The sequence below is a fragment of the Heteronotia binoei genome, chromosome 21 (genome assembly GCF_032191835.1).
Source record: "Heteronotia binoei isolate CCM8104 ecotype False Entrance Well chromosome 21, APGP_CSIRO_Hbin_v1, whole genome shotgun sequence".
NCBI lineage: Eukaryota > Metazoa > Chordata > Lepidosauria > Squamata > Gekkonidae > Heteronotia > Heteronotia binoei.
The window spans coordinates 184,700,626-184,844,804 of NC_083243.1; positions in this window are offsets into that span (position 1 = coordinate 184,700,626).

Consider the following 144,179-nt stretch of genomic DNA (forward strand, 5'->3'; position numbering starts at 1 on the left):
GCAAATAGAAAGACAAGACCACAGAGCCCCCCCCCTCCAATTTTAAAAGCCCATCAATAAAACTATTAATGAGGGAGGGGAGAGCTGAAGAGGATCCTGGTTGGTGGCTTTTTCCTCTGACAGGGCATGAGAAGAAAGAATAGGATAGTGTTCCTTTAAGAGAAACCAAAGCAGGAATCCTCCCTCTGATACCCTGAGAAAGCATCTTTCAGCCTCCCCCCCCCCCCTCATGATTCCTCAAAAAGAAAGGGAAGGGAGGGGAAAATCCTCTAGTCTATTATATTTACTGAGTCATTCTTATGCTATCTCTGGCTATTTTAAAGTTTGCCTGTCCAGGAGGACACATCTTTCTCTTTTGTCTTTGAAGAAGGAGGGAAACAAAACAGAATGGGAAGGGAGCATAAACCTATATATAGAGAGAGGACATTACAGGGGAGGGCAATGGGCAGGCCTCGAAGATCCACTGGAGCAGGGGTGGCCAATGGTAGCTCTCCAGATGTTTTTTTGCCTACAACTCCCATCAGCCCCAGCCAGCATAGCCAATGGCTGGGGCTGATGGGAGTTGTAGGCAAAAAGCATCAGGAGAGCTACCGTTGGCCACCCCTGCACTAGAGACATTCTACTTCTAAAAAGAGACTCAGATCAAGCACAGAGCTGGCAAAAAGTCCACCCCAAAAGAAGTTTTGGAAATCTTTGTGAGAAAGGAAGCTGAAATCAGTGTGAGTGCTAATCACCCAAAATAAATGTAGAACCTACAAGAAACTGTGAAGCAAAACAGAACAGAAGGCCCTCGTTAATGTAGACGATCACTTTGAAGTCTGTACTAAGAGAATAGTAAATGGCTACTGTAGAAAGCGCCATTATCTCCTGATAACACCAATCCACTGGAGTTAGAGATTGGATTAGATGTCCCTTTGCATTATTATGTGCGCAGGCTGGTCTGGGTTTTAAAGGCTGGAACATTTTGGTATAGTGCTGCAATGCCCCCTGAATACCCAGAAGTGATGGTGGTAGCTTTAGAAATCACTAGAAACTGTATGGTAAAACCGTAGAGTTTCCAGAGATTTCAAGAGCAACCACCATTGGTTCTGGATATTTTCTAGAAGTGATTGTACTGTGCTGGCAATGCCACCCCCCCCTACAATGTCCCTGCCCTCTGTTATCTCTGTAGCTGCCTGGCTTGGCCTGACAACCCTGAATTCCAACAGAAACTCATATGGTGGATAGCAAGGAAAATCCCAGCTTCGACAACCAAAGTATTATTTAAAGTAGAAACTTTTGCGTGCAAACACACTTCCTCAGCTACAAACAATCAAATAAAATGTTCTCAAGTACTGCTTAAGGAAAAGAGAGGCTGGGGGCAGCTGTTATGTCAGCCATGCAAAGTCAAGATGCATTGAGCTGAAATAGGCCAGTAAGATCAATGAATGGCAGCAAATTAGCACACAAATGCAACAGGTATGTGAGAATGAAACCAGGGTCATTCCTACAGAACCCCCAAGCCAAACAAAAGTCATCCCAGGGTACATGTGATAACAGACTCTCAGCATGTACACACTTCTTCACATACATAAAAACAGATTTCCTCAAATATTACATTTCATTGCTAAATGAGGATTAATGCATTTTAGAAATGCTTCAGTTCCTTATACCAAACTGAGTTTCCTGAATTTGAATGCATTCACGAGCACATTGAAAGCACATTGCAACTTTGCATCTTGACTTCATTCATTTAAATAGTTCTTGTATTCTTTTATATGGATATAACAAAGATTTTCATTCAAATTCTGTCTGAACAGACAAGCTTTGACAGTTGAAACCTCTGATTCCCAAAACCAAGACAAATCAATCATTGGACATAACAAGATATTCTTACTCACCTGTTCATTTTCAACACTGCATATGCTGTTAAATGCCAATAATTCCTGATTCAGTAGAAGATATTGCATATCCTGCCCTATACTCTGAGTCTCAGAGCGGCTCACAATCTCTTTTACCTTACTCCCCCACAGCAGAGGTCTGAGAACAAAAGAAGCAATTGAGCTGGCAAATGGTTACTTTTATGGCTCTGAAGGTGTCGACAATGCTAGTTTCAGGGAGACAGGATCTGCAGCTGGATTAGTCTGCATTGAAAACACACACCACAATGAAAATTAATGAAGAGGCTGTGTGAGGGAGCCTGTAAAAAATGCAAGGAGACCCCACACCCTCCAGTCCCTTGAGAGCTACTAAGTTGTTTTCATCCTCTAAACATCCCCTGTGTTCATCCTCTAAACTGCTAAACCAACAGCCATCTAGAGTCTTCCAGGAGGGAAGGAACTTCATAAAGTTATAATGACACAGAGTCCACACTGCAAAGCAGCCATTTTCTCCAGCGGAGCTGATCTCTGCCATCTGGAAAGCAGTTGCAATTCTGAGTGATCTCCAGCCCTCACTTGGAGAGTGGCAACAATGCTTCCCCAGGAGGAAATGGCTGGTTTGGAGAGTGAAGTGTATGGCATTATAGCTGTCTGAGGTCTCACCCCTTCTCCAGCCCACCAGAATCCACTCTTCAAATCTCCAAGAATTTCCCAACCTGGAGGTGACAACCCTGTTTCCTTCTCAAAAAACCATCACCCTACCTTTATCTGCCCCTCTGTCATTAGCTTTCCATCTCCTCCCACCTCCCTGCAGCCTCTACCTAGGAAAAAGACAGTCTTTCTCTGTGGTGAGGACCAAAGCAGCTTACATCATTCTCCTCTCCCCCTTTTGATCTGAACAACAGCCCTCTGAGATTTGTTGTTCAGTCGCACAGTCGAGTCCGACTCTTTGCGATCCCATGGACAAAGTCACGCCAGCTCCTCCTGTCTTCCACCATCCTCCGAAGTCTGCTCAAATTCGTGTTTGTTACATCAGTAACACTGTCCAGCCATCTCATATTTTGCCATCTCTTTCTTCTTTTGTCTTCTGTCTTTCCCAGCATCAGGATCTTCTCCAGTGAGTGCTCCCTTCTCATTTGGTGGACAAAATATTTGATAGGGGCACCATATTTTGCAGCTCATAGAATTGGACCCCCTGGTCCAATCGTTTTGAAACTTGGGGGGTATTTTGGGGAGAGGCACTAGATACTATAGTAAAAACATGGTGCCTCTACCTCAAAACATAGCCCCCCCAGAGCCCCCAATACCCACGGATCAATTCCCCATTATTCCCTAAGGGAATCATTCTCCATAGGGAATAATAGAGTGCCCAGTAGACATTTCCTTCCCCCCCTTGTTCCTGGCTCCACCCCCAATGTCTCCTGGCTCCACCCCCAAAGTCCCCAGATATTTCTTGAATTGGACTTGGCAACCCTAGTTTAGCAATATACTACAGCAATGTTTCTTTTCTCTTATATCTGTTAGAACACTTTGCTCTGTTGTTGTGCAAAGTGGCATTTCTCTGAAGTTCCAATCCTCTGGGAAACCAAGGTTCAAATCCCCACTCTGCCATGGAAGCTTGTGGGTGAACGTGGGCCAGTCACACACTCTTTATCTAGCCTACCTCACAGGGTTGCTGTGACATCACTTGGGATGTTACTGGAAATTTTAGGCACGGCCTGAGGATGGCAGAGTTTGGGGAAGGGAGGGAACTCAGAAAGGGTATGATGCCATAGAGTCAAGCCTGGTGTTAGGGTTCTCATGTCCCAGGCCAAACCCTGCGCCCCTGCCCCCGGGGCTGGGTGAGGTTGGGAAGGCGGTGAGTGCTCTGAGTGTGCTCGCTGCCACACCCCCAACTTCCCCTAGGCTTCCTGTTATTTGGGAAGCCTCAGAGAAGTCAGGAAGGTAGCAGGTGTGCTCAAAGCCAGGCTCTGAGTGCACTGGCTGCCACGCCCCCTGACTTTCCAAGACTTGGCGAAGTCAGGAAGGCAGTGGGAGCAGGGCGTGAGGAGAGGGGGCACCTCATGACTCCCCTAAGCCAGGTGTAAGCCTGGATCTCTTCCCTTCTCCCTTTGAAGCAGGAGAGGGCTGGGCAAGGTATGGAAGGCAGTGGGCATGCTCAGAGCTGGACTCTGAGCATGCTCGCTACCACACCCCTTGACGTGGCCAAGGCTTCCCAGTGAAGCCTCAGTGAAGTCAGGAAGGTAGCAGGCACGCTCAGAGCTGGGCTCTGAGAATGCTTGCTGCCACTACCCCCAACTTTGCATGGCTTCCCAAGCCTTGGCGAAGTCAGGAAGGCAGCGAGCTCAGGGCGTGAGGAGAGGGGGCACCTTGTGGTGCTCCTAGGCCAGGTGGCACCCTAAGTGGCTTCCTACTTGGCCTACACCCACATGCCAGCCCTGCATAGAGTCTATCCTCAAAAACTTCCATTTTGGAATTTCAAAGAACTTGCTGCCATGCCCGCCAACTTCGCTGAGGCTTCCTAAGCCTTGGAAAGCCTCAGCAAAGTCAGGAAGGTGGCGGGCAAGTTCAGAGCTGGGCTCTGAGCATGCTCGCTGCCGCTGCCCCCGACTTCCCCAAGGCTTCCCAAGTAGGGTTGCCAAGTCCAATTCAAGAAATATCTGGGGACTTTGGGGGTGGAGCCAAGATCAAGGCTGTGACAAGCATAATTGAACTCCAAAGGGAATTCTGGCCATCACATTTAAAGGGATGGCACACCTTTTCAATGCCTTCCTTCCATAGGAAATAATGAAGGATAGGGGCACCTTCTTTTGGGACTCATAGAATTGGACCCCCTGGTCCAATCTTTTTAAAACTTGGTGGGTATTTTGGGGAGAGGCACTAGATGCTATATGGAGAATTTGGTATCTCTACCCAAAAAAACAGCCCCCCCAGAGTTCCAGATACCTGTGGATCAATTCTCCATGATTTTCTATGGGAATAAATCTCCATAGGGAATAATAGAGTTCCCAGCAGACATTTCCCTCCCCTCCCCCCACTTTCTGACGACCCTAAAGTGGGGGGAGGGCCTCCAAACTGGGGAATCCCCTGCCCCCACCTGGGGATCGGCAACCCTATTCCCAAGTCTCGGCAAAGTCAGGAAGGCAATGAGCGCAGGGTGTGAGGAGAAAGGGCTCCTCATGGTGCCCCTAGGCCAGGTGGCACCTTAGATGGCTGCCTACTTGGCCTACTCCCACATGTTGGCCCTGCATAGAGTCCACCCTCAAAAACTTCCATTTTCTTCAGGGTGACTGATCTTTGGAGATCAGTTGGAATTCTGAGAAAATTTGTTGTTCAGTCGCACAGTCGAGTCCGACTCTTTGCGGCCCCATGGACAAAGTCACGCCAGGCCCTCCTGTCTTCCACCATCCTCTGAAGTCTGCTCAAATTTGTGTTAGTTACATTAGTAACGCTGTCCAGCCATCTCATCTTTTGCCATCCCCTTCTTCTTTTGCCTTCTGTCTTTCCTAGCATCAGGGTCTTCTCCAGTGAGTGCTCCCTTCTCATTTGGTGGCCAAAGTATTGGAGCTTCAGCTTTAGCATCTGAACTTCCAGGAAACAGTCTGGGTTGATTTCCCTTAGGACTTACTGATTTGATCTTCTTGCAGTCTAAGGGTCTTCTCAAGATTCTACTCCAGCACCACATATCAAAAGCATCTATTCTTCTGCGCTCGGCCTTCCTTATGGCCCAACTCTCACAGCCATACATTACCACTGGGAATACCATCGCTTTGACTATACGGACTTTTGTTGGCAGAGTGATGTCTCTACTTTTTATTATAGCGTCTGGGAAGATACCAGGCTCTATTAAGAAGGGACTTCTGTTTCTCCCTCCAAAGCTAAATTTTTCTTCAGGAAACTGATCCCTGTTGTCTGGAGATCAGTTGTAATCCAGAAGAATCCAGCCCCTACATGAAGGTTGGAAACCTAGCTGTGATTATAGAATAGCAGGATGGAGATCACATAAGATGCTTTCGTGACAAAGGTGGGGTTGTTAATACTAAACTATAATCCCCCAACCCTTAAATGTGTGTGACATACTGATGACATAAGATCAGAGACGGTCTATGCCAGGGCTTTATTATCCAAACTTGTGTATCTTGGCTCAGGTTTATATAGAGCATTAGAGAGCTGCGATTGACTGAATACTTACAATGAAGGTCAATAGAAGGATGTAACTCTGCTAAGGAGGACACTATTAATCAGTATCATAATATGGACCCAGGCCTTGGGGTTTGGATGGAGCCTAGGAGTTGGAACTTGTATCTCCATTCTGTATATAGTATATCACACTTCTAAAAGATATCCACGGTTGTCACTGGTATAACACTGAGCTGGTTCTGGTGGCAGGAAACAGGCTGGAAAGGCTTAGAACTAAGCCTGTTGTGTTCTTTCTAACACATCCCTGAGCTAGTGTGATGTAGACGTGAAGAGTGATGGACTCTTATCTGGAGAACTGGGTTTGATTCCCCACTCCTCCACATGAAACTTCTGGGTGATCTTGAGCCAGTAGTAGTTTTCTCAGAATTCTCTCAGCCCTACTTTCCTCACAAGGTGCCTGTTGTGGGGAGAGGGAAGGAAGGGGTTGTAAGCTGTTTTGAGACTCCTTATGGTTGTGAAAAGCAGGTTTTAAAAACTAACTCTTCTTCTGATGCTACTAAATTCTGCAAGGGTGCCAGTGCTGCATTAGCTAGTGTATCTTCAGATACCCCAGTGTATCTCCCACCTATGCCAGTGTATTGTCCGCTTATGTCACTGTGGGAATTAGATGTCATCCTAAGCCATTCAGAGGCAGGCTCCAGAGGATGAGGCTACCACTTATATAACCTTAATCAGACTGATGTTTATTTCTCTGTGTGGTGAAGTGTGACCTTGGGAAAAATTAACTTTTTAGGACCAGGAACAAATGGAGCTGTATACAAAGCATCTCTGAGAACTTTCCAGGGCATCAACATCTAGAGGACTAGTAAATAATAGGATAAAGCTTTGTTCACCAGGGAACAGCTCTATGAACTATGAGCAAACTCATTTTATATTGCCCGTTAAAAATACCATCCAGTTTTTATTGTTAAAGAGGTCGCTAAGGACTATAATGAAGAAATGAAAGGTCCCTGATAGCAATATTTCACCGTAGTTTCATTGCTGGTTGATAGCAGAAAAGGGAATAAAATATCTAAAACTTCTCTCCATGAATTTTATTCTGTGGCTTAAGCTGTATGGTATACACAGCCTGATACTTGCAAAGGTGCTAGGGATGAGTTGCTGCAATGACAAAAAAGAAAATTCCATTGTTCTTAATAGTCTTTCAGTGAGGAACCTTCCAGAGATGCTGCTTAGGTCTGTATACCAATGATGTTTAACAAGAGGAGCACAGTCCTCTAGGGAATGATAGGCATGCAATAGTCAGAATGTTTCTCAGTCTTCATCTATAGAAAGCAATTTTGGAATTTCAAAGAATTAGCTGGTTTGCAAAGGACTAATATTACTGCCACAGAGATTTAATTGAAATTCTCAGAATCAGTTCTATATTTAAAGATTGCAATAACACAAAATGCACATTTTAGAAACTATGACAGCTTTAGAATATGAATGAAAGCAAATACAATGAAGATAGAGAGTCATTTGGTAGACACAGTGCGATGGGAAAGCAATTCAGATGCCACAGAACTGAGCTGATGGCACGTAACATTATTTATTAGCTACAACGCATAACAAGAAAAACTGTAGCTCTCAAATGTATGTCCAATTGTTATTCATCGAAAGGAAATTTAGCAGCAGCAGCTTACCTGGCGGGTCACAAAGAACATCCCACTGTCATAACTGAGTACTATTGAAGGGGATATGGCCAGGCCTGACGCGCAGAGTAGACAAAACAGGCAAATGCCTAGGGCATCAGCTCCCAGCAGGGGTGGGAGATGGCCACCCCCTCCCTACTCACGCTGCCCCCAAGCCTCGCTTCCCATCTGCACCGCCCTCCGAATTAGGTGAGCACTGCTGAGGGGAATGTCAAACATGCCATTTCTATATGCTACTTCTAATGGTGTTCAGCAGGCAAGCCAGATACAAAGCAGAACACTCTTCATGCTATCCCCCTCCCCTGTTTTCTCCTTCTAACCAAAGGGTGCATAATAAATCCATCTGGACCAGGGATGTTTAGAGTAACCTTGCGCTAATGGTGTAGAGTGCCTCTCCCCTAGATTCCCATAGCCAGGTCTTATCGGTTCCCAGAGAATGTGTGAGAAAGGGAGATGTTTTTATTAGCTGACATTCCTTAGTCATAAAGAGATACTAGTGAGTAGCCTTTGAACCCTCAACTCAATTTGCATTTTTATGTTATCCTTTTGACGTTGTCTGTAATCATTCCCTTTGAAGCATGCCTGCAAGTTACTATGCAATGCTATGTATGTCATTACTTCCAAGGAGTCCGTCCTTGGGAAAGCTATGGAGTTTTAACAATAAAGCAACTTTTGATTACAAAACAACAGCTTGATTATTGAGAAATATCGATGCTTGACATTTTGGAAGTAATCTTACTTGGGGACATAACCAAATTGGCAACTTTCTGACCATATGGCAGAGAGAACTCCAGACAACGGAAAACTCCCCATAACTCTGGTGAGACCACGAGGTGAGCTAAGAGGAGATGGTGCCGGGGTGCAAACACCTCCATGGCACATCCTCGATGCTCGGAGAGCCACAGGGAGAGGATCTCCCCTGCACATCCAGCAGCTGTTTATCACCCCTAAAGTGTGGGTCCCCAGAACATCCACCTCCTTGATGGACGAAGCACCAGCTCATTACATTACCCTCCCTACATTTGAGAACGGGGGAGGAAAGTGACCAGAGCACTTGGGAGGCCAGCAGGAGAGATGGCCAGGATGATCGAGGGCAACCATGCCTGGACGAAGAGGAAGATGACAGGGGAGACAAAGAATGGCCATGCACAGATGACAAGGAGGAAGAACCAAATCCCGACGCCCGGGAATCCTCCAAATGGTGAGAACTGAGATGGCAGAGATGGCCAAAGGGCTGAGAGACGAGATGCAAGCCAATGCTACCTTCATGGCCCAAGAGATGAGGAGACAATTGGAGAGAGCGCTGCAGCCACCAGATCCAAGAGGGGGACCAATACCCCCTCCGGTAAGGCAACAACCACTACCTCCACCTCCTTTACTGCTCATACCAAGTGATTACAAGAGAGGACGAGATCTGGATGCCACCTTTGACGGGGATCCCGAAGAGGTAGAGTACTTCTCAATTCAAGCGAATAGCTTCATGCATTATTAGGGAAATACCTTCCATGACGAATTCAGCAGAGTGGATTACCTGGGGTCGAAACTGAAAGGAGCCGTGAAAAGATGGTACGTGAGTTTGTACGAGACCAGAAGCAACAAGCTGGATACCGTGGCCACATTCCTCTGAGCCCTATTGACCCAGTACGAAGATCCCCTGAAAGAAACGAGAGCCCTCACCACCTTGAGGGACCTGCAGCAAGGATCTAAAACCGTGCATGAGTACGCTGGTGAGTTCGGGGCCAATACGGCCAAAATCTGGGGATGGAACGAACAAATGAAAATAGAACAATTCCAGTGGGGCTTGAATGCGAGTGTACTGGATCGGGCCCTCCAACAAGCCCGCCCTACTATGTCGGTAGGGTGGGTGCAACTAGCAGGTGAAGTAGAAACCAACATGAAGTGAGTGGCCCTACAACATCAACAGCAGCAAGGGGGGAAGGAGGGATGTGAGTCTCGGTCGGGGGCAAAACCAGATAGGAAGAAAACCAGCCAAACTGGGGAAGCTACTAAACCAACTACCCCCCAACGCTGCTTTTGGTGTAGCAACCTAAATCACTTGGCTGCCAACTGTATTGGCAGGGCTGTATTGTAATCAGTTAGACCAGAGGTTCCCAAACTTATTTGGCCTAACGCTCTCTTTTCAGAAAAAAAAAAAAATTACTCAGCACCCCCCCTGGAAATCTACCTTCAAGAAGCGGACTAAAAGATGCAGTGACATATTCGCACACAGAGTAAGCAAAGATGTTGTAAGAAGACACTTTGAAATGTGAAATTCTAAAATTATTTTATAAGATCAACTATAGTAACATTCGCATTCACAGAGAATTTTTGAAATTTCAATTCCAACTGACAGGAGGCCATCTAGTTTGACAGGTATTTGACAGGAGAAGATCTAGATGGGCCCAGCTAAATTGGTCATTTTGTACCAATGATAGGTTGCACAATTCTAGCTCTTGGACAGCCAGTCAGGGATATAAGTGGATTAGTAAAATATCAAAACTCAAGAAGAGGAACAGAAGAGCAGTGCCGGCGCTAGGGGTTCTACCGCCCTAGGCAGAACCCCACCCCCGGTGTACTCCTAAGGGGGGATATTCTTTGCATGCTGGTGATGATGTCATCATGCCAGCCAACAGGCAAGCCCAGAGCCCTGGGTGGTGCACACAAGTGCTGCCACAATGCCGCTTTTCTTCACAGGGCAAACATTGTCTGTGCTTGTCAGAGCCTTCAGAGGAAGCCTCCGAAGAGTGCCCAGTTTTCGGATTGAAAGCAGCTGGGGGGGGGCAACACCTTCCCATTGCGCTCGTCAACTCCAACTAGTACAATGGGAAGGTGCCGCCACCCAGCCACTTCTAACCCAAAAGCAACAGGCAGTAGTAAAATAGGGCACTCTTCGGAGGCTTCCAAGGAAGCTTTCAACAAGCACAGGCAACGTTTGCCCTGTGAAGAAAACCGCCCAGGGTTATCGGCTTGCCTGCTGGCTGGCACAATTGTGCCACATGGAAAGAGGGAGTCAGGGGATGCCCAGCAGTGCCCCCTGGCAGGGTGGCACCCTAGGTGGTCACCTACCCTGCCTACTCCCATGCTCTGGCCCTGCAGAAGACACTGTGTCTGGGGCACTGCAGTTGGCTGAAATCAACAGAAGCAATCAAGTGGTAACCAGAGGACTGTAAGAAGTTTGACGCTCTGCAGAAAACTTTGTGAGGAGAAAGCCACAGGTTGGAATTCTTCAGAGAGGTTTGTGCAATTGCCTCAGTGCTTCCACTGTCCTGATTTAAACTGTATTGCTGAGAGAGAAACTGCAAGCAACCTTGAAAAGCTGCTAGCTGTAACAAGTATTGGCTAGGATAGACTAGTAAGGTTTTTTGTTTCTGTGTTTCTTGTTTGTCTATACACCTCCATTTTTTATTCTGTTGTAAATAAACTGCATCCTTCTTATATTTTAATTGGATGAAGTTCTGGTCCTCATTACTAGTCTAATTGGATGAATTCGCACTAAGTAGCAGACAAAAAGGAATCCTCTATTTTTGTTAATTGGAATTTTTCTCTGAATTAGAAATTCTGGACCCAGAAATGTGATGTTTTGACACCTCCCACCCTCGTCTCATCTCTTCTCTTCTTCCTTTAAGCTTCCACTGCCTCTTTATTTTTATTCACTGCCCCTCCAATTGCACCCAAGGCTACTACCACCCCCCCCCCCGGATCGTTCCAGCGCCCCCCCAGGGAACTATATTGCCCACTTTGGGAAGCACTGAGTTAGACAATATAATCTAGGGATCAGTCTTCTCAGTGCTATTTCTCTATTTCTATGGTATTTGTTTTTGTAGCAAAAGATCTTGAGGATGAAAGGATGTAGTGTCTACCAGGATAAGGACAAGGAAATATTGCTTGGCAGCTCTATCAAACACCATTTTCCTAACCTTCCAAGAGGTACAGGTACTAATTATCCTTTACTTAATGCATACAAAGGGGCCTAAAAAGCCATTAACAGATGGGGGATTTCATTTTCAAATACAATCTTCTCTGAAAAGAAACTGTGTGCAAAGAGAGATGTTAAACGGTCCCCTGGGAGCAAGACTTTGATGGTTTATTGATCTCATTTGATGCTTTTAGAGTCATTAATAGTCACCTTTCTTTTGTAATTCAGTCCAAGGGGGTAATTGAACATTATGGGATTGTAGGTCATTGAGCACTTTATGGTAGTTTATTCAAGCAAACAGTGGGCTGTGCTCCTACTAACTGAGTGGCACTATTAAGAAATCAGAGAGGAAGGGGAAGATTGTGGAAGAGAAACAGAGCACCATTTTACTCTTCACTGCATGGCTTGATAAACTCTAGAATCAATCACCTCAAGAAGAGATTTGTGCATCGGTGCTCCAGATTTTGGGATTTGCATGATGCTGAAAGTCCAAAAGAATACATTTTACAAGCTTGGAAATTGCCTGGACACAGACAACAGAGTATAAGAGAGTTGGGAGTAGTATGACAGTGATATCACTGTAAAATTTTACAATGCTTATAACACTTATTTGGACAGTGATGATAACACAGTGGAAGAAATTAGCATGAACAATGGGGATCAACAATGATTCTATCATACCAGTTTAAACATTGGGAGAATAGACACATTGGGAGTTCTCTGCAGCTTAGATATCATTGTCAAGTTAGAATTATTGGGATGGAGACAATAGGAAGCTACATCTACTTCATAACAGCATGCTGGGAAAACTTAGTGTCTAAGATGTATGACAGAGATTTCAAGGTGATTCATAAGCCAAACTTTATGACAATATCTATACTTCGTTGTTAATCTTTTTTATCTGATAGCATTTTTGATCTCATGGCTGGTTGCTATTTTGTCTAATTCTGGCCAGTAACTACAGACAAACCTTTTGTCTATGTATTAATCAGATTATTCTTGAACGCCGCTATTGGAGCTGCCATGACAAAACTCTTTGCATCTCCAGCAGCTTCAATAGGGGCACATTGCTTCCACAGACAGCTGGATCAAGGTAGGTTGGTGCTGCTATTATTGCTAGGTCTAATGGCAGCATTCAACATGGTTGACTATGACCTGTTGACCTCACTGACATAGGAGTTCGGGGGTTGGTCCTTCAAGTGGCTTATTTCCTTTCTCCATGGTCGGGGATAAAGAGTGGTGCTGGGTGAGAATGTGTCCCCTAGATCCCCCCTGTCCTGTGGAGTCCCTCAGGGGACGTTCCTCTCCCCAACGTTAACATCTATAAGTGCCCTCTTGCCCAGCTGGCGCAGTGTTTCAGGCTTGCAGATCATTAATATGCAGATGACACCCAGCAGGTTGAAACTGAATCCAGCTAAGATGGAAGTTCTGTGGCTGTGCTTTGGGATCAGGACCAAGATTACCCACTCTTCATGGGGTGTCGGTAACACCAATGCCATCTGTTAAGAGTCTGGGCATGATTGTGGATACCGCATTACGTATGGAGGCTCAAGTCTCTCATGTTGCCAAACTGGCATTTTTTTTCATCTGTGCCAGGCTTAGCAGCTGGCCCCTCTCCTATCATGCTCTGACCTTGCCACTGTAATTCATGCCACTGTCACCTCCAGATTAGACTACTGTAGCTTGCTCTATGCTGGTCTGCCCTTGAGACTGACCTGCAAACTCCAACTGATCCAGAATGGGTCAGTGCAAGTTCTGACAGGAATGTCATGGACAGCACATATACAATCTGTGCTGTGCCAAGTCAAGGTTCTGATACTGACCTATAAGGCCTTAAGTCAGGGGCCAATTTATCTGCGGGACCGTCTCCTCCGGTACATCTTTGGTAGAGCATTGCACTCTTAGGACAGTAACTTGTCAGTGGTCCCTGGCCCCAGTTAGGCCATCCCTTGTGACCTGGTATTAAGGCTTGCGTGGCCTGATACTGGGTCACAACCCTGCACATGGAAAATGCTGTGCTATGGTATTCAAGTTCAGGTTTCTTAACAAATACAGATATGTCTCATACCCGTAAACTCTGAACCATAAACAAATAGTGACACTATGGCAGAAGACAGGTGGAGGGGCAGAAGCAAAAGGGTTTTAAAAAACCTAACTCCAGAACTTCCCCAGATGCCTAGTCCCTTTGGGAAAAGAGGCAAAACCTTTGTTTGCATACTATGTAAGGCAGAAACAGTTAGTGTGCTGCTTGGTGTGGGGGCCAAAAAGGTTGGTGTTGCTATGTCCCTCCTCCCACAATGATAGGCAGAGTGAAACCTATAGGATTTACTTGTTTGGAAAATAGATACAAGGGAGTTGGCACACAGGAATATCTAGCATCAAATAGGGTTGCCAAGCTTGGGCAACCAAAAGGAGACATGGGGGAGCAGAAACATAGAGGGCAGCTGTTGTGCCTATGCCATAACATCATTTTCAGAAAACCAGGAAGTGATGTCGTGCCTCTCTAGGAATCACCAGAGTTACTATGGTAAAACCAGAGAGTTTTTGGCAATCCCTAAAGAGAACTGACATAACTTCTGGGTTTTCACTGGACGTGACAGCAGTCCTCTTTAGAAACCACCAAAAAACACTACAATTTTACTGTAGAATTTTCAGTGATTCCTAAGAGGTGTGATGGTTGCAGTTGCTTTTTTTTCCCCTCTGCCACTTCATTTCTCTGCCTTCACTAAGGGGATGGCATCCCTCCACTTCTAGCATTTTGGTATTTGGAGCTATATGCATGACTTATATTATTTTGACAGTATATGTGCTGTTCTGATATTTCACACAATAAAATTAGCCCTGATTATTTTCACTACATTCTAGCCTCACTACTTTCCAAACTTGCTCAGGAACACCATCACTAACATAGATCCCTACAATAAAGCAAGGTATGGACACATTTCTACACAACCAGGACAGGAATGAAGGACAGTGAAGAAGAGCTTTTCTTTTCTACGCTTGACTGTTTTGTGTGACTCTGGTACCAGTTTGGGAAGTTGACTCATTCACACATGATGGATCTCTAATATACACATGGATGGAGACTGCAAGTGGGAATACATCAGATAAACTTTGATTACTCATTTGATGCATATTAAATGTCAGCTAGCCTCCAGAGTAGACACAATCTCTATATAGCTGTGTGCATGCATGTTTAAAATTAGACAGGATTAGTGGAGGAAATTCAGCGGGCACTTTTCTAATATAAAGTTGCATTCCATTCCATCCACAGGTGTATACAATTCCTGTAAGAAGGTGACTATTAGTATTAATCTCTTCAATTCATGTGAACCAGCCTTTCAGCTCCTGTAATAAAATGATTGATTTCATTCCTCTCAAATCCACAAACTAAGGTCGTTTTCGCACTCACCTTAATCAGCAGCGACGACCCTCTTCACCGCGCAGGATCTGCGCGGATTTCGCACTAATTGCCGCGGAGCACCCAGAAGAGCCGGAAAGTCCCGACGCTTTTGCGGCGCAAACGGAAACTGGTTTTTGGCGATTTCCGTTTGCGCCGCAAAAGCGCCGGGACTTTCCGGCTCTTCTGGGTGCTCCGCGGCAATTAGTGCGAAATCCGTGCAGGTCCTGCGCGGTGAAGAGGGTCGTCGCTGCTGATTAAGGTGAGTGCGAAAACGACCTAAATGTTTAATGTCAAAGCTGAAATATGGCTTGTCCTGATTGTTGCTTTCCTTTATTCTTTCCTTGGCTTGTGAATCTCTACCAACTTCTACAAAAAATGCCATCATATTTCATTTCTTCCACTTTAGGAAAATTCTGAAAGAACCTTCCTAAATATCAACATCTTGGGGAAAGGGAAACAGCCGTCAGATGTACTTCGCCAAGTGGCATTAGCCATTCAGATGCTGGCAGGTGTGATACTATCCTTTCACTACATGTAGGGCTATGTCATAAGAAAGAAACATCCAAGAAAACTAAAATCAACAACTCTTTGATTTTATTTCACTGTGTCATTTGCATCTCACGTGCAGAACTGAATTTTGTTAAGCCCCTCTGAAAACAGAATGTGTACTATGCATTTTCTCTGAAGATATGTTCTGCAAACTTCTGGAAAGGGCACTGATAGAAGAAGAAGAAGAAGAAGAAGAAGAAGAAGAAGAAGAAGAAGAAGAAGAAGAAGAAGAAGAAGAAGAAGAAGAAGATATTGGATTTATATCCCTCCCTCCACTCCGAAGAGTCTCAGAGCGGCTCACAATCTCCTTTACCTTCCTCCCCCACAACAGACACCCTGTGAGGTGGGTGGGGCTGGAGAGGGCTTTCACGGCAGCTGGCCTTTCAAGGACAACCTCTGCCAGAGCTATGGCTGACCCAAGGCCATGCTAGCAGGTGCAAGTGGAGGAGTGGGGAATCAAACCTGGTTTCCCAGATAAGAGTCCACACACTTAACCACTACACCAAAATGGCTTTCTTCCTCCCCCACAACAGACACCCTGTGAGGTGGGTGGGGCTGAGAGGGCTCTCACAGCAGCTGCCCTTTCAAGGACAACCTCTGCCAGAGCTACGGTTGACCCGAGGCCATTCCAGCAGGTGCAAGTGGAGGAGTGGGGAATCAAACCCGGTTCTCCCAGATAAGAGTCCGCACACTTCACCACTACACCAAACTGGCTCTCCCAATAAGAAGAAGCTATCTTCTTATTAAGCCATTGTACTTCTAAAGCTCTTAACAAGTAAGATTTCTTTCTGCTTTCTCCAGCACTAAAAAAAAATCAAATAGTAAAAGGAGTCTACGTCTGCACTGAATTCAGAAAGTACGCACAAGACCAAAGGAAATGCACCCCCTGCAATAAACAGCCTGAAACGAAGAAGACTTAACAAGGGATTCCTTTAGATAGGAATATTTGCAACTGGAAGAGGTAAGAATCAGGAGGTAAAGATTTGGAGTTGCAGAATGGTGGGGATGACAGGAAATGGGAAAACACATTGTTTAGTACTTTTCTACATGAAAACGCCATGCAAGGAAAAAAGTAATTGAGCAGGTAGGGGGCTGGGACAGAAAATTTCTCCCTGACATTACAGTTTTCTCCCTGACATTACACTTTAAAATGTTATTCTTTGTCATTTCCTCAAATGCCTTCCCCAAAAAGAGAACATTTGTGGGTATCTCTCCAACAACTTCCTCAACAAAGTGATTCCATCCGATACTCTTGGCCTTTTGCAATACTTCTCTGTCACAGGGCAGGGATATCACTCAATGGTAACCCGTTTGCTTGGCATGCAGGAAGTCTCCAGTATCTTTAGTTAAAGGATCTGGTAGTCACTGGTATGCAATAGCTCTACCTAAGACCCTGAAGATCAACTTTGATTCATTAATTTGATTCCGTATAAGGCAGCTTTATGTGTTTGTCTTTGTTGGACGAGCATTTACCATTCTCTGGGCTAGTTTCTGGCTCCTAACGCAAATAACAGACTTGAAAACTTTTTTTTTTAATCGTTTCAGAATCAACCCTCTGTTTGTATTGATCATTAATTGAATAAATCCTCTTTGTATATTGGGTAGACCATTAGGAAGCAAGTCTGGTTGTAGCTTTCTTTCTTCCCTTCAATCAGGAAGAAATTTTCAGGGATTATAATTCTCTCACCGATAGATCCTCTTTGACAAACTCTAAATAAAGCACATAAATGGTTAGGATTGTTAACTTCTTTTTCATCCTTACAGATTATTTCTGTTTAAATGATGTGTCTCTGTGGAACAAATAATACCCATCCCTCTTGATGTTCATATCATTTTCTTTTTCCCCAGTCTTACTTTTCCCCATTAATTTAATGTGTACTCTATATAACTTTGTATCGATTGCATATAAATAGCATATGATGTAAAAATGGCGCAAATCAAACAAATCAGGAACAATGGCAACTAAAATGTTTAAAATGTAAAGCTTCACAACAACATCGTACAAAACCAAGAGGGAATTTAAAAGGGACTAATCATGCATCCCTTGAAAGCGTCATTAAAATTATTTTCTGAAAAACACATGTATGTGCCTATTTGTCCATTGCAGAAACAGTCCTACGCTGTGGAATGTATTAACATTCTTATGCTAAGCCATTTCTTTCCATTCCTTGAAAGATGTTGGTCTACCATGAGTGGGGGTGTCTAGCACCAGAGAAATGTGCACAGCATAGTGCACAAAACCACAGGAACCAATCATCTCTATTTTCCAATGCATTAATTTATATCCCACTTTTCTCCGCAAGAGCAGACCCAAAGTGTCTTACAACCAAACCAAAAACAAAAAAGAATGGAAAAGTAAACAGGAGAAGGGTGGGGGAGACTTCCAAATGTGAAGCTGATCCCCCCTCCCACTGCCATGAGATCATCATGGATAATGATAGGGGAGATTTGTCTTGGCAATAGTATGTACAAAAAGGAACTAGGGGCCTTAGTAGACCATACACTAACATGAGTTATCAGTGTGATGCAGTGGCTAAAAAGGCAAATGCGATTTTCATCTGTATCAACAGAAGTATAGCATACCAGTGATGGTATCATTTTACTCTGCTCTGGTTAGACTTCACCTAGAGTACTGTGTTCAGTTTTGGGCACCACAATTTAAGGATATAAGCTGGAACATGTCCAGAGGAGGGCAATGAAGATGGTGAGGGGTTTGGAGACCAAGTCTTGTGAGGAAAAGTTGAAGGTGCTGGGTGTGTTTTGCCTGGAGAAGAGATGACTGAATGGTGATATATCAACATAGGGAACTGTGTTGATCTGTAGCAGAAGAATTAAGATAGAATCTAGTGGCACCTCTAAGACCAACAATGTTTTACTCAAGCTATGAGCTCTTGTTGGCAAGCACACATCTTCAGATGTCAAAGAGGTGCTATAATAACTATCTTCAAATACTTGAAGGGCTATCATATAGAGGATAGCTAGGGTTGCCAATCCCCAGGTGAAAGCAGGGAATCCCCCAGTTTGGAGACCCTCCCCCCGCTTCAGGGTCATTAGAAAGCAAGGGGAGGGGAGGGAAATGTCTGCTGGGAACTCTATTATTCCCTATGGAGATTTATTCCCATAGAAAATCATGGAAAATTGATCCATGGGTATCTGGGGCTCTGGGGGGGGACTGTTTTTTAGGTTAGGGGCACCAAATTTTCAGTATAGCATCTAGTGTCTCTCCCCAAAATACCCCCCAAGTTTCAAAAAGTTTGGACCAGGGGGTCCAATTCTATGAGCCCCAAAAGAAGGTGCCCCTATCCTTCATTATTTCCTATGGAAGGAAGGAATTGAAAAGGTGTGCCGTCCCTTTAAATGTGATGGCCAGAACTCCCTTTGGAGTTCAATTATGCTTGTCACACCCTTGATCTTGGCTCCACCCCTAATGTCTCCTGGCTCCACCTCCAAAGTCTCCTGGCTCCACCCCCAAAGTCCCCAGATATTTCTTGAATTGGATTTGGCAACCCTAAGGATAGCGCAGAGTTGCTTTTGTGTTTCCCCAGAAGGCTGGACCAGAACCCGTGAGTTGAAATTAAATCAAAAGAGTTTTCAACTAAAAATTAGGAAGAACTTCCTGACAATTAGAGTCATTCCTCAATGGAACATGTGGGACACAACTTTAGTTGGGAAGGCCACAAGTATGCTTGAGTAACATCTGTAAGGGTTAACACAAAGCTAGGCCCGACTGAGAAGACAGGAGGATCACCAACAGAAGGATCACCAACATTCCAGGCTTATCTATAACATAAACTACGTCTTACTGCATTTCTACTGTGTTTCTAGGTAGCAATAGAGAAGTAGGGGGTTATAGCCCATAATGAATTTATCTGGTCAAGGCAGATGCGTGTGTATTGAATTTCTTGCTACACCATAGTTTTCAACCAGTGGACTAATGCCAGGCTGGCAAAGTGTATCAGTAGTGTATAGCTGGCTCTCATGATGAAATTAGGCAGTAGGATGCAGCCAATTGGTACATTTACATGATAATATGTGCCAGTGTGTCATCAATGTGTCATCAAGGGTATATAAGATTTGTAACCATTTTGAAAGGGCCAAAGAAGCTTGGTAAAGCAGGCCTTCAGTTTGGCTCTGCTCTCTGGTTATTGCAATAAATGGTCTTTTCCCCCTTTTCCTCTTTCACCTGGACTCCAGCTGTATGCCTTTTATTGGCTAAGGACATTCAGATGTTCAGAATGGTACAACAAACAGGCTTCCTCTGGAGGTGTTGAGCTCTCCTTCTTTTGGAGGTTTTTTACGTAAGAGACTAGATAGCCATCTGATAGTAATGTTGATTCTGTGAACTTAGGCAGATCATGAGAGGGAGGGCAGAAAGGGTTGCATCAGTGCTTAGTTCTCATGGCCCTTTCTTACACACCCAGGGAAATGCTTATAACCACTTTGGGGTTAGGAAACTTTGTTGCCATCTTCTAGATATGGAATAGGGGTCACTGCAGGTGCGGGTGGGGAGGTATTTGTGAATCTCCTGCTTTGTGCAGGGCTAGATGACCCAAATCTATAGGGCGTTTTCGCACTGACCTTCAAGTGGCGCGACCACCCTCTTCACACCGGAGGATCTGCCCGGATTTCGCACAAGAAGCGCCGGCGCACCCAAAAGAGCCGGCGACTTCCGTCGCGAAACCCGCTCAAACGTTTTCCTGCTTCTTGGCGGTTTCCGTTTGAGCGGGTTTCGCGACGGAAGTCGCCGGCTCTTTTGGGTGCGCCGGCACTTCTTGTGCGAAATCCGGGCAGATCCTCCGGTGTGAAGAGGGTGGTCGCGCCACTTGAAGGTCAGTGCGAAAACGCCCTATGATTCTATGCTGCTTGGAGACTATAATCTACAGGTTAAGAGAAGAAGGCCAGTCACAGCCAGGCCTTATACCTGTCCAGGAGAGGGACAAACACTCAGCCTGCATGTTACAAGCTAGCTGTCGTCATCTTTCCACAGTTTCCCCTCCTGCTGGATCTAAACCAGAATGCTCAATTTCTTAAGGCTTTTATTCCTTTTGTATATGGAATATCTAATATAAAACACTATATATCATAATACTCCTGCTTATGTTGGAAGATGAAAAATAACAACCTCAGATGACAAGATACAAAGTTGTATCTCAAGAAAACACAGCTAGACTATTGCAAGAAGGCACAAAGCAAATTGGGTGCACTATAGAATGAAATTGTAGGCAACTATTGTCCTTGAAGGCATACAACAGGTAATAGCTAATCCTGTGCTTGTCTGAAACAGAGCAAAGGTAATGGATGTGGTATGTTTTCTAATATCTATGGATTCCCTAAAGCATCCATGTCATTTCTGGCTATGGACATTTCTTATTCAGGTAGATGCATAGACTGTGAAATTGTCTGGTCTTTGAGTAACAATCAAAAACATCTGTTCTGAGCTACTGGTCCTGAAAAGCCAGACATGTTCAAAAATATGTTTAGTTTGATTTAGGGCTAAATAAATCAACAGGTCCCGTAATGTCACTGCTATATCTACGTGAAATGATGCCTCAAAAAATGAAATATAATTTTACCAGTAGTACCAATATTTTACCAATCGTAAAATGTCAGACTTGAATGTCAGTTTTTTTTTTATATTGTTCATAATGTTGATGATGAAATTTGATACACTTTGACCTTTAAGTTGCATCGAGGATGTTAACAGACAAGGATTACAAGGATAATATTCATTAGTATTAACTCACTAGGATAATGTGTTTTTAATGGTGATTGAAACAGTAATAGCTGATTGACGTTGCAAACTGTCTTCAAAAATAGCTGGTTAAGTCCTGTTTGGTGTACATTCCACACTCTCTTCTTGTTGGCGCCTTCATTAAGCCATATTTGCCTACTCCTCCCAGTTCCAAAAGGAAGGTGTTATAGCACTTTTCACAATTGTGAATATTTATTTTGAAATTATCAATGTTGGGATTTTTTTCTAGGTAGGTAGGTAGGTAGGTAGATAGATAGATAGATAGATAGATAGATAGATAGATAGATAGATAGATAGATAGATAGATAGATAGATAGATAGATAGATAGATAGATAGATAGATAGATAGATAGATAGATAGATAGATAGCAGCTGTCCCTTTCCCACAACCACCTGAAGAAAAGGATTGGGCTGAAAGATCACAAGGTGTTCTGGGGCATGTTCTTTCCAGAGGCCTTGCTACATTTTCCAAGCTTTGTACCACCTGGAACTCTGCTATTGCAGCTTTGGGCACCAAGGAGGAATGGAACAGAAAGACTTTCCCGTTGCCACCACTGCCAGCGGGAAGGGAAGTTGAGAGGGAATTATGATTCTGCTTAAACATTTAACAAGCCAGACCTAAATTTTGTTTCTATCTGACGAAAAGCTCAATGGGTAAAGCTCCCTCCTTTGAAATTGCAGTGCCATTGCTAGAGAAAAAAAGCAGGATGGAATAGCTCACTTATTGCTGTAAATACAAGTGCAGTAATAAAATCTACAATAAGGTTCTGCCCTGTCTCTTTTTAGACAGAACAACACATGAGAGAAATTTGATTATAAATGGTAGTTAACCACCTCTGTAAAGGTTCTGTTTTCCTCTTTCACGCACAAGAAACAATATTCTACCCCAAGCTTTTAATTATTACTACTTAAGTAAACACAGCAGGCAACTGGAAATGTAGCTAAAACTAGATTTTACAAACACAAAGACCATCAATTCAGTTGTTCCCATATACAAATGTAGCTGAAGAGGGGAAGAAACCCTTTCTTATAATAAGAATTGATCTTGTATTCCTTTCATTAAAAGGGGAAAAGTAGAATTTAGCAATCACCTTTAAAACCCAATAACGAAATAAAAAATGTGTTATGTGTATGTGTACTCACAATAAAGGTAGTATTAGGAAAATAAGTGAATATGTTTTACCCTATGTAATTTTCTGCGTTGTTTATTATTTTCCCCATATAATTAGAATATTTATTATCAGGGCTTTTTTGTAGCAGGATCTCCTTTGCATATTAGGCCACACCCTTCTTATGTAGTCAATCCTCCAAAAGCTTACAGGGCTCTTCTTATGGGGCCTACTGTAAGCTCTTAGAGGATTGGCTACATCAGGAGTGTATGGTCTTATATGTAAAGGCGTTCCTGCTACAAAAAAGCCTAATATGTAAAGGAGTTCCTGCTACAAAAAACCCCCTGTATTATACATTCTTCAGGATTTAAACAGCTGTATATAAACATGTTTTTTTGTTGACAGTCCTAATACCCTGATCTGACTTCAAGACTGAATACCTGTGAGGTTTTTTTTTTGTGTACTTGCCAGAGTTAATTCTGGTCAATCATTCTTCTGGAAAATAAAACTGTTATATTTTATACTTGGATACTTATAAAGAAGATCAAAAATCCCTGACCATGAGGGGGACACAAAGAGGAAGGACAAGCTGGCAGTAAATCAGACTGACCACAAATAGGAAACAGAGGAGCTAAGGGATGGGGAGGGAGTAGAAAGAAATGGAAAGTTAAATATTGGATGGGAAATTTTTTTAATCCTATCCTGAAGAGAACGATTTTAGTGATTTCATGTTCATGGTGCTGAAAGAAGATTGGAGGGGGGAGGTTTGGGGGGATAAGATGGAGAGCAGGAAATCCTGTAATTTCAGCACTGAAATAAGATCCAGAAACAGAAAAAAAACTAGGATGTGCATGTCAAGCATGGTATTTCTGTGTATTAAATCAATGGAGGTATGGGAAGCCATTTCCTCTTGGCCTTAAAATTCTTCTCTCTCACAGTTGCATTTCAAAGCTGGGTTACACCCCTCTTTCTTTTCTTTCTCTTCTTTCTTTCTCACCACTGGGTAGAAGATTTAGAATATGCAAGTAACCTTGATGATAGAAGAAAGGCGCCTCCCCCGAACTGTTCCCATTCACACACCTTATCAGAAAGACAGGAATGCCTGGGATCAGGAGGAAGTTGTAACCACATAACAGTAGTATGTAGTACCCTTTGAACATCTGTTGCAATTCACATCTGTATGTTATGGCTTGAAGCTATCTTTTCTATTGCGTTTGAAGTATCCTTTAAGAATCTGTACCGTGTGAAATTTTGTATCACTTCCAAGGTATCGGACCTTGGGGGAGCACCGGATTATCAAATAAAACGAGTCTTTGTATTAAACAAGTGCTTGGTTATTCGAAATACCGATACTTGACAGTGCACCTGGAAAAAAAAATCAGATTTGGACTTTGGAGAGAGGATGATTACTGGGATTATTCAGGCCTCAAAAGCAGACTGGTATTCAGATTAATCCTCCCCACAGAATTCTGGAATTATTTGGGTCAATTATTCCCTATGGGGAATTTTTATGGGGGCTCCAATGGCTGTTTTTCAAGCATATGACATCAAAATTGCAGGAAACCCATTCCTAGGTTCTCTAAATGTCCCCATACTTTTAAGTAGATTGGATCAAGGGATCCAGTTCTATGGACCCATGAACAAAGTGCCCACAGCCATCCTCCATTGTTCCTAGGGTGAAAGAAAGGACAAAGAAGCCATCAGCCAAACATACAACCACAGTTCAAAAGTCTCCCCATGCAAACAGAACCTACAAGGCAAACAGAAGCAAAGTAGAAATGGATTTTCAGCAGGGGATGAGCACAAATCAGGAATATGTAGACCATGACAATTCATGATTCATGGCCGAACCATGAACCAAACTGAGCCGGGAGGTTCATGACCCTGCAAGTCCCTCTGAAAGAGACTGCAGCCCCTTTAAACGGGGTTTGCAGAAAGTCTGAAAAACAGCTGAGAGACAGGGAGCAGCTTGCTCCCGGTCACTCAGCTGTTTCAGGCTGTCTTGTGCAGTTCTTTTATTCTTTAAAGAAACTGCAGAAGATAGCCTGAAAAACAGTGGAGTGGTTTGGAGGTGCTCCAGGCCGCTCAGCCATGGCAGTGCATGGGTGAGGTAGGTGGCTCCCTGGGGCACCACCTCACCTATGGAGTGCTGCTGGGCGGCCCCTCCCCACATCCCACCGCTCTCGGCTTTCTGTGTGCTCTCCTCCAAGCCCGTCTTCCCTTTTGTTCTGATTCAAAGGAGTTTTGCATCCATGATAAGCAGGAATATCACTTCAATGGCACCTGCTTTTTAAAATTATCCTTATATTATACAGCAATAGAGGTTTTATAATGTTTTCACCTGGATAATTTCCTGCTTTTTTGTTTAGTCTGAAACAGCCATTTTGTTTAGTCTGAAACAGCCATTCAAGCTAGCTAGTAAATATGAAGACTCAAAAATAAAACTAACTGATCATGTATATATTATTTCTCTTGATAAAATCTCCCCAGGTTAATTTCCCACTTATTTGCAAAATTATTGTTATATTCATATTCATTGCAATCTTTCTGTCCAGTTGGCAGAATGGCAAAACATTTATATCAATATCACAGACAAGATGGAGTACCAGATTAATCCAAATACCCGGACAGAATTTGCCGGATGGAGGCTAATTTATCTTTTATTGACAAAAATTTTAAAAAAAAATACTTAAGCAATACGCATGCAGAACATTGACCATCATTCTGCAAAGTCATGAGCTTATTGAGAAGAATAGTCTGATAGGACAACCAGTCATAAATGAATTTCTTTACATAACAGACATTTATTTATTTTTTTCATGTATAGAACCTTCCTACTAAATATTCATACCAAATGATAAATGGGAGTTGCCCCCCCAGTCGGAATAAAGAGGCTGACACAGTGTGTTGGATAAAAAACCCGGGCTGCTTTATTAAAACATAACTTGAACGAATAAGGACGGCAAGAGGTATAGGCCTACAAGAACAAGCCCTGGGGTCAAAACACAGGACCCCACCTTGTCCTAGAAGGGCGAGCCACCCTGCTCCCAGCACGAGGCCAATACCATCTGACTGGTGCTGAGCGGCCAGGCCCAAACTCCACCTCCACCCTTGTTGGCATCAATCACTCAGGAAAGATCCGCCCCAGTGAGGTTTTGTCGTGATCTGCATTCCCAGCATTGAGCCATAAAGCCCATCTACCGTTCATACAGACCACCTGCACCCACTGGTGCAGAGCCATAGGTGCTCCCCTGAAAAGACTGTAGCCAATACTTCATCCTGCCAAGCGACCAAATCACCAAACTTCTCCCAAACCCCCTACACTGTCAAGCAGTACAAGGTAGGCAAAAAACAAATTCACACAGGCCAATTCTGTGAAAATGAAAAAATTCCTACCTGGCCCCTAATAAGGCGACCGGTAAAACCTGTACTGCATAGGGCGGGTGGGTGGGCCGAGAGCCACGAGCAAACTGAGCCACATGGGTGGGGGCCGGGGCTTTATAGCCCTGACACCACACCCCCTCCTCTAACTCCCGGATGGCTGGGAAGCCGGATTCAGCCTCCCTCCTGCCAGGAGAGCAAAGTGTGGCCCCCAGCCTATAACTGGCGTTGCCAGTGCGGCTGGGAAGCGGCCGATTTCTCACAAAAATGTATTTAAAACACTCTGCATCCTATACGTCTAAATAATCTTGCATATGATTCAGTGCGGCCATCCATACAATTTGGCAACAAAAATAGCAATTTTGCCCAATACAAGATCAAACCTCCACACCACTTCATATAAACTTTACTAGATTTTAAATTCTACGTCAGTGACAATTGTTTTTCAACATTTTTTTTAATGGTAGCTGGTTGGTTATTATCTCTCTCTAACACAAATACACACATGCTCAGAACTTCAAAGTACATGCAATTGACATTTACACTTACCATGATCAAACTGTTAATTTATCCATGAGCCAAGCCCCTCGCTGGGTCACCTCTGTGTCTTGTTCAATGTGTAAATCAATACCTTGTCAATCAGCTTTGCAATAGCTTTTACTATAGGCTTTCCTGCATAGGTAGCTTCATATGTTAGTGGAGCATGAGTACCAGAAAGGAGCCAATCAAAGCTGCTCTTTTTCATGATGTGGGTTCCAGGGTTAGAATTTTGGCCTGGGAGAGAATGTGAAGAGACTCACCACCACCCCCATATAACTTCGCTAATTGCATCCCAGTTATAATTTTATAAGAAAAATCTTACATTATAGTTGGTCAGTAAATCAGAGTGAATGCACTTAATGAAGCAAACAGAAGACAGGAAGCAGTAAATAAAGGTAACTTTGAAAAATCAGAACATGATTCCATATGTACAATCTTATTTTTTCACTGCCAAACTTGTACCAACTTTAGATATGTCAAACAGTTTTTTAAACATCACAACTGGTAAGCCAGTTTGGTGTAGTGGTTAATAGTGGTTCTGTCAGTAAAAGGAGGTGCCTCAGCTGAATATAATACCATAGAGTTCACTGTCCAAAGCAATTATTTTCTCCAGGGGGAAAGAGATCTATTGTCTGCAGTTCAATTGTGATACTAGGAGATGTTCATGCTCCACCTGGAGGTTGGCTACACTAGGCCTGGCTGCTTGCTGTGTTCAGCAGCACCCCTCCCCGCTCATGAAAGCTAGTGTGGCCAAAGCAACATTGACTCTAAAATCTTACAAACTTTAAAAGCCTGTGATCTCAAGCACATAATGAAAGCTATCACTGACATAAAGCATGCTATTTATTTTATTTAAACCTGCAGCTACATATTTCAGCAGGAAAAGCTCTGTAACATAGAGATTGAAGGCTGCAGTGTTTTCCTGGGTCTGAACACCAGAATTTTCCATCACTTGCTATCCCCAATCCAATGGGGATTGCTAGATAACTCCATTGTAACACTAAACCTTTCACCTAACTGTCCATGCACAACCAATTTCCAGTCATCCACTATCAAAACCTGACTTCCAAATAACAAAACTAGCTGTCAGTTCTGAACTTTCTTCCTGTTTTCTCACTACTTGGCGGCTGTCACCAGTCATTGCAAAGCACCACTTTCATTTGCTCCGGAGTTGCTGTGGTCATTTTCATTGTTTAATGTACAAAGGCTCTTTGTAAAAAAGAACATCATTATCTATCACCAAAAGGCTGAAGAAACTTCACTTTGGAATCATCCTAGAAATATGGCACTGCTACTGAGAAGACCCTTGTTGTGTACTGCATTTTGGTCCCTGAATTTCCAACACAGCGCTGCTTAGCATGCACAGGGCACCACGGGAAACCGTGGGCCACCTGACTAGGGAAGGACTTAACTGACCGCCTATTAAGAACTGTGGTGTGAAATTTAATGGTCCAGGCGGACTAGACTTAGGAGGGGGTTGTCTGGGGTGCATGCATATGCGAGGACCTGGACCCACCATGTTGTCTTGTTGTGTAAATGCTAATAAAGTATGATTGCTGAGCTCATGCGGAGTCAAGATGCTCCAGCTAATGAAGTGCCTCATAGCACCAGCGGGGTCACTAGGACGGGGCCAAGGGGGCCATTGGCCCTCCCCCAGAGCTGCTGCAGGACTCGGAGAGGAAGTTTTGGCGCTGGGCTTCCTGCGGGCTCTCCCCGCCCTTCTATTAAGGAGGCAGCCAGTGGGAAGGCGGCTCGGACGGCCCGGCTTGGTCTCAGCCTGTTCCATTGGCTGCCCGCTTCCCAGAGCGGCGCGCCATGCGGCGCGGGTTGGGGGAGACCCGGGCTGCTGGGCCTGCTTTAGCTTCGCGGGCGCCGCTTCTGGCCCAGTGGCAGCAGCTGCGATCGGCTCAATCGAGGCTGGCCAGCGGTGGGGTCTCCCGTTGGGGAGCCTCCTCCTGCTGATCTGTACAGGGACATGTGGGTGCGCTACCTGGGTGAGCCGGTGCCCCCTGGGTGCAGGGCGGGGGCGGGTGACTTGAATCAGTTACACCCCAGGGTGCAACCCACCCTAGGGCGCACTTGGCCCCAGGGTGCAACCCACCCTAGTGACGCCACTGCATAGTGCCTACTACACTCGCAACATAGAAGAATTCAGCTGTTGCCTCCGCGAAGTGTTACGCTGATTCCAGGATGCTGGAGTCAAGGTGAAGCACACAAAGTGCTTGCTCGGGGTTCCCAGGGTGGAGTTCCTGGGGTTTGCAGTCAATGCCGCGGGAATCCACCTGATGGATGATAAGACCAGAGTGATCGCCCAGGCTCTGGCTCCCACATGTAAGGTGGAGCTCCAGGCCTTCTTGGGACTCTTGAACTTTTATCACTCATTCCTGCCCCACAAAGCTGCCCTCACAGAACCCCTACACAGGCTCCTCAACAAAAAAGCCCCATGAGTCTGGAATAAGAAGCAGGTTGCCGCCTTCCAGGCAGTTAAGGACATTTCATCTCCCAAACAGGGTGCTGCATCACTTTGACGAGTCCCTTCTGGTGATCGTGGCTTATGATGCTTTCCTGTACGGAGTCAGTGCAATCCTGGGCCACCAACTGCCGGATGGGTGGGAGGTCCCCATGGCCTATTATTTGCGCACCTTGTCACTGACGGAGTGCAACTATGCCCAAATTGACAAGGAGGGACTGGCAATCATGGCTGGGGTGTGCAAGTTCCACAATTGACTCTTTGGGTGGTGCTTCACAATTGTCACAGACCACAAACCACTGCTGGGCCTGCTCACACCAGACTGCCAGACCTCTCAGATCCTGTTGCAGTGCATCCTGCGGTGGAACGAGTTCCTGAGTGCCTACACCTATGCACTGGTCTACCGGCCGGGGAAGTTGATGGGCCACATGGATGCCCTCAGCTGCCTTCCATTGCCATCTGTGGACCCTGATCCAGTGCCAGCTCACCACGTGATGCTGATTGACACGTTGCCCAATCAGCCCCTACATGCCTCAGAGGTTGCCCGTTTTTCAGGCCGCAACTGTATCCTGTCCGGTGTCTTGGATGGGTGGGGAGAGGTTGGCCTACTGGCTGGGTTGACCGAGAATTTAGGGTCTTTATCTCACACTGGGATGAACTTTCAGTCCAAAAGGGCTGCCTCCTATGGGGTAGCCGCATCATGGTCCCCTCCCCCACCCACTTTGGAAACAAGTGCTAGAGAAGAAGAAGAAGAAGAAGAAGAAGAAGAAGAAGAAGAAGAAGAAGAAGAAGAAGAATAATTGCGGATTTATACCCCACCCTTCTCTCTGAATCAAAGACTCAGAGCAGCTTAAAATCTCCTATATCTTCTCCCCCCACAACAGACACCTGTGAGGTGGGTGGGGCTGGAGAGGGCAACCTTTCAAGGACAACCTCTGCCAGGGCTATGGCTGACCCAAGGTCATTCCAGCAGGTGCAAGTGGAGGAGTGGGGAATCAAATCTGATTCTCCCAGATAAGAGTAAGCACACTTAACCACTACACCAAACTGGCTCTCCGTACATGAAGCACACCCAGGGATAGTGCATATGAAGGCCTTAGCCCAGAGCTACGTGTGGTGCCTGGGAATGGATGATGAGGTCGAGGCGTGAGTGAAATGCTGTCGGCCCTGCCAGGAGTTGAGGCCAGACCCACATCAGCGTTCCTGTACACTGCTAGAAAGCTAACTGCACACCTTGGTTCCACCTGCACGTGGACTTTGCAGGCCTCTTCCAGGGACAAATATTCTTCATACTGGTTGATGCATACACAAAGTGGCTGGAGGTGATCCCAGTGGCCTCCACCTCCACCCAAGCCACAGTCTGCATTCTCCATAGGGCCTTTTGCACCGACAGGATACCGGAGACCATGGTAACGGACAACGGGACTGCATTCACCTTTCAGGAATTCCAGGAGTTCTTGAACAGGTACCTCATCTGCCACATATGGTCTACCCTGTTTCATCTGGCAACCAATGGACAAGCAGAGTGCATGGTCCACGCAATGAAGGCCACATCATTTACAGGGATTGGGACCACTGTCTGGCCACCTTCCTTTTCAGAAACAGTACTATCCTGAACCCTGTTATTAGCCGCAGTCTGGCAGAACTGTTAATGGGCAGGCGTTTGATCACCTGGCTAGACAGACTGCATCCTGACCGAGCGCCTGACCTCTGCAACTCCCCCGAGATCTGGGAAGCCACAAGGTCTCTTCCCAGGAGACCCAGTCTATGCAAAAAAACTTTTCCAGTGGGCCGGAATGGCTACCTGCCCAAGTGATACAGATCACTGCTTCCTGTTCATATGAGGTGTCAATGGAGGGGAGCCAGACCTCCATAGACACATCGATCAGTTGTGCCATCGGACCTTGCCAGAAGAACTGGAAGAGCCTGAGGAAATGGGGGACAAGGAAGTCTTGGGGTTGCCTCAGGTTGCCACCACACCAACCCCAGGACTCCCAACCTCCACACCTCACAAAAACTTGGCTACATATCCCAAAGCAAAGGGACTCCATTCTCACAGAGTCCGTGATGCGGATCCCCCACTTCCTCATCTCCCAGCGAGGAACCCGTGGGACCAGGAGGAATTCCTACAGCCCCAGTTACACCGGGCAAGCCTCAGAGTTCTCAGTGGAAATGGAGGCCACCGGAATACCTCAGGGATTCTGTGTGCTAAACTGGGGTCAGGGGGAAGGAGTGTTGTGTACTGCATTTTGGTTCTTGAATTTCCAACACAGCACCGCTTAGTGTGTACAGGGGGACTGTGGGAAACCGCGGGTCATCTGACTAGGGAAGGACTCAACTGACCACCTATTAAGAACTGTGGCATGAACTTTAACAGTCAGGTGGACTGGACTTAGGAGGGGGTTGTCCGGGTTGCATGCATATAAGCGGGGACGCAGCCCCACCATGTTGTCTTGTTGTGTAGATGTTAATAAAGTATGTTTGTGGTTGAATGTCTCCAAAGCCAGTACTTTACAACCCTTTCACTCCGTGAAAGAAAGAAAATGGTGGCACGTGCAAAAGCCTGGGTGCTGAGGTCTCTGAGAAACCAATGCAAAATTGTTACCTAGTTTTACCTGCTCAATTCTTGGAAGACTGGAATACTTGTTTGGTGGTGCACTTGACTGTGGGGGTATGTTGAGGAAGTTGGGACCAGAGACCAGCAATGAGAACGGGCGAATGGAGCGCTTGGTGGAGTGACGCTGGCCTGTGCCCGTGGCGGGAGGCTGCTGTCGCCATGACCCAAAGTTTGAAATCAGCCTGGCAGTGGGAGTGGAGAGCAGAGAACCAGCGGTGTGTGGTGGCAGAGCGCCAGTTGGTGCAGCCTGTGCTCGCTGCGGGAAACTGCTGTCACTGCAGTCCAGAGTTCAGGATTGACCGGGTGGCAAGAGTGGTGAGCCGGCAAAGCCGGTGAAGAGCCAGTGGTGTAGCAACGGTGTGGTGACACAGTGAAATGAAGACTTTGGGCCCTTGGCTGGAGAAAGTGAGGAGCTGGTGGAGAGTCAGCGGAAAATGTGTGGCAGTGCACAGTGAGAGTCAGAGGGGTGGGGTGTCCTGGCCCCCAGTGGGGGGCAGGGGTTGGCCCGGCCCAGAGGGTACTGCTGCTCAGATGGAGACACATTGTTGGTGCATTCAGGGGTCTGACGGGGGTCTCTACTCCCCTGGACACTTCGTCGTCCGACAAGGTGTGGCTGCTGATCAGTGGAAAGAGAGGAAACCTGCTGGTTTGTGAGAGCTGCTGGCTTTTGAGAATGCTATCCTTGCATCTTGCAGCATTTTAAAAAAGAACCACTGCCATTGTAACTTGCACCAGACTTAAAAAAAAACTGTTTCCTTTGTACTGCACACCAGCACTTTAATAGAACTGCTGCCCTTGCACTTTGCACCAGCACTTTAAAAACACTTAAAGGTGCTCTAATACTTTAAGAAGTAGCAGCACTTTAAGAATAACTATAACATCTGTACTAGCACTTTGAAACTTGTCCTCTAGTCAGCAAATTATTGGCTGTGGTATACTATAGTGTCTTCCAATTGATTGACTCTGCCCATTAACTATTGCTCATCTTGAGATTTTAGAAATTGATTGTATTTTGGGATATTTTATCTACCGCCTCTCCCTGTATGTGCCCCGGAGGTCTTTATGATCAGCGACCCAGCAACTTTTGGTAATATCGTGCCCCAGAGACATCCATCTGGCTTTGACGAGGGCCAGGGCCTTCTAAGTCCTGTCCCCTGCCTAGTGGAATGAACTCCCCTTGGAGATCTGGGCCCTGCAGATCTAGTGTCTTCAGTGGCAGCACTGGGACTCTCCCAATATATAACACCCACACATCAGGCCAGGCACACGTTGGGCCTGATCTTTGCGATGGGAGTTGTAGTGGATCAGATCTCTGCCGAGGCAGTGCGATGGTCTGATCACTATGCCCTAGTCCTGTGTGGATACTTCACCTCTACCCCGTTTAGGCAGTGAGTAAGTTTTGGCTTGCCCACGAAGCCAGATGAACCCTATGTGGTTTCAAATGTTTTTGTGGGATCCCTGACCCTCTGGTGACTCATTGGATGAGCTTGTGGAGATCTGGAATAGCCAGCTCTCTTCAGCCATCGATGAGATCACTCCCCGACATCCTCTTCATCCTTGTTCATGACCCGCCACGTGGTATACCCCAGAGCTGCGATTGAAGAAATGACAATTAAGACGACTAGAGAGACAGTGGTGACGCACTCACGACGAAGCCACAAGAACATCTTATAGATCATTTATGCGGACCTATGAGATGGCAGTCCAGACCACAAAGAAGACTTACTTTGTATCCTGGATTGCGTCTGCGACCTCACGCCCAGCACAATTATTTAGCATAATTTGGTCACTAACAACCTTACCGCAAGGTAAGCCAAACATTAGAGAATTGAAAATCGGCTGTGAGGCTTTTGCGAGTTTCTTCCCGCCACAGTTGATACAGTGAAAGAACTCAAGGCATCGAGCATGTCTTCTGGTCCATTTCTAGATTTCTTCACTCCACTCAGCCTGAAGGAGGTCAACAGGATCCTTTTTGCTGTACGCCCTACTATCTGTGGGTTGGACCCATGCCCATCCTGACTTATAAAAGCTAGTCAGGCGTCACTACGCAATCTACTGCAGGTTATTGTCAACAGATCTCTCTCAGAAGGGATCTTTCCCACACCTCTTAAAGAGGCTGTGGTCCGTCCCCTCTTGAAAAAAAACATCTGTAGACCCGGCTGTATTGGCAAATTATCAGCCGGTGTTGAACCTTCCCTTTTTGGGTAAGGTTATAGAGCGGGTGGTGGCGATTCAGCTACAGGAATTCCTGAATGACACTTCCACACTGGATCCATTCCAGTCCAGCTTTCAACCAGGTCACAGAATGGAGAAAGTTCTGGTCGCCCTCATAGATGACCTCATGCGACATCTGGATTGAGGTGGCTCAGCGGTGCTGTTATTATTGGATCTGTCAGCTGCATTCGATACGGTTGACCATCAGCTGCTGTCTAGCCGCCTCACCAACATGGGGATCCAGGGATCTGCCTTGCAGTGGTTGGCCTCTTTTCTCCAAGGCTGGGGACAAAGGGTAGTGATAGGGAAGGAATCATCCCAAAGGCACCCACTTATATGTGGTGTGCCACAGGGTGTGTTTCTGTCCCTGATGTTATTTAACATCTACATGCGCCCCCTTGCCCAGCTTGTCAGGATGTATGGGCTGGGATGTCACCAATATGCAGATGATACCCAGCTCTATCTATTGATGGGTGGCCAGTCCAACTGTACCCTGGAAAATCTAGACCTGGCTCTTCAAGCCGTAGCATCTTGGCTCAGGCTGAGTCGGTTGAAGCTGAATTCAACAAAAACAAAGGTTCTTTATTTGAACTGGGGTGGTCCGGGAGGAGAGATCCCTTTACCGGCTCTTGATGGGGCATCACTCATACTGACCCCTAAGGTCAAGAGCTTGGGAGTGCTCCTGTAGCCCTCTCTTACAATGGAGGTCCAGGTAGCAGCCACTACCAGATCTGCCTTTTTTCATCTTTGGCGGGTACGGCAGTTGGCCCCCTTCTTGGAACATGATGACTTAGCAATGGTGATCCACGCTACAGTTACCTTGAGAATAGATCACTGTAATGCTCTCTACATGGGGCTACCCTTGACCCTGACTCAGAAACTACAGCTGTGCAGAATGGGGCTCCCTTGATGGGAGCGCATTCAGCCAGTGCTGAAAGAGCTACACTGGCTACCTATTGTCTTCTGAGTCCATTTCAAGGTGTTGGTATTGACCTTTAAAATCCTTTATGGTCAGGAGCCTGCCTATCTATAGAACCATCTTTCTCCGCATGTTCCCCAGAGAGCACTGTGTTCTTTTTTTTTTTTTTCCTTTTAAAAGCAGGTTTTATTGAACATTTCATAATTCCATTTACAATTGAACTTTCCATAAATAATTCGAAAAACAAAACCTGTCCCCACCACAACATCCCCCTCCACCCCCCTCCACCAAGGAGCATCTAGGTAATATCTAAAACAGCACTTATTTCTTTAACTATCTAATTTATTTATCCATTGATATAACTTATTCCAAGTCTTTCTGGATTCTTGCAGATTGCCTCCTCTTAATCTAACAGTAAGGTTATCCATTTCTGCAGCCTCTAGCATTCTCTGCACAAATTCATTTCTGGTTGGTATTTGGGAGTTTTTCCAATATTTGGCGTAGAGAATTCTGGCGGTAGTGATTACATGTAGTAGAAGTTTTTTGTCATATTTAGTTAGATTCCCTTTACATACATTTAGTAGGTACATCTCAGGGGTATGACAAATATTAATTTTTAATATTTTCTGTGTCCAAGTGTTAACTAAGGCCCAATATTTTTTGGCTATTTCGCAGTTCCACCAGATGTGATAAAGAGATCCCTTCACCTTTTTACATTTCCAGCAGGAGTTAGAATAATTGGGGTATATCTTACTTAGCCTTTCTGGTGTTAAATACCACCTATATGCCATCTTATAAATATTTTCTTTAAAGAGAGCAGATCTTGTCAACTTTAGATTTGAGTCCAGATTTTCTCCCAATATTCCAATTCAACACTATACCCAAAATCTCGTAACCACTTGATCCAGCTTTCCTTTACAACTTCTCCCATTAATTTAATTTCTAATAGCCATTTGTATAATTTGGAGATAAGCTTTCGTCTGCCCTCGATTATGTTATCAAATTCCAGGTTTGTTTTAATAAAGCCCTTTTCTTTGTCTTGCCCAAATTTCGATTTAATTTGATTTTTCAGCCACCAGTCCAGTTTAACATTTTCATTCAAAATCAAATTACAGTCCACATCTAATAAATTTCTATAATTGGAACTGACGCCCCAATCATATAAGTTTGGATGACAGGAGGCCTCTACTGGAGATAGCCATAGAGGTGTCCTAGAGTAGATCATACTTTTAAGCTCTATCCAGACTTTATATAGTGATTTCCTGATTTCGTGTCTATGAAATATATTCTCTCTGGTGGGAGGGGAATACCACAAATAATGATGCCAACCTCTGCTTAGTCCGGTGCCCTCTAAAATCAATAATCTCTTGTTTTCCAATGTGAACCAATCTACTATCCATATCAGGCAGCATGCCTTATAATATAAATTCCAGTCGGGCAGAGCGAACCCTCCCCTAGAGACGCTATCTTGCAGTATTTTTAATTTTATTCTGGGCTTTTTATTTTGCCATATATATGCGGTAATGAGCTTATTCAGTTGGACGAAGAAGGATCGAGATAAAATGATCGGTATCGTTTGGAACAGGTAAAGGACTTTTGGCAAGATATTCATTTTAATCGTGGCTATTCTGCCAAGCAATGAGATCTGTAGGTCTTTCCATCTACTTAAATCCATTCTAATTTCTGTAAGGATCTTATCATAATTATCCCTTTGGAGGGTTTTTAAGTCATTAGAAAAGTGGATCCCCAAATATTTAATTTTCTTCTCATAGCCAAATCCTGATTTCTTTTCCAACAGTTCTATCTCTTCTTTGGTCATGTTCTGTGCCAGGAATTTCGATTTCTGAAAATTAACCTTGAAGCCAGAGATTTTCCCATATTCTTCCAAGATTTTCATCAGATAATCAATTGAAGTCACTGGGTCTTCAAGTGTAAGGAGTAAATCATCTGCATACGCCCGTGCCTTGTACTTTTCTCCCTTGATGTTGGCCCCTTGCACTCCATCTTCCTCTCTTATTTTTATTAATAATAATTCCAGAGTAAGTATAAATAATAAGGGGGACAGTGGGCACCCCTGCCTTGTCCCCCGTTCGATTTTGATCGGCTCTGACAGGTTTCCATTGATATTGATTCTAGCACTTTGTTTGGAATAAATAGCTCGGATTAATTTGATAAAATTCGGACCACATCCCATGGCCTGGGCGGACTTTACGATAAAATTCCAATTGACGTTATCAAACGTTTTTTCTGCGTCGAGTGCAATTCCGGCAAACTGCTTCCCTGGGTGTAATCGGTAATATTCTAATATGTCTATAAAAAATCTTGTATTTTGCCGTATTGCTCTGTCAGGGACGAACCCCGTCTGGTCTTCATTAATAACTGTATGGACAATCTTTTTCAGCCTGTTAGCCAGGATTGTTGCGAAGATCTTATAGTCCGAATTCAAAAGCGAAATCGGCCTATAATTACGTATATCCATAGGGTCCAAATCTTTCTTATAAATTAATGATATCAAAGCCTCATTCCATGAGGAGGGAAGTTTGGCAGATTCCTGGATCTCCTCTATCAAGTATTTATAAGGAACGAGTAAATTCTCTTCAAAAGCTTTGAAAACTTCAATGGGTAAGCCATCTGGTCCGGGAGCTTTATTAGGTTTCTGCGTTTTCAATGCCTCAGTTATTTCATGCATTGTAATGTTACTTTCCAGGTCCTTACAATGATCTTCTGAGATACTCTTGGTCCGAAGCTTACTAATAAACTCTTCCTGGGTCTGAAGTGCAATCTCTTGTCTTTTATATAGGTTCTGGTAAAATCTTTGTACAATTCCGTTTATTTGAGATTTTTCGGTTATTTCTTCATTATCTTCATTTCTAAGCACTCTTATGGCCTTCTTCTCTCTTTCTTTTCTTAGTTTATATGCCAACCATCTACTCGGTTTGTTAGCGTTCTCAAAGTAGTTTTGTCTGGCCCATATTATTTTCTTCTCGAGTTCATCCATTAATAACAGATTTATTTCATGTTGAGTCTTATATATTTTGACTAATACTTCTTTGGAACTTTTATTTTTTTGTTGTTTTTCCAAATTTCCCAATTCAGCCACTAAATCATTGTATGCTTTCATCCGCTCTTTTTTCCTTTTGGTTGTATAACTAATCGCGATCCCTCTAAAGAAGGCCTTGAACGTGTCCCAGACTACTTGTACTGGGGTGTCTTTTTTTAAGTTACAATCAAAAAACATCTTAATATCCTTTTTTGCTTTCTCTAAGAATGCTTCTTCTTTTAGGATTTGTGTATTAAGAGTCCAGCGGGGTTTACATGCTGAGTCTTTCAAGATAATCTGTATAGGGTTATGGTCGGCATAAGACCTAGGATTGATGTTAGCTTCAATAACCGACCATCCTAAAGACGCAGACAACCAGCACATGTCCAGTCTGGACCAGCTACTATGTACATGAGAAAAGTATGTGAAGTCAGTTGTTTGGGGATTTTTCATCCTCCATACGTCAATCAAGTTGTACTCATCAGCCAGCTTAAAAAATGATTTCGGGAGTTGAGTTCGGGTTTTTTTCCCCTTGGTGTTCACATATTTCTTATCTTTGTCGATATCTAATATGGCGTTGTAGTCACCCACAATACACAAATTCTGTAAGTTGCAATTTATTAGTTTTTCATGGAGCTTAGCAAAGAATTGCTCTTGATTGTTGTTCGGAGCGTAAGTGTTAACCAAGATTATTTTTTTCCCGTTTAATTCCAATTCGATCATTATGATTCTGCCAAGTTCGTCTTTAAATAACAGTTTAGATGGTATTGATTCTTTCACATAGATGGCTACGCCTCTTTTCTTCTTTGAGTCACATGAATAATAGAGTTGGCCTAATTTTTTGTTCTGGAGATATTTTGTATCGCCATCTTTTATATGAGTCTCTTGTAAGCATGTTATTTGGGCTCCAGTCTTCTGTAGTTGTAAAAACAGTCTTTTCCTCTTCTTTGGTTCGTTGAGGCCATTTATGTTGACTGAAAAGATCTGTACTCCGGGTTTTGTCATCATTTTGCCGCTGAATAATTATCTACTGTTTTTTTCTGTCTTTTTTGGGTTTGTGATCTTGTCTTTATTCTTTCTTTTTTCTTCTCCTGCTGATCTCTTCCTTCCTGTCCTTTGTTCTCACCTTCTTCTTCTTCTCTGTCTTCCGTTGAGTCAGAATCTTGATATTGTCCTTCTATCTGTTTCCTCCAAAAGTCTTCAGCTTTTTCAACTGATGTTATGCTATATCTGTTGGATTGATATGTAAAGAAGAGTCCTTCTGGGATCAACCATTTGTATTGTATTGAGTGCTTCATGAGCCAGCTAGTCAGTTTTTTATATCCAAATCTTCTTTTTCTTATGGACCAAGGGATATCTCTTAAAACTTTAATTTCTTTTTCTTCCCAAGTCAGGGGTTTTCTTTTAATTGAGCTCAAGATGTTTTCACATATCGCAGTACGAATGAATTTAACTTGGATTTCTCTAGGAATGTTGAATTTCCTGGTATACGCCGAAGACACTCTTCTGGCCCACTCAATTTCTGATCTACCTTGCTTCAGAAGTTCTTGTTCTTCTTCTGCATTTAACAAGTCGACAATCTTATTCTCTACATTCTCATCTTTTTCCTCAGGAAAGTTTTGGAATCTAAGAATATACGCAGACTTTTCCATTTCGAGTCTGGCAACCCTATTTTCTAACTCGGACATACTAGCCTTGTTTTCCTGTATATCTGCAGAGGTGATTTCTTCTTGATCTTGAAGATCTCTCACTTTAGCTGAGAGTTCATGCATTTGTTGGGTATTGACTAGTAGCTGTTTCTGAAATTCCACAACCTGCTCATTGGTTTTCTTAATTTCAGTTAACAGTTGTGTCTTAACTTCTTCCAGCGCTTCTTGATTCTGTTTGAATCCGGCCGTCATATTTTGGAGCTTTTCGATTGAATCTTGATTGCCTATAGATGTGCCTACTTTACTCCCCCCGGGGGGGGTAGCTTGACCCAATTTTTTAATTTTAGTTTCCATTTCTAGTTTCTTCCTCTTAATAGCTTTTCTAATATCCTACTTGAGGCACAGACCTAAATGGAGGGCCGTAAAGCACCCAAGACCTCTGAATTAGTGTGCACTCTATACTCTGCACTCCTAATCTATAGTCTTCTAGATTCTAGGCAACTAAACTTACCCTGGAACCATAAGCAGTTCACCATTTCTCAAACTTCAATTTCAAACAGCTCAGACAAATTATAGTATCAATCTCAACAAACAGTGATCAATAATCAGTAATCAGTAGCAATCAATCAGGGCATAAATCAATAAATCAATGAATCAATTAATTAATTAATCAGTTAATCAGGTTACTTAGCTCAATAAAACAGATTAATAAGTCAATAAATTAATTTAGTCTAATTAATCCAACTACAAACCCCTAATCATTCAGCCAATCCGTACCAACACCATAGTTACATACTCTCAATATAGAATAGAGGTTCCCCCCCTTTTTACTTATTCCTAATTTCCTTAAATAAACAGATTATATATTCTACAATGTATGTCTTAATATAGTTGCCAATAGTCACCAATAGTCTAATTTTACAGTCCCTTTTCTTCTTTCTTCTTTCTTCTTTCTCCCTTATCCTTCTTTCTTCTTTCTACAGATCTTCTTTTCTTCTAGTCTTCTTAAGTCTTTCTCTTGTGTGAGTTGTCTTTAACCACTCTTCAGGGAAGATGCAGCCGCTAAATACAGCTAAAAACTGTCTCTTCCCCCTTTACACCTTCTCAACACTCCAAACGGACCTTTTCCACAGGTTCTAGCCGTTCCTCTCGCTTCCACAGACCTTAATCCAATTTTCGGCTGTCCGCTATCTGCTGTGCCCTCCCAAGTTCCTTCTTACACAGATCTCTTTCTGCCGTCCGTCGCCATCTTAACTCTATAAAAATGCCAAGAGGGGGGGTTTCTCTACCGTTCCAGTTTTTCGCACCAAAAGTGCAGTTGCCAGCTTACAGTCTCCTGTTCTTTTATTTTAGAGTTTCTGACAGGCTTAAAAATATTATGACCAAGGTTCTAATCTTGGCTTCGTTTATTGTTCCCCCCTTCTTTTCTTAGAGTCACTACCCAGCCCCGCGGCTTCCCAAGAAATGGCAAGTCAAGGAATTTTCTCCGAAGCTTTCTGTTTCACTTCTCATACATCGTCACAACTCCCGAGGCAGCCACCGCCTTCGTTTTCAGCCCCCTCTTATCTGCTCAGACTTCTCTCCCATAAGTTATAAGAGAATATGAAACAAATAAAGGGCGTCCCAGCTTGAGATCTCTCCCTTCTTGTATCAAACGTACCAAGCCTCGCTGTCTCCGCCTCGGCGGCCGTCCGCTAGCGACACCCGGCTCTCTCGCGCTTAGCGAGCCGCGTCTCGGCTTTTCGCTCTTCGCCCGCACTCACCGCTGCGCTTGAAGATTTTGGCACCCTGTTGAACGAAAGAGGCTCAAGTTTCTGTTTCTTCAATATCTGTTTTCGTTTATCCAAATAGGCAAAGAAAAAAAGTTGGAGTTCAAAGCCCTGTCTGCTCCTTTCCGGCGGCCCAGTTTGACGCACCAGCGTTGGAAGGCTCTTGTCAGCGGGAAAGGCTGAGCTCTCGGGGAAAGCCTCCGCTTCCCCCCAGATTCTCTGCCAGCTCCTCAGACTGAGAAGCGTCCCCAGACGCTTCTGTTAGGGGGTATACAGCAAGGTATCCCCCAGGGAGCCTGCCAAAACAGAGTGTTCATCGGAGCTCCGTGAACAAACTCTGCATCACAGCGCCATCTTGCCGGTCTCCCCAGAGAGCACTGTGTTCAGGGGCACAAAACCTACTGACCATCCCTGGACCAAAGGGGCCAGGCTATGCTCCACATGGGTTAGGGCCTTCTCGGTGACAGCTCCAGAGCCTGCAAAACTGAACTTTAAAATCTTTAAACAGGCCTTTAAAATTTAAGCCGGAAGAGGACTGCCACCCCACATCGCTAAGAACTACAACTACTATACGATCACCATCAGGAAAGAAGAGCCCACCTATATTGAAGTTGTGCAGAATGTTTTTAATTGTAATTGTATTTTATTGGTTTTAAATTGTAAATATAAATATCTGAACTGACTTTTAGCTGCGCTGAGCCCGCTTACAGAGAGGGCAGGATAGAAATTTAAGGTAAATAAATGTTTTGCTCACTCACAATACTTTTAATAGTAAGGGTACTAATGGTGATCAGATATCCAGGAAAGTCTATGTGGGAAAAGATGATCCTTGAGATACTGTGGGCCCAGACTGGTTAGTGTGTTGACATGCACTCAGAAGGTCAGACCAGAACCAATAGGTTGAAATTAAATCAAAAGAGTTTTTGACTAAACTTTAGGAAGAATTTCCTGACAGTTAGAATGGTTCTTCAGTGGAACAGGCTTCCTTGGGAGGTGGTGGGCTCTCCTTCTTTGGAGGATTTTTAGCAGAGGCTAGATGGCCATCTGACAGCAATGCTGATTCTATGAACTGAGGCAGAACTTAGAGGGGAGATATTAACTTAGGGGGGAGTTATTTGTGGGTTTTTTTGTATTGTGCAGGAGGTTGGGCTAGATGACCTTGGAGGTGTCTTCAAACTCTATGGGCGTTTTCGCACTGACCTTAATCGGCAGCGACGTCCCTCTTCACCGTGCAGGATCTGCGTGGATTTCGCACCAATTGCTGCGGAGCACCCGGAAGAGCCGCAAAGTCCCGCGGCTTTTGCAGCACAAATGGAAACTGCCAAAAACCAGTTTCCATTTGCGCCGCAAAAGCCGTGGGACTTTGCGGCTCTTCCGGGTGCTCCGCAGCAATTGGTGCAAAATCCGCGCAGATCCTGCGCGGTGAAGAGGGACGTCGCTGCCGATTAAGGTCAGTGCGAAAACGCCCTATGATTCTATTATTCTTTCTTCCAATTGAATCCTGGCAAAGAAGGAGCACAGTCTAGCAATCACAAACTTTCCACATGTGCCAGTCAAAAATGCTTCCAGTAAGTGGGGATGGTAGGGAAGTGCCAACCTTCAAGGCATTTGACTTATGTGCCCTGTACACTGTACTTGCATCACACAGCCCTATCAAACCATAACCACTGGCATCTTGAACCTGTGACTCTTTGTGTTTTTAATTCAAAAGGAGAGGGGCAGGAGCCCTCTCCAACCTTTCACTGGTAAAAGATTTCAACAGTGTTGGAAAATGATGATATGAAGAAGATGACTCGGAGAAGAGCATTCACAACAGCCATAAGAAATGATGTGAAAAGCAGAGTTTTCAGCAAAACCATAAGAAATTTTCATTGCTGTTGTAACTCATTCATAGTTACAGTATTAGCATTTATTTTAAATTCCAAGCTTGCTACTGCTGGTTATCAGTTTCCTGCCATAGCAGTCTATAGAGAGGTGCTCATGTACAGAAAATGAGCTACTTTCAGGAAGTCCAGTAAAGTCCATTTGCTACATGTACACATAATAGGGCTGAGGGTCCTAAGGAGAGGAGGAAGATTGCATTCCATGTGATTTTTGGCGCCATTATCTTTAATGACTGCTGTCTGGCTGACCATTGAAAAGAACAGCCATGTACATGCACAGAAAATGGGTTACTTTTCAGCGGTCCAGGAAAATGTATCCCCTTTGCTGCATGTGCTTGAAATCCAGAGGCATTTTAGAGGAGAGCAGAGACTTCGCTCTTTGCAATTTTGGTGCCATTATCTGTAACTGCTGCCTGGCCAGACCCTTGCGTTGGCCGTTATTTGAAGAGAATGGTGTCTGCAACGTATAGGAACAGAAAATGAGCTGTTGAGGGGGGGGGGGGGGAGTGTCATGTAGAAAGAAACCCTTTGTTGCATGTGCTTGAAATAGGGGTGGTCTTGAGCAGGAGGACTGTGTGTTCCATGAAATTTTGGTTTCATTATCTTTAACTACTGTCACCTGGCCAACCCCATGAATTTGCTGTGCATTGAAAAGAACAGTCTTTGCAGTAGGCACATGCTAGGGTTGCCAATCCCCAGGTGGGGGCAGGGGATCCCCCGGTTTGGAGGCCCTCCCCCCGCTTCAGGGTCGTCAGAAAGCAAAGGGAGGGGAGGGAAATGTCTGCTGGGAACTCTATTACTCCCTATGAAGATTTATTCCCATAGAAAATCATGGAGAATTGATCTGCGGGTATCTGGGGCTCTGGGGGGGGGCTGTATTTTGGGGAAGAGGCACCAAATTTTCAGTATAGCATCTAATGCCTCTCCCCAAAATACCCCCCAAGCTTTAAAAAGATTGGACCAGGGGATCCAATTCTATGAGCTCCAAAAGAAGGTGCCCCTATCATTCATTATTTCCTATGGAAGGAAGGAATTGAAAAGGTATGCTTTAAATGTGATGGCCAGAACTCCCTTTGGAGTTCAATTATGCTTGTCACAGCCTTGATCTTGGCTCCACCCCTAATGTCTCCTGGTTCCACCCCCAAAGTCTCCTGGCTCCACCTCCAAAGTCTTGAATTGGACATGGCAACCCTAGCACATGCAGAAAATAACCCTGGAAACCACATGGGTTTCTGCTTTGAATTGGGAATACCCTACCTGAAATGAACCAACCATGGTTAAACAAAACAAAACAAAACCCCTCCCTCAAAGCCCAGATCAAAAACTGTAACACATTTTTCCTCAGTGTACACTCCTGGTAGATAATATTAACCTAGATGCACCAGAGCAGCCCCGTGGCACAGAATGGTACAGCTACAATACTGCAGTCCTAAGCTCTGCTCACAACCTGGGTTCGATCCCAGCAGAAGCTGGGTTCAGGTAGCCGGCTCAAGGTTGACTCAGCCTTCCATCCTTCCAAGGTCGGGAAAATGAGTACCCAGCTTGCTGGGGGTAAAGTGTAGATGACTGCCATGAAAATGTTGTGATGCGATGTCACCCCAGAGTCGGAAACGACTGGTGCTTGCACAGGGGACTACCTTTATCTTTTTTTTAGATGTACCAGTGGTCTGATCTGGTAAGAAGCAGCTACATGTATCCATATATTCAATGGTGGAGAGGAAGCAAAGTAAGAGGGATGAGCCAGTGTGGCAGAGTGGTTAAAGCAGGGGTGTCAAACATACGGCACATGGGATGGAATTGGCCCATCCAGGGCTCTTATCTGTCCTGTGAGCAGCTGGCGCAAGGGAGGGAATAGGAGCTTGTTCGGGGGAGGGGGGCAGCAGGTGGAGTCACTCCAATCTTGGCTTCTGTGCAGTGGAACAACCTTGTCTGCAACAATCAATCAGAACTTCTTCTCTTCAGTGGCAGCCTCCCTGGTAAGCTGGGTCAGGGCTTCAAGGAGAAGTTGCACCCTGTCAGCTTAGCCTGCAGTTCTGGAGATGCTGTCCCAGATGGCTGCAGGAATTGGTATTTACATGTTTGGGTGGGGGGGAGAGAAATGATCCTCTTCCAGGGCCTGCTGGTGGCCAGTGCTGCCCCCATATTCACATTCCCCCCCCCCCAGTGAAAGTTACACTTTGGCCTCAGAGGGGGATGTTCTTCAGCATTCTGTTCTGTACATCACAGGTCTGCTCTACCACCAAGCACAAGACTAGGTGTCTGGGTTCCTCCCCCATGGACCACCCTACAGCTTTCATTTGTAGGTGGCTGCCGCCTCTTGGGGGGACTTGCTGGTGATCTCCAGCTATAGTGCCTGCTGGGCAGCCTGGGGCCTTGTATATGCTGTGCCTGTCCCCCCATCAGATGATCTGGAGGCCTTCAGTGGCTGCTGCCATGCAGGGATAGTGCAGCTTGCATGCAATTCTCAGCTTAAACCTCCAGCATCCCCTCATGGACCACCCAGCAGCTTTGGCCAAAGGTGGCTGCTGTTGCTCAGGTGTCTCCAGTTTATCAGACTTTCCTTGGACTGGGTCCCGCCATGCACACAGTCTCACACCTGGTCTACAACCGCCACCCCTCATCCGCAGGCAGGAAAGGTTAGGTCAACATATCTTCCTTGTGTTTTAACAATTTATTGATAGCATATGGTTACACAACTTAATTATTTCTTAATTATTTCAATATTAGCCCATATGACATTTCATTCCCCCCTCCCTCCAATGTTGACTTCCCCGAGGTTATAAATTCAAATTCAATACTAAAGGTACTACTAACTAATCCAAATTCAATATATATGTTCTTACTACTAAAAAATTGTCCAATGTCTTTTTACTTTCCACTCTTTCTCCATATATCCTTTAAATTTCCTCCACTCCCTTTTGAATATCTCTAAATCATAGTCTCTTAGTGTTCTAGTTAGTTTGTCCATTTCACACCACGATAAAACTTTCATGGTCCAGTCCCATTTCTCCGGTATTTTTTCTTGCTTCCAAAGCTGCGCGTATAATGTCCTAGCAGCTGATAGCAGGTACCAAATTAGAGTCCTGTCTTCCTTTGGAAATTTTTCTAATTGTAATCCAAGCAAAAACGTCTCTGCAGTTTTCTTAAAATCATAGCCCAAAATTTTGGAGATTTCTTGTTGTATCATCTTCCAGTATTCTTTCGCTTTTTCACATGTCCACCACATATGGAAGAAAGAACCTTCATGTTTTTTACATTTCCAACATCTATCCAACATTTTCTTGCTCATCTTAGCCAGTTTTTTCGGAGTCATATACCACCTATACATCATCTTAAAACAGTTCTCTTTTATACTCTGACAAGTTGATATCTTCATTGAGTTCTTCCAAAGGTGTTCCCATGCATCCATCTGTATTTCTCTGTGGCTTCCGGTTTGGCTGGAAGACAGGCTGCAGCTCCCTAACAAAGGGGGATTTTAGTTTCACTGTTCAGGGTATTAAAGACCTCTTTGAAGGTCAACACATCTTCCTGGTCCCATTCTGCAGTGGCTTGGGGTCGGGGGGAGCTCACCCAGATGCTTTGGGTTTTTCCCTTGGGGTCCAGGCTCACAGCATTCGTGGCAGGGGTGCACTGGGAAGGGGGTTCGTCTTCCACTTCACTGCTGGCTCTCCAGCATGCCCATGTAGGTTTTTCTCTGCACCTCCCTTCCCTAGCTCATTGATTCTCATGGTGAGGACACACCATCTAGGAGCTTATCAGCTGCTGTCCTTTATAAAGGTATCTGACATTACATTTTTTAGCACACATGGCCCAGCTCAACAAAGTGACATTTATGCCAGGTCCATCCCTTGTAACAAATGGGTTTGACACCTTTGGGTTAACGAGTTAGAGTAGACTCTAGGAGGTTTTGGTAAAAATCCCCCCTTTGCCATAATGCTCACTGGGTAACCTTGGACCAATCGTTTTCTCTCAATCTAGTCTATCGCACAGGGTTGTTGTGAGAATAAAATGTGGAAGGGGGAACCATGTATGCTTTGTGAGTTCCTTTCTGATCTCCTTAGGTGAAAGGTGGCATGAAATGTCAAAGAAAGAGAGAGAAATGTGCCCCAATGCAGTTATATGCACTTTGGCTGCATTTCAATCAGGAATATGTTCCACAATGGAGGCTTTAACTTGCGTTTTTACCCAAACAAAAAATGAATCAGCTTTTACTATAACAGTTCATGAGCCCACTTAGTGGGAAATGGAACTCAATATTTTGATGGTTCTGATGAGCCATACCTATCTGTCCAGGAAGCCACATATCTTACCTCTCATTTCTAAACAAGACATTTGGAATGTGTGTCCAATTCTAATAACTTTCCTGTATGAGGCACTTATCTGGCCCCTTCAATAAAAGTAAAATTCAGACAACAATAATCTGCTTTTGCAGAACATTTTTAAGATCCTTGGAGGGAATGTACTAAGTGTGAATATGTATAACTTTATTAAGATTGTAATTCTTGTGCCTATAGGGGGCAATCAGAAGTTGGCACAAGGCTTTTGTACGGTACCCAGTTAAGTCCTTTTACATTCTCAGAAATGGAACTTCATTTTCTGGGTTATTATATGAATTTGATGTATTTACACAATATACTGTTTGTCCCATAATGGTTGGAAATTTAGGACACACATTCTCTTTCTCTCTCACACACACACACACACTATTTTGGAAGGCAAAAAAGTTCCAAAGTTCAGCCACTTCCTACAATAGCTTTTTAAAACTCTTAATTCCTACATAGCATTCAAGTTATAAGAGTGCCACAAAAGTCATTCTGTTATTGTGCACTTTTTTGAAAAAAATTAGCAGTGGTTTTTGGGACAGTGTTTCCAGCTGGCTGGCATTGGGAAGACAGTGTAGTTTAGTGGATGTAGTTTAGAGTGATGGACTTGGATCTGGGAGACCTAGACTTGAATCCTTACTCTGCCATAGAAGCTTGCTGGGTGATTGTGGGCTAGTTATGTACTCTTACACTTTTATGAGGATAAAATGCAGGAGAGTACAATATAAGCTGATTTGGGTCCCCATTAGGAAGAAAAGCAGGATATAAAAACCTAACTAATTAGGCAAGGCAATATCAAAAACTTATCCCCTTATAATATGAAAGCCCAGGTGTACTGGTCATGACTCAGCACAGCAGCCATTGCCTCATCAACCACCACTCACGTTCCATTGCATTCCACTGGCTGAGTTCACTCCTCTCTCCCACCCACTGTCGCCTACCCACTCTCTCTGCGGCATTCAGAAGACGAAGTAGGCAATGGCAGAAGGGATACAGTGAAGAGACAGGGAATGGTGGTAATGTGACTAGGTGGCAAGGCCTGGCCCCACTGAGAGTGTTCCCTTTAGGGTTGCCAAGTCTAATTCAGAAAATGTCTGGGGACTTCGGGGGTGGGGCCAGGAGACTTTGGGGCTTTCCCGTTACCAAGATAAATACATAAAAGTACAGCAGTGCAGTTCCCCTGAATAGTCATCATTTCCTCATCTTCCAATAGCTGCAATTCAAGTAAATGAAAGTGAACACACACGAAGCAGACAAAATGCACAGAGTTTGCAAGCACACATTTCACTGGGGCTTTACTCACAGGAACTGCTGTTCTTCAGGCTAACACTGGCAAATAAAAAGAGAGAGAGATGGAGTTTTCCTCCATCCCATAAACAGGCTCTTATACAAAGACTCTGAAAACAATGCAAAACAAGCACAGAGACACCCCTGTTCTTACTGGCTCTATAAAGACTTCTTTCTTTCTTTCTTTCTTTCTTTCTTTCTTTCTTTCTTTCTTTCTTTCTTTCTTTCTTTCTTTCTTTCTTTCTTTCTTTCTTTCTTTCTTTCTTTCTTTCTTTCTTTCTCATTCACACACACCCACACTTAACTGGCTCTGGTGTCTCCACCATGAGGTCTGAAAAGTATAAGGGCTATGCTGCTCTCTCTCACCCACCCACTTACACCCACCCACTTACTTGCTCTGAAACAAAAGCAAAACAAACAGAAAGGCTGTGCTTTGATGAAGCTCTGTTGCTGACCCTTCCCCACGAAGTAATTCCTGCTTCCTGCTCAACTTTAAATGCACACACACACATTTTGAAGCTGGACCTGTTTGCAGGTTTCTAAACCTGCCGGAGATCTACAGGTACATGGCGGCTGTGGGGGTGGGGCTTCCCCCACCGGCCAGCTGGCTGGGGGCAGGGGGATGCCTGTAAAACCGGGGGATCCCTCACTGTGACCTGGGGATTGGGAAGCCTAGTTCCCTTAGAGACCATGGTGGCCACCTCTTTCCTGTCACTCTTTCCCTCCTTCCTCCCCTCAGCCTTGCATCAGGACAGACAAGGATTTGGCCACTAGGGAAGCTGCTAGGCAGTGGCTATTGCTAGGCAACCAAGCTTGGTTCTGTCAGTAAAAGGCAGGGGGTGGAGGCCCTTTCCAAGCCTATTTTGGCCTTTGTGGGAGAACTCATTAGGGCCAGTCCTGACTAGGGTTGTCAGTTCCAGGTTGGTGGGAAATTCCTGGAGATTTTATAGTGGATTCTAAGGAAGCCAGAGTTTGGGGAGGAAAGAGCCCTTAGCTGAATATAATGCTGTAGAGTCTACCCTCCAAAAGCCCTTCATGTAGGCTGATGTAGGCCTATCTAGTCTAAGATCCTGACACCCAGCAATGAGATCTGCACAAATCCTGCAATTACAAAATTTCAATCTTATGAATGAATGGTTGCAAACATGGATGCAATTAGTTCCACCCGATATCCATAAATTGATGGACACCAATGAGAGACCTGCAGGATTTGACTTGCCGCATAAAATATGGAAGATGGTTAATAGAACATGAACAGACTTTGGCACCCAAACAGACCTGTAGTATAAATTGGGGGAAATACCAGGACCCGAACGTGATTGTGGTGCAGCCCATCAAACTATTTTCCATCTGTTACAGCAATGTGAGTATCATGCTTTCTGGGAAGATGTGACAGGGCTCTTTGAACTCTCCTCAGCTGTGACTGAGCGGACTGAAAACTTAGATATTAGTATTTAGGGGGATTGCCCAATCGATCTGCATAACCATTGGATCAATTTGATTCCATATTTTATATCAGTATATGCTTCCTTTGTGTAACTCTGCCACGCAAAAAATAAATAATCCAACCCCCTACAATAGGATCCAGCCCTCTGCTGTTTCCAGGGTACTAAGATTGAGTAACTTCAAGTTACAAATCAGAAATGCTCAAAATATCCCTCCCAAGAATTAGCATTAAAAAAAAGGTGTTCCCATCAACTAAATTGTGCCCCCCCCCCTTAAATAAAAAAGCCTGAATAGGCTGTTTGTACTACTTAAACTTCAAAAGATGACAGTTCAAAGGCTTAAATCAGTAAGAGCCACACTTCAGACACAGGTGTGTTGATCAAGATAGCAACTTGTTTTAATGCCCTCCAAGGCCTGAGAAGAAAGCAGCATAATCAGTTTCATTTCCTTGGAATTGCTCAGTAGAATCTTTTGTGACTTACTTTAGCAACATGGAGTGGGAAACCAGTGGGAGTTTTCTGCTCGCAAAGTGTTTATCTAACTCTGTCACAGAGTCCCTTCTGCTCCGTGAGCAACAAGGCACTTTGGGGATGCGAAAGCACCAGCCTTCTTTTCTTCCCACCTCATTCAAGCTGTAAGGAATGCATCTGACCTGGGTGTAGCATTGTTCTCTGGTCTTATCTGCTTCAGCAGATGTCACCTGAAAGAGAATGAGAACGTTAATATATATTCATGCTCCTGTTGATAATTTTGACAGGCATAATAAACAGAATCGCTGGAACTTTAGTTACATTTGAGACAGGACAGTGATATAGAATGCTTAGCATCTGCTGAACAGAACTTTAGGAGGTTGTAAATCCCATCTAACGCTGTACACAAAGAACCACTTTCTGGATGATCTATGAAAGGATCTTGCAATAAATTCCATGAAATCCATCTGGGAAGTCTTGGAAGTCTAACTGTCTCTCTATAGAGGTAAATACAATGATTATGTGCAATGAATTGTATCTACTTAATTACTGACTCAGCCTTGTCTTCCATTTCTATCTTATCAACATTAGGAACAACATCATAGAACAAAGTTAGCCGGCTCTAAAATTAACTCAGTCTCTCTCTGAGTTATTGCCAGACATTAGTTATCCCTGAAGCAAATCAAATGGTAGCATTTCTATTTGATTCCTACCTGTTTACCATTTTTTTGCTCCTGGGATAGAGGTCAGACTGACTGGCCTGTAGTTTCCTGGATCATCCCTCCTCCCTTTTTCGAAGATTGGGATGACATTCACCCTCCTCCAGCCTTGTGGCACGTCTCTTGTCCTCCAAGTGGTCTGGAAGGCTCTGCAAGCTCTCTGGAAAGTTCTTTGAGCGCTCTTGGGTGCATACCACCCAGCCCAGGGGATCTGTACTAATTCAGTGCAGCCAGGTGCTTCTCAATTACCACTGTGTTCATGTTAACCAGCAGCCCAGATGCTGCAGCTTGTCTACTGCCCTCTCTAGATGAGCCTGTACTTTGCTTCAGGGAAAAATTGAGGTGAAATAGGCATTAAGCCTTTCTGTTTTCTCTCTGTCCTTTGTCAGACTTTCTCAATTTTCACCCAACAGTGGGCCCAGTGCCTCTTTTATCTTGTATTTGCTCTTCACATATCCAAAGAAGATTTTTCTGTTGTATCAAACCTCCTTGGGCAGCTTTAGCTCACCTCGAGATTAGACTACTGCAATGCCCTCTACATGGGGCTGCCCTTATACCGAACACGGAAACTCCAGGTAGTGCAGAACGCGGCGGCCAGGCTGCTGGTGGGACTACCTCGGTGGGAACACGTGCAGCCTGGGCTGCGGGACCTGCACTGGCTGCCGGTTATGTACCGTGTTCACTATAAGGTGCTGGTTATTACCTTTAAAGCCCTATATGGCCGAGGACCTGCCTACCTCAGGGACCGCCTCTCCCCATATGTCCCCCAGAGAGCACTGAGATCTAGCTCTCAAAATCTTTTAAAAATCCCTAGGCCAAGAGAAGCTAGACTGAAGACAACCAGGGAGCAAGCTTTTTCAGCAATGGCCCCTCAATGGTGGAATCAACTTCCAGAGATGATGCGAGCCCTGCGGGACCTGAATCAGTTCCGCAGGGCTTGCAAAACTTTTCTCTTCCAGCTTGCCTTTAAGATAGAACCTGGCTAAATTGAAAGTGGAACTGACCTGTAACCATCTAGCCATCTTATGTATGATTGTGACCTATAGCACCTTATAGTACCTGTTTTATCTATTTTAATTAATTTATGTAATTGAATTGTATTTTAAATTCCTGAATTGTATTTTAAATTCTTGTTTACACTGTATTTTATGTAAATCATGGTTTCCATGTCTGTGAGCCGCCCTGAGCCTGCCTTTGGCGGGGGAGGGCGGGATATAAAAATAAACTTACTTACTTACTTACTTACCACAAACTTGGGCCTCTCTGATAGCCAACCTACAGCGCCTAGCAACCTGCAGATACTCTTCTTTAGAGATAAGTCCCTGCCTCTATTTCTTGAAAATTTCCGTTTTCTCTCTCAGCAGATATCAGAATTCTCTGTTCATCCTCATTGGCTTGTTTTAACTTCAGCATTTTTTTTTGTTAGAACAGACATTTGTATCTGGCATTTTTTATGCCATGGATAACAGGCAGTTCACACATTAGACAAGATGAATAGAATTCAGCTATCTCCTTTCTTTTAAACTTCCAAGATAGATGCTGATCCCAATCCTGTCTCAGAGACATTTTGGCCACCTATGATCTGATATTGGATAATGCATTTAAGTAAGACTGGGAGATCAAAAATAGATTCTCATAACAACCTAAGGAGGATAGATTGTTTCATACATCTTCTTTTGTGTTGCCAAGGCAATCAATAAATTATTCAGAATTCTCTCAGAGAGATAATTTAAATTTCCCAAGAAAGAAATACTCCAATTAGAATTGCCTATTTGCTCTCTTAATGGGGTTGCTTATTATTTCTTATGAGCATCAATGTAAGGCAATTATCTAATCTGCAAGGAACACCACTTATTGTTACCGCCATTGTTCCCATTTATAACAAATACATTATTTTCTTGTTAGTGAAGATAATATTTCATCTGAAATACAGAAAAAAAATGCGGCATTAAGCATGCTGAGTCTCAGAAAAGGTAATAATGCTTATGTTCCTTGTGATGTGTATTTTTCTAATCAAAAATGGGATTCCTGTTAATGCAATCAATCTATTATGAAATCAACTGTGTTGTTTGCATGGTAACCAAGAAAAAAAAACCCCAAGGCCTTGTGTCAAGAACATCCTTACGCTTTTGCATATTACTTTTTATTTCAGTGGAAAATCTAATAAATAAAAAGACACAGTCAATAATAATCTTCTCTTGGAAATTGTTTATTTTTCCAAGCTTTCCCAGAGAATATTTTGAAACTATTTTCCATGTGTTTTCCCTAGAAAATTTTGAAGAAATGAATGGACTGTGGCCCTTTTCTTTGGCTGTCTCCTTCCCAAGCAAAACACTTTACCTTTGAGAAAAAAGGAGAAAATAATCAAGAATAAAGAGGATTCATGGGAGACAGAAGGGAATTTAATTAGATATGAGACTCCTAACAATATTCAGGAACAATATTTCCTGCCTGGGAGCAAATTTGTAGTTTCTGGTACGCTTCCCATTTACTCACCCTCATCCCTAATTCCCCACCTCTGACGAATTGTAAAGTGCTGATTCTTGAGGGGACAGATATCACGAGGAGGCACACATTGTATAAGGGAGGCTGGAATTGACAGGTCTTGGGAGATAGAAATCATAAAGAGGCTGATGAGGACATGGAGAGGCCGAAAGCAACAATTCTTGTGGGGACAGAAATTCGGAGGAGGCAGACAAAGTATGGTAGAAGGCTGAAAGCGACACTTCTTGGGAAGACGGAACTCTCATGAGGAAGCATACATAGTATGGAGGAGGTTGGAAGTGATTGCTCTTGGGGGTGGGGGGACAAGTCCTGAGGAGGCAGACATGGATGAGAGTAAGTTGTAAGCACTTAGTCCAGGGGGGATAGAAGGCCTGAGAAGGAATATGTGGGGGAGGGAGGTGGCTGGAAAGTGTCAATCCACATAGCCCTGGAAAAGGAGTAGCTGGCAAGTGTCAACACCCAGAATCCACCTCTCCAGTGGGTGGGTGAGTAAGTGGAAGGGCAGCCCTCAAGCTGAAAGGGGACGTGCCAAGTCCTAAATGTAGCCCTGTGATCAAGCAGCTGGTAACACCCAGAATCCATCTCCCTAATAGGGTGGGGAAGTGAGTGGCAAAGTGGCCTTTTTGCCGAAAAGAGACCAACTATTGCCAAGTCCACAATGAAGCCCTGGGAAGAGTGGCAAAACCGAGAAGCCATCTCACCAATGGGGTGGGCAAGTGAGTTGCATAGTGACAGACAAGATCTAGGGCCCTGAAACAAAGGGGAGAACAATTGAGTCTCAGACTCCAAGTGGCATCCCCAAAAATGAAGAAGATGATATTGGATTTATATCCTGCCCTATACTCTGAATTACAGAGTTTCAGAGTGGTCACAATCTTCTTTTACCTTCCTCCCCCACAATAAACACCCTGTGAGGTAGGTGGGGCTAAGAGAGCTCTTACAGCAGCTGCCCTTTCAAGGGCAACTCCTACGAGAGCTATGGCTGACCCAAGGCCATTCCAGCAGCTGCAAGTGGAGGAGTGGGGAATCAAACCCGGTTCTCCCAGATAAGAGTCCGCACACTTAATCACTACACCAAACTGGCTCTCCAAAATGAAATGCTAATTGGTTGGCGAGTCATGGCAGAGTGACAGTATTTTATCCACAAAAATGTTATAAATACCTCACAGCTAATATTCAAATTTCTACTCTTTTGATTTCCTTTTGTCAGGGATGTCAGACATCAATCACCCTAAAGAATTGTACCAGGCATGAGCTAGCAGATGCAATGGAGGCCGAGAAGAGCTCCCTCTTTGTTGCCTTCACTGCCACCTCATAAGATTTCATAAATGCCCTATATGTTCTTGCATCTTTGTTGCAATGTCGTTGCCTAACTCACTCAAACCATCCGAGTTCCTGTTTCATCCCTGTGAGTTCTGCCGTGTTTTGGTGGGACAATCTACCACAGGATCGCAAAGGATCGTAAAGGGAACAAGCTCACTGATGGCTTCAGAGAGATGGGAGTTCCACTCCTCTACCAGCTTATCTACCAAGGCACCGGAAGGCATAGGGTCCTGAAGAGCATTCTGGAATCCTATCAAATCCATTAGTCTCTGTAGGCAAGCATAAATTAGCTTGCAACTTAGACGGGAGGGAGCAAGAATACCCAGCCAGGTCTTCAGGACCAAGTGATCTGACCATGGCAATCCTTCCCTGGATGTCATATCAACATCAGTCCCTGCACAAAAGATCAAACTGAAGGTGTGACCCCCTTGATGTGTTGGGCCTAAGGGGGAGCCACAGTGCTGCCATGGAAGACGCTAGCAGAGAATCATGGAAAAACAGCCAATAGAAGAGGGAAAATCCGTTAAAAATTACTAATACAGGTTGAAGCCACAATTCAGTCACAATTTATATAAAGCTCAATAATTTATGGAAAGGAAGTCTTAAAGACCACAATGATTTCGTATATAGCTTCACAATACGCCCAAGCATTTACAAGTAAGTTTTACATAGACAAGTGCTAGTGCAATACTTTGAAAAGTCCTCAAATAGTTTCCAAATCATGTGTAGACATCCTAGAAAACCCACAATGTCTATGTAAAACTTACCATATATTATTGAACTTTATATGATTTGTGACTGAATTGTGGCTTCAACCTTTAATTGTGGCTTCAACCTAGTAATTTTTCACAGATTTTTTTTTCCCTTTCTATTGGCTGTTTTTCTGTGATTCTCTGCTTACTCTGCTTATTGCATTAGAGTTATACTATTTATGATGGCTAGTTTTGAGGGTATTTTTGCCTTCTTGGAGGAGGACAAAACCAGAATCCTGTCTGATATGCCCAATATTATGGGAGGGGCTCCTGCTGATAAGAGTATGAACTGGGGGCAGCTTCTTTTCATTAAAAAGAAAGGCATTCACCTCCACCTTCATGCCACTTCTCTCACTGAATATTGCTGCACAAATAAGATTCTGAGGCGTCTTCATATCAACAAACCCCCGGCATTATTTTCAGATGGTTATGAATTTAAGGGAAAGTGGGTGGCAATTCTAAACAAGTGTGCTTTTGATCTCATGCTACTGATTATGGATAGATCAAAGAAAGAAGTGGCCAAAATTAAGGAGGAGGAAGAGGAATTAATCTCTACGTTTAAGGAAAATGGCACTGATGCTTGTTTCAGAGACGTTGTGAGGAATTGGAGACTAGTCTAAAGGAAATTGATGGCAAGATTTGGGAGGTTAAGGTGCTCAAATACAACAGAGACTTGAAGGACTATTCCCTAGGCAGGATTTACTTCTGGTGGGCTCCGAACCCCACTAAATCTGGTATGGGATGTAAACGAGTCACATGGGCCAAGCCAGTTCAAACTAACTCAGATTTGGACTCTTCAGAGATGGAGGATTCTGGATCCACTTTGAGTGAAGATTCAAGTGGTTCCCAGTTCCCCACTAGAAGTTCCATTAAAAAGGAATGCAGGGGGCCACCGTCTTTTTTACGGAAAGGTCCCTAAAGGGGAAACAGGAAGACTTAGTAGTAAATTTATCGGATAGAGTCCTAAGTTCTAGAGAGCAGGAGGTTTTGAATTTGGGGATTAGTTTTGTTCCCATGCCCCAGTATAATGCTTTCAGGACTTGAGTCGACTTTTTCAATTTAGTACGACTCATTAAGCTTAGGAAGGTTTTTGGCTCTGCTCAACCTGTAAATCCTGCTCCATTTCAACCTAAATCTATTTTTGTATCAAATATAAGTGACCCTAACATCACATGTTTTGAAAGGGTGGTCCTTAAAGATATTGAACGATTAGAAGCAAAATCTAAGGCTTCATGGTTTAATTTAACAGGGCTACAATTTAAGGCATTAAAATCTTTAGCTAGTGATAAGAACATTGTTGTTAAACTGGCTGACAAAGGAGGAGCTGTGGTTGAACATATGAAGCTGCCTTCTACTGAATCAGACCATGGGTCCATCAAAGACAGTATTGTCTACTCAGACTGGCAGCAGCTCTCCAGGGTCTCAAGCTGAGGTTTTTCACACCTATTTGCCTGGACCCTTTTCAGTTGGAGATGCTGGGGATTGAACCTGGGACCTTCTGCTTACCAAGCAGATGCTCTACCACTGAGCCACCGTCCCTCCCCTCTGGTTGTACAGAATCTCTCTGATTATCAGACTAAAATCCGTAGACAACTTTTGGACAGGACTAGTTATCAGCCTATTAAACAGGACCCGACAACCCATGTGGCCAGACTTATTAAGACTGTTTTAACTGAAGCTGAGGAGATGAGAGTCATTGTAGATGTAATAAAAGCTGATTGTGTTGACTCAATCCTCAATTTTTATTGGAAGTTGTGGCTACCATAGGAATGGCTTTGAACTCTGTTTGTCACCACTCCCCCCTGTCATTGGGTAGCCTCGCTGTGACCCGCCTACTGCAGGCCCTGTCAGGCCAGAATCCCATCAGAAGGTCGATGACCTTTGAACAAGACAATTCTCTGCTGAGAAGTTCTCCTGGAGCCTTACCACACACACACACAAACAAACAAACAAACAACGCTGCTGCAAAGCAAACAATAAAGCAAACAGTAAACTGTGAAAGAAATGTTTCTCGACCACCGCCTACTCAGGCCCAGGAATGTTAAGAGTCTTTCCTCAGAGACAGCCAACTCTTTTCTGTGTCCTCTCTGTCAACCAGTCTCAGAAAGGGCTACAGAGCTACTGTGACCTCACAAAAGGTCTACCAGCTCACGCAGAAGATGGGAAACTGAAATTAGATAAAATCCCCTACAGAAAATACATCCCTTGAGGTCTATACTCTATAACACAATACAAGCGGAGGGACGGTGGCTCAGTGGTAGAGCATCTGCTTGGGAAGCAGAAGGTCCCAGGTTCAATCCCTGGCATCTCCAAAAAAGGGTCCAGGCAAATAGGTGTGAAAAACCTCAGCTTGAGACCCTGGAGAGCCGCTGCCAGTTTGAGAAGACAATACTGACTTTGATGGACCAAGGGTCTGATTCAGTAGAAGGCAGCTTCATATGTTCATATGTTCAACACAACTATGCCAGCCCCTCCCCCCCCCAAAAAAATGCCACAAGCTCACACTGATGCTAAACACCACAAGACTGGATATGACAGGAAAAGGTGGCAACAATGCACTGCAAACAAAAGGAATTATGTGCTTCAGTGTCTATGTGACCATCATCATGCTCCTCCTGCATTCCCACCCCCATTATTCTTCCTCCTCAGCATTCTTGACCTTTTTCAGGGCTTTGAGCCACCACAAGCACACGGACACACACACATACACATATATGTAGAGGTGGGGGGGATGGAAAGCCAGTATCTGTTTCAGCTGCAGGATGGGTGGGAAGACAGCAAGGGTGAGGAGCAGTGTTCCCTCTAAGCTGAGTTAGCATGAGCTAGCTCACAGATTTTTAACCTCTAGCTCACACCTTTTTGTCTTAGGTCAGGAAAAATGGCCCCAGAGCACATTAATTTATGCAGTACCCCACAACTTTAATGTAGTAGCTCACAAAGTAGAATTTTTGCTCACAAGACTCTGCAACTTAGAAAGAACATTGGTGAGGAGGTGAATGAAAGCCAATGTTGGTGGGCGGAGGGGGGGCTTCAGAGCAGGGTCTGCCATACCCAGGATTTTGCTGGGGAAGCTGACTGGGTGATTTTGGGCCAGTCACAGCCTAACCCAACTTACAAGGTTGTGCAGAACAAAGTGGGGAGAGGAGAATGATGTAAGTTGCTTTGGTCTTCCCACCCCCCACCAGAAAGATTGTCCTTTTCCTATGTAGAAGCTTTAGGGAGGGGGAAGGCAATGGAAAGCTGAAAAGCTCCCAAAATGTTGCCTGAAAATGTGGACCCAAAACTGAGTCAGGTTGGATGCTTAACCACTGCAGTTTGGTGCTGGACTTGGAGGACTGATGGAAAGGTGGACTCAAGATGGTATCAGACCCAAGGAGTTGGAGTGCAGAGAGGCTGGATGTTTCCCCATCATCCCCTAATTCACTATCCTCATTTTCCTCCTCTGCAAATATTTTTTATCAATTGTTCTGGTTTTGACTAATAGCTCCTCTGCCTCCATTTCCATCCCCAAAAAGGTATTGGACAGCAGAGGGTCTCCCTCTGAACCCCCTGGTGATACCCCGGTACAGCTGGGCACTGGTGGATTGGCAGAACAGGCTTGTTCCACAAAGATGGGGGCCTGTGGGATGGGGGGACAGGTGTGATTCAAAGCCCTGAGACCACCGGACTCTAACCAGCAGTCAGAGATGCGTGCACACAACTCCCACTGAGATGGATTGTGTGGTTTCTCTGCCAAGGAACTCACTGACTGAGCCCCTGTGCTCGGCTATACCAGAGAGATAGGTGGTGGATTGGGGACAGGTGTTATAAACTTCCACTGAAGGGGAGGCTTTGTATGTGTGTGGGTCCACAGCTGAGGAACTCACTGGCTGAGCCCCTCTGACTGGCTGTAGCAGAGGGACAGATGTGACTCAAAGAGCCCTGAAGCACCAACAGTATTCACAGTACTCTTCACTCTCTGCCTCTAACAGAGCTCCGGCCAATTTCTCACTAGGCTTGTTCTGGTCTCAGAGCCCTTCCACCTCAGTGGAATTTTTGTGCAAGCCGCCACAGAACTGCGACTTGCCCTGCCTCTTTCCTGCAGGAAACAGAAACCAGTTTTCAGAGGATCTTCCTTGCCGAGGGAAAGAGGTGAGGCAAGTCGCAGCCCCATGGCAGCGTGTGCAAAATCAGACAGAAACGCTGGGGGTGGGGTGGGCTCTAAGTCTGGAACAAGCCTAGTGAGAAATTGGTGGTGACATATATACATTCTGCTCCCATAGAACAAAATGGAAACTCCCTTGCTGGCAACCAGAGCTGCCTGTCAAGCATTGGAGGGCCAATATAGGTGTTTCCGGGGCTGCAAAAGACTGCAGAAGTCCACCTCTTCCCCCATTGCCCTGACTATCCATAGGTGCCAATGTGTCTGGCTCACAAATTGGTGCCTGAAACCTCACAAACCTCCATTAAAAATGCAGCAGTTAATGGGAGACATGATCTCATGAACCATGAACTGGCCAAGTTTGTGATGAAATTAGGTTCACTGAGAGGTTTGTGTCCATCCCTGGAGAGCCAGTCTGGTGTAGTGGTTAAGTGTGTGGACTCTTATCTGGGAGAACCGGGTTTGATTCCCCACTTCTCCACTTGCACCTGCTAGCATGGCCTTGGGTCAGCCATAGCTCTGGCAGAGGTTGTCCTTGAAAGGGCAGCTGCTGTGAGAGCCCTCTCCAGCCCCACCCACCTCACAGGGTGTCTGTTTTGGGGGAGGAAGGGAAAGGAGATTGTAGGCCGCTCTGAGCCTCTGTCCTTGAAAGAGCAGCTGCTGTGAGAGCCCTCTCCAGCCCCACCCATCTCACAGGGTGTCTGTTTTGGGGGAGGAAGGGAAAGGAGATTGTAGGCCACTCTGAGCCTCTGTCCTTGACAGGGCAGCTGCTGTGAGAGCCCTCTCCAGCCCCACCCACCTCACAGGGTGTCTGTTGTGGGGGAGGAAGGGAAAGGAGATTGTGAGCCGCTCTGAGACTCTTCGGAGTGGAGGGCGGGATATAAATCCAATATCTTCATCTACCTCACAGGGTGTCTGTTGTGAGGGAGGAAGGGAAAGGAGATTGTGAGCCGCTCTGAGACTCTTCGGAGTGGAGGGCGGGATATAAATCCAATATCTTCATCTACCTCACAGGGTGTCTGTTGTGAGGGAGGAAGGTAAAGGAGATTGTGAGCCGCTCTGAGACTCTTCGGAGTGGAGGGCGGGATATAAATCCAATATCTTCATCTTCTTCATCTTCTTTTGCACATAATTGTTCAGTGAAAATAATTCAAGCAACAGAGACTCCTTTTCCCTTAACTTCATCAAAGCTGCTTACATAGGAATGTTACATTATTTGTCATCATGAATATATTCATTACTTGGATTAGACCAGATTCAGTTAATACAGTCCTTTTTTACAGATCAACGTAAAATAGAGATGTAAAGCTTATTTGGTATATGAATCTGTCTAGCTCATAATGCTCAAATGTAAAACAAATTAAGGTCATTTCCCCCAGAGTCCTTCATTTCTCCCATGAAAGCCAGTTTGGAATAGTGGTTAAACGCACAAACTCTTATCTGGGAGAACCAGGTTTGATTTCCCCACTCCTCCACATGCATCTGCTGATGTGACCTTGAGTCAGTCCCAAGTTTAATTTCAGTTTCAGTTTATTATTATTATGGCCCATGGCCAGCATAGATCAAAACAAACTAATTCTCATAAAATACAGAAAGTGCACAGCCAATGAGAGTATTATAGTACAATCTACAAGGACTTAAGACGGAGGTATTTAAGGGGAGAGGGGATCTTATGGCATTCTTGATGTGGGAGGGGGGGGAGGAAGATAATAAAGGAAGAAGAATGCAAAGCCTAAGGGAAATTTTTATCACTCCTTTGTGTACTCTTGGCGAATTCTAAAGGCTGCAGCCAAAAATCTGAAGCAAGCAAGCATAACTTGGGAGTCAGAATCTGCCAGAAATATATTCCTTAATTCAGAGCCCAGAAGACCCATAAATTTCACCAGTAAAGGTTGGATAAACCTGGTTCGTATTTCTTTATCGAGGCTACACACAAGCAGAGTATGTTCGATAGTTTCTACTTTACCTGTGCCACACAGACAAACACGCTCAGCCATAGGCACTTTTTTATAGTGACCCTCTATGACTGCAGACGGAAAGTGTTACATCGGGCCATAGAAAAGGCCCTTCTATGGGATGGAATTACCGGATTCGATAGATAGGGGGCTGGGGAAACTACATATCTCTTCTGGAGGGGAGTATAACATCTTGAAACCTTGGCAATATCATTCTGTCTCTCAGCGTCTAGTATTCTCTGCTTGACTATGGCCCTTGCTTGTCTGTAAAGACTCAGGTGAAAAGCCAAGCATAGACACCTTCTGGTGAATAGCCCTAAACCAGGCAGAACAATACCTATCCCTGAGAATTAAAGACGTGATATCTGAGGGACAATGGGTAAATTTAAGCCAAGTGTTGATTGAGATGAGGCTTACTTTAGCCTCTATTCTTAACATACCAGTTTCCAGCCTTAGCATGGCATTAGAAATGCTCTTTGGGAAATGAAAAATGACTCTTAAAAATTTAGATTGGATTTTCTCAAGGGGGGGCAAACTTTGACGGAACTGGGCCCAACACGGTCCCATACATAAGTTGTGGTACCGTTTTAGCAAGATATAATTTGAGGGCCACTGGTATAAATTGGTTAAGGTCACAATAAAGGCCAAATTGCTTTAATGCACTCCTAAGGCCTATCGGTGTCCTAGATAATAGGACTGTGTCATCTGCAAAGAGCAGGGCTGTTAGGTGATGATCCACCAGAGAGGGAGGATGGGTGTCAACTAGGCTGAAATGACTAATCAAGTCATTGATATAAATGGCAAAAAGGGAAGGGGCAAGAACGCAGCCTTGTTTTACTCCTTTTGTTGATGGAATAAGGTTAGCTAAAAGCCCTTGTTTATTGCATCTGACTATGACAACAGTGTTGGTATAAAGTGCTTGGATCAAGAATAAAAGTCTCCTATCAACTGAGGTGGCACTGAGTTTTTCCCAGAGGTTGGCTCTTGAACTCGGAAATTGCAGCTGGTGCAGAGTGCCGCGGCCCGGCTGTTACTGGGCCTCCCAAGATGGGGGCACATATGACCGGGTCTTCGGTCTCTGCACTGGCTTCCAGTAGTATACCGAGTTCAGTACAAGGTGCTGGTTATTACCTTTAAAGCCCTATATGGCCTGGGACCTGCCTACCTGAGGGACCGTCTCTCCCCACACGTTCCCCAGAGAGTACTGAGATCGGGAACCCCAAACCTTCTCGCTATCCCCGGGCCAAAAGAAGCCCACCTTAAATCCACCAGGGATAGGGCTTTCTCTGTTATGGCCCCTACATGGCAGAATCAGCTGCCGGAGGAGGTGAGGGCCCTGCGGGACCTTGTTCAATTCCGCAGGGCCTGCAAGACAACCCTCTTCTGGCTAGCTTACACCTGACTGATGAGAAACTTAACATAGCTTTCCAGACTCCTGTTACATATTCTATTCTGATGCTTAATGTTTTAATGTTTTAAATGTTTTAAATATTTATACATCTAAATGTTAGTAATTTTATGCTTGACTCTCTGTTGTAAGCCGCCCTGAGCCACTTCGTGGGAAGGGCGGGGTATAAATCCTAAATAAATAAATAAATAAATTAAAAAGTATGGAATCAAAGGCAGATTTTAAGATTATGAAGGCTACGTAGAGAGTGAGCGTTTTCTTGGTCACATATTTGTCAACCAAATGAGATAGTATCAAATTATGACCCAAGGTGGAATGACCTTCCCTAAAGCCAGCTTGTTCATCAACCGATTTTTTCCCCTAAACTAGCCAACTCTGTAGTTTTGCTAAGAGGTGCCTTGCATATATTTTGCCACAGATACTCAAAAGGCTGATCAGCCTATAATTAGCTGGAGCCTCCTTCTGCCCAGCTTTGAAGAAACGGACAATAATAGCTTCTCTCCAGGATTTGGAGTGGTTCTTGGATATCCATCTTTGAGCAGAGGCATCTTGAGCTAGCAGTGGTCTCAAGAGCAGAAGGAGAAGATAGAAGATCAATGGGTTCTGGTCATACGGACTGTTCATAATTGCGGCTCTTCTTGTACAAGCAACCTTGTCTTCCAAAATCTCCTTCAGTCTTTGGGCTAAGTGGACCAACCACTTAGCATGACAGCCCATTTGATAAGCTAGTACTGAGGACCTGGTACAGTGTTACAGGAAATCTGGGGGGGGGGCAAGGAAACCAAAGTAAGTAGAAGTGGGAGATGGTCACTCATGAGATCAGGTAGAACCTGAAGCTGTGTAATCCTAGGAAGTAATCTGGAGCTGGCCAAAAAGTAATCAACGGTGCTACATCTAGAACCTGCCAGAAAGGTGATTTTGCCAGGGTGGTCACCATCTGTTGAACCGTTTAGTATGGAAAAATCAAACTTTCTTGCCATCCTTGCTTTCAGGCTCCAGCAAAGTTTGCTTTAGAATCTTTTGAGAGGCGTTGGTGATGAATGTAATTACAATTTGCCTAGTTGGTACAAATAACGGATCCAAATTTTTTGATGAGAATCTCATTTTTTTGGACCTACTCTGGCGTTGAAGTCCCCTCCCAGTAGAATCATATCAACCGAGATGTCACCCAGGTGATCCTCGATAAGGGATTCCAATTCATTCCAGATTGCCAGTATATCTGATTGTTTCTGGCGAGGGGGAAGATAAACGTTAATGAATCAAAGAGTCTCTGTTTCAAAATGGAGGAGGACTGCCATTGCATATGGGTTTGTGTTGTTCAGATGTACACACTTTACTTTAAGGGCCATGGAAATTAGGATGCCCAGGCCCCCTTTTAGCCTTCCAGGGCCTTCACTGGAGATAGCCTTGTTGGTGAAGGTATAATAACCATCCACAAGGAGCTCACCAGCTGTCCATGTCTCCTGAAGGAGTAGAATATCATAATTTCTGCAGAAAAATGAATGGTCTAGTCTCCTTAGATGAACCCAGTCAGCTATGTTCCAGGAAATGATGGTAAGGTAGCTAGGTTTTCATGGCTTACGTTGGGTTAACAGTCATGCTTTGGAAGCTCCAACAGGATGACTGGGAGTAATATTTTCCACAGCTCCAACTGGTTCTTCTGTTATTGTACACAGGACTGGGTCATCCAAGGAAATGATCAGTTTAGCGTGGTTGCTCCCTTTATTAATCATGACTATTGGTTCCAATAAATGGCTACTTGCAGGCTCTGGCACAAAAGAACTGTTAACATTGGCAAAGGGATTCCGTAACTTCTTACTGTCTGCAAGAGACCATCTCATGCCCTTCAGGGTGGATACTAAAAGCTCCAGGTGGCCTAGTATAGAGTCTTGATCATGGGTTGGTAATGTTGCAAATGAGGTGAGGAGACTTACCTCTACCTCATCTTCTGGCTCATGGGGATCCACACTTTCCAAAGGAATTGTACTTTTAGCATTAATAGGTTCATGATCCATTGAAACAGGGATGTCTGTAGTAGGGGTATGCATTCGGTTCAACTGAACCGAAGAAACCTCCGAATCACCCCTGATTTGGAAGTATACAGCACAGTATACTTCCGAATCCAATCTGCAGCCATAATACAAAAGCTGTATATGGCTCACCATATACTTCCGAATCAATATTCGAAAGTATACGGAAGTCCATAAAAAAGGTGGGAAAGGAGCGTCTGCAGCCTCAGGGGAATTGCTTGCCTCCTTTCCCACCTTTGGTAGCCTTTTCCCACCTCTCCCATAGCCTCCCTGGAATCAGGGAGGGAGGGGGAGAGGAACCCCAGCAGCCCATCCAAAGCATGCATTTGCAAAATGCATTGCAAATGCATGCTTTGCAGGGCTGTTGTGTAGCTGATGGCTGGATTAGGACGTGCAGTTGGGTGTTCTCCATTATCTGGAGTATTACTTGGCTTCTTGGGCAGAACAGAACAAGTCTGTTTGTGAAGCAGAGCCAGTATCCTCTCTTTTTGCAAAAATATTTTCTTTAGGGATTCTGCCACCAGGAATGTTTGTTGAGCAAGTAGCTGCAGCCCCTCCCAAGAACTAATTTGTTTGCTGGTAGGAACTGAAGGGCTGGGTGAAGTTTGTTCATTGCCTGCAATAGTTTGTTGAATAGGGTGTCCATCACCTTCAATGTCTGCCTCAAGCACTCAAATCTATTTTGCAGTGGAATCAATGTGTAAAAAGGACTCTTATGAAAATATCTACTTGTTATAACATTAAGGAAAATTGCTTTAAAATGTTATATAGGTGGTATGTCTAAGAAACTGGCAAAAATGAACTATCAGGTGTCGGATAGATGTTGGAAATGTAAAAAACAAGAAGGCTCTTTCTACCATATGTGGTGGACTTGTGAAAAGGTGAAACAATTTTGGCAAATGATTCAGCAAGAGATTTCAAAAATTTTGGGATATAATATTAAGAAGGCGCCAGACATTTTTTTAGTGGGATTACAAATGGAAACATTTCAAAAACAAGATAGAATGATAATTTGGTACATGCTTTCAGCTGCACGGACATTATATGCGCAAATTTGGAAGCAAGATAAACTACCGGAAAGGTGGGAGTGGACTTTGAAAGTTATGCACTGGAGCGAAATGGGCAAGCTTACAAGAATCTTAAAAGAACAAGATCTAGAGAAATTTAAAAATGAATGGGGGGAAATTTCAAAGGTACATTAATAATAATAATAATAATAATAATAATAATAATAATAATAATAATAATAATAATAATAATAATAATAAACAACTTTTATTTATATCCCGCCCTCCCCGCCGAGGCAGGCTCAGGGCGGCTCACAAGACATGGAATGTGCCATGATTATGATAAATACATTATACAATAAAATACATTTAAATAAATTAATTAAAACCACATCAGTTAAAGGTGCTATAGTACAACACAGTATATATCAGATGGCTAGATGTCACTTAAGGATTCCATCTTGTAGGCCATTTGGAAAAGGGCAGTTTTACAGGCCCTGCGGAACTGATTATAGTCCCGCAGGGCTCGAACCTCCGCTGGTAGTTGATTCCACCAATGTGGAGCTATTATTGAGAAGGCTGCTCTCGCGTTGTTTTCAGTTTGGCCTCCCTTGGTCCAGGGATTTTTAGGAGATTTTGGGAGCTAGATCTCAGTGCTCTCTGGGGAATATATGGAGAGAGGCGGTCCCTAAGGTAGGCAGGTCCTCGGCCATATAGGGCTTTAAAGGTAATAACCAGCACCTTGTAACGAACTCGGAACACAATTGGCAGCCAGTGCAGCTCCCGCAACCTAGGCTGCACGTGTTCCCACCGAGGTAGTCCCACCAACAGCCTGGCCGCCGCATTCTGCATTAGCTGCAGTTTCCGAGTTCGGTATAGGGGCAGCCCCATGTAGAGGGCATTACAGTAGTCCAACCTCGAGGTGACCGTTGCATGGATCACTGTTGCTAGGTCACCATGTTCCAGGAAGGGGGCCAACTGCTTCGCTCTCCTAAGATGGAAAAAGGCGGCTTTAGCAGTGGCTGCTATCTGAGCCTCCATTGTCAAGGAAGGCTCCAGTAGCACTCCCAAACTCTTGACCCTGCGCACTGGTATCAGCGACGCACTGTCAAAGGCTGGTAGGGAGATCACCTCTTCTGGCCCGCCGCGATCCATGCAAAGGACCTCTGCCTTCGCTGGATTCAACTTCAGCCCACTCAACTTGATCCACCCTGCCACGGCTTGCAGCACCCGGTCCAGATTTACAGGGACGTCGCCAGTCCGGCTGCCCATCAATAGATAGAGCTGGGTGTCATCAGCATACTGGTGACAACCCAGTCCGTACCTTCGGGCAATCTGGGCAAGGGGGCGCATGAAGATGTTAAACAACATCGGAGAGAGAACTGCCCCATGAGGCACCCCACAATTAAGTAAGCGCCTCTGGGACAGCTCTCCTCCAATCGCCACCCTTTGTCCCCTACCCTCAAGGAAGGAGGAAAGCCACTGTAAGGCTAACCCCTGGATTCCTGCCCCCGGATTCCTGCGTTGAAAAACAATGGAACGTTAAAGGACATGTGGTGATTTTTTACAACGGTTAATCTCTAAAAACGATTTTATATGGATTACAGTTTCAAAAAAAAAAATGAGATTCTTGGATTATATCTTTTTCGTTTCTTTGTGAAGGACTAAAAAGGACTACTATCAAGTTGGATTACAAATATGTTTTTTTTTCTTTTTAATGTTTTTTTCTTTATAAAGAAAGATTCTTTAATAGATAGAGTTTATTACCTTCTAGCAAATTAAATAAAATAGCAATAGGGAACGGTTTGTAAAGGGGGCAAAACTTGCACTGCCAGGGGTCACGAAAAGGGGGGAAGGGGGGAGAAAATGCAATGTATGGGTATTAATCTTTAATAACCAATGATTATATGGAAATTACAATATATTACATTAGAATAAATTGCTTTAAACAGGAATCAATGTGTAAAAGTCCTCTAGTTTAGCTTGCTTAAGCAAGGGAATAGTGGCCTCTTCCTCAAAAGGGTATGTCCTTTTTTAGTTAGCAAGAAGATCAAAAAAGGGAGCCAATGTTCAAGCGAAGATGGAGCTAATTAGTTGGAATGATACATGCAAAAATATTCTTTGCTCCAAAAGAGCAGCAGAAGTAGAATACTTGGAGAGGTTCCCAAAGTCTCTGTACGGGGAAAAGCTCCACACAGAAAGTTAGCAACAACAAAGATAGACTCCCGGTCTTCAAGGCCAATTGTAAATTAGTTGGCTGTGCTTGGCCAGGTGATACCGTGATTAGACTGCAAACAATCGACCCCTCGTTAGTACTTAAAAATAATAAGAATGACAAGTCTCAGAAATCATCAAGTAAAACACAGAAGGGCTAAAAAAAGCAGCTTAAAATAACTTGAAAGTACTTAAAACTACTTAGCATTTATCAGAGTCGTGAATACAGCTGTCTGCAACCAACGCCCGGGCATGACACGTTCTCACAGAGCTGTTCTGCTCAAGAGCAGTTCTGGGAGAGCTCTTTCAGCTCCACCCACCCTACTAGGTGTCTGTTGTGGGCAATGGAAGGGAAAGGAGATTGTAAGCCACTCTGAGACTCCTTTGTGTAATAAAGGACGGGGTGTAAATCCAGTCTCTTCTCTCTTCTTCTTTTCCATTTCATGAGGTAAAATGTGCTTTAAGTTTTGGGGCTGACCGGGCTCCTGCATGCCAATGAAACTCACAGAATCTCTCATTGATTGCTTTAATGTGACAAAAAAACTACCTATTCAGCTACTTTCTAAGTTCATAAGGTCTTGACTAAAAATGCTTTCATTTTAACCTCTTCCTCTCAGGAAAACTCCCATTGATTCCAAAGTGAACTATTTGATTAGGCCAACCAATCAAGCAAGTTTTTGTTCAATAATATTTTTTTCCTGTATTTGGGTCAATTTTTTCAATTGTTTTTGTATTGTTTTATACTGTTTTATAAAGTTACCATTCAGGCCTAAAACCTTTTCTTTATCATGGCTGTATTTGTTTTGGCAAGGCGCAGACAGTTCACTTTCCCAGCGACTTTCTGACATAACTGATTCTAGGAACTAATTCCAAGAATATGGTACATGTGAGCGGCAGCATTAGTGTGCACGCACTTATGAACCGGAAGAGAACTCGGGAAAGATATGGGCTTTTTCCTAATGGCCCCAAGAAATAGTCAGACAAATATATCCTTTCTCATTTCTCTTTGCTTTCACATTTTCTCATTGTGAATGGCTTTAATTCAACCATTTCTATTGCTGGTACTGATGATTCACTTATTTCTTTCATGCAATCTATATGCAGTCTGTGCACAATTTATATGCAAATTATGCATTCAGTGTATGTCACACATACAAAGGGATGTACCCTATGCCTTTATTATGCTAAAAGCAAAGTCTTCCTCTGGTACCAATTTATCTGTGCAGGGACAAAAGTGTTCTCCCAGAATATTGTTCCTGTTTTAAAGGAAGGTTCCATTTGGAGTGGAAAATAGCTGTAAAGTTCAATCCTATGTATGTATAATGTCCAATGCTGATTTCTCAATGCATATTTAAGAATGCTTACATTTCACAGGGAATATAATTCAAGGAAACAAAAAACAGTGCCCCCAAAAATGGTGACTTTTGGGTTTGATTCCTTGCCCAATCACCTAGGTTGATAAATTCAATAGGTTCTGTACAAAGTTCAAGTTGGTTAAGTTTAACAGCTTATAGACCGTACACTAGTTAAAAAAAATTAAGAATCACAATTAAACAGAAATTTGCCACATCAACAATACAGTTTTCACAGAGGCTGCTCAGGAGTGATCGAACTCGTTGGGTATCAGGAATGGTTAAATATTTCAATATCAATTTTTATCCATTTTGAATATATTTCCCATCAATTTCATTGGATGTCTGTGAGTTCTAGTACTATAGGAGAAACAGAGCAAGTTCTCTGTGATCAATTTCTCCACCTAATGCACAGTTTTATAACCCTCTGCTATGTCCACTTAGGCATTGTTTTTCTAGCTAGAAAGGCCCAAAGTCCTTAGACTTTCCTCAGGGGAAATACTACAATTCCTGGATCATTTCGGTTGCCCTTTTTTTGCACCTTTCCAGTGATATAATATTCCACCACCAACCCCATGTGCTCAAAACCTATGCATATACAATTATATATGTATGGGCATGTGCAGGGGTCATGTTGTAGAAAAAGAGGTGCCAGATCTCATTAGAACAACTCATTTGCATAACTTATTTGCATATGCCACACACCCTCTGACATCACCGGAAGGTGCACTAAACTAGACCAGCTCAGCATCTACCTTAAAATGCTTCTTGAATTATAATTGCAATAACAAAACGTTACTTCCGTCATACTTTTTAAATTACTTTCTCCTTCGTGGTCACAGCGGCATGCTGAAGATTTCCATCGGCCTGTTTTATACGTTTTGGTTATTTTCCCCATTTTTTTAGTGTGGGGAAAATATGAGAAAGTTTGCCCAATCTTAGAGTTCAGCCAAATTCTCACAGGGGGTTTGAACAATGGAGTCCAGAAGCAAGTATTGGTCGGGGGGAGGGGGTAAGAAAGAAGGAGAACAATACAATTTAGAGGTTCCAGTGCTCTGCTTCTGTGGGCTCCTATCCAACATGAGGCCTGGACATGTGTATCTATAATCTGGGACCATTCGTTTGCCAGTGTATTTGAATCAGGTATACAAAGACTTTGTATATATGTATGCTCCATTTCAGAAATACCTTTATGTACATCATGTAGGCTAGTAGATACAGCCCCAATCAGCATACTCCAAAATAGTAATTTGTATTTTAAAAATGCATGAAGGGGGCTATTAAGAAATACTCACATGATTTATATTTTCAGTGGAGAAGGAGAGTTGCTTTTATGTTCTGCTCTTCACTAACAGAAGGAGTCTTGGAGCAGCTTACAATCACCTTCCCTTCCTCCCCCCCCCCCCCCCCCGCCAGAACAGGCACCCTGTGAAGTGGGACTGAGAGAGTTCTGAGAGAACTGTGACTGACCCAAGATCACCCATGTGGAGAAGTGAGGAATCAGAAGCAGTTCTCTGGATTAGAGTCTGCCAGTCTTAACCATCACATCAAGCTGGCTCCATGTGGCAGCCATGTTAAAGTAGGGTTGCTAGGCATAGTAGAATTGCCTGCCAAACAGTAGGAGATGAGGAGCCAAGGCAGCTGTCAGTAACAGTATGATGTCACTTCCAAAAAACAAAAACAAACCAGAAGTGGCATCATGCATTTCTAGGAATTGCCAGACATTGTGTGGTAAAATCATAGCGTTTCTGACAATTCCTCGAGGTGCTGACATCACAGTTTTCCCCTGAAAGTGACATTGCTACTCTCTGGGAATTGCTAGAAACACTTCCATTTTATCAAAGAGGGTTTTTTTGCCATTCCTAGAAGGTGTGCTATCACTTCAGGGGTTTCCTGGAAGTGATGTCACATTGTTGACCTAATGGCCATCCCACTGCCATTCAGAGCAACAGCAAGAAACAAGAACTGTGAGTGCTTGGGGGCTGGAAACCCTATTTATTATTTATCTATTTATTACTTTAAATTTCTATCCCACCCTCTCCGCAAGCGGACTCAACCCTATGCTAAAGGTTAACCTATGTAACAGGCTTGTAAGCCACAAATGGGATTTTGAATTGTGCAGTTGTGAGACACTAGAAAGGAGAATAAATATGCAGGCAGAAGGAGTGATTAACCTTACCTATATCCAGAGGCATCACTAGGGTGGGTTGCACCCTGGGGTGTAACTGGTTCAAGTCACCCCCCCCCATTGGGAATCACCCCTTTTGGAGGGCTGCGTCACCCCCTCCGCACACAACCCCTCTCGGCTCCCGGGATTCCTGTTTGGCCCGGCAGGCCCCAGGAGCGCGCCGCACACAATCAGAGGATATACCGACCGGAAATGCAGCTGCGGCCCGAGAGGCACGGCCGGCTTCCCAGCATTCACACCTCTAGGCCGGGCCGCGCTGGCGGGGGTGCGCCGGGCCTCAGGACGGATATCCAGCGGAGGCTTCCAAAGGCACACAGAAGCCCCGCCCCCTGCCAAAAGCGCGCTAGTTTGCCCGCTCTCTCCTCCGGAGGGGGGGAAATTTCCCCGGCAGCCGCGCCGCGATGCGGCGGGCTGCTGGAGGCTCCGTTGTCCAGGGCCAGTCCCTTCCTGGGGCCAATGAGAATGCTCTGGGGGAGGGCCGATGGCCCCCTTGGCCCCGCCCTAGTGACGCCGCTGCCTATATCTGTTAATTTAATTGATTTCATCCAACAGATCCCCCTTCCAAACTATTTTGTTTCATGTATTTCTGGGTTTCAGAAATGGTTTACAGGAAAAAAGCTGAAAAATGCACAGAGAAAGATTTTCAAGGGAAAATCTGTTTGCAGGAACATGTTAAATTGCCTTTCCATATTCTCATTCAAGAAACATCATGTTTTCCTCATTACATCTTGTTTGGTCTCAAAGCTGCAATCCTGTACAAGCTTGCCTAAAGGTAAGGTTCCAAGTGAAATCAAAGGTATTTCATTTTAAAGTAACATTTTAACAATTGGACTCCACACAAGCTTTAAAAAAATTCAGAGACCAAAGGAATGGGAAAACAGAGGGACAGAAATACACTTTATCAAGAAATGACCTTTTAGGACACTCCTTGGACACTCCAGTACTTTGAGACAGTTTTATAAAATAGTCTGAAAAGTTTCAGAAAAGTTTGGCATTGCTTGAAAATTTTACACTCAGAGAATGGTTTCAGCTGAGGGAGATTTGCCTCCATTATCAAAAGGAGCTCATCCTGACATTTGAAAGGATAGGCTTTCTATGTCAGCATTATTGATACAAGAATGAGGTAGACACAGTAAGTAAACACCCACCAGCTTGTTTCTTCTGACTTGCTATTTTTGGTAACAAAGGCCATTATTTTTCTGATGAATTCACTGCCACAGGAGGTGGTGGTGGCTACAAGCATAGACAGCTTCAAGAGGGGGTTAGATAAAAATATGGAGCAGAGGTCCATCAGTGGCTATTAGCCACAGTGTGTATATAATATGTGTGTGTGTGTGTGTGTTTGTGTGTATAATTTTTTTTTGCCACTGTGTAACACAGAGTGTTGGACTGGATGGGTTATTGGCCTGATCCAACATGGCTTCTCTTATGTTCTTATACCTTTTTAAATGGATCTAGATATCCTTTTAAAAGTGTGTGTTTAGCAATATTAACATTATTTATTTTTCCTTGTTGGAAATGGTATATTCCTGAGTTTATTAGATGTTTTGATTACCAAACAAGAACCAAATACATTAACAGTGTAATCCTATGCAGAGTTACTCCAGTCCAAGACCATTAATTTCAGTGAATTTAGACTGAAATAACTCTTCACAAAATTGCATTGTTAGATTACTACAATTTTAAATATGCCTTCTCCCTACCCAGAGCATCAAATTACAGGATTATTTTTTTAAAAAAAATGGTACATAAGAACATAAGAGAAGCCATGTTGGATCAGGCTAATAGCCCATCCAGTTGAAAACACTGCATCCCACAATGGCCAAAACCCAGGTGACATCACAGAATGTCCACCAACAGGGCCAGAACTCCAGAAGCCCTCTCACTGTTGCCCGCCCACCCCCACCCCCCCAAGCACCAAGAATATAGAGCTTCACTGCTCCAGACATATTGTTCCAACTATGCCTTGCAGCTAATAGCCACTGATAGGAATATTAACATTATTTATGGAGCCTCTGCTCCATTTGTTTATCCGGTCCTCTCTTGAAGCTGTCTGTTCTTCTAGCCACCAGTATTTCCTGTGGTAGTGAATTCCACATGCTAATTATTCTTTGGGTGAAGAACGGCTTCCTTTTATCCATTTGAAGCTCATGAATTTCAATGAGTGCCCACAAGTTCTTGTATTGTGAAAAGGGGAGAAAATCACTTCTTTCTCTATCTTGTCTATCCCATGGATAATTTTGTAACTTTCTATCATGTCATCCCTCAACCATTAAAGTTGTCTCTCTTGGTCCATTACTGCCAGTTCTGAAACCATCAACATATATAGTTAGAATTTATTTTTTTTTGCTCCAATGTGCATTAACTTGCACTTGCCCCTATTGAACCTAATTTGTCACACTGATGCCCCCTCATCCAGCCTTGACAGATCCTTCCGGAGCTCATCACCTGCCTGATTCTGAGAGCCAGTTTGGTGTAGTGGTTAAGTGCATGGACTCTTATCTGGGAGAACCAGGTTTGATTCCCCACTCCTCCACTTGCACCTGCTGGCATGGCCTTGGGTCAGCCACAGCTCTGGCAGAGGTTGTCCTTGAAAGGGCAGCTGCTGTGAGAGCCGTCTCCAGCCCCACCCACCTCACAGGGTGTCTGTTGTGGGGGAGGAAGGTAAAGGAGATTGTGAGCCGCTCTGAGCCTCTGTCCTTGAAAGGGCAGCTGCTGTGAGAGCCGTCTCCAGTCCCACCCACCTCACAGGGTGTCTGTTGTGGGGGAGGAAGGTAAAGGAGATTGTGAGCCACTCTGAGACTCTTCGGAGTGGAGGGCGGGATATAAATCCAATATCTTCATCTGCCTCACAGGGTGTTTGTGGTGGGGGAGGAAGGGAAAGGAGATTGTGAGCCGCTCTGAGACTCTTCGGAGTGGAGGGCGGGATATAAATCCAATATCTTCTTCATCATCATTTTCACTGCCCTGAACACCTAAGTGTCATCTGCACACTTAGCCACTTCACTGCTTACTCCCAACTCCAAATCATTAAGCAACAAGTTAAAAAGCACTGGACCCAGTACTAAACCCCGTTTACCACTTTCTGCTGTGAAAACTGCCCATTTATACTCATTCTCTGTTTCCTGTTTAATTACCCTGTTTTTAAGAGGACGTTCTCTTATCCCATGACTGATGAGTTTATTTAGGAGCCTTTGATGAGGGATTTTATCAAGAGCTTTCTGGAAGTCTAGGTAAACAACATCTGGAAGTCTGGTGATGCTGTTCGATCAGATTGCTTGGAGCAGCCTGTCACTCAACAGCCTCTAATTCTGCAGATAATTAACCCTTCACAGTCCTTCAGCTGTTTGCACAGCACTTCAAAGCTTTTAACAGCGCAGTCTGTCGCAAGCACAAATCAAACCACAAAGCAAAATTTGTGATGAATTTTGCCCTGTTCATGGTTCCCAGATAGAAGTTTGTGATGAGTTCATAGTTAAGTTCCACAAACTTTTACAGTGGTTCTTGGGGTTCATGGATGGAGCAGAAAGCAAGGGATTAAAGGAACTCTGAGTCCTTTTATACCCCTGCTTTCTATTCCTCATCAAAGAAACAAAAATAGCTGGGTGGGGGGAGGGCTTCCTGCTGCACAGGTGTTTCAAGTTGTCTTGTGCAGTCCCTTTAAAGTTTAAAGCGACTACAGAAGACAGTCCCCTTAAATGTTAAAGGGATGGCAGAAGACAGCCCAAGAGAGCTGAGCAGTGGGGAACACCTCCCCACCACGCAGCTGTTTTCCAGCTGCTTTTGCAGTCTCTTTAAATGTTAACGGACTGCAGAAGACCGCCCAAAAGAGCTGCATGGTGGGGAGCTTCCTCAGCCGAGAACTGAATTGAACTTCCTGGTTCATGAATTTCCTGGTTCACGTCCATCCCTATAATGGAGGCGGATTTTAGTGACAGATTACAGATTTTTGTCAGGAGATCCACAAGTTCACTTTTGAGTTCTTTTAGAACTCTTGGATGTATGCCAGGGGTGGCCAACGGTAGCTCTCCAGATGTTTTTACCTACAACTCCCATCAGCCCCAGCCAGCATGGCCAATGGCTAGGGCTGATGGGAGTTGTAGGCAAAAAACAACTGGAGAGCTACCGTTGGCCACCCCGATGTATGCCAACTGAGCTTGGTCATCTGTCAGTTTTTAATTTGTCCATCAGTTTTAGGCCTTCCTCTCTCATCACCTCAATACAGCTCAGGTCTTCCAATGTCCCTCCTCAAATCTGCCATTCTGGAGCGGGTGAGCACCTACTATCTTCTACAGCAGGGGTGGCCAACGGTAGCTCTCCAGATGTTTTTTGCCTACAACTCCCATCAGCCCCAGCCATTGGCCATGCTGGCTGGGGCTGATGGAAGTTGTAGGCAAAAGACATCTGGAGAGCTACCGTTGGCCACCCCTGTTCTACAGTGAAAACAGAGTAAAAAATTACACTCAGCTTCTCTTCTCTTCCCTTTCCCTATCATTCTTTAGCAATCCTTTTACTCCTTGGTCAACCAAGGTCCTCACTGCCTCCCTGGCTGGTTTTCTGCTTCTAATGCACTCGAAGAGATTTTTGTTGTTGGTTTTTATGTTTTTGTAATATGTTCCTCATGGTTGCTTTTTGTCTATCTGATCACCTTATGGTAGTTATTCTCCTATGTCAACAACAGCAGGGACAGGCAAAAATGCAACAGTACATTTCAATGAGAAAAAAAGTTGAAGGTTTATTAGGAATGGATTCTCATGAATGGAGTTGAAAGATGTGAGCCAGGTAGGACTCAAACACTGACTCCTGCCCATTGTAGAAGGATACCAAAATCTCATTTGAACCTGGACGTACTTTAATTGTTCCAGTACACTGAAGGAGAATGTAGCTGCCACACCTCCTCATGTCTGGACATCCTAAGTTCTCATCACATCCTTTCAGGGACATTATTTGAGGCTTGCCATTTTAGGCATAATGAAGATATATAGATAATCCAGCCACGATTTGGCATTGCTTGAGATGCCAAGTAAATATGGCATGGAATAAAAATGTACCACAAAAATGTGAATTCATTTTTTTTTTTTAACCACAGCAATCAAAGTGTTTATAGCAGGAATGATTCCGAGCATCCAGGACTACTCTCTAATATTTATGTGGAGGTTTTAGTGAACCAAATTATTTAGGCAGAGAAAGAAAGGAGATGGACTGTTAACTAATGTGAATCTTTTATAGACTGTCAGTTGGCGTTCCCAGGAGATTTCTGGACAAAGCAATGGGCAGAGATCATGGGAGAAACGTTTGATATCTCATCCACAGAAAATCCCTAATATTGTCCAATGTTCTGGCCATTCTTTAAAAATCCATAGTAATTGCTACATCTGTTTTTTTTTTTGGGGGGGGGAGGTGGGTGTGACATCACATTCCATCAGGCATCATTTCCAGCCTGGGCCTCTTCTCCAACTACTCAAAAGGGCACTATTGAGGGCTCTGCAAATGGAGGGCCTCTCACTATAAGTGGGCAAATGGTCTCCCTATTCTTTAGCAGCTGTGCACAGAAAGGTGAACGGTCCGTGACACAGTTTTGATATATATGTTTATCTTCTCTGCACCAAAGCTTATTGATGTGGTCTCTCTAGGAAAAGGAAAGGTCCCCTGTGCAAAAACCAGTCGTTTCCGACTCTGAGGTGACATTGCTTTCACAATGTTTTCACGGCAGACTTTTTACGGGGTGGTTTGCCATTGCCTTCCCCAGTCATCAACACTTTCCCCCCAGCAAGCTGGGTACTCATTTGATCAATCTTGGAAGGATGGAAGGCTGAGTCAGCCTCGAGCCAGCTACCTAAAAACCCAGCTACCGCCAGGGATCGAACTCAGGTCGTGAGCAGAGCTTAGAACGGCAGTACTTCAGCTTTAACACTCTGCACCACGGGGCTCTTACTGAGTTGTAAATGTTATTAGGGCAACCCTGTTAAACTTTAAATAGCACAGTAAAAACAGGAAAGAAATCTTGCCTTCTGAAGTCTTAGGTAGACTTTCTCCTTAAGAAACACAGAGTTTTACGTTCATAGATATGAAAGCGAAAACACTTTAACCTCATGACTATCCAATAAAAAAACCTTACAAATCTTGTATTCTATGCCGGTACATGCATATTCCAAGCATAAAGGGATGGTGGCTCAGTGGTAGAGCATCTGCTTGGGAAGCAGAAGGTCCCAGGTTCAATCCCTGGCATCTCCAAAAAAGGGTCCAGGCAAATAGGTGTGGAAAACTTCAGCTTGAGACCCTGGAGAGCCGCTGCCAGTCTGAGAAAACAATACTGACTTTGATGGACCAAAGGTCTGATTCAGTATAAGGCAGCTTCATATGTTCATATGTTCAAATACCACTGTATTGAGTGGAGAAGTTCCCACCAAAAAAAATGTTTGTGATGGCAGAAGCCATTGTATCTGGCAACACTAAAACATCCAGAGCTTTAAAATACACTTGGACATGAGGGAGAACATTTCTTTTGCGTCGATCTACCCATTCCCTATTAGATAACTGAAACCAGTATGATTCCTTTACAAAACAATTTTAAAAATAAAAACAACAAAAACTATGTCTAGAACCTTATATATTGGACAACTTTCACAGACATTTATTCATTTTAAAGGAAAACATTTAAAAGATTTAACATGAATAATTTCTGACATCTTGAGGTACTTTTCTGCCCCAAGAATGAGTTGGTGTGGTAAATACTCCCTAAGTTATCAGGAAGGTTTAGGGTTGTCAATCCCCATGTGGGGGCAGGGGATCCCCCGGTTTGGAGGCCCTCCCCCCGTTTCAGGATCATCAGAAAGCGGGGGGAGGGGAGGGAAATGTCTGCTCGGAACTCTGTTATTCCCTATGGAGATTTATTCCCATAGAAAATAATGGAGAATTGATCCACGGGCATCTGGGGCTCTGGGGGGGCTGTTCTTTGAGGTTGAGGCACCAAATTTTCAGTATAACATCTAGTGCCTCTCCCCAAAATACCTCCAAGTTTCAAAAATATTGGACCAGGGGGTTCAAGTCTATGTGCCCCAAAAGAAGGTGCCCCTATCCTTCATTATTTCCTATGGAAGGAAGGAATTGAAAAAGTGTGCCGTCCCTTTAAATGTGATGGCCAGCACTCCCTTTGGAGTTCAATTATGCTTGTCACAGCCTTGATCTTGGCTCCATCCCCAATGTCTCCTGGCTCCACCCCCAAAGTCCCCAGATATTTCTTGAATTGGACTTGGCAACTCTAGGAAGGTTTTTAGTTTGTCATTATGTTAGGAAATTAATAATGATGATTAGAATGTTCATTTATTCAATCATGTTTCTCTATATAGGCAACAAGAAGCCCCCCCATTGTAAGCATTTTCTATAGAAGCATTGTTAGCAGTTTGTTTCAGCTACTAGGAGTCAGAGAGCCCCCACCTTCGTCTTGACATTTGAAGATTAAATATAAAACAAGACCGCAAACATAGCGCACCTAGCCTGTGCTGGTTCTGCAAACAAATTTCCTGTGGCTTGTGGGCAAGCGACTTCCTCTTGCAGGCTTATTAATAGTTTACTGACATCTGTTGCAGAACCAGCTCTTTTCACTGTTCCTTTATAGATCTTAGCCCTATTTAATTTAAGGTAAATAAAAATGCTTCTCATTTGCTTTAGGGCTTGCTAGGAAACCAAGGCAGAATCAATATTTAGCATGAGCAAAAGGATAAATGAATAACTAGTAGAGACGCCAAGTATAACTCAGAAGAGGAGCCCCCACTGCTCCTCTGACCTTTAAAACTGTGTACCTATCTCTCTGCTGGCAATTTCCGGCCTTTGTCAATGTGGTTTGCGGCAAGGCGTTTCCTCTTTCAAGTTCCATAGCAACGGAGAAATAAGAGCTAAAGATCTGTTTTAATTGCTTTCTATTCTTTATGGGTTCAGTTTAAAATGTGTTAAGTAAAAAGCATTTTTAGAATCTTAGTGAGCCAAGTTAATATAATTTTGACAAGTAGGCCATTAGGACAGGTATTAGTCGTAGAGTTATATTAGGTTTAGAACTTTGTATTTAATAGAATAAAGTAAGGGGAAAACGATGCTGTAGGATGTTTACCTTATATGGTTGTAGGATGTTTGTATTTGATATGGTCATAGCCTGAGATAGCGAACGGGATGAGATAGACTGTGCCTCCTGCGTTCGATTGGCTGTTTGCCACAGGAGAAGGCAGGGATTTGTGACGTCGGGGAAAGGTATATATGCACAGGTTTGACCATGAATTAGCCAGAGGGAGACAGCATTGTACCTGATCTTCCTCTCCTCTTCTGCAGAAGTGAAAATAAAGCTGTTTCTCTGAACAACAAAGCCTACCGCCTGGTGATTGTTCTCTCGGGTGGGGCATTGCCCCAAAAACCGGTTGACAATTAAGGGCTATATCTTTCCAACACTCATTAACATTTTCTTTGATAAGTGTGTTTTTTGTTCTGTTGTTATAAATCATGGGGCATTTTTACCCCAATATGCTAAATGGGCTTGAGGTTTTAAAAAAGTGTCCCAATGATGAGATGTCAAAAATAGATGTTTGGACCCAGGTGTCCCCCCCACCCCAGCCACCTGTACTTTGGGAGCACTATTTACTACTATACAGGTGATGGTGTCCTAAGAGGACAAAGGTGTAAAGTTGATTGTCCATACATTCAGCCAACAAAAGTGCAATCAGATTAGGAAATTCACCCTAAGGTTGAGCAGACAGTTAGCATATGCAAGACTGAAACTGGAATGGACTGATTTTGTGTGGATTTTTAAACATATAGCTAACAAATGATCAGTTTCATGTCGAAGGAATTCCTCTTGCTATTCTGCCTTCTAAAAGCTTTAAAAAGGATAGAGAGCTATGTATGCTGACGAGCATATATTTTTTGTTGGGGGGGTGGTCGAGCTGGGTGTGACATCACATTCCATCAGACATCATTTCCAGCCTGGGCCTCTTCTCCAACTTCTCAGAAGGGCACGATTGAGGGCTCTGCAAATGGAGGGCCTCTCACTATAAGTGGACAAATGGTCTCCCTATTCTTTAGGAGCTGTGCACAGAAAGGTGAATGGTCTGTGACACAGTTTTGATATAAATGTTTATCTTGTCTGCACAAAAGCTTATTGATGTGGTCTCTCTAGGAAAAGGAAAGGTCCCCTGTGCAAGCACCAGTCGTTTCTGACTCTGGGGTGACATTGCTTTCACAATGTTTTCACGGCAGACTTTTTACGGGGTAGTTTGCCATTGCCTTCCCCAGTCATTAACACTTTCCCCCCAGCAAGCTGGGTACTCATTTTACCGACCTCAGAAGGATGGAAGGCTGAGTCAACCTCAAGCCGGCTACCTGAACCAGCTTCCACTGGAATTGAACTCAGGTTATGAGCAGAGGGCTCCGACTGCAATACTGCAGCTTTACCACTCTGTGCCACGGAGCTCTGTAATATACATTTACATGAAGGCAATTGCCAATTTACAATCTAATGAAAGGGTCCACTCAAAACAAAGACTGCAAAAGGTGCAAAGTCCTGAAAGATGCAAAAAACCTCTCCAAATCAATAATGATGTTGCCAACCAAGTCAAGGTTATTTTGCAGGAAATTAAGGCAATGCCTTTATACTGAAGTAAGGCTGATCTAATGAAGTGCAGCTGATAACACGTTCCCTAGGTTTACAAAGCTGTGTTTCGGTGTTGACCTTTGTCTGATCATTCACTTCATAGTATCTGGAACCAATGCTCACAGCAGTGTAAGTGCAGTTAGTTTCTCCAAAGGGGATTAGCAGTTCTTACTCCATTACCCCCTATGGAAACCGATTTCCATAGGGTAGAATGGAGAATTAATCCATGGGAATGTGGGGCTCTGGAAGGGGGGGCTGTGTTTTGAGGTAGAAGCACCAAATTTTCAGCATGGCATCCAGTGCCTCTCCCCTAAATATCCTCTTATTTTCAAAAGGGGGTCCAATTCTATGAGCTCCCAAAGAGGGAGGGACAGTGGCTCTGTGGTAGAGCATCTGCTTGGTAAGCAGAAGGTCCCAGGTTCAATCCCCGGCATCTCCAACTAAAAGGGTCCAGGCAAATAGGTGTGAAAAACCTTAGCTTGAGACCCTGGAGAGCCGCTGACAGTCTGAGTAGATGATACTGACTTTGATAGACCGAGGGTCTGATCCAGTAGAAGGCAGCTTCATATGTTCATATGTTCAGAAGGTGCCCCTATCCTTCATTATTTCCAATGGAGGAAAAGTATTTAAAAGGGGTGCAGTCCCTTTAAATGTGATGGCCAGAATTCCCTTTGGAGTTCAATTATGCTTGTCACAATTTTGCTCCTGGCTCCATCCCCAAAGTCCCCAGATATTTCTGGAATTGGACTTGGCAACCCTAGTCTACCCTGTTGTACTTTATGCTGTCTCCAAATATTGTAATTGTCTATGGACAAGATTGTGCCAATATTGGAGAAAGTGTTAATGTTACTGAAGTTTATACTATACTTTTGAGGGGAAATGTTAACGACTGAAGGACTGAAAGTCTGGCCTTGATTTGAGCCACATTTTACTCTCAACTTTTGATCTATGGGTGCAGCTTATACAATTGTAGTGAGGCCGTGATGAAGTGGAACATGAAATTAAAAAGCAGTGAAGCACCAATCAATCAGAGAGCAGTGGCAAATAAAGGCCCTCAACCCCTCTTGCAGTCACCTTCCATCAGCCTTCCGGTTGTAATTCAAAGCTCCACATCATTTTCTTCCTGCACAAAATAAAAAAAAAGTATATCACTCCCCCCCCCCCGAAAAAAAACCCATCAGGGCAACTGAGTTATTAAAAAATCATTAGTTCATTATTTGTTTGTTTGTTTAACATGGCTTCAGGCATGGCTGTCTCTGACAGGTGTTGTATTGGCTCCAATCAATGGCCTGCAAATGTTGCCTTATCTCTCTTTCACACACACACACACAAACCTTTTTTTAAAACTACACATCCTCCGAGAGGACTGATGGCATGCAAGGAGAAAAGAAAGATATCGGAGCGGTATCAAAAGGCACACTGGCAAAGGAAATGCTCCAGGAGGACTCTAGCATTCAATAATTTTCCATTGCTGCCCAATGTGAGGTGCTAAAACGACTCCCCTGAGCCACCTAGTCAGAAATAATAAACCCAAACTTGCAGACTTTTGTTCTCCTGGGTTCAGTCATTCCTTTGAAAAGGGCATTTCAACATTCCATGCTAAACTAGACCTCGATGACTAATGAATTCTACGATCCCTCAAATTGCTGAGTGTCTTTAATTCTTAATGTCTTTCTAATATCTGAGCTATACTGCTGGTCGGGCAACTGGTTCCCTACCTCTCCTCCAGCGACTTAGCTATGATTGGTGGATCCATGCAATGGTCGCCTCCAGATTGGACCAGTGCAGCTAGGCTGTCCTTGATCCCAGTCCAGAAACTTCAGCATAGGTTTGCCAGTCCCCAGTTGGAGACAGGGGATCCCCCTGGTTTGGAGGCCCTCCCCCACTTCAGGGTTATCAGAAAGCATGGGGAGAGGGAAATGTCTGCTGAACACTCTATTATACCCTATGGAGACTGATTCCCATAGGGTATAATGGAGAATTGATCCTTTGGCATCTGGCGCTCTGGGGGTGCTGTTATTTTGAGGTAGAGGCACCAAAGTTTCAGCACAGCATCTGGTACTTCTCCTCAAAACACTTCCCAAGTTTCAAAAAGCTTGGACCATCGGGTTCAATTCTACGAGCCCCCAAAAGAAGGTACCCCTATCCATTATTTCTAATCGAGGGAAAGCGTTTAAAAGGAGCGTGGTCCCTTTAAATGTGATGACCAGAACTCCCTTCAGAGTTTGAGCATGCTTGTTACACCCTTGCTCCTGGCTCCACCCCAAAGCCCCCAGATATTTCTTGAGTCAGACCTGGCCACCGTACTTCAGTTGGTTCAAAACGTGGCAGGGCAACTGCTAACTGGGATGTCTCTGTGGATGCCCATTGGTTGCTAGTTGAGTACTGGATCAGGTTCAGGGTTTTGGCATTAACCTTCAATGCCCTATGCAGTCTGGGACCATTATATCTGCAGGAGTAACTCCTTCTATATGTTCCCCAGCAAACCTTGCATTTAGGCTTCCCAAATCCCCCACCTGGGCGGGGGACCCTCAATTTGGAGCCTCCTCCCCCCGCTGGCCAAAAATTCAGAAAGCGGGGGGAATGGCAGCCCTTCCCACCCAGCCCCTATCCCAGCAGCTTCTCCTCTCCCGTTCCCACCGCTCCCCTATGCTTCTCCTCCTCCCTTCCCTTCCCTTCTCACCTCGATTGCAGCAGCTTCTCTTTGCCCCTCCCCTTCCCACCCAGGTCTATCGCAGCAGCCGGAGCTTTCCCAGGCTGCTTCCTGCCCCGCCCCAAAGGACCATGTGCCTTTGCACCTCCAGAGGTGGTGAAAGGCTTCAACTTTCTGTGTCTGTTGCTGAAATAAGCTGGCTGGTGAGTAGAGAGGGCAATCCCCTACATCAGATTTGCGAGAAGGGGTGTGTGTGTGTGTGTGTGTGTGTGTAGAGGGAAACGTCTTCATTATTCCCTATGGAAATCGTTTCTCATAGGGCATAATGGGGAATTGATCTGGAGGTTTCGGGGGCTCTGGGGGAGCTATTTTTTGAGGTAGAGGCACCAAATTTTCAGTATAGCATCTAGTGCCTCTCCCCAAAGTACCCCCCCCCCCAAGTTTCAAAACGATTGGACCAGGGGTCCAATTCTACGAGCCCCAAAAGAAGGTGCCTCTATCCTTCATTATTTCCTATGGAAGGAAGACATTTTAAAAAGTGTGCTGTCCCTTTAAATGTGATGGCCAGAACTCCCTTGGACTTCAGTTATGCTTGTCACCCCCTTGTTCCTGGCTCTGCCCCCAAAGTCTCCTGGCTCCACCCCCCAAAGTCCCCAGATATTTCTTGAATTGGACTTGGCAGCCCTACTTGCATTCTTCTGAGCAACATCTTCTGGTGGTCCCCGGCCCCCAAAGACATCCACTTAGCCTTGCCCAGGTTTTCCAGACCTGGCTCTGACCTGGTGGAAGTCTCTATGCAGTGAGATCAGTGCCCCGTAGAACTTATTACAGTTCCACAGGGCCTACAAAACACAGTTGTTCCACCGGGTTTTCGGTTGAGGCGGTGGGTGCCTAGCAGGGGTCATTTGTAGAAAAAAGAGATGGCAGAGTTCGTTAGCATAACTCATTAGCATATGCTGCCACTCCCAGCCAAAAGCAACACGATGCATGAAAGGAGAACTCTGGGCGAGCAAGGCCTGCTTGGGCTGACTAGAGATTCAGCCAGCCCAAGCAGGCCTCACTCACCTGGGGTTCTCCTGCCCCCCCACCCAGTCAAAAGGCCAGCAAGCCACCCACCACCCAAAATCACATAACAAGTGGAGAAAGGGTGGCGTGGGCTTCTCCAGGGGTTATGAGGACGGCTGGGGCAAAGCTCCCGGTGACTGGCTGGCTGGCTGCTCTCCTAATCCAGGGATAGTTATGCAACTGCATGTACTATTCAATGGACAAGGTAGGTGGGGAGGAGGAGGTGGAACCCTCAGAAAGGTTCAAGAGCTACACTCCTGTGAGCTCCTGCTGAACCTGAGGCCTGGTGCCTAAGTACATTGGCCTCCCCTGCTTCACCCCATCCTACACATTCCATCTTACAAATGGTGCTTCTCACCTAATTCCCAAACACCTGGCATACGCACAATAGCTCCTGGGAATTTTGTAAATTTGTTCTGCCAACATGTGGTCAAATTACAGGGTTTTATTGGATTATTAAGCAGGAGTCAAGGTGCACCTTTAAGACCAACCAAGTTTTATTCAGAACGCAAGCTTTCGTGTGCTCCAAGCACACTTCATCAGACGAGGAATCAGGCACAGTGTGCAGGGCTATATATGACCTGTAGGCGGTGGTTTAGAATGCAACATTTGTACCATTTTGCATCCTAAACCACTGCCTATCAGTCGTATATAGCCTCGAAAAACTGTGCCTGATTCCTCGTCTGATGAAGTGTGCTTGGAGCACACAAAAGCTTACGTTCTGAATAAAAATTGGTTGGTCTTAAAGGTGCGCCTTGACTCCTGCTTTGTTCTACTCCTTCAACACGGCTGCCCACTTGGATCTATCTTATTGGATTATCGTTTCATTGTTTCAAATGTTTTGCTGCTGACTTTGTTGTGAGCTGCCCTGAGCCTGCTTGCCGGGGGATATAAGTGTGGCTCCCCCTCCCAGAACCCTCAAATGTTTTACTGCTGACTTTGTTGTGAGCTGCCCTGAGCCTGCTTGCCGGGGGATATAAGTGTGGCTCCCCCTCCCAGAACCCCCTTCTAGCGGGGTCTCTGCTGTGTTGTGGAGGGAGGTTAGGAAGGAACACCTGTGGCCTTAGAAATGGAGGGGTGGCTGCGTTGCGCTGCACAGCCTCTGCCAAGTAAGGGCGTTTGGACTGATCGCTCTCTCTCTGTTCGCCTCCTTCTCTGCTTCCTTCCTCCCCAGCCATCAGTGTCTCCTCTTGTTTTATCCCCTCAAACCTCCCTCCCTAACTCCTCTCTTCTCCCGCATTGCTCCACTCACCTGTTGCTCGCCATTCCTGCTGTCTCATTGGTGCTGGCCTCCCCTGTCCTGCCTGAGTCCCGCCCTCTGTGTAGAGCTATCTGGGCTGTTTTGTCACAGGGAACGGCCCACGAACATGTCTCGCCATCCACGGGGGCAACTGCCATCTTCTGGGTGTGGACGGGGCATCTCTTCTGTGGCACAGCTGGCCCTGCCATCCTTTCGCCTGCTCGCTCCAGCCCAGACGTCCTCCATGGCCCTTGCGCCCAGCTGCACTGACTCGCGTCGCCCCACCTTGGCCCACCAGACTCCAGTGGGGCTGCCTGGATTCACATCTCCACAGGGCCCCCAAGAAGCCCAACACCAGCAGGAGAGGTGGGTAGGCGCAGTCACCAGCAGGAGAGGTGGGTGGGCGCAGTCACCAGCAGGAGAGGTGGCTGGGCGCGGTCACCAGCAGGAGAAGTGGGTGGGCGCGGTCACCAGCAGGAGAGGTGGGTGGGCGCGGTCACCAGCAGGAGAGGTGGGTGGGCACGGTCACCAGCAGGAGAGGTGGGTGGGCACAGTCACCAGCAGGAGAGGTGGGAGGGCGCGGTCACCAGCAGGAGAGGTGGGTGGGCGCGGTCACCAGCAGGAGAGGTGGGTGGGCGCGGTCACCAGCAGGAGAGGTGGGTGGGCGCGGTCACCAGCAGGAGAGGTGGGTGGGCGTGGTCACCAGCAGGAGAGGTGGGTGGGCGCGTTCACCAGAAGGAGAGGTGGGTGGATGTGGGGGCATGGCTGCTGCTTTCCCCGCCTTGGCCTGGGCAGGCTGGCCCCCTTCCTCATCAGGGTCACAGGCCTCGGAGCCCTGGGTTGCCATGGGTCCAGGAGAGTTTGGGGCGTTGCAACCCAGACAAATAATAAATAAAATATATTAATATGTAATAAAATATAAACAAACAATTTCACTTGGGAATACAATGGATTCTGGTCTATTTTATTTTCATGCAATGGCTAAAACTTATACTGGTATTCATCTGCCTGTAGAAGTTGGGAACCATCAGTTGGTTTTGATGATTCCATATGGTTGACACTCTTAGAGCCTTGCAAAGACGACTTGTTAGCATTCCTTCACAATACTGGCCCAATCACATTTCATTCTGCTACGGCATTTGCTGGGGATATCTGTCAGGACCCTCTTCTTACACGTAGGTATCTGCATACCTGCATAAAATTGCAGAGGATTTAGGCACAATTGTCACACACACACACACACACACACATACAGGAGATGTAATATGGAATTCTCTGGTCCATTTCAGCCCCTATGGTTCAATATGAGAGTAATAATACTTGTCTAGTTTACATGTTATGAGGATTAGTAAGGTAAAGGATACAAAACACTTTAAGCTGCAATCCTAACACCTTTTTACTGTGGTCGTTTTCGCACTCACCATCCGCCGGCGCGACCCCCCTCTTCACCGCGCAGGATCTGCGCGGATTTCGCACTAAACGCTGCGGAGCAGCCAGAAAAGCCGGAAGCTCCCGTCGCAAAAGCCGCGCAAACGCCAAACTGCTTTTTGGCAGTTTCAGTTTGAGCGGCTTTTGCGCCGGGAGCTTCCGGCTTTTCTGGCTGCTCCGCAGCGTTTAGTGCGAAATCCGCGCAGATCCTGCGCGGTGAAGAGGGGGGTCGCGCCGGCGGAAGGTGAGTGCGAAAACGACCTCAGAGTAATCCCTTTTGAATCAAATGGAACTTCTAAACGGACCTGGTCAAGATTGCTCCCAGAGGCTCTTAGGAAAACTCCTATAGAAATAGTAAACATAACAAAGCATTTACTTCGCTGTCTTCCTTCCTGTCCTAATTGTTATTCTTTTTCTTGTTATTATTCTTGTCTTTTTCAGTTAGTAAATCTATTATCTATTATCTCCAGTTCTGCTCTGTAATAAAATTAAACTATATAAGGTTTCAGTAATTAATACTTGAGATTTATCAAGAACCCTATGGTATCCTGCAGCATGCCAAGATCTACTGAACAAACAAAACAAAACAAAAATAGTTTCAAGCGTACACAAAGAAAGAGCGATAAAACAGCTGCTTAAATTCTATGTAGGTAAGTGGGAGTTCAGGTTACTGACAAAGGCTGGAGTATTTAGTTTATTACAAAAAGCAAAAAAGCTTTTCTCCCCAGTTGGGAAAGGTTCCAACCAGCAGTCTCTGATACAGAATCACTAAATGAGGGGAAATAACTATAACAGGTGAGGGTATCACAGGCCATATTTATTTATATTTACAGTCATCCCCATGCTGAAGATGAAGGAAGGAAGGAAGGAAGGAAGGAAGGAAGGAAGGAAGGAAGGAAGGAAGGAAGGAAGGAAGGAAGGAAGGAAGGAAGGAAGGAAGGGAGGGAGGGAGGGAGGGAGGGAGGGAGGGAGGGAGAGAGAGAGAAAGAAAGAAAGAAAGAAAGAAAGAAAGAAAGAAAGAAAGAAAGAAAGAAAGAAAGAAAGAAAGAAAGAAAGAAAGAAAGAAAGAAAGAAAGAAAGAAAGAAAGAAAGAAACGCCATCTCCATTAGTTTATAAAATTTTGAGCCTCCAACAAGCTATCCAGACCTTTCAACACTTAGAAGAGCTGCTCAGATTTGAATTGTTGTGCCTCCACAGAAGGCAGAAACACGTAAGAATACATTTCTTCACATTTATTGTGTTCAGAGTTTAATCTTGAGCAATACCAGTCGTTCTTCTGCTTTGGATTGGAATTGTACATTTAAGGCATTCAATAGTAATAAAATATAGTACTTATTTTGCTGCATATGTCTCATCAGACTAATTTTTGACTCAGAATTACTCCCATCTTGATCATAAGCCAACAAAAGATATTAAGGGGCAAATAACACTGCATATGGCATATCTAGGTTTGTTTTGATTTTTAACGTGTGAAGTTGGAACATCAAAGCCAAGCTTACAGAGACCTGATGAAATGTGATACTATGGTGTTTGTGAATAGGGATAGACATATGGACATATGAAGCTGCCTTATACTGAATCAGACCCTGGGTCCATCAAAGTCAGTATTGACTTCTCAGACTGGCAGCGGCTCTCCAGGGTCTCAAGCTGAGGTTTTTCACACCTCTTTGCCTGGACCCTTTTAGTTGGAGATGCCAGGGATTGAACCTGGGAGGGACCTTCTGCTTCCCAAGCAGATGCTCTACCACTGAGCCACCATCCCTCCCCTGCTCTCCGGGGTCTCAAGCTGAGGTTTTTCACACCTATTTGCCTGGACCCTTTTTTGGAGATGCCAGGGATTGAACCTGGGACCTTCTGCTTACCAAACAGATGCTCTACCACTGAGCCACCGTTCCTCCCTGAATGGATATGAACCAGGAAAATAGAGCTTAATTTTGGTTCATGGCTCGTGGTGCTGCACAAACCGCAAACCTTCACAACCCTCCCAGGTTACCAAACTAGTTCATTTCATGAAGTTTGTTACTTGCTAACTCATGACTTGAACTTCACTCATGCATGGCATGCCTTACAAAGCCATTTAAAATTCATCCCCTTTAAATGACTTTTGCAATGCATGCCACACACACAAGTGAAGTCTGTGAATTCACTCATTTCCAGGGGAACTCACCTTGGACCTCACAAGCATGCAACATACCTTGAAAAGCCATTAAAAGAGAGGGGAGAACCAGTTCGGCATAGTGGTTAACTGTGCTGGCTCTTATCTGGAAGAACCAGGTTTGATTCTCCACTCCTTCACATGCAACTGCTGGAGTGTCCTTGAGTCAGTCATAAATCTCTCAGAGCTGTTCTCTTAAGAGCAGTTTCTGCAAGAGCTCTCACAGCCCCTCCTTCCTCACAGGGTGTCTGTTGTGAGGAGAGGAAGAGAAGGAGATTGTAAGCTGCTCTGAGACTCCAAGTGAAAGGTGGGGTATAAATCCAGTCTCCTCCTCTTCTGCAAGACATGCTGCTGCCTGCAGCCTCAGCTGTGGCTCTGCTGGGCAGTCTGGCTCAAACAAGTCTGCCCAACAGAGACCACAAAGGAGCCAATCCTATAGGAAGAACTCTCCCACAGGCTGGGCTGGGGCTCTGCTGGGCAGCCTGGTTCAAACGGGACTGCTCGACAGAGCCCAAAAGCCATTTCAGCGATCTCTTGGGAGCAGAAGGGAGCAAAAGGGATCACTGAAATGGCTTGCATCTATTTCAGCCTAACAGCTGACAGGTGCACCAGCCCCACTGTTAGGCAGAAATGGATGCAAGCCATTTCAACAATCCCTCTCGCTCCCCTTACTCCCCACCATTATCTCCACAAACGTAAAAAAAAAAAAAACAATTGGAGGCTCATGGGAGAGTCATGGATAGTGATAGGCACAAACATGGATAGCGATAGGAGAGCCAGTTTGGTGTAGTGGTGAAGTGTGCGGACTCTTATCTGGGAGAACCGGGTTTGATTCCCCACTCCTCCACTTGCACCTGCTGGAATGGCCTTGGATCAGCCATAGCTCTGGCAGAGGTTGTCCTTGAAAGGGCAGCTGCTGTGAGAGCCCTCTCCAGCCCCACCCACCTCACAGGGTGTCTGTTGTGGGGGAGAAAGGGAAAGGAGATTGTGAGCCGCTCTGAGACTCTTCGGAGTGGAGGGCGGGATAGAAATCCAATATCATCATCTTCTTCTTCTTCAATTTACAAACCATGATCTGGTGATTTCTCTGATTAATTATGGGTTGTGGGGTGGCTGGTGTCCATATAATCATTATTAGTGAAGAAGGAGTGCCTAAGCTTTAACTCTACGTGCTACCAGTTACTTATTCCTTCCTCTTCTCAACCTTTATTTTGGCATTCCCTCAGTGATCCCTTCTTCTTACCCTATATTTTAATTGTTGTTTTATAACTTTGCATGCATTTCAGCTCTGTTTTAAATTTGTTTTAATATTGTGTGTGTGTGTATGTGTTTTAGGGGTGATTTTAATGGTTTCAAAATGTGATTGTATCATTCACATTTTAAGTTGGTGAAGGCAGAAAGATAAGGTACAAATTTTGTAAATAAATAATATTTTAATGAAAAAAGAAATCTGGCACACTCTTACTCAACTATAATCTATGTATGCAATGGTCTCTAGACCCATTCCTGCCTTTCTGAACCCCTTTCAATGTTCCTGAGTTTTACTTGCATCACTATACCCTGGTGCAACAAACAGAGGCTCTACCTGTAATGTTCATATTCTAAAAGATGTGAGATTAATAGTCCAGGTTTTGATCTGGATTTGGGATGTTGGACTCCAAAAGCTGCTTAGTATTGCTTGCCTCTGTTTTACCAACACTGCCCCCTAAGCAGAGTTGCACCCTTCTAAACTCATTGACTTCTAAGACCTTAGAAGGTCTTAGAAGCTTAGGATAATGCTGCAAGTTTTCTGTCCCTGACTGTGTATCAATCTCTTCCTCTGTATAGGGTCTGCAAGGTTTCTGTCCCATGTAGAACATGCAGAATAAATTTTACAACTTGAAAGCAAGCACCAGCCTTCTCCTAGTCCTAGCATGCACTATGTGAACCACAAAGTGTGTGTTGCAGAGTAACATTTCAGTCTACCAGTCCCGCACCATTAATCCCTGCCTAGACTCTTTTTAAACCTCTTGTCCACAGGGACTGCCAGACAGCTCCAATGACAATACTGAGAAGAAAAGGAAGAATGAAATACAAGGAAGATTTCCTCCAGGTGTTATGACATCTCTGAAAATAAACCTGAGATTCAGGTGCATAAGGTGCTGCCTGTCATCTGACAACATTCATACCTCCAGGCACAAACCTCAAGATCATCTTATTAAATAAATAAATCAGGCTGGCAGGCCTTCCATCAGCCCATCTGCCCAACTTTGCTGGAAAATATCTCACAGGGTGCGTTCAGACGTACCATTAGTGGCGACACAGCTCTGTCTCGCTGACGGATTGAATAGGTTCGTCCAGACATCCACATCTGGAAATCGAGCACCATCCAGGGTCATCCCGGCTTGCTGTGGATCAATGCAGTGCCAATTTGATAGCACAAAAAGTCGGGCCCTTTTTCACAGAAGCGGCACACAATCGTTTTTTTCCTGTTTAGACAGCTCATGCACGATACTGCCCCTTGGGATGTTTACTGCCCCTCCCACATTTTTTTTTTAAAGCCCCAGCAGACATGTGAATGGCCAGATCATCCAGATCTGGGAATCTGAGGTGACGCTTCTGCTTCTCCAATCAACACAGGATCGGAAGGGGGGGGGACGTTATCCCACTATTCAGAACAGGGGGGGGGGGGAAATCTTTTTTTCAATGTGGAGAATTTCCAGATATCATTATCACTGCCAATTTCCAGGAAAGTAATTCCTGGCAGTCCCCTGGTTTCAATCGGCAACGTTAATTCCCGGAACTCCCCCCCTCCCCCCCACCTCTGAAGCAACGTTTGATTTCCCGCCTCCCAATGATTGGGCGCATGTTCAATGGAAACCCCCCCCCCCAGGAATCACATCACACATGCTCCAAGAAAAGAGCGTGATAACATTGGATGTCTGATCGCTCAACAACAGGATGAGTCGCATTCTTAGATGCTCGTCTGATCGACCCCGCATCGAATCAATATTCAGTGGTTCAATCTGAGCACTACACGCCTGCTTCTAATGCAACGTGTGACCGCACCCACACAGAAGTCACCTTTTCCAGATTAAATTCGGTAGAACTGCAGTTGTTATTTCCAAGCCTTCTTTGCTCACTCTTTTTCTTAGGAGTTGATGTGGTAAGTGCATCCCTTTGATCACTTCTCAGTATCTTCCTGTCTAAACTGGAGAGCCAGTTTGGTGTAGTGGTCAAGTGTGCAGACTCTTATCTGGGAGAACTGGGTTTGATTCCCCACTCCTCCACTTGCACCTGCTGGAATGGCCTTGGGTCAGCCATACCTCTGGCAGAGGTTGTCCTTGAAAGGGCAGCTGCTGGGAGAGCCCTCTCCAGCCCCACCCACCTCTCAGGGCGTCTGTTGTGGGGGAGGAAGGTAAAGGAGATTGTGAGCCGCTCTGAGACTCTTCAGAGTGGAGGGCGGGATATAAATCCAATATCTTCATCTACCTCACAGGGTGTCTGTTGGGGGAGGGGGGGGAGGGAAAGGAGATTGTGAGCCGCTCTGAGACTCTTCGGAGTGGAGGGCGGGATATAAATCCAATATCTTCATCTACCTCACAGGGTGTCTGTTGTGAGGGAGGAAGGTAAAGGAGATTGTGAGCCGCTCTGAGACTCTTCGGAGTGGAGGGCGGGATATAAATCCAATATCTTCTTCTTCATCATCTTCTAAACCCCAAGGTGTTTGTATGTTTTCTTCCTCTTCCGAGACCACTTGATTCTCCAAAAACTTGTTTGTCTAGTACTTGTAGAAGTTTTATTTGGCATTTATTTGAAGGTGTTTTTACTGCCCCCGCCCCTTCAGTATGTTGTCATTGTCCTGACCAGGATACTTCAGACTACCCATATCTCATCAAATCTTGGAAGCAAAGCAAGGTTGGTCCTAGCTAGTACTTGGATGGGAGACCTCCAAGGAATACTGGGAGAGACAAGCAATAGCAAACCACCTTTGAGTATCTCTTGCCTTGAAATCCCTACCAGGGGTCATGATAAGTCAGCTGTGATCTAACTTCACGCATTGCCCATGCAAGAAAAAAGAGAGCCAGTCTTGGTGTAGTGGTTAAGTGCACGGACTCTTATCTGGGAGAACCGGGTTTGATCCCCCACTCCTCCACTTGCACCTGCTGGCATGGCCTTGTGGCAGAGGTTGTCCTTGAAAGGGCTGCTGCTGGGAGAGCCCTCTCCAGCCCCACCCACCTCCCAGGGGGTCTGTTGTGGGGGAGGGAGATAAAGGAGATTGCGAGCCGCTCTGAGACTCTTGAGTGGAGGGCGGGATGTAAATCCAATGTCGTCGTCTTCTTCACACACACACACGCACTGTTAGATGCAAATGGTAACAAAGCTCATTAATCTGTCAGTTCATATTCTCAATCTGTTGTAGGGCCAATTCACATGATACAAAGTCCTTCCTGAGGCACATAGGCCCAGATGGTGATTGTAACCATGATCCAGCTGACTTATCATGACCCCTGGTAGGGTTTTCAAGGCAAGAGATACTCAAAGGTGGCTTGCTATTGCTTGTCTCTCCCAGTATTCCTTGAAGGTGATTGTAACCATGATCCATGCCCCACAAGTTACACATCCTGAGGAAGCCGCTATCTACTATGCAGGGTAGTTAGTGTAACTTACGTGGCTGCACATCATTTTCACAATGGGAAAGAAAAAAAAACCCTGGACGCATAAACAACGCAGGGGAGCCAAGGCTGAAGCCACCTCTCCCCAAGCACCATAGTAACAATCAGAATCAGTCCCACATGTCATCTTTGAGGCACAGAACTCTTTTTGCATATCTCGTACAAAAATCCTTATGGCATCACAAGGACTTTGTATATGTGAATTGGCCCACAGTAATCACTGAAATAGGCGGGGTTGCTAAGATGGATAGATCACCTGTAATGTGTTTGACGCATACATAAACCCTACCAGGTAGCATTTCAGTGCTACCTCAATCTTCAGTAACACTGAAAATCACAAGATGGAAGATATTGAAGTAACATTCACCTCTGCTGAAGCGTCCACTTTAGCTTCTGGGGGAGAAAGACTTTCAAGCCAGGGCTGAGGAAGACCAGCTGCTCATCTTCAGCCTCCCCTGTGGGCTGAGCCATTTTAAGAACTCCCGCTGAGCACCCTACTACTGCTTTCAGAAGAGACAGATTCCCCAATCAGGGCTGAGAAAGGCAGCCATGCTTATGGTGCTATAAAAACCTCTTCCTGGAGCAATGCTGAGACCCGTCCTGCCAGAGGTGTGATATTTCTCATATAGGTTTGGTTTTTCGTTGTTTCTGTTGCACTAGACTTTGGGATGTGAGTTGAATTGTAATCCACCTTGAGTACCACTTGGAAGGGGGGAAAAGTGGGAGTAAAAGCATTTTAAAATAAATAAGGGCTTAGTCGAAGATATAATTCCTTCCTACGCCCTTCTCAAGTAAAGTTCTTGTGGATCATTATTAAAATTATGACTATAACTGAAAATTGTTCCATTTAGTTGAACATATGAACATATGAACATATGAAGCTGCCTTCTACTGAATCAGACCTTCGGTCCATCAAAGTCAGTAGTGTCTTCTCAGACTGGCAGCGGCTCTCCAGGGTCTCAAGCTGAGGTTTTTCACACCTATTTGCCTGGACCCTTTTTAGCTGGAGATGCCAGGGATTGAACCTGGGGCCTTCTGCTTACCAAGCAGATGCTCTACCACGGAGCCACCGTCCCTCCTTTGTTAAAATAGTTCCTTTGTTAAAAATTTGGCTAAAATAATCTTCTAATTTTCATTCCCAGTTGTTGAAAAGGTCTGCCATGCAACTCCCGCATGAATGCATATGAAGAACTCTAATTTCAATACTGAGCTTCGTTCTTGAAATAACCTGTATCACTGTTTCAGCCCATGTGACTGTGGAGAGAACAAGGGCCAGTATTATGAAACAATCGAGCCAGTGAAATGAGACAGATATCAATTTGGAGTTGGATCCTATGACTCTGTTCCATTAATGATAGAGCCTCCCCCAGGTACAAGAAGCCTCGCTCTGGTGGAAGAGATGCATTCTGACCACGGGAGTCTCTGCCGTTAGTGGAATGAACCCATTCAAAATGATTAACAAAAAGCAATTAAATCTACTGCCGACAACAACAAACAGGGCATGTTTTTAAAACTAACAAAACGTAAGATGGAGAAGGCTTTTCCTTCTCCAATTTCCTCCCTCCCCTTCAGTCTTTTATGTGTTTCAGTTTCATTAAAAGTGTGCCTGCTCCTTTAAATCCCCCCCCCCCTTTGAGAAAGTTACATGGAATTGCTGCAGTGTAGCTCTGACTCCACACAAGGCGAAACAAAATCAATAGCTCATTGGACAAGCAGAAGCTGAGGAGGTAACACTCTTTAATGTCCGTCTGGTTCATAACGACTCCCTCATGATGGAAATCAATTGATTCAGTAAATGAATACACTTGTGCAGAATTGAAAAGCTGAGCAGCTTAATTATTCAGGGGCCTGTACTGATCTGATAGCCTCCAGCGAGGAAATTTACAAAGAACATCGCCTTACTCAGCTTTTTTTATTTTCCAAAGTTGATGCCCCAAGCTGGTTCCTCCCATTTGGTGGAGTCCATTTCAAATTCTGTAAGTGAAGAGTTCGAAATCCATTCTCTCCTCGGAGCTATTCATCTCTCTGATTTGAAGCACACAGAAAAACTTGAACCATGAAATGGGAAAAAGATTAATTCTAATAAGGAGGCCAATTTCCATTATGAGTTGAAAAAAAACAAATTCAAAACCAGAAAAGGTTGCAACATTAAAGTCTATTTTAAAGACTTGCAAACACATTGCAAAAAAAAAAATGATGCGATCTCACTGTCCAGAGATTAAGCTATCAAGGACTGGCCACTGGCTTTTGTCTAGTTGCACAGGCCTATGACCTGACTCAGCTGGTTCCACCATCTCATACCACTCCCCAAGCCACTCTAGGACACTTTTAATTTGCTGAGGAGATGGTTGCATCCCTTTAAGAGAGGGCAGTTCTACCGCTGCTGCCTGCCCAGTAGGTCTGGCAATTCCCTCTGTTCTGGACACTAATTTTTTTTAGCTAATTTACAATATTTGCAAGAGATTATATTAATACTTTTATCTAGCTCTTTTTTTATAGATTTAGATTTTAAAACTCCTACGAAAGCTATGGCTGACCCAAGGCCATCCCAGCAACTGCAAGTGGAGGAGTGGGGAATCAAACCCGGTTCTCCAGATAAGAATCCACACACTTAACCACTACAGCAAACTGGCTTTTAAAAAATCTGTGTTCACATTATCCAGGGAATGTTAGGCAATCCAATGCATTTGAGCTCAGAATTAAACTCCATGGTGTTCCAGTAAAAGTGCTGCCTGCCATCACAACAATTCTGACGGTCAACAGCTGTCAGTAGTAAATAGACCCCCCATGCATAATTAATGAAGGGGGCATGGCCAGTGATATCACTTCCTATTTGTAACCATCGGTTTTAGGACCTGCTGTCCTGTTGCAATCTGCCAATTTCAAACTAGAAGTGCTAACTTTATGCATGTATGTTGCTACAGAGCAAAATGATCCTCCCAAGGCTTTTTTTGGTAGAAAAAGCCCAGCAGGAACTCATTTGCATATTAGGCCACACCCCTGATGTCCCCATTGTTTCACAATGGGCTTTTTTGTAGAAAAAACCAACAGATCTTCAGTACCAGTCATTCCAAATGAGAAAATATTTCATAGGAAGATGTCTAAATCTTCCACTTGCAAAAATTGCAGGAGGTAGGGTTGCCAAGTCCCCTGGACTGGACAAAGGAACCTGCAAGCCAAGAGAATATTAGCCGAAACCACAAGAGGCTGGTCAGCAGAAGCATTCAGAAGTGGTGTCTCAAAGCATATGGACTCATTGCATTAACCAATCATATCTGGATAGCTAATCTGCATAACTAATCAAATCTGCTGTGTATAATTATGAGTTATGTCATTTTACTGCAGGACTCCAGGCTTGCCTTCAATTGGGGGAGGGAGGCGTGCTTACCCACAGGTTGTGTGGAACAGTCCTCCCCTCAGCTACATCCTTTAATTGCCAGATCCAACCATTGATGGCCACAGGGGAGAATCAGTTCCACATATATGGAAATCCTCTGCAATGCAGAACAAACTGAAACTTCACAGTCACAGCTATTGCACGAATGAAAAGCTATTTGGCCCCTGCTTGAGTTGGATACTGGGAAAGGAAGCAGGTCCAAGGTTCAGCTCATGAGTGATTCTAGCTGTCAAATACCTTCACTAAGAAGTCTGAGCTACTTGTAATGACCGTGAAGCTAAAATAGAGCTAGAGCAGGCAGTATTGCTTTCATGACAAGGAGATTTAGGAAGCAGTCTTAAGCAGTTCTATTGTAAGTCCCATTTCATTCTAAAAGCGTTATTCCTAGAGAAGTGCATGTAGGATTGCAGCCATAGTTACTTGATGATGTCTGAAATGAATACAGGGTGAGGACAACACTCATTCTGGGACCTTCTGCTTTAAAATAGGGGAAATGGCTTCCAATAGGAAGCAGGACCATTACCAGCAGTCACCATGAGAACACTGGGTTGGACCCAGCCAGCTTGGCTAGAGAAAAGGAAAGGAGGGATACCCTTTGACCACCCAAAAAGGCCATGCTGAGATTCATAGGACCTGCATAGACCAAGGCTATCTATCACTTTACTAAGAAATCTTGTTACCTGGAGATGCTAGGGGCTAATCCTAAGACTTTCTGAACGCAAAGAAGATGCTGTGCTGCTGATTCTTAGGCCCAATAAATCTGTATTATATGTTATGTTCATATATATTAAAACATCTAATTATTAGGGTTTGTAGAATCTTTCAGGCTCAAGTGCCGTGTTCTACTGGAGAAAGTTTTCCTTCCAGACATTTCGTTCTCAGCTGCGGAGAACATCCTCAGTGGCGTTGCAGCCGGAGCAGGCGCTTTGACCTTCTTGGCTGCTGTGCATTGAGTGTGCATTGTCTGGAAGGAAAACTTTCTCCAGTAGAACACGGCACTTGAGCCCGAAAGATTCTACAAACCCTAATGATGTTACCAGCCGTGAAAACCTGAAATCTTTGATAACATATAATTATATTTGCATTTATTTATTAAAACATTGATATCCCATCCCAAGGCTGCTGAGACATGGTAGAAGTCCTTTCCTTTCCTTTCCTGCACCAAAACTATTCTCATCCTGAGAGGAATGTTCCCAGTCCAGAAAACGTTAAATCCTGGTTCTGCCTTGGAAATCTTTCTGTTCTTGTGAAAAATATCCTCCCCCGAACCTGTATTATTCTTAATTTAAAAACAGTTTTTTACTCAATTACACACACACACACACAAAAAAAAACCCCACCATATAACCACTCATTAGCAAAACATAACAGATGGGGGGGAACCAAGAAGGCAAATCTAAAACAAAATAAGAAATGTAGAAGAAAAAGTAAAAGGTTTATAATGATTGCCGTACACTTTTAAGACTAGTGTCCAAACTACACCCTAGAGGTACTAGAAGAGGGATGTATTCTGCTGAAATTTCACAAGTGAATTTTTATGCCACTGCTTAGAGACACTGTGGATACGGCAGCACCATCAAGCAGCAATTGGTATCACTTGCTAAACTGGTCTATGACCAGTGTTCCCTCAAAGCTGTGTACATGAGCAGCTGCTCATTAACATAGCAAGCCCTATTGAGCGGCAACCTGGAGCTGCTCAGGGCGAGTTTTGCCTCAGAATGTTACTGGTTCTGCAACAGCTTCTTTAGTCTTTCACTTCTTGCAGACGGTTGCTCTTATATTCTAAGATGCTTCTTAGAAGCTCTGCTTCAGCAGGAGATGCCTGGACAGGCAGCTGATGACTGGGATTGGTTGGATCACCTCCCAATCTTCTGCTGCCTGCTCACATACCTTTCCTTGAAGCAGCTCTACCAAGCATTTTATGATGAAAGTGCAGCTGCCTTCAGACACTGGGCTTGGCATGCTTGATTGAGACTCTCCCTCTTTGGAGAGCCAGTTTGGTTTAGTAGTTAAGTGTGCGGACTCTTATCTGGGAGAACCGGGTTTGATTCCCCACTCCTCCACTTGCACCTGCTAGCATGGCCTTGGGTCAGCCATAGCTCTGGCAGAGGTTGTCCTTGAAAGGGCAGCTGCTGTGAGAGCCCTCTCCAGCCCCACCCACCTCACAGGGTGTCTGTGGTGGGGGAGGAAGGGAAAGGAGATTGTGAGCCGCTCTGAGACTCTTCGGAGTGGAGGGCGGGATAGAAATCCAATATCTTCATCTACCTCACAGGTTGTCTGTTGTGGGAGAGGAAGGTAAAGGAGATTGTGAGCCACTCTGAGACTCTTCGGAGTGGAGGGCAGGATATAAATCCAATATCTTCATCTACCTCACAGGGCGTCTGTTGTGGGGGAGGAAGGGAAAGGAGATTGTGAGCCGCTCTGAGACTCCTCGGAGTGGAGGGTGGGATATAAATCCAATATCTACATCTACCTCACAGGTTGTCTGTTGTGGGAGAGGAAGGTAAAGGAGATTGTGAGCCGCTCTGAGACTCTTCCGAGTGGAGGGCGGGATATAAATCCAATATCTTCATCTTCTTCATCTTCTTTTCCACAGACACAAAAAAAGCTCTTTGGCTTGAGAAAGGCTAGTGCCTTTGGCCTTTTCCATGAATCAGCTCTCTGCTTGTCCCCCCCCCCCTTTTCCACCCCAGCTGTAAAATATGCTCTGTATTCTATTGATGACTTCTCCAGCATCACCCAGCAAGCTTTCACAGCAGAGTGGGAGTCAAACCTGTCTTTCCTAGATTAGGACTGGGTGTGATCCAAAAAAACAAGGTGGGAAAGTTAGTCAATAGAATCTGGTTACCTCACTAGACAGTCAGGCAGTCAGTCAGTCAGTCAGTCAGTCAGTCAGTCAATACCTTTATTGGCATAAATTAAAAACAGACAGAACCACTATTCAACTATACAAAGTACAATATAAATTGATCATCTCTCCAGCACTTTGATCTTATATTCCCTGATTCTCATAGCAGTTAGAAGAAACCTCACTACTGAGAGGGCAATATGGGAACACTGACCCAATAAAAGGAGGGAAACAAGCCTCTCTTCCGGGAGGCTATGCCTGTTATGCAAAATAGGGCTAATTAGAACATCCCATATTTGGATATAAAATTCACATCAAAGCAAAATATGAGCAATCAATTCTGGTTCCCTGCTATTGCATGGGCAAATTCTTTCGTGGTAAGGAAAATTCACAAATCTCCCATAGAGGACTGCTGAGGGGAAGACATTGAACTATGCGAGCATAAAAGCACCATGTAATTGCGGGGCTGCAAGCTGTGTAAAATAGGTAGCTGAAAGCCACTGCGTCAATGTCATAGTAAACTGCAGCGGGGAACAAGTTTTACCTGCATGAGACCCGGGGGTTTGTTTCTCAGTGTCAAGGAATCTCTGTTACAGGGATCTAAATACTTGAAATTCAACTAACATAAAGAGGAGAGAGTCCAGAGGTATACCAATTGACTATATTTTCCTAGGACAGCCAGTTTGGTGTAGTGGTGAAGTGTGCGGACTCTTATCTGGGAGAACCGGGTTTGATTCCCCACTCCTCCACTTGCACCTGCTAGCATGGCCTTGGGTCAGCCATAGCTCTGGCAGAGGTTGTCCTTGAAAGGGCAGCTGCTGGGAGAGCCCTCTCCAGCCCCACCCACCTCACAGGGTGTCTGTTGTGGGGGAGGAAGGGAAAGGAGATTGTGAGCCGCTCTGAGACTCTTCGGAGTGGAGGGTGGGATATAAATCCAATATCTTCATCTACCTCACAGGTTGTCTGTTGTGGGAGAGGAAGGTAAAGGAGATTGTGAGCCACTCTGAGACTCTTCGGAGTGGAGGGCGGGATATAAATCCAATATCTTCATCTTCTTCATCTTCTTTTCCACAGACACAAAAAAAGCTCTTTGGCTTGAGAAAGGCTAGTGCCTTTGGCCTTTTCCATGAATCAGCTCTCTGCTTGTCCCCCCCCCCCAAAGGGTGATTAACATGTGGAATTCATTGCCACAGGAGGTGGTGGTGACTGCAGGCATAGACAGCTTCAATAGGGAAATGGATATGAAGCAGAGGTCCATCAGCGGCTATTAGCCACAGCTTATCATTGGAACTCTCTGTCAGGGGCATTGCTGCTCTGTATTCTTATGCTTGGGGTGGGGGGGGCAGTGGAAGGGATTCTAACTCCACTGGTGGACCTCTTGATGGCACTTGAGGTTTTTGGCCACCATGTGACACAGAGTGTTGGACTGGATGGGCCATTGGCCTGATCCAACACGGCTTCTCTTATGTTCTTATATGAGATGTAACGACTAGGCCCTGCCCTGTAATAAAGACATAACCAAGATTTCAGTGTTGAGAGCCAAGCTCTGGATGTCAGAAGACCCTGTCCTGCCTTCAGGCAAATGGCAGCATAACCTACACAGTTTGGGACCCCAAGGATATGTCACAAAAATATAACCTAGATCTGCTCAACATGTTAATTACATGAATTGATCCAGATAGGGATATCATAAAGTAATTGGGACACAACTTTAGCATTGAAAACTTTCATGACCGTGGGGACAAATTGGTTGCCCATTGTATAAAAAACCCTACTGCTCATGGACAGACTGTTTTTGGCCAATTTTAATGCTTGATTTCTCTGGGCTGACCAGTTGTTGTTATACTGGAAGAGGACTCCTAAGTGTTTAAAATATTTAACTTGCTCTATTGAGTTGCCATTAATGTACCAATTAAGGCATCTCCAAGACCTCAAGAACACCAGAATTATTAGGGTTTGAACGAACTGAAGTCCTTTCTACGGTCTCACATTATCATACCCGCCTGAACAGAGAAGCTATTGAGATTTACAAACACCAACACAATTTTAACAGAAAGGAAGAAGGCATTTTCATCCACCAATCTTGGTACCCAGCTCTGCAAAACACCCTACAGACTATAAATTGCAGAAAGTCTCAGAACAACCAGCACATTCCACAGAACAATCAGCACAGTCAACAACCATCTTCATTATCTTCACACCCCTTCCAACCCTCCCAGCAATTAACACAGAACAATGGTCACATTCAACAGCCAGTTTCCTTATCACTACCCTTCCAGGAAGCCCCACCAAACAATGGGCACATCCACAAACCAATTGCCCTTTCATCACACCATCTCCAGGCTAGAAATAGCAGCTCTCCAGCAGCCCTGGCCCCACTCAATGCACAGCAGCCAAGAAGGTCAGAGCGCCTGCTCCGGCTGCAACGCCACTGAGGATGTTCTCCGCAGCTGAGAACGGAACGTCTGGAAGGAAAACTTTCTCCAGTAGAACACGGCACTTGATCCCGAAAGATTCTACAAACCCTAATGATGTTACCAGCCGTGAAAACCTGAAATCTTTGATAACACCAGAATTATACTATTGTTTCTCCCAATCGGAAAAGATGGATTCTGGATTATTATTTTTTGTGTGGGCACATATGATAGTGTCTACTTTCCATTAATCACTGTCTTATCTGGCAAGGAGTACTTACAGTTGAAAAAACACATTCAAGTGACTATAGCATATAAAAAGTGGCAATATGCCAGGGGTGGCCAAAGGTAGCTCTCCAGATGTTTTTGCCTATAACTCCCATCAGCCCCAGCCATTGGCCATGCTGGCTGGGGCTGATGGGAGTTGTAGGCAAAAAACATCTGGAGAGCTACCGTTGGTCACCCCTGCAATATGCTATTGGGATTCATCAATCAAAGCATCTTTATTGAAGAACAGTAAACAATTTTGGCCCCTAGTTGCTGGGGCACTTAGGAATAGATGTCAATCCCCCATTTGTTCTATACCTACTCAGACATGGACAGATAATTTTTTAAAACATCTTTTTTTATTCTTCCATCATCGTATCTGAGCACTGCAAAGAACCCCTGTTAAAGCTATCTGAATGCCTCCTGTTAGTCTATGTGAAATTAAAGATCTGCTTTACTAGACTATAAAAGGCTTGTTGCTAAGTTGGAGTGCTGTTGCTGAACAGCTCTGAACTTAAACTTGCTTGCATCTTTCAGTCAGCTTTCGCAGGCTGAAGTCTTGTTAGTCTGCCTCTTTATATTGTGTCTTGTGGAGCTTATTTTTAGAATTTTTCTCTTCCCAGCCTTTTCTTCAGGGCTTCTGCTCCAGTTTCAATCCAATCTGTTTGCAGGCTCACATTCTAGCCCTGATTGTCTTTGGTGCTTACAGAATTTTCTCATCACTATTTTCACATTATTTAGACCTCGTTCCAAGTACCTTTATGTACTAAACTTCTCTCTCTCTCTCCTGATCTCACATCTCAGCCCTTGTGTCAAGCATGGGGGTTCAATGACAAGTTGAAGTTGTTACAAAGACTACGTTTATTGATAGACTGATACTTTTGGTATAGCAGATTCTTGAGAGTAATGAAACTGATACATTGATACAATACTTTTAAGGCTCACTTCAAAAGGATTCCAAGGGATGGGGTTGCGGGAGAGCGTTCACACACAAACTATCATAAATGTCTACATTCCCATAGTGTTATCAGGGCTTCGTCCTTGCTTTCTCCAGATGGCCCACACTCCCTTAGAGGAATGTATGAGAAGGTGCTGATTACTTGGTTTCAGTTCCCACTACTTCTAATTACAAGCCATGAAGCAAGAGAGAAGGGGGGGGGGGAGGGAAGGATAAAAGGCAAACACAGTTGGGTTCCCACCTTTGACATTTCCAATACCAGATTTAGGCAGGACCCCAAAACAATCAATTACCCATAGACTTTTACCATGCTTGATGCCTTGGTGTTTTAGGCCAGTGTTTTGATTTTCTTTCCTGTTGTCTAGAGAACATTTAAACTTCCTTTTCAGTATTTTGAGGTAAAATACTGAAATTGTTCTTTTCCCTGTTTGTATGGGCTTTTTTTTATATATATATCTGTATTTCCCTGTTTCAAAACTTTTTTTCATAGTACACTGCCCTTCAGTTCTGCGGCTTCCCTGTTGCCCCGAGTATGCAAAGGCAGTGTGCTATTACAGGTTACTAACAGTTACATGTTTTTCAACTGAAGCCTGGGGGGGGGGGGGAAACAAGCATAATGTCCAAATGCTCTTTGGCCCATTCACCAGAGTTTCCTCCAAAAATATGCAGTAGCCATTTCAAAAGTCAGTGGCTTAATGAGATAGCTGAAACAGAGCTTCCTAAATCAGCCAAAAAACAGAGGACAAGGCTGGGTGATATCTTCACTTACCATAACTGTGGTGCAGAAGTGTGTGAGATATGTCAGAAAGCTAGTGCTGCCAGGGTTTCCTGCACCAGGAAACATATAATAATAATAATATAATAATAATAAAATTTTATTTATATCCCGCCCTCCCCGCTGAGGCGGGCTCAGGGCGGCTAACAACATTTCATAAAATTATACAGAGTTTAAAATCGCATTAACTTTAAAACATTCCAGTTAACCAAGTATTATACAGATTTCCAGGTGCTAATTCCATTTATAAATGATAATAGCGAAAGTCACCCAACAGCGGTCTCTCAGCCAGCAAAGGCCATCCTGAAAAGGGTGGTCTTGCAGGCCCTGCGGAACTGGTCAAGGCACTGCAGGGCTCGCACTTCTTCCGGGAGCTGGTTCCATAGGTGTGGAGCTGCGATGGAGAAGGCCCGTGTACGGGTGTTTTGGAGTTTGGCCTCCTTCGGTCCAGGGATAGTCAGCTGGTTCTTCCCTGCCGACCTCAGTGCTCTCTGGGGTTCGTATGGGGATTGATTTGATTCCTGCAAAAGGAAACATCGGGATTAATTTGATTGGGATTGATTTGATTTGCCCTCCAAGTTTGGCAAAGATTGGATTTGGAATGTCTGAGTAATAGCCCCCAACCTTATCCCACAAGATGGCTCAGGGCAGCTTACCGCAAGACCCATGAAGACAAAAAACAGTAAAATAATGGATGACACAATAAAACAGTAATAAAAATATTTTGCCTCATATCAGACAAAAATGGGTACCCTGTTAGGAGGACTGGAAGCTTTATTATTTAAAGAGGCATATACAGCAGAAAACGCACAGTCGGGCAGTGGGAAAACAGGTCTCGGAAATCAGAAGGCATACTGAAGATGCTTATTGAAGGTTCTGTAGACAGACAAACCAGGAGGGAGATGGCACAATGTGAGCCTTTTAAACCCGATCAAAGTAAAATTCTGATCAATAATGTCTAGTAGGCTATAAAAATGAACATTTCCATACTTTAAGTGCAGGACATACATGATCAGATTGCAAACTAGTGGCAGTACCAGAATGCTGGCACAGCAAAAACCATGCATTTGAATTTGTTGAATGTATCAGTGAAACTGTTGGCAATGAAATTATGATAGAACTGCGCAGTACCAAGTGTCACACACTTGTAGTCAATGAGAGCACAGATTTATCACTTAACAAAAATGTTGATTATGTATGCTAAATATCAGCCTGCTCACACTGACGTTTACAAAACTACTTTGTTGCAATAACGCGACAGTGTGACAGTGCTTCAATCCAAGATGCCATTAAAAGGTTTTACAGTGATACTGATAGATAGATAGATAGATAGATAGATAGATAGATAGATAGATAGATAGATAGATAGATAGATAGATAGATAGATAGATAGATAGATAGATAGATAGATAGATAGATAAATTTATTGTCATTGTTCTCAAAAAAGAAAATGAGAGCAACGAAATGAGGTGCTCTTCCACAAACATACCAACACATCAACACCCACAAAAGGACATATACATAGACCATTTAAATGCATCTAAAAACAAATAACCATTCATAACCCTGCATTTAGTCTAACAACGGCACTTGGATAGAAGCTGCCCTTGAATCTATTTGTCTTAGCCTTCAACACTCTATATCACCTACCTGACGGTAAGATCTCAAATAGCAAGTGGCCCGGATGTGAAGGGTCCCTTAAGATCATTTGTATCTTCCTTTTACATCCCATATCATACAGATCCACCAATGAGGGGAGAGAACATCCACAAATCTTCTGTGCTCTCACCATCACTCTTTGGAGCACCTTTCTCTCTGCTTCCGTGCAGCTCCCAAACCACACGCAGAGGCAATAGGATAAAATGCTCTCAATGGAACTGACCTGGATATGCAAAAGTGGTCATGTTGACATTCAACGGAGCATCTGTTATGTCAGAAAAGCATAATGGTGTGGCTGCACAACTTTGTTGTAACATTTCTTATATCCTGGAATAGCACTGTGCAGCCCATAGAGAGGACTTTGGGGCAGAGAATGTCTGCAAGCATGCATTCTTAATGGGAGAAAAAAGAAACATTTCTCAGAACTGTGTATACCATATTCAGCAGGTCTTCCATAAGGCAAGTAGAGTTCTAGGAAGCTGCTGAAGTCCATGAATGTGAAATAATGGCTTTAAAACCATTGAAGTTAGATTTCTATCTCAACACTTTGCATGGCAGGCGGTGATTAGAAGCATTCCGGTTTTTGTCTCCAATTGTCAAGATCAGGTCGAAAAACACAAAGATCCAGTCTACAAGTACTGTATGAACAAACTGATGAACCCAAAGTTTCATATTGCATTATTTGTGATTGATGAGGTTTTAGGTAAGGATGGGCATGAACCAGGAAAATGTTAGTTCAGTTGGTTCGTGGTTCACTGCTGGAACCTACTCATGGTTTATTTGGTTCATTTGGTTTGGGAGCTGTAGAACAACCCCCTCAGAAGTTAGAGACACCATACTCGCCGGGAGTCTTCAGCAGGTTCTCCTTCACTCACCCACCAAGTTTGGCAAAGATTGGATTTGGAAGAATAAGGAAGGGAGGAAGGAGGAAGAAAAAGGGAGAGAAGGGGGAGGGATGAAGGAGGAAATGGGGGAAGGAAGAGGGAGGAGTGGGAGGGGGAGGAGGGAAGGGAGGAAGAAAGGGAGGTGGGAAGGCACGTTGAAAGGGAGGGAGGGATTGAGTGGGGCGGGGAAATCAGAGCAGACAAATGGGAGAAGAAATTGGAAAAGCTGTAATTGATCATCAAGTCAGAGAAATGATGTGATTTGCAGGAGAAGGAGCGGTGGGTGGCCGCACTAGAAGAAGGGACGATGCAGGAGTGCTGGTGGACCTCACAGAGTGGCTCGCACAAATGGAGATATGCATGAGAGATGTGGAGAGCAGATGTAAGTCCCTGGCCTACTCTAGCAATTGGCCATGCCATTTGAAGCTAGGCTACACTTCGTGGCTGGTTGATGGTTGAGCTGAACTCATGACTGTAAAATAAGCTGACTTCCTCCTCCATCCAGTGTTCCACTGCCGGAAACTAGCTGTCATGCAACTTGTCTGTCAGAGTTGCCCAACACCCCCCTATCTGTTTATCTTACAGTGAGATGCCATGAGTACCGACTGAATTTCATGCAGCGTGGGATGCAGCGTCTGCACCAAAGAGATCTGAGGAGGCAAATGGATGTGTCTCTGCATCAGCAGCGTCTGGAGTCCGGTGCAAAGTTGGAAAAGTGTGGCAGAGTTGTGAAGAGGAGGGGAGAGGGGGGTGCGAGGGAAGAGGAGGAGGAGGATTGGGTGGAGGAGGGGGATGAGGAGGAGGGAGAGGAGGTGGGGGAGGATGAAGAAAGGGAGCAGGAGGCTTTGGACGCTGGCAAAATGTGCCGCGCACCATTGGAGGGTGGGGAAGAAGGCAAGGCATGGAGACAGTTCAGGCATGGAGGCATGGAGACAGTTCAGAGGAAGGCCAAACCACCCACTAGCAACCTGGACCCTTCCACATGTTACATTGTAGACCCCAAGCACTGAGTTACAGGCTTGACTGCCAACTTCTTTTTTTGTCTGCACTATGTAAAAAAGGCATGTATGCGCCAACGCCTATCCCAGCACTGTTGTTTTGTATTTGCAATAAATAGTTCCTTAACTTTGAATGTGTCAAAGCTGTTTATTCTTAACATTCACGATACAATTGTGCAGCATTCTGAAATATAGAACCGTTTTCTGTGCCCTATGACTCATGGGGAAACATTTTCAAGCACACTTTTGTTACTGTCACGAACCTTGTGTTGTTTTAACGAACTTGCACATCCACTTTGGCCAAGAGGAATGGGGGTCAGGGGACATGAACCATGATGAGACACCCTTCTTGTGAAAAGTAAATCCAAGAGGCGGCACTTGAGGGTCCAATAAGGCACATTCTTCTTGGGGGGATGCTTTCAATGTTGGTAGACCTTCCCTGTGCCTTTTGAAATCTTTGAGGGCCCACCCATATCATTGGATGGAATGTCACCAGCATCAACTACATCTGCAGTTGGGGCTTGTCCATGGCTGCTCACAGAGAGAAATGGGTGTCTAGCTGTGATGACCTGCACTAGAAGGACCAGGGACCTTGAGCTGTCTCCCAGGATTCTCACGGCAGCCTACATGAAACCATGCATTGACTCCTTGAAGGTCCGGTCCCCCACCCTGCCAGCCCCAAGCTCCTCCATGAACTCTGAATTATAAGCATTTAAGTTCAAATGAGTTTTAAAAAAAAATCTTAAAGGATATGATAACTGTATGTGCACGAGACATGTTGAGGCCTACACGGAAGGCAGATGTGTGCAAAACTGCAGAACAACTCATGTCCTGCAAGCTCAGATGTTCGGATGTCAGGACAAGCAACTTGAGATACTTATCCATCATTTCCAATCACAACGTGTGTGTCATGTTGGATCTTCAAAGTGTGTGGGGGGGGGTGTCCAAAAAGCATTGCAAAAGGCCACATTAACTTAAATGGTTTAAAATAGCAGGAATACGAATTCACACCTCGAGAAACCAGAAACCCGATGGTTCAATCCCAAATAGGTTTAGTGAGGTAGACGTTGCCATTATGGGAGGACCCGCACTCAGTAACAGGAAATGGCAAAATACCTCTGAATGCATCAGGTGTGGATAGTGTTTTAATAACTGTTAGCAGGGGGGTGGGGGCCACATGTTGCCATGCATGTGGGATGCGTTGGTCGTAGATGTCGGGTTGACCCGCCTTGTAAGGGATGTGCACCAAAGGAAGGGAATGTCCGATCAAGAACTCGAACCAGCGCTTGCCAATGGACTATAAATGCCTACCCATATAGGAAGCATACGTGCCCATAGGGAGTAATGGAGACTACGTTTTGCCAAAGGGAAACATGGAAATTATTCTTCACCTAAGGACATCTCCTGCCCATAGACTGTACAGCCCTGCCCATAGGGAAAGCGCACCTGCCCATAGGGAATAATGGGGACTACATTTCATCATAGGGGAAAAGGGAGATCAAGCCTCACCATTATTCCCTATGACCAGGCGTGTATAGTCTATGGGCAGGCGCTGTGCCTAGGCGAGGCTTAATTTCTCTTTTTCAATAAGGTAAGATATGGTCCCCATTGTTCCCCATGGGCAGGTGGGCTTTCTCTATGGGCAGGCGTGTTCAGTCTATGGGCAATCATTGTTCCAAATTTTAGTTCGTCCCCTGATTATCACACTTCTGACTAATTAATAATGCACCCAGAGTGTGGGAAATGTTGACTAGCCTAACATTGGCAATGCAATGCAACGGCAACCCCATAACCAATAGTTCAAATGACGTGCCCCACCCTCCCTAAATTTTCACTCCTCCATGGGTCTTCCCTGGACAATGCTTGTGAGCGATCATTCATGACGGCACTCGCTCAGGTGATCGTGCAGCAGCGGGATACTGATCGGTGCTGTGTGATCAGACAAGTAACGAAAGTGCATTTGGCTAAAAAGATAGGATGTGTGAACCTAGAAATTTTGGCGGGGAATGATAGCGATGCTAATCGTGGCGGAAGACAACTGGTCACAACACAGTTGAGTCATCTACTTGATTGGTCGGTCTTCCAACCAACTATAGATCACTCCGCTGGTTCATGTTTTCTACCTCGCACTCCACATAGCTGTCAAGGCTTCCCACCTCAATTTGAAAGATGGAGTTGGAAATCTTGGCCGCTGTGCTCGGTCTGTTGGCCAAGACATTGTCTGTGATATTCACTCTAATGCTGGCTCTTCACAGTGGTCTGGATGAGCCAGCGAGTGCCAGGAGAGGGAAGTTATCGACTGCCTGCGGTGGCCTACGAAGGCAGCGTAGATGGCTTAGGTGGCTCACCCAATGTCGTAGTGCCAACATTGTAAATGTTTGCCCACTTGCAGCGTTGACATGTCACCGGAGATGGTGGTCCTACCCACGGTCCACAGAGTGGTGGAGTATCTTTGCCACATATGTGCGGGAGGATGAACAGTGGATTCTCAACTTTAGGATGTCCAAGTAAATGTGCATGCTAACAGTTGACCACTCGAGATTAACACGCACCACTATCAGTGCCCTTCCCTTGGGTCCCCCAATTATGATTCCATTCCCAATGTCTCGGAGTATCATGATGCTACGTGCATGAAAGGATTACTCCACCACCCCAGGGTTGGTCTCTCCTCCCAATGTCCCACCCCATCTCGGTGGAATCAGTGCTCATGCTCAGCTGTGCATTGATGTCCAATGAAAGTGATATGTCTCCGCAGCGCTGCATGGCTGCAGAGAAACCAGGGAGCACACAACACAGCGATTCACTCTGGGGTGCGCCAAAGCATTTAATATAATTTGTGGAAGGATGGGCTATGGAGGAGCCACTGATGTCATGGGATACAGGTTTACCCTTACAGTAGCCTGTGCTACCTGGAAAATCCTTCAAGCTAAAGGCGAGATGCTAGGAAAGGAGAATGGGTGCTGGTAAATGGTTGTATGAACGATCTTCCATGGGACCTATGGCCATCACATTTTAAGCCACTGCACTCCTTTTTTAAGCCTTCCCTCCAGTTGTGAAAATGATGGATGGGGTTTCTTTCCTTCGTGGATCCTACAGGTTTACTCCAGAAGCCGATGTGTCTCGACACCATGTGTCTCGAGGCGGCAGGAGGAAGGTGGTGGGCCTAGCTCGCCTGGGAAATTATAGATGTTTGTATGCAAATGCTAGAAGTGTTCAAAGTAAAATTGGTGAATTGGAATGTTTAGTGTTGGGAGAAAACATAGACATTGTGGGAATTTCAGAAACTTGGTGGAATGAGGAGAATCAGTGGGACACGGTGATTCCTGGATATAAGCTATATCGGAAGGATAGGGAGGCAAGGGTTGGAGGTGGGGTGGCTCTGTATGTCAGAGAAGATATACGGTCCAGTAAGACTGAGATCAGAGAATTAGATTCACTTTTAGAAATGCTTTGGGTTGAAATAGAGGGCCCAAAAGGATATTTAACTATGAGAGTTTGTTATCGCCCACCAAATCAAAAGAGAGAGGACGATTATAATATGATGGAAGGCTTAAAGATAGCGGCTAAACGTAAAAACTGTGTTGTAATAGGTGATTTTAACTACCCGCAGATTGATTGGGTCAATATGTGTTCTGGTCGAGAGAAAGAGATTGAGTTTCTTGATGCTCTCAATGACTGTGCTATGGAGCAGATGGTCTCAGAACCTACCAGGGGTGGGGCGATCCTGGATTTGGTCCTAAGTAATGCCCAAGACTTGGTGAGAGATATAAAAGTGATTGCGCCGCTTGGGAGCAGTGACCATAATGTTATTGATTTCACCGTTTGTATAAATAGGGAGTTGTCCAAAAAGACCACCACAACCACGTTTAACTTTAAAAGGGGTAAATACACTGAGATGAGGAGGCATGTGAGGAAGAAACTGAAAGGAAAGGTACATACGGTCAAAACCCTTGGGGAAGCTTGGACGCTATTTAAAACTATAATCCTAGAAGCTCAGATAAAATACATACCACAAGTTAGGAAAGGCACAAACAGGCATAAGAAAAGGCCTGCGTGGTTAACAAACAAAGTAATGGAAGCTGTAAAAGGTAAGAAGGACTCCTTTAAGCGGTGGAAAACCAGTCCAAGTGAGATTAGTAAAAGGGAACACAGGCTGTGGCAAATCAAATGCAAGACTGTGATCAGGCAGGCAAAAAGGGACTATGAGGAGCATATTGCAAAAAAATAAAGACCAACAATAAAACTTTCTTCAAATATATTAGAAGTAGGAAACCAGCCAGGGAGGCAGTGGGGCCCTTGGATGACCATGGGGTAAAAGGATTACTGAAGGAGGATAGGGAAATGGCTGAGAAGCTAAATGAATTTTTTGCCTCCGTCTTCACTGTAGAAGATGAGAACTTTTTGCCCGCCCCAGAACCACTAATTTTGGAAGGGGTGTTGAAAGACCTGAGTCAGATTGAGGTGACAAATGAGGAGGTCCTACAACTGATAGACAAATTAAAAACTAATAAGTCACCGGGTCCGGATGGCATACATCCGAGAGTTCTGAAGGAACTCAAAGTTGAACTTGTGGATCTTCTAACAAAAATCTGTAATCTTTCATTGAAATCTGCCTCCGTTCCTGAGGACTGGAAGGTAGCAAATGTCACCCCCATCTTTAAAAAAGGTTCCAGAGGAGATCCAGGAAATTACAGGCCAGTCAGTCTGACTTCAATACCGGGAAAGTTGGTAGAAACCATTATCAAGGACAGAATGAGTAGGCACATTGATGAACACGGGTTATTGAGGAAGACTCAGCATGGGTTCTGCAAGGGAAGATCTTGCCTCACTAACCTGTTACATTTCTTTGAGGGGGTGAACAAACATGTGGACAAAGGAGACCCGATAGATGTTGTTTACCTTGACTTCCAGAAAGCTTTTGATAAAGTTCCTCATCAAAGGCTCCTTAGAAAGCTTGAGAATCATGGAGTAAAAGGACAGGTCCTCTTGTGGATCAAAAACTGGCTGAGTAATAGGATGCAGAGAGTGAGTATAAATGGGCAGTCTTCGCAGTGGAGGACGGTAAGCAGTGGGGTGCCGCAGGGCTCGGTACTGGGTCCCATGCTCTTTAACTTGTTCATAAATGATTTAGAGTTGGGAGTGAGCAGTGAAGTGGCCAAGTTTGCGGATGACACTAAATTGTTCAGGGTGGTGAGAACCAGAGAGGATTGTGAGGAACTCCAAAGGGATCTGTTGAGGCTGGGTGAGTGGGCGTCAACGTGGCAGATGCGGTTCAATGTGGCCAAGTGCAAAGTAATGCACATTGGGGCTAGGAATCCCAGCTACAAATACAAGTTGATGGGGTGTGAACTGGCAGAGACTGATCAAGAGAGAGATCTTGGGGTCATGATAGATAACTCACTGAAAGTGTCAAGACAGTGTGCGTTTGCAATAAAAAAGGCCAATGCCATGCTGGGAATTATTAGGAAGGGAATTGAAAACAAATCAGCCAGTATCATAATGCCCCCGTATAAATCGATGGTGCGGTCTCATTTGGAGTACTGTGTGCAGTTCTGGTCGCCGCACCTCAAAAAGGATATTATAGCTTTAGAGAAGGTGCAGAGAAGGGCAACTAGAATGATTAAAGGGCTGGAGCACTTTCCCTATGAAGAAAGGTTGAAACGCTTGGGACTCTTTAGCTTGGAGAAACGTCGACTGCGGGGCGACATGATAGAGGTTTACAAGATAATGCATGGGATGGAGAAAGTAGAGAAAGAAGTACTTTTCTCCCTTTCTCACAATACAAGAACTCGTGGGCATTCGATGAAATTGCTGAGCAGACAGGTTAAAATGGATAAAAGGAAGTACTTCTTCACCCAAAGGGTGATTAACATGTGGAATTCACTGCCACAGGAGGTGGTGGCGGCCACAAGTATAGCCACCTTCAAGAGGGGTTTAGATAAAAATATGGAGCAGAGGTCCATCAGTGGCTATTAGCCACAGTATATGTGTGTATATAACATTTTTTGCCACTGTGTGACACAGAGTGTTGGACTTGATGGGCCGTTGGCCTGATCCAACATGGCTTCTCTTATGTTCTTATGTTCTTAAGCTTCGTGAATTGTCTTAGAGGAGTCAATTCCTGCCATGCTAAAGATCGGCTGCTCCCAGTTCATGTCTCTCCCGCACAGGTTCCCAAGGATGATTTATCCAGTGTAAACCCTGGGAATCTTTCTTCATGGCGAGTGATGTGCTGGCCATCATACATTCCCCCCCACCTGCTCTCTAAAGGGTGGGCTCTCATGCATGGGGTATTCCCTGCCCTGACCTCGGGGTTGACAGCGCTAATTGGGAGGCAACATATGATGGTGCGATTTTGTAAAAGAACTGCACATGTATGGGGAAAGGTGAATCACCACCACATGTTTAATGATTGGGGTGAGGGGAGCGGCGAGATGCCATCATGAGAGATCGCATTTAACAATGCTTGAGTGGGCCAGAGATCCATTTGAACATGCTCACTGGTGAACCTGCAGAAACTAAACACCATGTGTTGTTTGCAGGGGAACATTTGCGTGGCTGGTCCGCTGCCTGAGACCAAGATTGGAGTGGCAGACAACGTGCATGCAGCAGCCAGTCCCTGTTGAAAAAAGGGTCGCGATTGTGATCTGGTGGCTGGCCAACACCACAAACTACAGACTGGTGGGAAACCAATTTGGCCTGGCTCGCTCGACGGTGGCAGGCATAGTGCTGGAGGTCACACAGGCTATGGAGGAGGATCTGCTTGACCGTGCAGTCTACCTTGGTTCTCATGATCGGGTGCCCCATGGGACGTGTTGTTTGGGAGATGTTGGGAAGGGTGATTAGGGAGATGGTGCAACACGCAGCACACAGAGTATCATAATGAGGGTTGGCCGAAACACTGAAACAATGACAGGACAAGTTTCTCAGCCCTCATGGTTTTGATGGAGTGATGCTGAGTGCAGGTCCATTTCTTGTAAAAATTAGCTGTCTCCCTTGTGTCAGCCACCTATCAAAGTGATCTTCCAGAAACACATACTCAAGGACTCCCATCATGATGGCCATGTGCAATTTGTGGCATAGTCAAACCTCACATTTACATTGAGCTTGGGGGAGAGTTGTTTCCTTCTGATCGATGAGAAAAGGATCTATTTTTGAGGACAGGGAAGGTTTTGGGTGTTGGGCAGCCTCCGGTAGCTCACTATCCCCCCCCTCCCAGATTATGCAAGTTTTCGTGAGAATGGGTTTCCCAAATTGCGTGGGAGCTGTGGATGGGTGTCATATACCAATCCGCGCCCCACCCGGACTCGCAGACGACTACATCAACCGGAAGCGTTTCTACTCCATTCTTCTTCTTCAGGGCACAGTGGACCACACCGGTCGCTTCACAGATGTGGTAATAGGTTACAGAGGCAAGTGCCATGATGCCTATGTTCTACGCTGCTCCAACCTGATAGCCCTGATGAATTCCGGGGATTGGGTTCCCAGAAATTCCACAGTGACAATCCAGAATGTGCAGATTCCTCCTCTCATCCTGGCTGACGCAGCCTACCCTCTGAGAGGTTGGCTAATGATGCCTTACACTGGGCACCTGGCACCAGAGCAGGCTAGGTACAATGTGGCGCATAACAAGTGCAGAAATGTCGTGGAAGGTGCCTTCGGAAGGTTGAAGGCATGATGGCGTTGCCTGAACTCGGAGATCCCCGTGGACAGTAGCAATGTCAATGCTATAGTGGCCTCCTCATAGTGGTGTCATCTTACACAACTTCTGTGATGCAAGAGGCCATGAGGCTGTGATGCTCCCAGAAGGCACCCCTCCAGTGGTGATCAGGATGATGATGAAGAAGGAGTGGATGACCATGTGGATGAGCGGCAGCTGGAGATGGGTCGTGCCGTCCGTGCAGCACTAACCGCACACTTTCAGTGTGTACGTAGGTGCGCAGCTTGACATGCCTTGCAATACATCATGAATTGTGGCTTCATGGAGTTGACACTGAACCCCTACGGATGTGCTGTGCCGCCCTGTGTCCTAACGTCATTGCAACCTATGAGCTACGAGCGGGTGAGGCACGCCTGTCACCAATATTGGTTTTTAGTTTTTCTTTGGTGTTGTGGTCCTTCCCCAATGCTTACTTGTCTCAATCCCCAGGTGTTACAAGTGTTTATTAAATTAAATTAATATTTTGACCCAGCTTGTTGTCAATCTCACTTTGCACGTTTCAATGTGTCCTTGGAGGTTTTAAATTTCCTTTACTGTCAATTTATCATATCCCAGAGTACACAAACCTCCTTTTTCCCCCTATTAATGTGGACCCGTAAGCTGTCTACTCCCTCTTTGCCAGCCAATCTAATCCTAGGAGCTCTCAAGCCACCATTTGCACCGTCATCCTGACCGTGGTGGTCGTTGATCTCCCGTTTCCCAGTGAAAATGCATTCCTTAAGTCTGTCAATGTTCCCTTTGGCTCAGCTTTCCACTCACAGGCAATGCTGCACGTGGTCTTTTCCTAGCTTTCCTGTCCCAGATGCCGGTCACCCACTCAGCGATGGGGTAAAGCGGTCTCCCGCATCTGCCTCTCCACCCTACCCACTTGCATTGCACTACTGGATTGCAGCAAGCTGACCTCTGCCTCCCAATCGCAGCACAAGGTGCTTGAAGCCTCATTTACATTTTTTCTGTAGTGATGCTTTTTTCCACAACGCAGCTTAGAGAGCCCACGAGAGATGATGTTGTGAATAAAGCAGCTTGTTCTAGAAGGTGCTGGGCATGTTTAGCCTGGAGAGGAGGCAGCTGAGAGGTGATGTGATCACCATCTTCAAGTACTTGAAGGGCTGTCATTTAGAGGAGGGTGTGGAGCTGTGTTCTGCGGCCCCAAGAGGTTGTACTAGAGATTAAAGCAAAAGTATTCCTTAATGTTCCACAATGTGCAGGGGGTTGGACCAGGTGACCCTGGAGGTCCCTCCACCTCTATGACGCCATGCTTCTATTATTCTATGTCCACAGGTGTGCATATATGAGCATCATCATGATCGGGTCGTCTTCTCCCAACCCTCAGTCCCGGCCATGGTTAACTCTTTATTAGTGTGTCCTGAAATGTTGACTCTGACTTCAGTGTGACTCAGCCTACCATAATTTCTAGTTTGGATAAAATGAGTTCCCACCTTGCAAAGGATGGCGTGTGAATTACCTACAAAGGCCATGTCAAGCCACCCCACAAAAAGTCTCCCTTGAAAAGGTTTTGAAAGACATGTCAACAAAAGGCCAGAGAGAATGGGGGAACTGCAGGGAACAACCAAAGGAAACCATGGAAGTGAGGAGATTGAGGAGGGGTCACAGCAGCAGGGGGAAGAGGAGGAAAAATCTTCACAGGTCAGCCGAAAGGCACCCCCGCCCATGGTTAAAATGTTGGATTTGGGGGTGTCTGGAAAGTCTGATATCTGGTTGAGTTGTCCTCAGTCTATGAGGAGTGCATAGGTAGACGGTGGTGGTCTTCGCAGCACTCCCTGAATTTGATTTATAGTTCTTTGACCGGTTTTTGTCATGCATTAGCTTGAAAGGATTCCCCCCCCCCCTTTTCATAGAGGGTGGAGTTTGCAATCTCTGTGACTTAGTGAGGGGCCATGCCACGCCCACTCACATCCACAACCTTTAATGTAGATGTTTAAATAAAAACCTACTATGAAATGGCAGATTCAGGAACCTTTATTTTCAGAAACCCACTACAATTACGGATTTCACTTCAGGCCAAACCCTGCATGAACTGTGGGGAAATGACACCAACTCATTAACATTGCCATGGCATGACATTAGAGGAATCTTAAGATCGTTTTGCCAATAACTGATTCGTGATTGCTCTATAGCCAATGGACTTTTGATAGCCAACCTCTGCTGTGCCATCATCATGACATTTCTGTTTGGCGGCGTATAGGGGGTTTTCCTTTTAGGGGCACGCCTGGAGCATGGACTCTTGCCATTAATGCTGGAGTCTCTAGGGGACCCCGGCTCTCGGGCAGCATCACCTACAGAGGCACCTCTCAAACCACCATCACCCACTCTGTTCAAGGTGGGATCATTTCCATTGAAGTCCAGCTGACGTGCTGTTATCAACTGGACCAAGGGAAGCAAGGTTTTCGAGATGTCCCCCATGGTGGTGAGTGCAGCCTTCATAAAGCCTTCCATGGTTTCCCTAGAGGCTCCCTGCTCCTGCTGAGAGGCCCGCATTTCCACTAGAACCTCCAGGTGCTCCTGTTGTGAGGACGCAATCATGGACTTGTTGTTACGAGCAGCCTGCTGCGCGAGGTGCTCTCCCACCTTGTGAAGCGCCGAAACCTGCTTCCTCCTAGCCTTCAAAACTGCCTCGCATGACCCTAGGGGTCAGCTTAGACATTAGTGTTCCTGGTGGAATCTCTGAAATTGAATAAAATGATACAGTTACCTGTTAAACCTGTCGGGAAAACATAGAACTCCACATAGCAGGTTCTGACATTGCCCTGAAAAAATAGTGAGAACTACTAAAGCTTGTGCTTGAGAGATGGTGGGACTGGGTTCGCAGGCTGGGTCTTGATGTCATCCTGTGCTTCTGTAGGAAATGTCCAGGGTGATGTGGCTGAGGTTGGGCATGGGGTGAAGAGAAAGTTATTGGAGGAAGACATAAATAAAGGTTGTTGGAATGATGGTGCACCATGAGTAACAGGCTGAAGTCATAGCAAGGATTGGACTTCTCATTGGTTAGCCCATGGTCACCTTTTGGGCAACAAAAATTCTCCAAAACTCCCTCCATTCCAAACCCAATAGCCAGCTATGGAGGTGTTCGAGGGAAGAAAGACCTGGAGCATGGTTGCTGAAGGTTGAGTGTGAGAGAGTCTATAATATGGACAGGGGTGAAGGAAGCTTTTTGGGCAAGTCTTAAAAAAGTGTGCCAGCAAGGGCCAGGATTATCTCGTTAGAGATACCCGGGATCAAAGCATGTCCACCATTCCTGACCACGTGAGGCCGTCAGGGGAGGAAACTACACCTGGGACAGAGCAGAAGAAGAGCAAAACTGAGACTTTGTATTCTGGAAACTTGCTTTTACTACCGCTAGTCTGTGACATTGAGCCCATCATAACTCAGACATGGAATTAAAAGCAGCATATCAGTCAAGATTAACCATTTTAATTGAGGGTCAGATCACCTACTCCACTTGCAAACTTACTGTCAGGGTTCCTCTCACTCACAGAGGATTTCTCCTTCATGGGTGTAGTTGGTGGCGGTGTGGAAACGGCAGTAGCTAGGGGAAAGACAAGGGAACGAGGGTGAAATGTCTGGTCCAGGGAAACGTGCAATTGAGACATCAGCTAGAAATGCTGCAGCAGAGTTCTGAGGAGTGTCTTGGGAAATGAACGCCCTTCACAACATCAGACAGTCGGTGCAGTGTTGCAGTCAGCAATGCTTTGCTGCCCTAATTTGAGATGTGAGTCCCGAGCCAAATCATCACCTCTCAAAGGACATGGATAAAGACTGTGATGATTCCCCGTTTCACAGTGCTCCCACCCAACCTCCCCCAGCCCGAGGTCCCGAGGGGAAGAGATCAATCTAAATTCTGTAAACATTTAACCAACCTTTTAGCAAGGGTGACCCTCGCTAACTCACCTTCAACAAGCCCCTCACCCATGCCAACACTCCCATTCACATCCACCTGAACCAGGTCCAGTGTGATTGTGTGTTCTATAGAGAGAATTAAGTCTCCTTTAGTCCAAGTCTAGGAGGAGTGATGCGAAACAATTCTTACTTAGAGTTAATCATGCACCGTACGTGTTGGATGAGGAGCATGGAAAGCTGAATCCGAATTGTCAACCACTGGTCAAAACACACATTATAGCACAGCGTGTGACGTAGCTTGACAGCTAGGACACCTAGAAATGGAGTGGCTGAGAAGTAATCATACCAGGTTAAACTCACCCGAACTCTCCAGGAAGTCCACCTGCGTGGCGTCACTATCCAGGATCTCTGCCTCCACAGCATCCATTGCTGGTGAACCGCAGGAACCTGCAGAAAAAGAAATAAATCAGCACGTGATCATGCGGTGGGGGGGTAGTAGGCCTAGAGGGAATGAGAGAGAGGGAAAGGAAGAGAGACAGAAAGAGAGGAGGGAGGGTGGGAAACACGAAGGGGGGATTGAGGGGGAAGGACGGAACAAGGGAAGGATGGGAGGAACTACGGGAGGAAGCAAGTAAGGAAAATAGGTGGAGGCGGCAGTGTCTGGTTAAGCAAGATGAAATGCGAGCAGGAAAATCCAAAGAAATTCCTGATAGTCAAGTAACTGAGCCATTGCATCGCTCAAAGAGTAAGAGATGGCAAGACATGTGTGCCAACCAGCGCCAAAGCTCTTGTCTTAGACCTTTGAGCATTCAGAGCTTTCTCTGACGGGGGGCCGGTAAGCGTTCCCACCAAAAGCGGTCTACCACAGACCCTGTGGGACATGGCAGCAACGCGGTCACAGGAAGTTGCTCAATTTCACCACCAGAGTTGGTTGTGCCACTGAATGGGAACCTCCCCCCCCCCAAAAAAAAATGTGAAGCCCATTCCCCATATCCCACAGCACCCAGGCCTTGGGAAAATAAGGCTTTCCATCCCAATCTCACCGCCACCAACCCTGTTTTGACAACCCCCCCAAAGAAACAACAACAACATGGGGATGCTTACAGGTAGACGGGACAGTCACAATTGTTACCTGACATGACGGCTTCTCTTGCAACCTCGCCCTGCATCTCTCTGGTAGTGCTTTCCTCCTGGGAAAACAGAAGAATGGAGTCTGGAGGCTCACCAACCTGCCCCCGCCCTCCAACCCGGAGCAAGAGCTCTGGCGTCTAGTGCTCTGCGTCACATGGTTCGGACGAATGTCTGCCTCACTGTGTAGAATGGCATCAAGCTCCTCAAAGTACAGGCAGCTTTTCTTGTTGGATCCCGATTTCACATTAGCTGCAATGACTTTTCGGTACTCAGAACGAAGTGCCTTGGTCTTGGTGCGGCAATCTAACACCATCTTCTTGTGGCCCCTTGCCGCTATCCCCTTTGCAATCTCCTCGTAGATATCTATATTTCTGTGAGATTGCTTGAGCACTCTCTGCACCCTGCTTTCCCCCCCAGAGTGCAAGCAAGTCCAAAACCTCCTCTCTCCTCCATGATAAGCCGTGAACTCCAGCCATGTTGTGCAGCGTGTTCTAAATTTCTCTGCAAGGCGGACAAAAGTGTTTAGAGCGATAGGCAGGAAAATAAGTAGTTCCGTCAACCAGCCAGTGGATTTCAAATCAAGTTTCGGCGGGGGACTACTTCGTTGTGCAGTCAATTTTTTAAAAAAGATAAACGCATTTCTTATATTCTTTACATCTGGGAAAATGTTACATTTCCTTCCTTTTAATGCCTTGGCATTTAATTTTATATTAATTTGAGGGATATGCCTTTTGCTTCGGTGAGTGGAAGAATACACAAATTACGACTGTGAGCACTGGGGAAAGGGTGGTGTTCTGTCGCACCTGTATCCCGCGCCGAACATCCACACTGTGAAAACCCGACCTTGTTGCAGGTCTTCTGAAAATGACTGGACTTTGTCCGCTGTCAAATTATCCCGATATAAATGTGGCACAAGCCGGGATGATGACGCCTCTACATTGTTTGACAGATGTGGATGTCTGGACGTCCTGTTTAAGTCCACATTGGGGGCATGGATAAATCGCTTTTAATGTTCCGTCTGACTGCACCCATAGAGAAACTTCCTTCTGGCCTCACACCTTCCCTTCACACTTTGCCTCACTTCTCTGTCTTGGCAACATGAGAACAGGAAGTGCTCCTATATCTCTATCCATCATAGTTAGTTATACTAGATTAGGAACCCAGCTGTATCCTGTCTAGAATGTAGTTCTTAACAATAAAGGACTTATATAAAATTTGCAACCACAATAAGGCTCCATGTGTAACTTAATAATAATAATAATAATAATAATAATAATAATAAAATTTTATTTATACCCCGCCCTCCCCGCCGAGGCAGGCTCAGGGCGGCTTACAGAATGTGGCAAGAGCCATGTTAAACAATAAAACAGTTATACATTTCTATAACATTTAAAATTTACCATTAAATTTACATAATATAAAAGTCTAAAATCAATCTAAAATAATCTCATCATATTGCTATCTCGATTGCTGATGTTAGTGATGGCATGGTGTTCATTTCATGTTCCATCTTGGAAGGCTAGCCGGAAGAGGGCAGTTTTGCACGCCCTACGGAATTGGTTAATGTCCCGTAGGGCCCGCACCTCTTCCGGCAGTTGGTTCCACCATTGGGGTGCTTTTATAGAGAAGGCCTGTTCTCTAGTTATTTTTAGTTTGGCCTCCTTTGGCCCAGGTACTTCCAGAAGGTTTTGTGAGCTGGATTGCAGTGCTCTCTGGGGAACATATGGAGAGAGGCGGTCCCTAAGGTAAACAGGTCCTCGGCCATATAGGGCTTTAAAGGTAATAACCAGCACCTTGTAACGAACTCGGTAAATAACTGCAGCTCCCGCAGCCCAGCCTGCACATGTTCCCACCGAGGTAGGCCCAATAGCAGCCTAGCTGCTGCATTCTGCACTAGCTGCATTCTGCACTAGCTGGGTTTGGCACAGGGGCAGCCCCATGTAGAGGGCATTACAGTAGCCTAGCCTCGAGGTGACCGTTGCATAGCACGTTTGTTTCCATAGCACATATGCTCCAGATGGGCTCTACTGCATTGTGAGCCTTTGAGCACTCTGCTAAACTACCAAATAATCCAACAAGAACCACCTATTAACATAGGAGCCAGTCAGAACTGAACTCCACTAACAGAAGGAACTGAGGACTGGGAAGCAGAGTCAGTTGATTTTTGGTAGTTAGAAGTTGTCAGTTGAAGATTAGACTTAGTGAAGGAAGTAGCTTTACAGGGGAGAGCAAGAGGAACACATTGGGATCACAGATTACAGGGAGCCTCCTTATACTAAAGATACCCATATTTGTTAAACTGATGGGCACCTTGGGAATCTTGAGAACAGGTAGTGGGCACCACCACAAAATGGCAGCTACAGGGGGAACTCACAAAATGGTGCTGTGAGGCACAGGGACCAATCACATGGTGATGGGAGGCTGCAAGCTAAGCATACTGCTATGATGGAGGTGGCTGAATCTGATAAGATGTTCCCTCAGGGTCATAGCCAGCAAGGGGGAGACAGGTTTATAGATACAGCTGGCTTCTCTAAACACATGTGCCAAATCAGAAAGGAGACTTTACAGGGGTGTTGAACTCATTTCTTATGAGGGTTAGATTTGACATAATGAGATCTTGTCAGGCTGGGCCATGTGTGTCACAAATTATAATGCCAGAGATGTAAACTCTACAAAGGGCACAGACAAGCCCAATTAAAACATTAGCATAATAGTCTCTGATAACTGACACCACCTGCTCTGAATTATTTCATCAAAATCTGGAGAAATCTCATGATCCATGCTCTGTGTCCCAGGGGAAAACATGAAATGGCTGGGAATTGTGAGCTTTTGAAGGCATCATGGCACAGACGGAGGGCCATGTGTTTATCTACAAAGTGATAGTCTTCCCCAGAACAATAACTGAAAGAGTGAAGAGAAGCTGCTTTGCTCAGCTGCTTCAATCCCACAGAGAAAAACAAAAATAGCAATCACAGATGCAGGAGAGAGGGAGAAGGAAGCAGACCATAGCGGGCTGCATAGAAGCCCTCTGGGGGATGGACCAGGCCTGTGCACTTGATATTAGACACCCCTGCTTTAGCCCAGTCTCAAATTTGCCATTTCTGGGTAAGGTAATGGAGAGAGCAGTGGCCAAGCAGCTCCAGGGTTTCCTGGAGGACACATCGGCAGTAGACCAATTCCAGTTTGATTTCCATCCTGACCATGGGATGGAGACTGTCCTGGTTGCCCTGACAATCTCCATAGACAGCTGGACTAAGATGGGTTGGTGCTGCTGTTGTTACTCAACCTCACAATGGTGTTCAACACAGTTGACTATGATCTTATGACTCACCACGTCACTGATGTGGGAATACACAGGGTAGCCCTTCAGTGGCTTTCCTCCTTTCTCTGCGGTCAGGGGCAGAGGGTGGTGCAGGGTGAGGATGTGTCCACTAGGCACCCTCTTCAATGTGGGGTCCCTCAGGGTGGGGTCCCTCTCCCCAAAGTTATTCAACATCTATATGTGCCCTCTTGCCCATCTGGCAAAGGGTTTTGGGTTTAGGTGCCATCAATATGCCGATTACACCCAGCTGTATCTGTTGTTGGGTCACAGTCAGCCACTGTCCTGCAAAATCTGGCCAAGGGACTGGAGGCTGTGGTGGGTTGTCTAAGAAAGAGCAGGTTGAAGCTAAATCCATCAAAGATGGTTCTGTAGCTGGGAGGGGTGGGATTAGGATCAGAGTACAGACTACCCGACCTTGAACGAGAATTATTGATACCAGCACCATCTGTCAAGATCCTGAACAAGATGCTGAACACCTCCTTGTCGATGGAGGCCCAGGTCACGCATATTGCCAAAAGTGGCATTTTTCCATCTTTGCCAAGCTTGGCAACTGGCTCCCTTCCTGTGACATCCCAACCTAGCCACAGTAATCCATGCAATGGACTGGTGCTGTGCCAGCTACACTGGTTCCTGGTGGAGTACTGAGTCAGATTCAAGGTTTTGGTTTTGACCTTGAAGGCCTTGAGTGGTCTGGGACCAACATATCTGTGGGACTGTCTCTTCCAATCTGTCCTTGGAAGAGCGCTGTGCTCTACTGGTAACAATGATCTGGTGTTCTTGGTCCTGGCCTGGGCCTGGTGGAACTCTCTGCCAGATGACATCAGAGTCCTATGGGACCTTATGGAATTCCACAGGGCCTGTTGGACAGTGACGGTTGTCAACTACCCTTTTCCTACTCCCCCCAGATGCTTTGTAAGTTTCCCTTCCCTGCCCCCCCAACATAATGCCTTGGTAGTCCAGAATGTAGAAAAAAATATGGGGCACCATCTGAGATTTTTTTTATAATTTTAACTAATTGCTGTGTTGTTTTCAGTTTATTGCTTTACTGTGTGTTGTACATCACCCAGAGCCTGTCACAAGCCAGGGAGGGGGGGGGGTGATTCATTAAGGCTAGATGATTATGATGACGACGAGGAGGAGAATGCATGACAAGAGACTGTAAGAGGAATTCATTATACTTTCATTATGCCATTTTTTTAAATTGCCCCACCAATATTTAAATGGATTTTAAAAAAAAATTATTCAGATGACACTGGCCCTTTTATTCCACATTCTAAATGATGCAGTTACGCAGTTTGGCATTGTGGTTTTCCTTTATGTTTTATTCATTGCTAATGTATATCTATAAATATGTGCAAGGAGGAAAAACTACCCATTTACCTAGGCATTAACGACATCTGTTTGCAAAAGATAGTTCCGCAAGTGGGAGGAGGCCCTCTCCCAGTTCTGAGTGGGCAGGTCCTAATGGCTGCCTGTAACAACAAATTTCTGTTACTATCACTATAGCGAAGACAGACTAAATTGGTTATGATAAGTAGCTGGTTAGATTGGGTATGAGCCCATTAAATCATACAGCACTGTTTATATACTGATGCTCCTGTTGTGAGTGAAATTCTATCAGTCTCTATGAAGCTGAAGTGGAAACGGTGTGCAGCCAGAGTGAGAAATTGTGTAAATGGATTCGAAGACAGAGACGAAGACTCTGAGTTACATTTTCCCCTTCTAAATAACTAATGAGGAAGCTTACTGGGGCGGGGGGGGGGGGGAACCACTGCAGGGACAGCTAATGAAGATACTAGCAGTTTAAAGTACTTGACAATTTGATTCCTTGCATATCAACCGATCTAATTAAAAGAAAAGCAAGGTACCAACTCATTATTCAAAGTCACCATCCCATTGGGTGGCAGCAATATGTTGTCGTTGGGAGGCATCTGGAAGGTAAATAACTAGCCCCCCTCCAATATCTCTGCCAGTCAAATACTGTGCCATTTCTTGGTATGTAGGTCAGGGGGTGCTACTGTTTATATCCTTATTTAAACTGCGGTATGAGGTAGGCGTGTGCACTCAGCTTGGCCTAGCCAAATAAAACCCCAAATATTATCCTATTCAGCAGTATTCAAGGCAAGTTGAAGCCGAATCAGATTCTCTGGTCTGATTCAGCTCCTTGAATAAAGCATCCTATTCAGGGCCCTGAATAGAAAACTAATCAGAAAGTATTCGGGGTCCCGAATAGCGGCAGGAAAAAGGGGTTTAAAGAGAAGCACTTACCTCCTTTTTCTGCCGATCCTGGGTTTCCCCTGCCTCTTCCTTGGCTTTCCTGGGCTAAAGGGGAAGGAGGAAGAGGAAGAGGAAGAGGGGACCTCACATCCAATCACTACCTTTCATTTGCAAGTTGCGGAAGCACTGTGCAGCTTTGCAAGGCTGGCGTTGTTGCTGGACTATCCCAGCCGGCACAACACCACTAGAGCTAGTTTGGTGTAGTGGTTAAGTGTAGTTTGGTGTAGTGATTAAGTGTGCAGACTCTTATCTGGGAGAACTGGGGTTGATTCCCCACTCCTCCACTTGCACCTGCTGGAATGGCCTTGGGTCAGCCAGAGCTCTGGCAGAGGTTGTCCTTGAAAGGGCAGCTGCTGTGAGAGCCCTCTCAGCCCCACCCACCTCACAGGGTGTCTGTTGTGGGGGAGGAAGGTAGAGGAGATTGTGAGCCGCTCTGAGACTCTTCGGAGTGGAGGGCGGGATATAAATCCAATATCTTCATCTACCTCACGGGGTGTCTGTTGTGGGGGAGGAAGGTAAAGGAGATTGTGAGCCGCTCTGAGACTCTGTCCTTGAAAGGGCAGCTGCTGTGAGAGCCCTCTCCAGCCCCACCCACCCCACAGGGTGTCTGTTGTGGGGGAGGAAGATAAAGGAGATTGTGAGCCAGTCTGAGACTCTGTCCTTGAAAGGGCAGCTGCTGTGAGAGCCCTCTCAGCCCCACCCACCTCACAGGGTGTCTGTTGTGGGGGAGGAAGATAAAGGAGATTGTGAGCCACTCCGAGATTCTGAGATTCGGAGTGGAGAGCGGGGTATAAATCCAATATCATCATCATCACTAGGGGAACTTTCATTCTGCCAATAAAATTGCAAGTTATGCTCTTTGAGCAATCACAGAACAGTGTTATCTTTTCAAACTCGTCTGTGCATGGGCAGAGAGCGTTTAAGCAGCAGGAGTGGCCAAATTCCATGTTGGCTAGCTGCTTGGCTGGACGTTGTTTTGGCCTGTCTTCTTCTTCTTTTGCTGCTGCTGCTCTCTGCTGCTCTGGCCTGCCTTTCTCTCTCCCTGCTTGAACTCTGGAGTGAACTCCACCTGCTTGCCTGAATTGTGGAAGCCTGAAGACTTCACCTGCTTTGGGAAATAATTATTTGGAATTATTGTTAATATTATTTTTTTAAAAAAAATATATATATATTATAGGGGGACTTCTAAAAGGTTTTTCTAAAGTTTTCCTTACCTTTAAAGCCCTATATGCCCTATATGGCCTAGGACCTGCCTACCTGAAGGACCGTCTCTCCCCACATGTCCCCCAGAGAGTACTGAGATCAGGAACTCAAAACCTCCTCGTTATCCCCGGGCCAAAAGAAGCCCGTTTAAAATCTACCAGGGACTGGGCCTTTTCTGTTATGGCCCCTTCCTGGTGGAACCAGCTGCCGGAAGAGGTGAGGGCCCTGCGGGACCTTGCTCAGTTCCGCAGGGCCTGTAAGACAACCCTCTTCCGGCTGGCCTATAACTAACCGGCACAAGAAACTAAGTGTGGTTCTATTAGACTTCTGCTGCTCTTAATGTTTTAAATGTTTTAATTATTTTAACTGTTTAACTGCTTAAACCCTATTTATGTGGGATTCTATGTTGTAAGCCGCCCTGAGCCACTTGGTGGGAAGGGCGGGATATAAAACATAAAATAAAATAAATAAAAATAAAACTTATCCTGTGTTGGGTAGGTGACCTGGTTGTGTTGGTGGATTCTATTGGGGGGGGGGTGACCTTGCATAACTTATCTGTAACTTAACATATTCTGATAATTTGTACGTTTTAAAAATGAAAGTTTATTGTTTATTCCTTTTGGTTGCTGGGGGAGCTGGTGTGGGTTATTTTGTGTACTAGCCTAATGCTTTAGTTGTCATATCATGTGTGTTACTTGTTGCAGCGTTGCGGGAAGGTTTGGTTATTGAGGGTTTTTTTTCCTGTTCATATTCCTTTTGTTGATGGAAAGGGGCAAAATGGGTGGGGTTTGGGTTGCTGTTGTTCTTTGGCTTGTGTCAGATTGGGTAAGGTTTACTTAGGGGGCGTTGGTTTTGTTTTGACTTCAAAATGTTCCATGACAGGGAAGCGATGGCGGGCATCTCTGGCGAGATGTTTGGCGAGGGTGGCCGTAGGGGAAGCATGCTAGCTGGTCGGTCGCTGGATTCATTGCCAACCTGAAAGATTGGCAATGAAAGATTTCCCTTCTTAGAAAGATTTCCCTTTCTAAGGCCGTAGAAAGATTTCCCTTCTTAGAGGCCAAGAGTGCTGTTTTGGGAAGGATGCTCCGCTTTCTAGCACCCTGGTGTATACCTTCTGCTTGCACCATGATGAGCAGGACCATGGTGTTTTTACTTTACAAGGCTGCCAGGGTCTTTGCGAAGGAGCAATTGTCCCATGCTGCTGGGAGAACGGTTCACTTCACGTTAGATATCTTGTCCTCCAAAGAGGCACATGATGTGTATCTCTTGCTGACTGTGCACTGGTGGCAACCCAGTGAGGTTGTGGGTGGGGGTTGGGAAGCTCCTAGTGAAAGGAGGGTCAGGACCCCTGGGCCAGCTATTGCCAGGCTCTGCTGCATGCCATGTCTCTTAATGTACTTCACATGAGGGCCAACATGGCAGCCACCATCAAAAGACAGCTAGAAGAGTGGGTAGGCAGCGACATCGCTGTGGCCTTCATGGCGACTGATGGTGACTCAAACATGAAGCTGGCAACTGAGACATCGGGCCTCAAGTCCATTAACGGTGTGGCTCACCTTCTCTACCTCATGGTTAAGGATGCCTTTGGCCTGGGTTTCTAAAGAGAATCCCAGGTATGCTGCTGCCTCCCATGAGTACAGGCACCTCATCCTGAAATATTGAAACATCATTGGTCACTTCTCTTGCATTCATCTCCTGTGTGAGAAGCAGGCACCAATGGGTATGCCAGTTCATTGCCTGATCGGTGACATCACTGGAACTCTACTTGCGCCATGCTTGAGTGCTGATAGAGCAGAAGGGAGCCTTGATTGCCCTGATCCCTGAAACTAAAAATCTCCTGGTGGTCCCTGGCTGTCCTCAACCAGGGCCAAGGCCTTCTTGGCCCTGGTGCCCAACAGGTGGGACTCTCTGCTAGAAAACATCCAGGCCCTGCAGGATTTATTACCTTACTGCAGGGCCTGTTTTTTGGGGATTTTTTAATTAAACTGTACTGTGTTTTAATGCCTTTTAAACTTAATTTAACTTAGTTACTGTGTATGATTCTGTTGTCGGTTACCCTGAGCCATGCTTGCAGGGAAAGGCAGCCTAAAAACAGCTCCATTTCTACAGAGGGAAGGAGGGCTTAGCTAGACACACAGTCCTGCCAGGTCCTGAACCTAGTTTGCATCGGCCTGGCTTTTCTCCATAGAAAATTATCTGTGCTTGGAGTCTTTGATGAATGCATTGAAGTGGTTTGGAACTTGGCAATTGTGGACTGTTTTTTTTGCCCACCCATGGGGCAGGTACTTGAAACAAGCTAATTAGTTAGCAAATTACATCAGAGGTGGGCTGAGATGTCCTATACAAAAGTTTTGGCATGAATATTTTAAACTTTAAAAAAGACCAGAGTCGTTGCACAAGGACTTTATCGGATTATTGCATCACAGCGTTTGAAATTGGAAAACATTGTATACTGATTGAACTTACTTTGCATTGAATTGTACTATTGAAGTCTGTAATAGAAGTATTTATGAATTCTTAGTAATTGATCGATTGATTTATATTTCACCATCCCCAACCGTATAACGTTCATTTGATTGGATTACATTGGAAGGGAGAAATGCCACTGCCTGGGAAATTCAGAGAATCAAAGAATAACAAGACACCTGATGTTGATGATGGAAAGCACCCAAAACATCAAAAACAACACAGATTTTTCAGGGTTGGGGGTTTATAATGTCTATTAATCCTTGACTTGTGTAGTGGTTTTGGAAATCACCATAATAGCCCCCAAAAGTGATTTTCATGTATAGTTTTGGCTTGAGAATTCTGGAATTCACAGTCTGACCACTGTCTCTTTAAAAAACACCTTCTTGCAATGGGTTTTGGGTAATTAGAGATTAAGAGGGCTTGCTGGGGGTGGGGGGAAGAAACCTATAGTACTTTAACTGGTGAGGTGCTCAGTCTTCCATTTTGTTTTTTCTGACATTTTCCCAATAATTCAGCAATATGAGCCAGGCCACTGCCTAGCACAAATCTAATCTGAGCATCATACTGTTGCTAAAGGAACATTCGAAATATTGCCAGTTCTGTATTCTTTTATATTTCTGTCTTCTTTTCTACTGCAAGGACAAAGCTTGGATAGACTTATTATTCAAGGACACCATTTGGAATCACTTCTGTTCACTATGCTGATAATCCTGTTGTGCAATTAGAAAAAATAAATGTAGTTAACCAGAGCACAAATACATGTAATCAAGTCATTTCACACAATTCTAGAGTCCATTAACAAGATTAATCTATTTAGCAACATGTCTTTAAGTGCAATTTTAGTTGCGTAATTGTTGAGCAGACTGAACACAGAAGACCTTTACAATTTAAAGCACTTTACAGTTTAAAACACACACACATACATATACCAGGAGCCCTATCTAAAGTGTATCAGTTAAGAGACATGACACACACAGGAGAAAGAGAAAAATGGGACAAGTATCTATATTTCGAGCTCCCCTTTACATCCCATAAGCTCAGGAGGGAAAAAAGTAATGTCTCCAAACCTCCACAATGCCAAACTCTTGGGACTTCTTAAAGAGTCCAAAAGGCCATCCAATCTAATATTCCATTTACCTTCCACAGAGCAAGCGACAACAAAACATATCCAAGATATAAGCCACTCTATTGTTAAGGCTATCTCTCTTTGAGAGCCAGTTTTGGCTACACTATTTCAATTTCAATATAGTGTAGCAGTTAAGTGCATGGACTCTTATCTGGTAGAACCAGGTTTGATTACCCATTCCTCCACATGCAACTGCTGGCATGACTTTGGGTCAGTCAAAACTCTCTCGGAGCTGTTCTGCTCAAGAGCAGTTTCTGCCAGAGCTCTTTCAGCCCCACCTATGTTACAGGGTGTTTGTTATTGGGAAGGGAGGGGAAAGGAGATTGTAAGCTGCTCTGAGTGAAGGGTGGTGGTATTCTTCTCTTCTTCTTCAGTTTCCTTGCTTGGGAAATAATTCAAGCAAATTGGTGCTGTGATAAACTGTATGAAGAGATTTTGCTTCAAGATATCAAATGTAAAGACCTGAAACATGATTAATAAAATTCATCCCCTAGTGTCTCCAAAAGTATTTCTATTGTAGAACTGTGAGGTTTTTCCAAGTAACACTCAGATAGACTTTGGCTATGAAAGCACAGGTGAAGCTTTATTGATATGTTACCAGTTCAGATTGTCCACATAACAGTTCAAATTACACAGTTCAAATGGAACCCATCTTTTTATCTTCCTGGGAAATGAAGGCTATTCCCAGCCTCCATCTCCAGATGGTGGAGAGGAAGGAGGGGGGAATTCCCACATTCTCAGGTGCCACCAACATCTCCACTGTGAGAGACAAAATAACATTTCAAACACCATCTCAAGAATGCTACACATTCAACACAGCACAATTCCATAATATGCTGCATAGCAAGACAGTGACAATTATATATAGAACCACTCATGAAGGAAGGTATGTCAGGAGACTTTGTATGCATGGCTGGTGCGTGGGAGTAGGCCAAGTAGGTGGCCACCTAGGGCACTACCTGGCCTAGTGGTGCCCCCTTTCCCCACGCACAGTGTGTGTGCTCCTTGGAACCTATCTTCCCCAATGGAAAGCAGGCTCCATGGAGCACAGATGCTGCCTGGGCAGTTTCGCATTCCCCAGGTCTGTTACAGACTCAGGAAACTCAAAAGTGGACAGCGCCTGCACAATGCACTCCACAGAGACTGGCAGGGATATATTGATCAATTGTAAAAGCTGAAGAAGAGCCAATTGCAGTTTCTAAAAACTGGCTCCTGTTGAAGTTGTATGCTGCCACTCATCCTTCCTACTCTACTTTAACAGAGTCACGGGGTGGGAGCCATAGCTCAGTGGTAGAGCATCTTTCTCGCATGCACAAGGTTTTGTCACTGGCACCTCCATAGGAAGGTCTTGTCCCTTGCATCTCCAGCTAAAAAGATCACGTAGTGTTCTCACAATTTTTATTGCTTAATCTCACAGTTAAATTACATTTTAAATTAAATTAATTTTAAAATTAAAAACCTGCAAATTAAAAATGTAAATAGTTTCAAGTTTCTTCATTTCTCCTACAATTCTATGTTTAAAAAAATGGGGGGGGGGGCTTTAGTGGTCAGCTCACCTAGGGCACCAAAAACCCTAGCACCAGCCCTTATTGTATGGATTCTGATAAATACTTATATTGTACAACAAATTTGTATCGGTTACAACTAAGGTTGCCAACCTATCAGTGGGGCCTGAAATTCTCCTAAAATTACAACTGATCCCCAGACTACAGAGCTTAGTTTTCCCTGGATAAAATGGTAGCTTCCAAGGTGGATTATATAGCATAATCTCTCTGCTAAGCTCTCCCTGCTGCAAGAATTTAGATCCACACCAACATTTCCAGAAATTTCCGAACCTGGGCTTGGCAACCCTAGCTACAGAATTCAGTCCCAAACTAGATTAATCCTTCATATCTCCAAATAATGAGGGTTTGATGCTGTACTGTTATTTTCAAAGCCCCATTGTTTATAGCTTGCTTAAAATATATTGTGAAAAGACATCTTGACCATTTTCTGGATCCTTGCAGAAAGCAGAATGTGAGGATTTCAGCCATGTACATTTTTCCCATCTTCCTCCATCCATTCGGATGAAATCGGCTGTCAAAATTGCCTCTAGGTATTTTTAACTCTTGGCAAGAGTAACCATGAACAGTTTTCAACAAGGATTTCCAACGCCAGTGGCATTTATATTTCAAATCCCACCTGTCACTGTTTGGTTTTAAAAGATAATTAGTCTCAAACTTCGGTGCAGCCATAATTAGGAGCCAGAGTACATCATATCAATGTCTCACTCATTTTATCCTTTGGTAACACCTACACTACTCATTCTCATAGCTTTGGAAGGACATCAGGAAGGAAGGTTTGTCCGCCTGACCCTCTTGCTTTTTTTTTCTATTCCAGTATAAATTTAAAATAACCCCCACAAACATTGCAAATTGAATATGCGACCTTTAAATCTAGGTTTTTGATTTTTCAACAGTTAGTATCAGTTTGTTCGTCGAAGTTACAAATGCAGGGAAGAGGAGCAACAAATAACTAGGAGCTACTACTTAAGATTTTTAAAAAAACCTTGATCTCCTGATCATCTTTCATAATTCGAGCTTTTCATTCGAAGTAGTGGTAGGTATTAGGGGAGGACACAAACTAGGCTTCCCAATCCCCAGGTCCCAGCGGGGGATCCCCCGGTTTTACAGGCTTCCTCCCTCCCCCAGCCAGCTGGCCGGCGGGGGAAGCCCCACCCCCACAGCCATTATGCACCTCCAGGAACGATTCCCATAGAGAATGATTGGGAATTGATCCGCGGGTGTCAGGGGCTCTGGGAGGGGCTGTTTTTTGAGGTAGAGGTGCCAAATTTTCCATATAGCATCTAGTGCCTCTCCCCAAAATACCTCCCAAGTTTCAAAAGGATTGGACCAGGGGGTCCAATTCTATGAGCCCCAAAAGAAGGTGCCCCTATCCTTCATTATTTTCTATGGAAGGAAGGCATTCTAAAAGGTGTGCTGTCCCTTTAAATGTGATGGCCAGAACTCCCTTTGGAGTTCAATTACGCTTCTCACACCTTTGCTCCTGGCTCTGCCCCCAATGTCTCCTGGCTCCACCCCCAAAGTCTCCTGGCTCCACCCCCAAAGTCCCCAGATATTTCTTGAATTGGACTTGGCAACCCTAACACAAACTGAATTATGAACCAAAATTAATCATGAACTGAGCCCAGTTTTGTAGTTAGTAAACCCTGACTCATGTGATCAGTAGTCCCACAAAAGGCCCATGAACTAAACCATTTTTCTTGGAGGTTCGTGGAAGAGGTTCATGAGCCAGGCACGCTGGTGCTGATGAATTAATTGCCCTGGCAACAGGCAAGGGGGGGGGGATAGAGTTTTGCAGTACTTCAGCCCTGGAAGCACCAATAGTGCCCTTCCAAAGCTTGATAGGCAGCTCTGGCTGCCAACAAGCGATCTCCCATTCTGCTCCCATAGAGCTCGTGTCCCTAGCTCATACTCAGCCGCTTTCACTTTGCGGCAGGCAGTTAAATAGAGAGGGAGTAGTTACTCTTAGAGGCAGAGAAGGAAAAAAAAATGGAAGAATATGTGAACAGTGTTGGTGCTTCAGAAAGGCTCTGAGGTCCCTGGCCCTCTGCTACAAGCCAGGCAGAGGAGGTAAGTCAGTGGGTGCCTCAGCTGAGGACCCACACACTCCCCCCTCAGTGGGAGATTTGCAAGTCTGTCCCCAGCTGGGGTGGTGTGTAGTGGTCTCAAGGTTCTGAGCCACACCTGTCCCCAGGGTAGGCCTGCCAATCCCCAGGTCCCAGCGGGGGTTCTCCCGCTTTCCCAGGCTCCTTCCCACTCCCAGTCAGCTGGTCGGTGGGGGGAAGCCCTGCCCCCACAGCCACTATGTGCCTTTCCACCTCCAGAGGATTCAGACTCCTCTTGGAAAGGCTTCCTCTTGGGATGGTGTGTCTGTGTCTAAGGCTGAATGGGGCCGAGGGGAAGGGACAGGCAGAACAACATGGCTGCTCCCCGAGGCTGTGAAAGCAGCCCAGACCCTCCGATGGTTGCACAATCTTTTCTGAGGTCATTTGCATAGGAAAGGTAAACTTGAACCTTTGGTTGCTCTGTTACTGTGAAGAAGTTGGAAGTTCAGCAACTCATGAGTAGAGATACCAATTCCCCGTTACAGAGTTGTCAGAAAGGGAGGGGGGGATGTCTGCTGGGCACTTCATTATTCCCTATGGAGATCGATTCCCATAGGGTATAATGGAGAATTGATCTGGGGCTCTGGAGGGGCTGTTGTTTTGAGGTAGAGGCACCAAATTTTCCACATAGCATCTGGTGACTCTCCTTAAAATGTTCTCCAAGTTTCAAAAAGATTGGACAAGGGGGTCCAGTTTTATGACTCCCGAAAGAAGGTGCCCCTTTGTTTCATTATTTCTAAGGTAGGGAAGGCATTTAAAAGGTGTGCGGTTCCTTTAAATGTGATGGCCAGAACTCCCTTTGGAGTTCAATTGTGCTTGTCACAACTTTGCTTATGGCTCCACCCCCAATGTCTCCTGGCTCCAACCCCAAAGTCTCCAGGCTCCACCCCCAAAGTCCCCAGATATTTCTTGAAGTGGACTTGGTAACTCTACGGGACTCTCTGCCAGACAACATCAGGGCCTTGCAAGATCTTATGCAATTCCAGAGACCTGTAAGGCAGAAATGTTCTGGCAGGCTTTTGGCTGAGAGCAGCAACAGATTGCCATCCAGCTGGCATCTTCCATCTTCCACCTTCCCCCAGACACTTTGTAAGTTTTCTTTTTCTCCACACAAGATGATGCCCTGATAGTCCAGAAATGCAGATAAAAACCCATAGGGAAGAGATGTCAAATGTCCAGCCTATGGACCAGAACCGTTTGGTGTAGTGGTTAAGTACTTGGACTCTTATCTGGGAGAACCAGGAATCATCCTCACTCTTCCACTTGCAGCTGCTGGAATGGCCTTGGGTCAACTATAGCTCTTGCAGAGCTGTCCTTAGAAGGGCAGCTTATGTGAGAGCTCTCTCAGCTCCACCTACCTTACAGGGTGACTGTTGCGAGGGAGGAAGGTAAAGGAGATTATAAGCAGCTCTGAGACTCTGAGATTCAGAGCAAAGGGTGGGGTATAAATCCAATATATTCTTTTTAATCAGGCTTGTAGGGCTCTTTTCTCTCCCCTCATCCCCCTCCTATCCTCACCCTTTGATGCTCCAAGGCTGACAAAGTTCTCTGCTCTTTCTGTTTTGCCTTTGCTAGCTACAGCAGAAAGCAAAGCTGCAAGGTAAACATGGAATGGATTTTCCATTAAGGTCTCTGTGCCCAGATAGATAGGGCCCAGAGATCTTAATGAAAAATCCATTCCACATTTTCCTTGTAAGTTTGTCTGTGTTTTAATGTGTTTCAATGGAGTGGAGATAGTTTCACTTTCAGCATTTTTAAAGCCAGCTGAAGGTCATGCTTCCTGGAGTTGTGTCCTTGCAAATAAAGGGTTCATGCTTTGAGCCAGCTTGTCTCTGCTTAACAGATCTGACCTAGTGAGTACTCTAACAGCCAAAGGGAGAATATTACACTGGAGAGCCATTGCCAATCTGAGTAGAATCCGGGGGTGGGGTGCGCAGCTGCAAGTGGAGGAGTGAGGATGATTCCTGGTTCTCCCAGAGAAGAGTCCAAGTCCAAGTTGGAGGTCAGGAAGAGGTCCAGCCCATGGAGTTCCTCTGCAAGTTTGATGCCTTTAGCTTTCAGGGATCCATCTGACACAGAACTCCTGATTCCTGAACCTAGGCTGTGATTTCTCCAGAGAATACATTCCTGGGAGCACCTGCTTTGGCAGACTGCTACGCAGCCCCCTACCCCACCCCAGCCAATCCTCACAAAATGTGGACAGCAGGGACATCCTGGGTAGGTCCTCTGTGAATTTAAAGCCTCAAGCTTGCAGGGGGTCCATTTGACACACTTCTAAGTGAGCACTTTCCTGTGGTACCTGCTTTGGAGGGCTGTAACTCACCACCACCACCACCCCCATTCAATCCTCACCAAACTTGGAGGGCAGGTAGTGGAGAGTCAGCTGGATTCTATCCTGCAGGGAGGATACTCTACTACACCATGAACCGCATAAACCATGAACCAGTTTATTGAATAGAAAGGTTTGTGAAGGTTCTGCTTGAATTCTGAACACCATCTTTTTAGGTTAGCTATTGCGTTTTTATTAGTTTTAATTTTTAAATTCTGTATTATGAATTACTACGTTGTACACAGCCCTGAGCATTGCTTTGGTGGGGGAGGGTGGTTAAAATGCAATGAAATAAATAACAAATAAACCCCCATGAACCTTTATTTCACCGTTTTCCTGGTGTGTATAATAACAATCTACATTTTGACTACTGGAGAGACCAAAAGAGAACAGGAAAGTATGTTTGACAAGACAGTGTAAAGAAAGGATGAGTGGTGAAAGTGAGGGTAACCATTAGTAGTATCCAATATATGCAATCCAATCAAACCAGAGAAACATATGGTTCTGTAATTTCTGTCATATTAATGTACAGTTGTAATGAATCTAGGCTTAGCAACTGCAGCTGACACTCTGCAGACAGAAATTCAGGGATAGGGACAATCTCATTGGTGTTATGCCAATGTGCATCTCTTCCAGCACAGAACCAGAAATGAAACCATCATGCTGGGGTGATGTTCTAGGATTTGTCCAAAACCATAAATGTTAGATAAACCCTAAAGTACTGCCCCAACGCAATTAGATCATTTCCGGTTTTGATGCCAAAAGACCCTTCATATTCCCCTCCCACCAACCCGTGAAGCAGCAGCAGGGGTCAGGGTCTGATAATAGGAGATCTCTCACTGTATCAAAAGACAAAGTACAAAGTCTGAAATTTTATGGTGAAGGGCAGACCCATAGCCAGGATTTTTCATTCGATGGGGCTCACAGCCAAGATTTTTTCAAATAGTGGGGTACATCTTGGGGGGGGGGGGGGAGAGAGGTCCAGCTGTTCTCTGTGAAGCAGTAGCAGACACAATACTTTCCTGCTGAATTGGTAGGCATGCAAAACACCAGGTGGCTGAGACGTTGGCAGTCTCCAGCCCACCGCCGCTTTCCCACTGGGAGTTTTTTTTAAAAATGAATCCCACTAGATCTCCTGGGACCACCTAAAGTCTGGCACTCCCTTCCCGCAAAAGCAAAAATGTAGGACCCACTCCCATCCAGGTCCCACCCAGAGTCTGACATCCTCCCCCCTCCCTCTTTCACCCCGTAGACATTGGGAGCATTCTTCTGGGCCCATCTGGAATCCTCCCTCCCTCAAGCAGACACTAGTCATATTCTCCAACTCCCCCAGGATGAAGTCAACAAAGTCCTGGCATCTATGAAGCTCACCATTTGCCTCTTTGACGCTCATCAAATCTTGGCTGGTAAAGGCCAGTGGAGATGTTATTTGGGCCCACCTGGGTAATATTGTAAATCTATTCCAGTCATCTGGGGCATTTCCAGAGGCAGTAGTCCAGTTGCTCCTGAAAAAAACCCTATGGTCCCAGCCAACTACCACCCAGTATCAAATCTTTCATTCCTGGGTAAGGTAGCTGAGAGAGCAGTGACTGAACAACTCCAGGTTTTCTTAGATGATTCCTCAATCCTGGACCATTCTAGTCTGGCTTTCATCCTGACCATGGGACTGAGATGGTGCTGGTTACCCTCACAGACAAACTCTGGAGACACCTGGATTGAGGCAGGTCAGTGTTGCTGTTGCTTCTTGATCTTATAGCAGCATTCAACAGAGCCAACATGATCTTCTGACCCACTGTTTTGCTGACGTGGGGATATGGAGGCCCATCTTGTAATGGCTGTCCTCCTTTTTCCAACGTCAGGGACAGAAGGTGGCACTTGGGAAGAGAATCTCAAAGCAATACCCACTGATTTGCTGTGTCCCACAGGAGGCAATTCTCTCCCTAATGTTATTTAACATCTACATGGCCCCCTTGCTCAGTTAATCTGGGGTTTTAGGCTTGGTTGTCACCAGTATGCAGATGACACCCAGCTGTATCTGTAGATTGATGGCCAGCCAGACTCAGCACCAGATATTTTGGACAGGGCATTAGGGGCCATGGCAGGCTGGTTGCAGCAGAGCTGGCTGAAATTAAAGCCATCCAAGATGGAAGTCCTGTTCCTGAGTTGTGTGTGTGTGGGGGGGCAGATTTAGTAATCTCACTCCCAACCCTTTGTGAGGCACTGCTAGTGCCAGTGTAAAGGGTGAGAAGCTTAGGAGTGATATTGGATGCCTTGTTAACTATAGAGGCTCAGGTAACCAATGTTGCCAAATCAGGCTTCTACCAGCTTTGACTGGTTCGGCAGCTAATTCCCTATCTCAACCCCGAGACCTGGCTACTGTGATCCATGCAAGTTAGACCACTGTCAACTCGCTCTACATGAGAACTGCCTTCGAATCTGATCCAGAAACTGCAGCTGGTGCAAAATGCAATGCCACACCTTCCGACTGTGAAGCCTGTGCAGGCATGCATTCAGCCAGTGGTGAGCCAAGAAGACTAGCTTCCAATTGAGTACTGGATCTGGTTCAAGGTCTCGGTGCTTACCTTGAAAGCCTTATGTGGCCAGGGACCAACATATCTGCCGGGCCATCTGTAACCATATGTGCCCTGCAGAGCTTTACATTCAACGGAGCAATAGCTATTGGCAGTCCCTGGCCCAAAAGATGTCCACTTGGCCTCAACAACCTGGTGCAGCACGATCCCAGTTGAGATTGGGGTCCTGCGGGACTTACTACAATCCCACAGGACCTGTAAAATGGAGCTGTTCTGCCAGGCTTTCAGCGAACTAGTGGGCATCCCTTTATTTCTGGTCCCTCCTGTTCAAACTGCCCTTAAATCATCTTACGGTGCAGACGGCAGCCATCGTTATTCGTTGCAACTGGTCTGCTGAAGCTCTGCCCACCTAGTCTGCCATATAAATGGCACAATAGGTTATTACGGGCTCTCCGTCTGTTTTTAATCTGGTCTCTTATGTTTTATAATGCTGTTTTATTGGTCTATTTATGTGGTGAGCTGCCCTGTGCCCACTTGCAGGGGAAGGTGGGATATAAATCAAATGAATAAACAGGACCGGATCTACATGTTTTTTGAGGGGGGGGGGATTAAAAAATGACGGCCCCTTATGGACCATTCTATCTTATGGTCCCATAGAATACAATGGACTCCATACCCAATTTGGCGCCTCCCCCCTGTCAGCGCCCGGGGAAAGCACCCCCCTCTCCCCCCCCCCCCCTAGATCCAGCCCTGTGAATAAATGTATAGAAGTCTTTGGAAAATCCACGTATCTGCGATATGGCACACCATCAGCTATCCAAGGAAAAATGATTTGCTTCTGATCATACTGTGAATCCGTCACTGATTTAATTCATGTACCTTTATTTTTTTTCTTTCATGAGATGTTGCAAAGCACAAAAGCGCAAGGTAGGATTGTACTGGGAAACTGGGTGGGTGGGTGACTGGAGGAGACAGCAATTAATAAATCCCTTGCAGTGCAAGCCTAATTAAGGCTATACCCTTCGAAGGATCGTCAAGGGTGTTAGAAGAATATAGTTCTGTTTCTTTAGTACTCTGTTAATTACAAAAATGGCAGATTGCTGAGTTACAATTTCCTCAAAAACATTTATTTCTACCTAGAAATTATGCCTTAACCTTTAGATTAGAAACCATTAGATACGGTTACTGTGTATTGAGGGGGAAATACTCTGCACATATGCAAAGTATTAATAATCTTGGCATTCAGAGAATTGACTATTTTTACTTAGTGAGTAGTGAGAAGAAATGGGGTTTAAGCCTGCCAAGATACTATGCTCCATAGCTCATTTGCCTTCTGTAGTGAACTATTTCTTTTTCCATTGTTCAAGGTTCTGGAGTTCAACCTGCCACAGCATTATGCCTCTTCAATCCTTTAGATTTCATCCCAGATTTGAAGGGGAGGGGGGACAAGAGTTTGAAAGTAATTATTCAATTGTCAGTAAAAGGCATTCTGCACATGCTCAGAGGCAAGTAATAGCAAGGAGATTTGCAATTATTAAAGCCAGACTACAGGCTGAGTGAAATAGAGCATTCCCTTTCTGTCCTTCCTTCTCCAAATACAACTGAGGGGAATTTTCCGCTGCAAGCAGAGGAAGCAATCCCAAAATAGTATTACTCTCACGCCCATTTTCTGTCCAGTGTTCTGTCCACATTTTATAATAGATATTGAAAGAGAGAGAAATGGGGAAAGCAAGGGACCAGAAAGAAAAGGTGATGGAACAGAGCTGAGAAGAATGGATTTGGACAGGAAGAGGTTAACTGGCTCAGTTCTTGTAGTCTTTCAGCCTTGCCCTCCCTCTTTCCTTTCCAGGGAATGACAACAGTTTCCATTACATCTCCACAACAAAAAAGACTAGATACTTCGCTTTTGACAGAAAAACTGGGAATTCAGAGGAGGGGCCTGACATACTAATTGGGGCCACTGCCACCATATGCCCCTTAGCTGCAGGCCTGATACAGCTGTGGTTTTTTGTTTGTTTTTATTGTGAAGCCTTTTGCTTTATCCATTTTTTTACCGGTGAATCTAATTTATTAACTTTTCTGGTGTCCACCCCAGCATTTTAATACCATTGTATGTTGCATATGATTGTAATGCCACTTTTACATTATACACCATTTTAAAGAAATTGTAAAAAAAAAAAAGTACTAATTGACCAGTGCCTGCCCATGGAGCAGGCCCTGGTGTTTGCCTGCCACTCATCTCTTCAAAGGAATGAGGGTGGGAGAGCCAATTGGGGCTCAGTGTGCTCTCCCTCCTCAGTTTTGTCCAGCATGAGTTCGCTGTCTGCCTGTCCTCCTTTTAGACCACGTGGGATTAGCTAGACACTGGGTCTCTGGGATGGGCAGGAATTTCTTGATTGGCTGAGAGGCCTTTTTTTTTTTTTTGCTTGCTCTGCATGGTCAGGAGGTAGGGATATATAGGCCTGCCAAGTGAGTTCAACATTTGTATAAATGGGTCCTCCTTGTCCACATGTTTGTTCACCCCCTCAAAGAACACTAACAGGTTAGTGAGACAAGATCTTCCCTTATAGAACCCATATTGAGTCTTCCTCTATAGCTTTTGTTCATCAATGTGCCTACTAACTCTCTCTTTAATAACAGTTTTCACCAATTTGCCCAGTGTTGACATCAGAATGACTCATCTGTAATTTCCCAGATTGCCTCAGGAAACCCTTTTTAAAGAAGGAGGTGACATTAGCTATCTTCCAGTACTCAGGAATTGAGGCAGATTTCAATGAAAGATTATATATTTTTGTCAGGAGAGCCACAAGTGCACATCTGAGTTCTTTCAGAACTCTTGGATGTATGCCATCTGGGCCTGGTGACTTATCAGTTTTTAAATTGTCAGTTGTAGGACCTTCTCTCTCATTACCTCAACCTTTCAACACCTGTCCCGAAATCAGCATTTCTGGAGTGGGCAAGCAATTCTCATCTTCCAAAATGAAGACAGGCAAAAAAATCATTCAGCTTCTCAGCCATTTCTCTATTGTCCAGTAATCCTTTTTACCCCTTGGTTATCCAAGGGCCCCACTGCCCCCGTGGCTGATTTCCTACTTCTAATGTATTTGAAGAAATTTTTATTGTTGGTCTTTATGTTTTTTGTAATATGCTCCTCATAGTCCGTTTTTGCCTGCCTGATCACAGACTTGCATTTTATTTGCCACAGCCTGTGTTCCCTTTTATTAACCTCAGTGAGACTAGCTTTCCAACACTTAAAGGAATCCTTCTTACCTTTTACAGCTTTAATTACTTTGTTTATTAATCACGCAGGCCTTTTTCTATACATATTTGTGCCTTTCGTAACCTGTAGTGTATATTTTATCTGAGCTTCTATGATTGTCACCAATATGCAGATGACACCCAACTGGATCTGCTGATAGACGGGCATTCAGGCACCACCCCAGAGCATCTGACTAGGGCGTTAGAAGCTGTGGCTGGATGGTTGCAATT